This window comes from Ranitomeya variabilis, chromosome 5, assembly GCF_051348905.1.
Source record: "Ranitomeya variabilis isolate aRanVar5 chromosome 5, aRanVar5.hap1, whole genome shotgun sequence".
Lineage (NCBI taxonomy): Eukaryota > Metazoa > Chordata > Amphibia > Anura > Dendrobatidae > Ranitomeya > Ranitomeya variabilis.
This window is the reverse complement of record NC_135236.1, coordinates 86,001,096-86,111,541: the sequence shown is the minus strand read 5'-3', so window position 1 is coordinate 86,111,541 and position 110,446 is coordinate 86,001,096. Positions and strand designations below refer to the sequence as shown.

At 48.9% G+C, this 110,446-nt stretch overlaps 3 protein-coding genes across 5 annotated transcripts; 1 reads left to right on the top strand and 2 right to left on the bottom strand.

The window, feature by feature from the left end:
• Nucleotides 1-29,129: 29,129 nt before the first annotated feature.
• LOC143775012 (uncharacterized) lies at nt 29,130-79,996 on the bottom strand. Of its 2 annotated transcripts, none has more exons than XM_077262830.1 (7): nt 79,884-79,996; nt 36,566-36,715; nt 36,260-36,436; nt 36,065-36,188; nt 35,884-35,981; nt 34,836-34,926; nt 29,130-31,915 (listed from the first exon to the last, which is right to left on the bottom strand). In XM_077262830.1, exons 2-7 carry the CDS (start codon nt 36,641-36,643, stop codon nt 30,054-30,056), a joined length of 2,430 nt encoding a protein of 809 aa, XP_077118945.1. In that variant the 5' UTR covers nt 36,644-36,715; nt 79,884-79,996; the 3' UTR covers nt 29,130-30,053. The 2 variants fall into 2 exon arrangements, with proteins under 2 accessions (XP_077118945.1, XP_077118943.1); XM_077262828.1 differs by lacking the exon at nt 79,884-79,996 and adding an exon at nt 59,320-59,548 and having other exon boundaries at nt 29,136-31,915.
• A 17-nt stretch (nt 79,997-80,013) lies between these two features.
• Nucleotides 80,014-109,231, top strand: ENTPD4 (ectonucleoside triphosphate diphosphohydrolase 4). 2 transcript variants are annotated; one of them, XM_077262832.1, is made up of 13 exons: nt 80,014-80,152; nt 81,820-81,925; nt 82,389-82,586; nt 84,390-84,595; nt 99,293-99,443; nt 99,758-99,861; nt 99,969-100,028; nt 100,111-100,241; nt 101,978-102,144; nt 102,227-102,551; nt 103,244-103,329; nt 103,463-103,624; nt 106,489-109,231. In XM_077262832.1, the coding sequence occupies exons 2-13, from the start codon at nt 81,918-81,920 to the stop codon at nt 106,715-106,717; spliced, it is 1,827 nt and encodes a 608-aa protein (XP_077118947.1). In that variant the 5' UTR covers nt 80,014-80,152; nt 81,820-81,917; the 3' UTR covers nt 106,718-109,231. The 2 variants fall into 2 exon arrangements, with proteins under 2 accessions (XP_077118947.1, XP_077118946.1); XM_077262831.1 differs by having other exon boundaries at nt 100,111-100,265.
• LOC143775008 (uncharacterized) lies at nt 92,094-93,479 on the bottom strand. The gene is made up of 5 exons (XM_077262825.1): nt 93,218-93,479; nt 93,054-93,128; nt 92,860-92,946; nt 92,545-92,761; nt 92,094-92,451 (listed from the first exon to the last, which is right to left on the bottom strand). The coding sequence occupies exons 1-5, from the start codon at nt 93,425-93,427 to the stop codon at nt 92,288-92,290; spliced, it is 753 nt and encodes a 250-aa protein (XP_077118940.1). The 5' UTR covers nt 93,428-93,479; the 3' UTR covers nt 92,094-92,287.
• Nucleotides 109,232-110,446: the final 1,215 nt, after the last annotated feature.

Here is a 110,446-nt window from a genome sequence, read left to right as displayed (position 1 = left end):
TGCATATGTATACTCAGTCTGAATAACATGGCCCGCAAATGGGGAGAAGGGAAAAAAAGAAGAGATGACATACAGGGGGCGCACTTTCTTCTTTCATTGTGTGATATTTTACCTCCCCCCCCCCCCCTTTCTTCTGCTTTCCTCTTGTTTTCCATTCACCTCTTTAGGGTATGTGTCCACGTTCAGGATTGCATCAGGATTTGGTCAGGATTTTTCATCAGTATTTGTAAGTGGGTGATAAATGCAGAATTGGTGCATGTGTTTCTATTATACTTTTCCTCTAATTGTTCCACTCCTGGTTTTGGCTTACAAATACTGATGAAAAATCCTGACCAAATCCTGATGCAATCCTGAACGTGGACACATACCCTTAGGGTCTTGTCCAGACAAGAGTATTCCTTTTAGGGTTTCCTGGTTTAATTCAGGGACCTATTCCCATATGATGGACTCTATACGCATTTACTGGCTGTTTTTATTTTCTGCAATTTGCAGCCCACAGAAAGGGACAGAGTCCAGGATCCAAGAAAGATACAACGTGGGGGCTAAAGCGGGGGCCATTATACATTTTCGATTACAGCAGGATCATCTACTGAGGTTCCCCCTATACCCATGATTAAAGTGTGCCACCATAGTTGTAATCAAGGGTTAGGGGCCCACTCAGAAGGTTCTCCCCCCCTGAGCTGAACCCTTAGCTACGCCTCTGGTAGTTTATAAATGTTTCTGTAACCAATCCCATGAGTATATTTTGCAAGAATAAGGTTGCACAGGTCTTGAGACAGCTCACTGATTTTACCCATCATGAATTTTTTTTTTGTGTGACATTCTGGTGAGGATTTCAATGTCAATAGTAGATTTCATGTAAAAAAGAACTTAATATTTAGTACAGAAACCTTTGTTTACAATTACAGAGGTCAGACGTTTCCCATAGTTATTGACTAAGTTTACACACACTGCAGCAGGGATTTTGGCCCACTCCTCCATACAGATCTCCAGTTAGTTCAGGTTTCAGGGCTGTCACCGGGCAACATTTTCAGCTCCCTTCAAAGTTTTTCTGGAGACTGGCTAGGCCACTCCAGGACTTTGAAATGCTTCTTACGAAGCCACTTTTTAGTTGCCAAGGCTGTGTGTTTGGGGTCAATGTCATGCTGGAAGACCCAGCCATGACCCACCTTCAATGCTCTTACTGAGGAAAAGAGGTTGTTGGCCATAATCTTATGATACATGACCCCATTCATCCTCCCTTCAATATAGTGCAGTCATCTGATTTCTTTCGCAGAAAAGCATCATGAGGTTTCCCCTATCATGCTTCATGGTTGGGATGTACTCATCCTTCTCACTCAAAACAAAGGGTGGAGTTTATACCACAGTTATATTTTGTTCTCATCTGACCACATGACCTTCTCCCATGCTTCCTCTGGATCATCCACATGGTCACTGACAGATTTCCAACGGGTCTGGACTTGTGCCGAAGCAGGGGGAACTTGCGTGCCCTGCAGAATTTTAATCTATGACAGCATAGTATGTTACTGACAGTAAGTTTGAGACTGTAGTCCCAGCTCTTTTTAAGTCTTTGACCAGGTCCTGCCATTTTGTTCTGGCCTGATTCCTGACTTTTCTTAGAATCATACTTACCCCTTGAGACGAGATCTTGCAGGGAGCTCCACATCGAGGAAGATTGACAGAGATCTTGTATTTCTTCTATTTTCTAATAACTGTACCAAGGGTTGTTGCCTTCTCATCAAGCAGCTTGCCTATTGTCCTGGAACCCATGCAAGTCTTGTGCAGGTCTACCCTGGAGCCCATACCAGTCTTGTGCAGGTCTACAATTTTGTCCCTGGTGTCCTTAGACAGTTTTTTGTTCTTGGCCATGGCGGAGAGCTTGGAGTGTGATTGAGTGTGGGGACAAGGGTCTTCTATACAGGTAATGATTTCAAACATGTGCAATTAATACAGGTAATGAGTGCAGAGTAGGAGAGCTTCTTAATGAAAAACTAACAGGTCTGTGAGAGACAGAATTCTTGCTGGTTGGTAAGTGATCAAATACTTACCGTATTTTTCGGACTATAAGATGCACTTTTTCCTCCAAAAACATGGAGGAAAATGGGGAGTGCGTATTATAGTCTGGATGTACCGGCTCTGGTTGTGTTGGGGAGGTAGGTGGGTGAGTGGCATAGGGGGAGCAGCGGGTCACAGGGAGGCTGGAGACAGCTGCGGTGGCTAACTCCTGTGCGCGCTGCTGAAGAGAAATTAATATTCACTGCATTCTATGCCCATGGATGTGGAGGGCAATGAATATTTCTCTTTAATAGTATCTTGGTATGATTAGCCCCCAACCCCGGTCTTGGTAAGCATGGCCCCCACCCCCATCTTGTCCTAGTATGCATGGCCCCATCCTTATTCTGGTATGATTGGCTCCCCAGCCCGATCCTGGTATGCATGGCCCCATCAGAAGACATAAAAAAACCCCGAATCATTACACTTACCTTCCCGGCACTCCCTCAAAGCATTTTGCTCCGATGCCAGCAGCTGCTTTGTGCTTGTAAGCAGCGCATGGCAGGGACATCATGCGCTGCTTGCAAGCCGAAGGGCAGCTGCCGTAATACTCATTGCTCTGCACACCGGGACTATATGTGTGGTGGGCAGTAAGTATTCATTGCTCTTCAGTAGGGTGCAGTGTCAGCCGCCGGCTTCCTGCTGCTGCCAGGCAGCCACGTGTTTCACTACTTAAGAGAAATGAATACTCACCTCTCTCCACGCCCAGAGAAGTGAATATTCATTTATCTTAAGCAGCTGCACGTGTGACCACGGGCAGCAGCAGGAAGGCTCTGGCTGACACTGCACTACTGAAGAGCAATAAATACTCCCTGCTCTCTGCGCACACAGTCCCGGCGTGCAGAGCAGCAAGTATTCTGGCAGCTGTGCTCTGCTTTTGAGCTGCGCAGGACATCCCTGCCATGCGCTGCTTACAAGCATAAAGCAGCTGCTGGCAGCGGAACAAGATGCTGCGAGGGGGCGCAGGGAATGTAAGTGAAATGATTTATTTTTTTTTATGTTTTCTGATGGGGCCATTCATACCAGGATGGGGGTGGGGCCAGTCATAATAATACTTATTTATATAGCTCCAACATATTCCGCAGCGCTTTACAGTTTAACAGTTTCAAACACAACAGTCATAAGTAACAATGTTAACTAGATGGGTATTTCCTGAAGGAACTACAGATAGTGCTTTGGAATGGTGCCCGGGCTGCCCCTGCAAGACTTTCACACTTGGGTGCCCCTCAGGCGCCGGTTTGGTAGTTGTAGCCCCTCAGGGTTGAGGCCACTCTGGGTCCGACTTGGTGGGCGGGGTCACTCTGGGACCAATTTGGTGGGCGGAGCCACTCTGGGTCCGATTTGGTGGGCGGGGCACCTCAGGGACCGATTTGGTGGGCGGGGTCACTCAGGGTCCAATTTGGTGGACGGGGTCACTCAGGGTCCGAATTGGTGGGCCGGGTCACTCTGGGTTCGATTTGGTGGGCCGGGTCACTCTGGGTCCGATTTGGTGGGCGGGGTCACTCTGGGTCCGAATTGGTGGGCGGGGTCACTCTGGGTCCGAATTGGTGGGCGGGGTCACTCTGGGTCCGAATTGGTGGGCGGGGTCACTCGGGGTCCGATTCGGTGGGCAGGGCCACTCGGGGTCCGAATCGGTGGGCGGGGCCACTCGGGGTCCGAATCGGTGGGCGGTGTCACTCGAGGTCCGAATCGGTGGGCGGGGCCACTCGGGGTCCGATTTGGTGGCCCGGGTCACTCTGGGTCCGATTTGGTGGCCCGGGTCACTCTGGGTCCGATTTGGTGGCCCGGGTCACTCTGGGTCCGATTTGGTGGCCCGGGTCACTCTGGGTCCGATTTGGTGGGCGGGGTCACTCCGGGTCCGATTTGGTGGGTGGGGCCACTCGGGGTCCGATTTGGTGGGCAGGGCCACTCGGTGTCCGAATTGGTGGGCGGGGTCACTCGGGGTCCGAATTGGGGGGCGGGGTCAGATTTGGGGGGCAGGGACACTCGGTGCACTTACTTTTCACCCACGGAATTGGGGTGCACTTACTTTTCACCCCCGGGACCGGGGGTGCACTTACTTTTCACACACGGGACGAGAGGGTGTCATAGTCACTTTATTCTGATGTTTGACTTTGATAAATGATCATGTCCTAAAATGGACACCGTACATTTGCATAGCTGCCATCTTTGGAAGGTCAAGTTGGGGGTAATGGAAAGTTCGCCATTATTTCCTATGGGAAATTTATTTTAAAAAAATGCAATTTTTTAAAAAATTACAAATCGGATCGACACGAAAAATACTTAGCACACCTCTCGTGGACGCTGGCTTCGAAATGACGCCTCACTGGAGTCTGTGCGTGCAGCGGTTCGGGACGTATTAATTGCGGAAAACAACTGAATAATAATTTTACCACGTTCGGATTACAATAATAATACTAGATGGGTATTTCCTGAAGGAACTACAGATAGTGCTTTGGAATGGTGCCCGGGCTGCCCCTGCAAGACTTTCACACTTGGGTGCCCCTCAGGCGCTGGTTTGGTAGTTGTAGCCCCTCAGGGTTGAGGCTTGGTGGGCCGGGTCACTCTGGGTCCCATTTGGTGGGCCGGGTCACTCTGGGTCCCATTTGGTGGGCCGGGTCACTCTGGGTCCCATTTGGTGGGCCGGGTCACTCTGGGTCCCATTTGGTGGGCCGGGTCACTCTGGGTCCCATTTGGTGGGCCGGGTCACTCTGGGTCCCATTTGGTGGGCCGGGTCACTCTGGGTCCCATTTGGTGGGCCGGGTCACTCTGGGTCCCATTTGGTGGGCCGGGTCACTCTGGGTCCCATTTGGTGGGCCGGGTCACTCTGGGTCCCATTTGGTGGGCCGGGTCACTCTGGGCCCGATTTGGTCAACCCGGGTCACTCTGGGCCCGATTTGGTCAACCCGGGTCACTCTGGGCCCGATTTGGTGGCCCGGGTCACTCTGGGCCCGATTTGGTGGCCCGGGTCACTCTGGGGCCGATTTGGTGGCCCGGGTCACTCTGGGTCCGATTTGGTGGCCCGGGTCACTCTGGGTCCGATTTGGTGGCCCGGGTCACTCTGGGTCCGATTTGGTGGCCCGGGTCACTCTGGGTCCGATTTGGTGGCCCGGGTCACTCTGGGTCCGATTTGGTGGCCCGGGTCACTCTGGGTCTGATTTGGTGGCCCGGGTCACTCTGGGTCCGATTTGGTGGCCCGGGTCACTCTGGGTCCGATTTGACGGGCGGCGCCACTCTGGGTCCGATTTGACGGGCGGCGCCACTCTGGGTCCGACTTGGCGGGCGGCGCCACTCTGGGTCCGACTTGGCGGGCGGCGCCACTCTGGGTCCGATTTTGCAGGCGGCGCCACTCTGGGTCTGATTTGGCGGGCGGCGCCACTCTGGGTCCGATTTGGTGAGCGGGGCAATAATTATAATAAGACTACAGATAGTGCTTTGAAATTGTGCTGTGCTATCACTTTAAGAGCTGATATTATCTGGCAAAACTGTGCTGGTGTGGTCATGTACAGTTCGCAGGCGTTGGCATAGTAACTGGGCCTGACTGCGCATATCAATGAGCTAATCAGCCAGGTGGCAGGTGGCAGGTACATTTCAAATTGCCTCAGAAACCCAGCCATTATAACCTATGGGAAAATTTCCCTATTGAAATGCATTACAATGAGGGGAAAAAACATTTTTAAACGCAAATTGCGCCAAAACTACAAATCCGATCGACACGAAAAATACTTAGCACACCTCTTGGGGACGCTGGCTTCGAAATGACACCTCACTGGAGTCTGTGAATGAAGCGTTTCGGGCCGCATTACGTGCGGACTGAATAATAATAAGAACTAGATGGGTATTTCCTGAAGGAACTACAGATAGTGCTTTGGAATGGTGCCCGGGCTGCCCCTGCAAGACTTTCACACTTGGGTGCCCCTCAGGCGGTCCGATTTGGTGGGTTGGGTCAATCTGGGTCTGATTTTGTGGGCGGGGTAAATCTAGGTCCGATTCGGTGGGCGGGGTCACTTTTGGTCCGATTCTGTGGGCGCGGCCACTCTGGGTCCGATTCGGTGGGCGGAGCCACTCTGGGTCCGATTTGGTGGGCGGGGCACCTTAGGGACCAATTTGGTGGGTGGGGTCACTCGGTCTGATTTGGTGGGCTGGGCACCTCAGGGTCCGATTTGGTGGGTGGGGTCACTCTGGGTCCGATTTGGTGGGCGGGGTCACTCTGGGCCCGATTTGGTGGAAGGGGTCACTCTGGGTCCGATTTGGTGGAAGGGGTCACTCTGGGTCTGATTTGGTGGAAGGGGTCACTCTGGGTCCGATTTGGTGGGCGGAGCCACTCTGGGTCCGATTTGGTGGGCGGGGTCACTCTGGGTCTGATTTAGGGGGCGGGGTCACTCTGGGTCCGATTTGGTGGGCCGGGCCCCTCGGGGTCCGATTTGGTGGGCCGGGCCTCTCGGGTTCCGAATTGGTGAGCGGGGTAATCTACTATCTAATTATCTAAGGGCACTTCCGTCTTTCTGTCTCACAACACCGCTACGTCATCATCTCGTGAGACCGCAATGCACTCTTGGGACCGGAGCGCGCAACAAGCATCGGGTACCGGCCACTCCAGGTGCAACAAGCATCGTGTACCGGCCGCTCTAGGAGGTGCAACAACCATCAGATACCGGCCGCTCCAGGAGGTGAGTATGTAACTTTTTTATTTTAATTCTTTTTTTTTTTAACAGGGATATGCAGTATACTATGTGACTGGACAATATACTACGTGACTGGGCAGTATAACTACGTGGCTCTGCGCTGTATACTGCGTGGCTCTGTGCTGTATACTGCGTGGCTCTGCGCTGTATACTACGCGGCTCTGCGCTGTATACTACGCGGCTCTGCGCTGTATACTGCGTGGCTCTGCGCTGTGTACTGCGCGGCTCTGCGCTGTGTACTGCACGGCTCTGCGCTGTGTACTGCGCGGCTCTGCACTGTGTACTGCGCGTTCTGCGCTGTATACTGCGCGGCTCTGCGCTGTATACTGCGCAGCTCTGCGCAGCTCTGCGCTTTGTACTGCGCGGCTCTGCGCTATATACTGCGTGGCTCTTCGCTGTATACTACGCGGCTCTGCGCTGTGTACTGCGCGGCTCTGCGCTGTGTACTGCGCGTGTCCGTGCTGTGTACTGCGCGTGTCTGCGCTGTATACTGCGGGGCTCTGCACTGTATACTGCGGGGCTCTGCGCTGTATACTACGCGGCTCAGCGCTGTATACTGCGCGGCTCTGCGCTGCATACTGCGTGGCTCTACGCTGCGTACTGCGCGGCTCTGCGCTGTATACTGGGTGGCTCTGCGCTGTGTACTGCGCGGCTCTGCGCTGTGTACTGTGCGGCTCTGCACTGTGTACTGCGCGGCTCTGCGCTGTGTACTGCGCGGCTCTGCGCTGTGTACTGCGCGGCTCTGCGCTTTATACTGTGCGGCTCTGCGCTCTGTACTGCGCGGCTCTGCGCTGTGTACTGCGCAGCTCTGCGCTGTATACTGCGCGGCTCTGCGCTGTGTACTGCGCGGCTCTGCGCTGTGTACTGCGCGGCTCTGCGCTGTGTACTGCGCGGCTCTGCGCTGTGTACTGCACGGCTCTGCGCTGTGTACTGCGCGGCTCTGCGCTGTGTACTGCGCGGCTCTGCGCTGTGTACTGCGCGGCTCTGCGCTGTGTACTGCACGGCTCTGCGCGGTATACTGCGCGGCTCTGCGCTTTATACTGTGCGGCTCTGCGCTCTGTACTGCACGGCTCTGCGCTGTGTACTGCGCGGCTCTGCGCTGTGTACTGCGCGGCTCTGCGCTTTATACTGCGCGGCTCTGCGCTTTATACTGCGCGGCTCTGCGCTGTGTACTGCGTGGCTCTGCGCTGTGTACTGCGCGGCTCTGCGCTGTGTACTGCACGGCTCTGCGCTTTATACTGCGCGGCTCTGCGCTGTGTACTGCACGGCTCTGCGCTGTGTACTGCGCGGCTCTGCGCTGTGTACTGCACGGCTCTGCGCTTTAAACTGCGCGGCTCTGCGCTGTGTACTGCACGGCTCTGCGCTGTGTACTGCGCGGCTCTGCGCTGTGTACTGCGCGGCTCTGCGCTTTATACTGCGCGGCTCTGCGCTGTGTACTGCGCGGCTCTGCGCTGTGTACTGCGCGGCTCTGCGCTGTGTACTGCACGGCTCTGCGCTTTATACTGTGCGGCTCTGCGCTGTGTACTGCACGGCTCTGCGCTGTGTACTGCGCGGCTCTGCGCTGTGTACTGCACGGCTCTGCGCTTTATACTGCGCGGCTGTGCGCTGTATACTGCGCGGCTCTGCGCTGTGTACTGCACGGCTCTGCGCTGTGTACTGCGCGGCTCTGCGCTGTGTACTGCGCGGCTCTGCGCTGTGTACTGCACGGCTCTGCACTGTATACTGCGTGGCTGTGCAATATACTACGTGGACATGCATATTCTAGAATACCCGATGAGTTAGAATCGGGCCACAGTCTAATAATCATAAGACTACGGATAGTGGTTTGGAATTGTGCTGTACTGTCACTTTAAGAGCTGATATTATCTGACAAAACTTGTGACCTGGTGAGCTGATGTAGATTTCATAGGCGTTGGCATAGTAACTGTGTCTGACTGCGCATATCAATGAGCTAATCAGCCAGGTGGCAGTTATTTTTAGAAATTGCCTCAGAAACCAGCCCATTATAAACGTATAGGAAAATTTCTCTATTGAAACGCATTGAAAGACTTTTTTCAAACACAAATTGCGCAAAAACTACAAATCCGATCGACACGAAAAATACTTAGCACACCTCTCAGGAACGCTGGCTTCGAAATGACACCTCACTGGAGTCTGTGAGTTTAGCGGTTCGGGCCGCATTACGTGCGGACTGAATAATAAGAATAAGAAGAAGTTTACCACGGTGGAATAACAGTATAGTGCTTTGTTCCAAAGCACTATAACTAGATGGGTATTTCCTGAAGGAACTACAGATAGTGCTTTGGAATGGTGCCCTGGCTGCCCCTGCAAGACTTTGACACTTGGGTGCCCCTCAGGCGGTCCGATTTGGTGGGTTGGGTCAATCTGGGTCTGATTTTGTGGGCGGGGTAAATCTAGGTCCGATTCGGTGGGCGGGGTCACTTTTGGTCCGATTCTGTGGGCGCGGCCACTCTGGGTCCGATTCGGTGGGCGGAGCCACTCTGGGTCCGATTTGGTGGGCGGGGCACCTTAGGGACCAATTTGGTGGGTGGGGTCACTCGGTCCGATTTGATGGGCTGGGCACCTCAGGGTCTGATTTGGTGGGCTGGGCACCTCAGGGTCCGATTTGGTGGGTGGGGTCACTCTGGGTCCGATTTGGTGGGCGGGGTCACTCTGGGCCCGATTTGGTGGAAGGGGTCACTCTGGGTCTGATTTGGTGGAAGGGGTCACTCTGGGTCCGATTTGGTGGGCGGAGCCACTCTGGGTCCGATTTGGTGGGCGGGGTCACTCTGGGTCTGATTTAGGGGGCGGGGTCACTCTGGGTCCGATTTGGTGGGCCGGGCCCCTCGGGGTCCGATTTGGTGGGCCGGGCCTCTCGGGTTCCGAATTGGTGAGCGGGGTAATCTACTATCTAATTGTCTAAGGGCACTTCCGTCTTTCTGTCTCACAACACCGCTACGTCATCATCTCGTGAGACCGCAATGCACTCTTGGGACCGGAGCGCGCAACAAGCATCGGGTACCGGCCACTCCAGGTGCAACAAGCATCGTGTACCGGCCGCTCTAGGAGGTGAGTATGTAACTTTTTTATTTTAATTCTTTTTTTTTTTAACAGGGATATGCAGTATACTATGTGACTGGACAATATACTACGTGACTGGGCAGTATAACTACGTGGCTCTGCGCTGTATACTGCGTGGCTCTGTGCTGTATACTGCGTGGCTCTGCGCTGTATACTACGCGGCTCTGCGCTGTATACTACGCGGCTCTGCGCTGTATACTGCGTGGCTCTGCGCTGTGTACTGCGCGGCTCTGCGCTGTGTACTGCGCGGCTCTGCGCTGTGTACTGCACGGCTCTGCGCTGTGTACTGCGCGGCTCTGCACTGTGTACTGCGCGTTCTGCGCTGTATACTGCGCGGCTCTGCGCTGTATACTGCGCGGCTCTGCGCTTTATACTGCGCGGCTTTGCGCTGTGTACTGCGCGGCTCTGCGCTTTGTACTGCGCGGCTCTGCGCTTTGTACTGCGCGGCTTTGCGCTGTGTACTGCGCGGCTCTGCGCTGTGTACTGCGCGGCTCTGCGCTGTGTACTGCACGGCTCTGCGCTTTATACTGCGCGGCTCTGCGCTGTGTACTGCGCGGCTCTGCGCGGTATACTGCGCGGCTCTGCGCTTTATACTGTGCGGCTCTGCGCTCTGTACTGCACGGCTCTGCGCTGTCTACTGCGCGGCTCTGCGCTGTGTACTGCTCGGCTCTGCGCTGTGTACTGCGCGGCTCTCCGCTTTATACTGCGCGGCTCTGCGCTGTGTACTGCGCGGCTCTGCGCTGTGTACTGCGCGGCTCTGCGCTTTATACTGCGCGGCTTTGCGCTGTGTACTGCATGGCTCTGCGCTGTGTACTGCGCGGCTCTGCGCTGTGTACTGCGGGGCTCTGCTCTTTATACTGTGCGGCTCTGCGCTGTGTACTGCATGGCTCTGCGCTGTGTACTGCACGGCTCTGCGCTGTGTACTGCGCGGCTCTGCGCTGTGTACTGCGCGGCTCTGCGCTGTGTACTGCGCGGCTCTGCGCTGTGTACTGCGGGGCTCTGCTCTTTATACTGTGCGGCTCTGCGCTGTGTACTGCGCGGCTCTGCGCTGTGTACTGCGCGGCTCTGCGCTGTGTACTGCACGGCTCTGCGCTGTGTACTGCGCGGCTCTGCACTGTGTACTGCGCGTTCTGCGCTGTATACTGCGCGGCTCTGCGCTGTATACTGCGCGGCTCTGCGCTTTATACTGCGCGGCTTTGCGCTGTGTACTGCGCGGCTCTGCGCTTTGTACTGCGCGGCTCTGCGCTTTGTACTGCGCGGCTTTGCGCTGTGTACTGCGCGGCTCTGCGCTGTGTACTGCGCGGCTCTGCGCTGTGTACTGCACGGCTCTGCGCTTTATACTGCGCGGCTCTGCGCTGTGTACTGCGCGGCTCTGCGCGGTATACTGCGCGGCTCTGCGCTTTATACTGTGCGGCTCTGCGCTCTGTACTGCACGGCTCTGCGCTGTCTACTGCGCGGCTCTGCGCTGTGTACTGCTCGGCTCTGCGCTGTGTACTGCGCGGCTCTCCGCTTTATACTGCGCGGCTCTGCGCTGTGTACTGCGCGGCTCTGCGCTGTGTACTGCGCGGCTCTGCGCTTTATACTGCGCGGCTTTGCGCTGTGTACTGCATGGCTCTGCGCTGTGTACTGCGCGGCTCTGCGCTGTGTACTGCGGGGCTCTGCTCTTTATACTGTGCGGCTCTGCGCTGTGTACTGCATGGCTCTGCGCTGTGTACTGCACGGCTCTGCGCTGTGTACTGCGCGGCTCTGCGCTGTGTACTGCGCGGCTCTGCGCTGTGTACTGCGCGGCTCTGCGCTGTGTACTGCGCGGCTCTGCACTGTATACTACGTGGACATGCATATTCTAGAATACCCGATGAGTTAGAATCGGGCCACCATCTAATAATTATAAGACTACAGATAGTGGTTTGGAATTGTGCTGTACTGTCACTTTAAGAGCTGATATTATCTGACAAAACTTGTGACCTGGTGAGCTGATGTAGATTTCATAGGCGTTGGCATAGTAACTGTGTCTGACTGCGCATATCAATGAGGTAATCAGCCAGGTGGCAGTTATTTTTAGAAATTGCCTCAGAAACCAGCCCATTATAAACGTATAGGAAAATTTCTCCATTGAAACGCATTGAAAGACTTTTTTCAAACACAAATTGCGCAAAAACTACAAATCCGATCGGCACGAAAAATACTTAGCACACCTCTTGGGGACGCTGGCTTCGAAATGACACCTCACTGGAGTCTGTGAGTTTAGCGGTTCGGGCCGCATTACGTGCGGACTGAATAATAAGAATAAGAAGAAGTTTACCACGGTGGAATAACAGTATAGTGCTTTGTTCCAAAGCACTATAACTAGATGGGTATTTCCTGAAGGAACTACAGATAGTGCTTTGGAATGGTGCCCGGGCTGCCCCTGCAAGACTTTGACACTTGGGTGCCCCTCAGGCGGTCCGATTTGGTGGGTTGGGTCAATCTGGGTCTGATTTTGTGGGCGGGGTAAATCTAAATCCGATTCGGTGGGCGGGGTCACTTTTGGTCCGATTCTGTGGGCGCGGCCACTCTGGGTCCGATTCGGTGGGCGGAGCCACTCTGGGTCCGATTTGGTGGGCGGGGCACCTTAGGGACCAATTTGGTGGGTGGGGTCACTCGGTCCGATTTGGTGGGCTGGGCACCTCAGGGTCTGATTTGGTGGGCTGGGCACCTCAGGGTCCGATTTGGTGGGTGGGGTCACTCTGGGTCCGATTTGGTGGGCGGGGTCACTCTGGGCCCGATTTGGTGGAAGGGGGTCACTCTGGGTCTGATTTGGTGGAAGGGGTCACTCTGGGTCCGATTTGGTGGGCGGAGCCACTCTGGGTCCGATTTGGTGGGCGGGGTCACTCTGGGTCTGATTTAGGGGGCGGGGTCACTCTGGGTCCGATTTGGTGGGCCGGGCCCCTCGGGGTCCGATTTGGTGGGCCGGGCCTCTCGGGTTCCGAATTGGTGAGCGGGGTAATCTACTATCTAATTGTCTAAGGGCACTTCCGTCTTTCTGTCTCACAACACCGCTACGTCATCATCTCGTGAGACCGCAATGCACTCTTGGGACCGGAGCGCGCAACAAGCATCGGGTACCGGCCACTCCAGGTGCAACAAGCATCGTGTACCGGCCGATCTAGGAGGTGCAACAACCATCAGATACCGGCCGCTCCAGGAGGTGAGTATGTAACTTTTTTATTTTAATTCTTTTTTTTTTTTTAACAGGGATATGCAGAATACTATGTGACTGGACAATATACTACGTGACTGGGCAGTATAACTACGTGGCTCTGCGCTGTATACTGCGTGGCTCTGCGCTGTATACTGCGTGGCTCTGCGCTGTATGCTACGCGGCTCTGCGCTGTAGGCTACGTGGCTCTGCGCTGTATACTGCGCGGCTCTGCGCTGTGTACTGCGTGGCTCTGCGCTGTGTACTGCGCGGCTCTGCGCTGTGTACTGCGCGGCTCTGCGCTGTGTACTGCGCGGCTCTGCGCTGTGTACTGCGCGTTCTGTGCTGTATACTGCGCGGCTCTGCGCTGTATACTGCACGGCTCTGCGCTTTGTACTGTGCGGCTCTGCGCTATATACTGCGTGGCTCTGCGCTATATACTACGTGGCTCTTCGCTGTATACTACGCGGCTCTGCACTGTGTACTGCGCGGCTCTGCGCTGTGTACTGCGCGTGTCTGCGCTGTATACTGCGCGGCTCTGCGCTGTGTACTGCGCGGCTCTGCACTGTGTACTGCACGGCTCTGCGCTGTATACTGCGGGGCTCTGCACTGTATACTGCGCGGCTCTGCGCTGTGTACTGCACGGCTCTGCGCTGTGTACTGCGCGGCTCTGCGCTGTGTACTGCACGGCTCTGCGCTTTATACTGCGCGGCTCTGCGCTGTGTACTGCACGGCTCTGCGCTGTGTACTGCGCGGCTCTGCGCTGTGTACTGCGCGGCTCTGCGCGGCTCTGCGCTGTGTACTGCGCGGCTCTGCGCTGTGTTCTGCGCGGCTCTGCGCTGTGTACTGCGCGGCTCTGCGCTGTGTACTGCGCGGCTCTGCGCTTTATACTGCGCGGCTTTGCGCTGTGTACTGCGCGGCTCTGCGCTGTGTACTGCGCGGCTCTGCGCTGTGTACTGCACGGCTCTGCGCTTTATACTGCGCGGCTCTGCGCTGTGTACTGCACGGCTCTGCGCTGTGTACTGCGCGGCTCTGCGTGGTATACTGCGCGGCTCTGCGCTTTATACTGTGCGGCTCTGCGCTGTCTACTGCGCGGCTCTGCGCTGTGTACTGCTCGGCTCTGCGCTGTGTACTGCGCGGCTCTCCGCTTTATACTGCGCGGCTCTGCGCTGTGTACTGCGCGGCTCTGCGCTGTGTACTGCGCGGCTCTGCGCTTTATACTGCGCGGCTTTGCGCTGTGTACTGCATGGCTCTGCGCTGTGTACTGCGCGGCTCTGCGCTGTGTACTGCACGGCTCTGCGCTTTATACTGCGCGGCTCTGCGCTGTGTACTGCACGGCTCTGCGCTGTGTACTGCGCGGCTCTGCGCTGTGTACTGCACGGCTCTGCGCTTTATACTGCGCGGCTCTGCGCTGTGTACTGCACGGCTCTGCGCTGTGTACTGCGCGGCTCTGCGCTGTGTACTGCGCGGCTCTGCGCTTTATACTGCGCGGGTCTGCGCTGTGTACTGCGCGGCTCTGCGCTGTGTACTGCGCGGCTCTGCGCTGTGTACTGCACGGCTCTGCGCTTTATACTGCGCGGCTCTGCGCTGTGTACTGCACGGCTCTGCGCTGTGTACTGCGCGGCTCTGCGCTGTGTACTGCACGGCTCTGCGCTTTATACTGCGCGGCTCTGCGCTGTGTACTGCACGGCTCTGCGCTGTGTACTGCGCGGCTCTGCGCTGTGTACTGCGCGGCTCTGCGCTTTATACTGCGCGGCTCTGCGCTGTGTAGTGCGCGGCTCTGCGCTGTGTACTGCGCGGCTCTGCACTGTATACTGCGTGGCTGTGCAATATACTACGTGGACATGCATATTCTAGAATACCCGATGAGTTAGAATCGGGCCTCCATCTAATAATCATAAGACTACAGATAGTGGTTTGGAATTGTGCTGTACTGTCACTTTAAGAGCTGATATTATCTGACAAAACTTGTGAGCTGATGTAGAGTTCATAGGCGTTGGCATAGTAACTGTGTCTGACTGCGCATATCAATGAGCTAATCAGCCAGGTGGCAGTTATTTTTAGAAATTGCCTCAGAAACCAGCCCATTATAAACGTATGGGACAATTTCCCTATTGAAACGCATTGAAAGACTTTTTTCAAACACAAATTGCGCAAAAACTACAAATCCGATCGGCACGAAAAATACTTAGCACACCTCTTGGGGACGCTGGCTTCGAAATGACACCTCACTGGAGTCTGTGAGTTTAGCGGTTCGGGCCGCATTACGTGCGGACTGAATAATAAGAATAAGAAGAAGTTTACCACGGTGGAATAACAGTATAGTGCTTTGTTCCAAAGCACTATAACTAGATGGGTATTTCCTGAAGGAACTACAGATAGTGCTTTGGAATGGTGCCCGGGCTGCCCCTGCAAGACTTTCACACTTGGGTGCCCCTCAGGCGCTGGTTTGGTAGTTGTAGCCCCTCAGGGTTGAGGCTTGGTGGGCCGGGTCACTCTGGGTCCGATTTGGTGGGCCGGGTCACTCTGGGTCCGATTTGGTGGGCCGGGTCACTCTGGGTCCCATTTGGTGGGCCGGGTCACTCTGGGTCCCATTTGGTGGGCCGGGTCACTCTGGGTCCCATTTGGTGGGCCGGGTCACTCTGGGTCCCATTTGGTGGGCCGGGTCACTCTGGGTCCCATTTGGTGGGCCGGGTCACTCTGGGTCCCATTTGGTGGGCCGGGTCACTCTGGGTCCCATTTGGTGGCCCGGGTCACTCTTGGTCCCATTTGGTGGCCCGGGTCACTCTGGGCCCGATTTGGTGGCCCGGGTCACTCTGGGCCCGATTTGGTGGCCCGGGTCACTCTGGGCCCGATTTGGTGGCCCGGGTCAATCTGGGCCCGATTTGGTGGCCCGGGTCACTCTGGGTCCGATTTGGTGGCCCGGGTCACTCTGGGTCCGATTTGGTGGCCCGGGTCACTCTGGGTCCGATTTGGTGGCCCGGGTCACTCTGGGTCCGATTTGGTGGCCCGGGTCACTCTGGGTCCGATTTGGTGGCCCGGGTCACTCTGGGTCCGATTTGGTGGCCCGGGTCACTCTGGGTCCGATTTGGTGGCCCGGGTCACTCTGGGTCCGATTTGGTGGCCCGGGTCACTCTGGGTCCGATTTGGTGGCCCGGGTCACTCTGGGTCCGATTTGGTGGCCCGGGTCACTCTGGGTCCGATTTGGTGGCCCGGGTCACTCTGGGTCCGATTTGGTGGCCCGGGTCACTCTGGGTCCGATTTGGTGGCCCGGGTCACTCTGGGTCCGATTTGGTGGCCCGGGTCACTCTGGGTCCGATTTGGTGGCCCGGGTCACTCTGGGTCCGATTTGGCGGGCGGCGCCACTCTGGGTCCGATTTGGCGGGCGGCGCCACTCTGGGTCCGATTTGGCGGGCGGCGCCACTCTGGGTCCGATTTGGCGGGCGGCGCCACTCTGGGTCCGATTTGGCGGCCCGGGTCACTCTGGGTCCGATTTGGCGGGCGGCGCCACTCTGGGTCCGATTTGGCGGGCGGCGCCACTCTGGGTCCAATTTGGCGGGCGGCGCCACTCTGGGTCCGATTTGGCGGGCGGCGCCACTCTGGGTCCGATTTGGCGGGCGGCGCCACTCTGGGTCCGATTTGGCGGCCCGGGTCACTCTGGGTCCGATTTGGCGGCCCGGGTCACTCTGGGTCCGATTTGGCGGGCGGCGCCACTCTGGGTCCGATTTTGCGGGCGGCGCCTCTCTGGGTCCGATTTGGCGGGCGGCGCCTCTCTGTGTCCGATTTGGCGGGCGGCGCAACTCTGTGTCCGATTTGGCGGGCGGCGCCACTCTGGGTCCGATTTGGCGGGCGGCGCCACTCTGGGTCCGATTTGGCGGGCGGCGCCACTCTGGGTCCGATTTGGCGGGCGGCGCCACTCTGGGTCCGATTTGGCGGGCGGCGCCACTCTGGGTCCGATTTGGCGGGCGGCGCCACTCTGGGTCCGATTTGGCGGGCGGCGCCACTCTGGGTCCGACTTGACGGGCGGGGGCACTCTGGGTCCGATTTGGCGGGCGGGGGCACTCTGGGTCCGATTTGGCAAGCGGGGGCACTCTCGTCCGATTTGGTGGGCTGGGTCCGATTTGGTGAGCGGGGCAATAATGATAAGACTACAGATAGTGCTTTGTAATTGTGCTGTACTGTCACTTTAAGAGCTGATATTATCTGACAAAACTTGTGACCTGGTGGGCTGGTAGAGTTTATAGGCGTTGGCATAGTAACTGGGTCTCACTGCGCATATCAATGAGGTAATCAGCCAGGTGGCAGTTATTTTTAGAAATTGCCTCAGAAATCAGGCCCATTATAAACGTATTGGAAAATTTCCCTATTGAAATGCATTGAGACACTTTTTTCAAACGCAAATTGCGCCAAAACTACAAATCCGATCGACACGAAAAATACTTAGCACACCTCTCAGGAACGCTGGCTTCGAAATGACACCTCACTGGAGTCTGTGAGTTTAGCGGTTCGGGCCGCATTACGTGCGGACTGAATAATAATAATAAGAACTAGATGGGTATTTCCTGAAGGAACTACAGATAGTGCTTTGGAATGGTGCCCGGGCTGCCCCTGCAAGACTTTCACACTTGGGTGCCCCTCAGGCGGTCCGATTTGGTGGGTTGGGTCAATCTGGGTCTGATTTTGTGGGCGGGGTAAATCTAGGTCCGATTCGGTGGGCGGGGTCACTTTTGGTCCGATTCTGTGGGCGCGGCCACTCTGGGTCCGATTCGGTGGGCGGAGCCACTCTGGGTCCGATTTGGTGGGCGGGGCACCTTAGGGACCAATTTGGTGGGTGGGGTCACTCGGTCCGATTTGGTGGGCTGGGCACCTCAGGGTCTGATTTGGTGGGCTGGGCACCTCAGGGTCCGATTTGGTGGGTGGGGTCACTCTGGGTCCGATTTGGTGGGCGGGGTCACTCTGGGCCCGATTTGGTGGAAGGGGTCACTCTGGGTCCGATTTGGTGGAAGGGGTCACTCTGGGTCTGATTTGGTGGAAGGGGTCACTCTGGGTCCGATTTGGTGGGCGGAGCCACTCTGGGTCCGATTTGGTGGGCGGGGTCACTCTGGGTCTGATTTAGGGGGCGGGGTCACTCTGGGTCCGATTTGGTGGGCCGGGCCCCTCGGGGTCCGATTTGGTGGGCCGGGCCTCTCGGGTTCCGAATTGGTGAGCGGGGTAATCTACTATCTAATTATCTAAGGGCACTTCCGTCTTTCTGTCTCACAACACCGCTACGTCATCATCTCGTGAGACTGCAATGCACTCTTGGGACCGGAGCGCGCAACAAGCATCGGGTACCGGCCACTCCAGGTGCAACAAGCATCGTGTACCGGCCGCTCTAGGAGGTGCAACAACCATCAGATACCGGCCGCTCCAGGAGGTGAGTATGTAACTTTTTTATTTTAATTCTTTTTTTTTTTTAACAGGGATATGCAGTATACTATGTGACTGGACAATATACTACGTGACTGGGCAGTATAACTACGTGGCTCTGCGCTGTATACTGCGTGGCTCTGTGCTGTATACTGCGTGGCTCTGCGCTGTATACTACGCGGCTCTGCGCTGTATACTACGCGGCTCTGCGCTGTATACTGCGTGGCTCTGTGCTGTGTACTGCGCGGCTCTGCGCTGTGTACTGCACGGCTCTGCGCTGTGTACTGCGCGGCTCTGCACTGTGTACTGCGCGTTCTGCGCTGTATACTGCGCGGCTCTGCGCTGTATACTGCGCAGCTCTGCGCAGCTCTGCGCTTTGTACTGCGCGGCTCTGCGCTATATACTGCGTGGCTCTTCGCTGTATACTACGCGGCTCTGCGCTGTGTACTGCGCGGCTCTGCGCTGTGTACTGCGCGTGTCCGTGCTGTGTACTGCGCGTGTCTGCGCTGTATACTGCGGGGCTCTGCACTGTATACTGCGGGGCTCTGCGCTGTATACTACGCGGCTCAGCGCTGTATACTGCGCGGCTCTGCGCTGCATACTGCGTGGCTCTACGCTGCGTACTGCGCGGCTCTGCGCTGTATACTGGGTGGCTCTGCGCTGTGTATTGCGCAGCTCTGCGCTGTGTACTGCTCAGCTCTGCACTGTGTACTGCGCGGCTCTCCGCTTTATACTGCGCGGCTCTGCGCTGTGTACTGCGCGGCTCTGCGCTGTGTACTGCGTGGCTCTGTGCTGTGTACTGCGCGGTTCTGCGCTGTGTACTGCTCGGCTCTGCGCTGTGTACTACGCGGCTCTGTGCTGTGTACTGCGCGGCTCTGCGCTGTGTACTGCGCGGCTCTGCGCTGTGTACTGCTCGGCTCTGCGCTGTGTACTACGCGGCTCTGTGCTGTGTACTGCGCGGCTCTGCGCTGTGTACTGCGCGGCTCTGCGCTGTGTACTGCTCGGCTCTGCGCTGTGTACTGCGTGGCTCTGCGCTGTGTACTGCGCGGCTCTGCGCTGTGTACTACGCGGCTCTCCGCTTTATACTGCGCGGCTCTGCGCTGTGTACTGCGCGGCTCTGCGCTGTGTACTGCGCGGCTCTGCGCTGTGTACTGCGCGGCTCTGCGCTTTATACTGCGCGGCTCTGCGCTGTGTACTGCACGGCTCTGCGCTTTATACTGCGCGGCTCTGCGCTTTATACTGCGCGGCTCTGCGCTGTGTACTGCGCGGCTCTGCGCTTTATACTGCGCGGCTCTGCGCTGTGTACTGCGCGGCTCTACGCTGTGTACTGCGTGGCTCTGCGCTGTGTACTGCGTGGCTCTGCGCTTTGTACTGTGTGGCTGTGCAATATACTACGTGGACATACATATTCTAGAATACCCGATGAGTTAGAATCGGGCCACAGTCTAATAATCATAAGACTACGGATAGTGGTTTGGAATTGTGCTGTACTGTCACTTTAAGAGCTGATATTATCTGACAAAACTTGTGACCTGGTGAGCTGATGTAGACTTCATAGGCGTTGGCATAGTAACTGTGTCTGACTGCGCATATCAATGAGCTAATCGGCCAGGTGGCAGTTATTTTTAGAAATTGCCTCAGAAACCAGCCCATTATAAACGTATAGGAAAATTTCTCTATTGAAACGCATTGAAAGACTTTTTTCAAACACAAATTGCGCAAAAACTACAAATCCGATCGGCACGAAAAATACTTAGCACACCTCTTGGGGACGCTGGCTTCGAAATGACACCTCACTGGAGTCTGTGAGTTTAGCGGTTCGGGCCGCATTACGTGCGGACTGAATAATAAGAATAAGAAGAAGTTTACCACGGTGGAATAACAGTATAGTGCTTTGTTCCAAAGCACTATAACTAGATGGGTATTTCCTGAAGGAACTACAGATAGTGCTTTGGAATGGTGCCCGGGCTGCCCCTGCAAGACTTTCACACTTGGGTGCCCCTCAGGCGCTGGTTTGGTAGTTGTAGCCCCTCAGGGTTGAGGCTTGGTGGGCCGGGTCACTCTGGGTCCCATTTGGTGGGCCGGGTCACTCTGGGTCCCATTTGGTGGGCCGGGTCACTCTGGGTCCCATTTGGTGGGCCGGGTCACTCTGGGCCCGATTTGGTGGCCCGGGTCACTCTGGGCCCGATTTGGTGGCCCGGGTCACTCTGGGCCCGATTTGGTCAACCCGGGTCAATCTGGGCCCGATTTGGTGGCCCGGGTCATTCTGGGTCCGATTTGGTGGCCCGGGTCACTCTGGGTCCGATTTGGTGGCCCGGGTCACTCTGGGTCCGATTTGGTGGCCCGGGTCACTCTGGGTCCGATTTGGTGGCCCGGGTCACTCTGGGCCCGATTTGGTCAACCCGGGTCACTCTGGGCCCGATTTGGTGGCCCGGGTCACTCTGGGTCCGATTTGGTGGCCCGGGTCATTCTGGGTCCGATTTGGTGGCCCGGGTCACTCTGGGTCCGATTTGGTGGCCCGGGTCACTCTGGGTCCGATTTGGTGGCCCGGGTCACTCTGGGTCCGATTTGGTGGCCCGGGTCACTCTGGGTCCGATTTGGTGGCCCGGGTCACTCTGGGTCCGATTTGGTGGCCCGGGTCACTCTGGGTCCGATTTGGTGGCCCGGGTCACTCTGGGTCCGATTTGGTGGCCCGGGTCACTCTGGGTCCGATTTGGTGGCCCGGGTCACTCTGGGTCCGATTTGGTGGCCCGGGTCACTCTGGGTCCGATTTGGTGGCCCGGGTCACTCTGGGTCCGATTTGGTGGCCCGGGTCACTCTGGGTCCGATTTGGTGGCCCGGGTCACTCTGGGTCCGATTTGACGGGCGGCGCCACTCTGGGTCCGATTTGACGGGCGGCGCCACTCTGGGTCCGACTTGGCGGGAGGCGCCACTCTGGGTCCGACTTGGCGGGCGGCGCCACTCTGGGTCCGACTTGGCGGGCGGCGCCACTCTGGGTCCGACTTGGCGGGCGGCGCCACTCTGGGTCCGACTTGGCGGGCCGGGTCACTCTGGGTCCGATTTGGCGGGCCGGGTCACTCTGGGTCCGATTTGGCGGGCCGGGTCACTCTGGGTCCGATTTGGCGGGCCGGGTCACTCTGGGTCCGATTTGGCGGGCCGGGTCACTCTGGGTCCGATTTGGCGGGCCGGGTCACTCTGGGTCCGATTTGGCGGGCCGGGTCACTCTGGGTCCGATTTGGCGGGCCGGGTCACTCTGGGTCCGATTTGGCGGGCGGCGCCACTCTGGGTCCGATTTGGCGGGCGGCGCCACTCTGGGTCCGATTTGGCGGGCGGCGCCACTCTGGGTCCGATTTGGCGGGCGGCGCCACTCTGGGTCCGATTTGGCGGGCGGCGCCACTCTGGGTCCGATTTGGCGGGCGGCGCCACTCTGGGTCCGATTTGGCGGGCGGCGCCACTCTGGGTCCGATTTGGCGGGCGGCGCCACTCTGGGTCCGACTTGACGGGCGGCGCCACTCTGGGTCCGATTTGGCGGGCGGGGGCACTCTGGGTCCGATTTGGCAAGCGGGGGCACTCTCGTCCGATTTGGTGGGCTGGGTCCGATTTGGTGAGCGGGGCAATAATGATAAGACTGCAGATAGTGCTTTGTAATTGTGCTGTACTGTCACTTTAAGAGCTGATATTATCTGACAAAACTTGTGACCTGGTGGGCTGGTAGAGTTTATAGGCGTTGGCATAGTAACTGGGTCTCACTGCGCATATCAATGAGGTAATCAGCCAGGTGGCAGTTATTTTTAGAAATTGCCTCAGAAATCAGGCCCATTATAAACGTATTGGAAAATTTCCCTATTGAAATGCATTGAGACACTTTTTTCAAACGCAAATTGCGCCAAAACTACAAATCCGATCGACACGAAAAATACTTAGCACACCTCTCAGGAACGCTGGCTTCGAAATGACACCTCACTGGAGTCTGTGAGTTTAGCGGTTCGGGCCGCATTACGTGCGGACTGAATAATAATAATAAGAACTAGATGGGTATTTCCTGAAGGAACTACAGATAGTGCTTTGGAATGGTGCCCGAGCTGCCCCTGCAAGACTTTCACACTTGGGTGCCCCTCAGGCGCTGGTTTGGTAGTTGTAGCCCCTCAGGATTGAGATTTGGTGGGCCGGGTCACTCTGGGTCCCATTTGGTGGGCCGGGTCACTCTGGGTCCCATTTGGTGGGCCGGGTCACTCTGGGTCCCATTTGGTGGGCCGGGTCACTCTGGGTCCCATTTGGTGGGCCGGGTCACTCTGGGTCCCATTTGGTGGGCCGGGTCACTCTGGGTCCCATTTGGTGGGCCGGGTCACTCTGGGTCCCATTTGGTGGCCCGGGTCACTCTGGGGCCGATTTGGTGGCCCGGGTCACTCTGGGGCCGATTTGGTGGCCCGGGTCACTCTGGGGCCGATTTGGTGGCCCGGGTCACTCTGGGGCCGATTTGGTGGCCCGGGTCACTCTGGGGCCGATTTGGTGGCCCGGGACACTCTGGGGCCGATTTGGTGGCCCGGGTCACTCTGGGGCCGATTTGGTGGCCCGGGTCACTCTGGGGCCGATTTGGTGGCCCGGGTCACTCTGGGGCCGATTTGGTGGCCCGGGTCACTCTGGGGCCGATTTGGTGGCCCGGGTCACTCTGGGGCCGATTTGGTGGCCCGGGTCACTCTGGGGCCGATTTGGTGGCCCGGGTCCGATTTGGTGGCCCGGGTCACTCTGGGTCCGATTTGGTGGCCCGGGTCACTCTGGGTCCGATTTGGTGGCCCGGGTCACTCTGGGTCCGATTTGGTGGCCCGGGTCACTCTGGGTCCGATTTGACGGGCGGCGCCACTCTCGTCCGATTTGGTGGGCTGGGTCCGATTTGGTGAGCGGGGCAATAATGATAAGACTACAGATAGTGCTTTGTAATTGTGCTGTACTGTCACTTTAAGAGCTGATATTATCTGACAAAACTTGTGACCTGGTGGGCTGGTAGAGTTTATAGGCGTTGGCATAGTAACTGGGTCTCACTGCGCATATCAATGAGGTAATCAGCCAGGTGGCAGTTATTTTTAGAAATTGCCTCAGAAATCAGGCCCATTATAAACGTATTGGAAAATTTCCCTATTGAAATGCATTGAGACACTTTTTTCAAACGCAAATTGCGCCAAAACTACAAATCCGATCGACACGAAAAATACTTAGCACACCTCTCAGGAACGCTGGCTTCGAAATGACACCTCACTGGAGTCTGTGAGTTTAGCGGTTCGGGCCGCATTACGTGCGGACTGAATAATAATAATAAGAACTAGATGGGTATTTCCTGAAGGAACTACAGATAGTGCTTTGGAATGGTGCCCGGGCTGCCCCTACAAGACTTTCACACTTGGGTGCCCCTCAGACGCTGGTTTGGTAGTTTAGGATTTGGTGGGCGGGGCCACTCTGGGTCGTATTTGGTGGCCCGGGTCACTCTGGGTCCAATTTGGTGGGACGGGCCACTCTGACTGACAGCAGGATAAGGGAATGGCTGATAACAGAGAGAAATAGACTGGCAGCAGGACGGGGAATGGCTGATAACAGAGAGAATAGACTGACAGCAGGACGGGAATGGCTGATAACAGAGAGAAATAGACTGACAGCAGTACGGGGAATGGCTGATAACAGAGAGAAATAGACTGACAGCAGGACAGGGGAATGGCTGATAACAGAGGAGCTGATATTATCTGACTGACAAAACCTGTTTTCTAGTGGGCTCGTAGGCGTTGGCATAGTAACTGGATCTGACTGCGCATATCAATGAGCTAATCAGCCAGGTGGCAGTTATTTTTAGAAATTGCCTCAGAAATCAGGCCCATTATAAACGTATTGGAAAATTTCCCTATTGAAACGCATTGAGACACTTTTTTCAAACGCAAATTGCGCCAAAACTACAAATCCGATCGACACGAAAAATACTTAGCACACCTCTCAGGAACGCTGGCTTCGAAATGACACCTCACTGGAGTCTGAGAGTTGAGCGGTTCGGGCCGCATTACGTGCGGACTGAATAATAATAATAAGAACTAGATGGGTATTTCCTGAAGGAACTACAGATAGTGCTTTGGAATGGTGCCCTGGCTGCCCCTGCAAGACTTTGACACTTGGGTGCCCCTCAGGCGGTCCGATTTGGTGGGTTGGGTCAATCTGGGTCTGATTTTGTGGGCGGGGTAAATCTAGGTCCGATTCGGTGGGCGGGGTCACTTTTGGTCCGATTCTGTGGGCGCGGCCACTCTGGGTCCGATTCGGTGGGCGGAGCCACTCTGGGTCCGATTTGGTGGGCGGGGCACCTTAGGGACCAATTTGGTGGGTGGGGTCACTCGGTCCGATTTGATGGGCTGGGCACCTCAGGGTCTGATTTGGTGGGCTGGGCACCTCAGGGTCCGATTTGGTGGGTGGGGTCACTCTGGGTCCGATTTGGTGGGCGGGGTCACTCTGGGCCCGATTTGGTGGAAGGGGTCACTCTGGGTCTGATTTGGTGGAAGGGGTCACTCTGGGTCCGATTTGGTGGGCGGAGCCACTCTGGGTCCGATTTGGTGGGCGGGGTCACTCTGGGTCTGATTTAGGGGGCGGGGTCACTCTGGGTCCGATTTGGTGGGCCGGGCCCCTCGGGGTCCGATTTGGTGGGCCGGGCCTCTCGGGTTCCGAATTGGTGAGCGGGGTAATCTACTATCTAATTGTCTAAGGGCACTTCCGTCTTTCTGTCTCACAACACCGCTACGTCATCATCTCGTGAGACCGCAATGCACTCTTGGGACCGGAGCGCGCAACAAGCATCGGGTACCGGCCACTCCAGGTGCAACAAGCATCGTGTACCGGCCGCTCTAGGAGGTGAGTATGTAACTTTTTTATTTTAATTCTTTTTTTTTTTTAACAGGGATATGCAGTATACTATGTGACTGGACAATATACTACGTGACTGGGCAGTATAACTACGTGGCTCTGCGCTGTATACTGCGTGGCTCTGTGCTGTATACTGCGTGGCTCTGCGCTGTATACTACGCGGCTCTGCGCTGTATACTACGCGGCTCTGCGCTGTATACTGCGCGGCTCTGCGCTGTGTACTGCGCGGCTCTGCGCTGTGTACTGCACGGCTCTGCGCTGTGTACTGCGCGGCTCTGCACTGTGTACTGCGCGTTCTGCGCGGCTCTGCGCTGTATACTGCGCGGCTCTGCGCTTTATACTGCGCGGCTTTGCGCTGTGTACTGCGCGGCTCTGCGCTTTGTACTGCGCGGCTCTGCGCTTTGTACTGCGCGGCTTTGCGCTGTGTACTGCGCGGCTCTGCGCTGTGTACTGCGCGGCTCTGCGCTGTGTACTGCACGGCTCTGCGCTTTATACTGCGCGGCTCTGCGCTGTGTACTGCGCGGCTCTGCGCGGTATACTGCGCGGCTCTGCGCTTTATACTGTGCGGCTCTGCGCTCTGTACTGCACGGCTCTGCGCTGTCTACTGCGCGGCTCTGCGCTGTGTACTGCTCGGCTCTGCGCTGTGTACTGCGCGGCTCTCCGCTTTATACTGCGCGGCTCTGCGCTGTGTACTGCGCGGCTCTGCGCTGTGTACTGCGCGGCTCTGCGCTTTATACTGCGCGGCTTTGCGCTGTGTACTGCATGGCTCTGCGCTGTGTACTGCGCGGCTCTGCGCTGTGTACTGCGGGGCTCTGCTCTTTATACTGTGCGGCTCTGCGCTGTGTACTGCATGGCTCTGCGCTGTGTACTGCACGGCTCTGCGCTGTGTACTGCGCGGCTCTGCGCTGTGTACTGCGCGGCTCTGCGCTGTGTACTGCGCGGCTCTGCACTGTATACTACGTGGACATGCATATTCTAGAATACCCGATGAGTTAGAATCAGGCCACCATCTAATAATTATAAGACTACAGATAGTGGTTTGGAATTGTGCTGTACTGTCACTTTAAGAGCTGATATTATCTGACAAAACTTGTGACCTGGTGAGCTGATGTAGATTTCATAGGCGTTGGCATAGTAACTGTGTCTGACTGCGCATATCAATGAGGTAATCAGCCAGGTGGCAGTTATTTTTAGAAATTGCCTCAGAAACCAGCCCATTATAAACGTATAGGAAAATTTCTCCATTGAAACGCATTGAAAGACTTTTTTCAAACACAAATTGCGCAAAAACTACAAATCCGATCGGCACGAAAAATACTTAGCACACCTCTTGGGGACGCTGGCTTCGAAATGACACCTCACTGGAGTCTGTGAGTTTAGCGGTTCGGGCCGCATTACGTGCGGACTGAATAATAAGAATAAGAAGAAGTTTACCACGGTGGAATAACAGTATAGTGCTTTGTTCCAAAGCACTATAATAAGAAGTTTACCACGGTGGAATAACAGTATAGTGCTTTGTTCCAAAGCACTATAACAATACAATAATTAAAGCAAAATAAGACAACCCTACTCATGAGAGCTTACAATCTACAATGAGGTGGGGGAGATACAAAGTACAGGTGTGTATTTACAATGATGGTCCAGACATCTTCAGGGGGTGGGGGATAGATGGAAGTAGTGAATGGGCTACACACACAGATAAAATGACTGATTAGTGAACGTGATAGGCTGCTCTGAACAAATGTGTTTTGAGGGATTCCCTGAAACTATGCAAATTGTAGATGGTCCTAATATCTAGAGGTAGAGCATTCCAGAGGATTGGCGTAGCACGGGAGAAGTCTTGGAGTCAGGATTGGGAGGTACGGATCAGTGGAAAGGTTAGTCGAAAGTCGTTTGCAGAGCGCAGTGGTCGGTTAGGCCAATAGACCGAAATGAGGGAGGAGATGTAAGGGGGTGCTGCACTGTGGAGAGCTTTGTGGGTGAGAACAAGTACTTTGAGTTGGATTCTATAATGAATGGGCAAGCCAGTGTACTGACTGGCGAAGAGCGGACACGTCTGAATACCGATTAGCTAGATGGACAACCGTGGCTGCTGCATTAAAGGATAGACTGGGACCATGCATACCAAGACCGGGATTGGGGCCAATCATACCAGAATAAGGTTGGGGACATGCATACTAGGATGAGATAGAGGCCCTGCATACCAGAATAGGGATGGGGCCATACATAATAAAACGAGATGGGGGCTCTGCATATCAGGATAGGGATTGGGGCCATGAATACTAGGATAAGATAGAGGCCCTGAATACTATAATAGGGATTAGGCCATGCATACTAGGATGAGATTGGGGCCCTGCATACCAGGATAGAAATGAGGATGATCATTCCTGCCAGGATAGGGATCAAGAGGACCATTCCTACCAGGATAGGGATGAGGGATCCATGCATACCAAGATAGGGACGAGAGGGCCATGCATACCAGAGTAGGGATGAGGGGACCATGTGTGTCACGGTTCCCACCGTGCTGCCAACAATATGTCACGGATCCCAACAATATGTCAAGCATCCCTGATACCTTGATAACAAGGGGGTTGTTTGATTTCCCCTGGTTCCTTCTGAAGGGAATTTAGCTACATCCCACTTCCCAGTTCCGGTTTGAAACTTGCAGCTCTCGGGGGCCCCCTTTACCCTCAGGTCAGATCAGGTGCTGCACCTAGGGTAATTAGTCACCAGAAAGGCTGCCTGCTATATACTGGCTATTGGGCACACTGCAGCGAGGACTCACTCAGGCGAGAACAATAATTATCAATGCCGCCGGTCGCTGCAAAGACGCCCAATTGCACAGAACAAGGTCGCTGCAACCAGCTCCGATTTTCACCAAGGTTAAAGGGTCCGGAGCCAACGCAAATCAGTAGCGTTATTCAACTTAGAAGACGCACAGTCATATAGAGCATGAAGAGACAAGCTAGTAAAATTATATATTTTACTCCATAAAAGATAGGCAGTATTTACAAAAATATTAAAAATATATTATAAAGAAGACGAATCATGTGTATATCGCAATTACGTATAAAAAGGGATTAATGGTGAAAATTCACTTACAATTCTTTTATATCATTCAATGGTATGCCGTATGCTGGCTGGGGGAGGAGACCTTCCCCACTTATTCTCACGTCAGATTGCACAGCCTCTCGTAGCTGAATCCCCAGCAAAACACTGAAAGAATCCTGCTTTACACAGATATTCCCTGCCTAAAGCCCAGGCACTCCCCCTGTGGTGACATCACTTAGGCACTGAAACCTCCCCTTTTCTTACAATATGAAAACTATTTTTTATGCATAATTTGCTGTGTAAACCTCACATAAGTACGACACGATGCTCATAATGTTCCACACGTCAGGGGCGTTCTGTTAAGTGTAAATACGGAGCCATTACGTGAACTGCTTAAGGAGAAATCCGCACTTTGCACTCGATGCACCTAGCTGCTCGCGCTTTCAGTGGCCGATAGGTCTACTGATGGACATCCGGAATATGTAATTCGTATAACCAGTACTAGATGAGAGGAGGGAGGAGTGAGCAGCCTTCGCAGAATATTTGCCGGGGGCAATAAAAATTCTTCTTCACACACACACACACACACACACACACGTACGCACCCAGCAGAGAAAAGAGGGGGGGGGGGGCGAGTCAGAATAGCCCACAGCTTCTTTTTTGTAAAGCTAGGCAGACTCAAACATGGCATATTCACATTATCGTGACAATGTATATCAGGATGTGGATGAGGGGACCATATACCAGGATAGGAGATATTAAGTAAATAATAGACCACATTTTTTGCTTCAGTTTTTATTTCCCTAATTCCCTCCTTTAAAACCTAGGTTTTATGGTCCAGTGCGTCTTATAGTCCGAAAAATACGTTATTTCATGCAATAAAATGCAATTTAATTATGCAAAAATCATACAATGTTATTTCCTGGCTTTTATTTTTAGATTCTGTCTCTTACAGTTGAAGTGTCCCTACAAAAAAAAAAAAATGTACAGACTTCATTCTTTGTAGCTGGAAAAACGTCAAAAATCGGTATAGTATCCAATAGTTATTTGTATATATTTTCTCCAGGTCAGAGCTATTTTTGACAGTCAAGAAAATACAATTTTCAAATAATTCATTCTTTACACTCTAGGTATGATAATGACTTCTCACTGAAAGGTTGTTCTCTACTTGGACAATCCCTTCTCAAGCCTCATGTTTGATCCTGTTAAAATAAAAATAATTATTCAAACCTTTCATGCAGATGCAGTGTCAGCACTTGCGTTCATGAAGCTCATGTGAGTTTGTCACGTCATGTGAGCCCTGCGGCCAATCAGCGCTGATGTCACTTTCCCCACATTCAAATCAAACAATAGGAGGAAATAGAGAGCAGTCGCAGCTCTGGTTTCCTGTTTATGTTCAATACTTCTGAAGGTGGGGACAGTGAAGCCGGCACTGATTGGGCGCAGGGCTTGTGTACTATAACAACCTCACATGAATCCTGACACTGCTGAATTGGCGCTGGCAAGGGAGCGGTGTATGAGTATTTTTGTTTTAACAAGGCCAAACATAAGGAATGACAAGGTGTTGTCCTAGTAGTAAGACAACTGTTTTAAGAAGTTACAATTTTTGGTTAAATATTTCCAACATTCTGAACATGAAAAAGGCTTCTCCCCTGAGCAACTTCTCTGATGTTTATTAAAGTTGAATTCCATGTAAAACATTTCCCACATTAGGAACAGGAAAAAGGCTTCTCCCCTTTGTGACAATTCTGGTGACTAACAAGATTTGATTTGTGGTTAAAACGTTTCCCACATTCTGAACATGAAAAAGGCTTCTCACCTGTGTGACTTCTCTGGTGCCTAACCAATGCTGATTTCTGGTTAAAACTTTTCCCACATTCTGAACATGAAAAAGGCTTCTCCATTGTGTGGATTCTCTGATGGCTAACAAGATGCGTTTTCCAGTTAAAACATTTCCTACATTCTGAGCAGGAAAAAGGCTTCTCCCCTGTGTGGATTCTCTGGTGGCTGTCAAGATGCGCTTTCCAGTTAAAACATTTCCCACATTCTGAGCAGGAAAAAGGCTTCTCCCCTGTGTGGATTCTCTGGTGGCTATCAAGATGCGATTTCTGATTAAAACATTTCCCGCATTCTGAACATGAAAAAGGCTTCTCACCTGTGTGAGTTCTCTGGTGCTTAACCAAATCTGGTTTCCGGTTAAAACATTTCCCACATTCTGAACAGGAAAAAGGCTTCTCCCCTGTGTGGATTCTCTGGTGGCTATCAAGATGCGCTTTCAGATTAAAACATTTCCCGCATTCTGAACATGAAAAAGGCTTCTCACCTGTGTGAGTTCTCTGGTGCTTAACCAATTCTGATTTCCGGTTAAAACATTTCCCGCATTCTGAACATGAAAAAGGCTTCTCCCCTGTGTGGATTCTCTGGTGGCTATCAAGAATCGCTTTCAGATGAAAACATTTCCCGCATTCTGAACATGAAAAAGGCTTCTCACCTGTGTGAGTTCTCTGGTGCTTAACCAAATCTGACTTCTGGTTAAAACTTTTCCCACATTCTGAACATGAAAAAGGCTTCTCACCTGTGTGAGTTCTCTGGTGCCTAACCAATGCTGATTTCTGGTTAAAACTTTTCCCACATTCTGAACATGAAAAAAGCTTCTCCCTTGTGTGGATTCTCTGATGGCTAACAAGATGCGATTTCCAGTTAAAACATTTCCTACATTCTGAGCAGGAAAAAGGCTTCTCCCCTGTGTGGATTCTCTGGTGGCTATCAAGATGCGCTTTCTGATTAAAACATTTCCCGCATTCTGAACATGAAAAAGGCTTCTCACCTGTGTGAGTTCTCTGGTGGTCAACCAAATCTGATTTCTGGTTAAAACATTTTTCACATTCTGAACATGAAAACGGCTTCTCACCTGTGTGAGTTCTCTGGTGGTCAACCAAATCTGATTTCTGGTTAAAACATTTTTCACATTCTGAACATGAAAACGGCTTCTCCCCTGTGTGGGTTCTCTGATGCTTAACAAAATTTGATTTGTGTGTAAAATATTTCCCACATTCTGAACATGAAAAAGGCTTCTCCCCTGTGTGGGTTTTCTGGTGCGTAATCAAAGCTGATTTCTGTTTAAAACATTTCCCACATTCTGAACAGGAAAAAGGCTTCTCCCCTGTGTGAGTTCTTTGGTGTATAACAAGATTCCACTTCTGGTTAAAACATCTCCCACACTCGGAACAAGAAAATCTATTCTCTGCTGTGTGAATTTTTTGATGCTTAAGAAAAGATTCTTTGAGGGGAAAAGGATTTCCATATTCTAAAAGTGAAAATGGCTTCTTTACTTCAGGACCAATTTGTTTTTTAATGCTTATTTTATGACTTTGATTTTCCTTAGTAGTCAGTAATGAATCAGAAGACAGGACCTGTTTCAAAAGATCAGACGATAGATCTTTGCTGTGAAGGGATGATGGTATATCTGGAGTAATGGCATTCACTTCAATTGTATCCTGAGGGATCTCAAGATTATCGGATTTAAAAACTGAAGAGGTCAGCGGCCCCTCTGATCGCCTGGTGCATTCATCTGTTAAAAATAAAATTAGTTTTCATAAAAAAATCCTTCAATTTTACATATTTTAACATTTGTACGTAAACTGTCCACAACATGACAAGTTATGTTGAATACCCAATTATTCACTAAGACAATGACAGCTCACAGTCTAATAGAAAACCTCATAGGATGAACAAGTAGAGAGTGGTCTTCAACTGTTTGTCCATTCTGCCTCCAAAATATAGATCTCACAAACAGTGTGACCAACAAAATAAAGTGATCACCACAATGGTACTAGATGTAAAATTGCAATTTTATTAAAGATCAAATATAAAACATGTAAAAATACATTTTACTACATATCAAGAAAGGTACAGTAATCCACATAAGAGGGACCATGCTGCCATAGGCAAACTCAGAAACCAAGATTTAGCACTAGCACTAAAATGTTAATAGACAATCTACTAAAACATGTCAGACCCGTGAGATGTCCCCATTGTTATGAGCCATATACAGCCATGCAATGACGCTCTAAATTAATTAAATATCCAAATAAAGGCTGGCCAATAAAAAGTAAAGCTCAGAACAATGGTGACAATTGCTAAATAGTACAAATGTAATGGATAGTAAAAGCATAATACCTTGCTGTGCAATCTGGACGAGTGCCCCGCGTCCCTCTGCCCCAACGCGCGTTTCGCGTTTGCTTCTTGTGGAGTAGTAGATGGTCTATTAACATTTTAGTGCTAGTGCTAAATCTTGGTTTCTGAGTTTGCCTATGGCAGCATGGTCCCTCTTATGTGGATTACTGTACCTTTCTTGATATGTAGTAAAATGTATTTTTACATGTTTTATATTTGATCTTTAATAAAATTGCAATTTTACATCTAGTACCATTGTGGTGATCACTTTATTTTGTTGGTCACACTGTTTGTGAGAAATATATTGTTACGGGTACTTTACCCTTCATGTGGAAGGGATTTAATAATTTGTGAGCAACTTATTGTGAATATACTCCAAAATATAGAGTAAAAAGTCGCCAAACAATGTTATGTTGAGGAAAATTATAACAATAAACCTTCTACTCATCTCCCCAAAAAAACAAGTCCCCACTCAGGTCCATCATCTGTCAGTGAAAAACAGGTTTCTATATTACAAGTGGCTCAAAGGCTCTTGAAAAGCACCACGGCTTCCATACACCAATCCAGCAATATCCGCTCTCCCAAAGTCAAATTTTCCCCTCGCTTCTGAGCCTTGCAGTGTGCCCAAACCACATTTAGCATCCATGTATAAAGCACATGTAAAGCGCCATGGAATAAATAGCGCTATAAAAATGAATAATGATAATAAATAATAATGTATTTGGCATTACTATAGTGATAAGAACCCACTTAATTTACAATGTGTCTGTCTCCTGGAGCACAATCTGGGCACTGTGTGTTGGGTAATAAAATGGCATATTTGCAATTTTCACTCTCCAAAATCCACTGCGTGCTAATTTCTGGAAAGTGGCTATGGGGTCAACATAGTCACTACTACAATACATTAATCCCCTGAGGGTTATAATTTCCAAAATGAAGTCAATTTATGGGGATTTCTACTGCTCTGGTTTTCTGCCATTTTCTCATATTAAGGCTTCTGCATATGGTATGTCCTATCGCCTCTGGGATCTGCTCCTGTGATGTTTGGTTCTGTTACCAGGCACGACCTTATTCATTCTACAGGCGGCACTGGTAATGGAGGAGACATCAAAACCAGAAGCTCTGGGAGACGCAGGCTCTGCCCTGCCACTAAGATTAGGGTGCCTGGGATTTGTAGTACCATCCAGTCTGGCAGTATGGATGTGTGTTGTCCAGCTCCCTGCTCCAGCCAGTTGGAAAGCACCACACCCTCCTAAAGCTGGAAGCATTCAGATACAGCCTTCTCCTCTGGTTAATTCCTCTGTGCTCATCTCCCGGCTTATTTGTTTCCTGTTGTGACCTCGGCTCGCTTACTGACTACTCTTGTGTCTTCTGATTTTGTATTTTCTCTGCTCTCCTGGTACTGACCCGGTTACCTGACTATTCTTGCTACATCTTGCATCACATAACAGAAGGTAACACCATGGCCAAAGCCTAGGGGTCTCTGTCTAAGATCAGACCCAAGTAGAAGGGTTAAAGTATGATGAACAAGGCAATCCCTGGGACTGTAAAATGGAGTAGATAGCGCCAAGTCTGTTCATGGTGGCCATCTTTTGAGCTGCCAGGTGACCACGAACAGTGCCCCCAATGCATTGTATCTGCAAACTATTTCTGCAAGATCTGAAGTCAAATAGCTAAATAGCTTCTTAACCCTGCCATGTGCCCAGACAGTAGTGTACAATTGTATATAGGGTATTGTCAGATTCAAGAGAAGTTGGAAAATAATTTGTAAGTTCATTTGTTTCCTATTATCCATTGTGAAGAATTCCAAAGTTATCGCTACAAAGTGACACACATCATGTTCGAAAAATTGGGTCCTGATTAGGAACAAAAAAGGACTGCTGGAAGTGGTTAAGTCAAAGGATTTGAGCAGTAACTACTGTAGTCAAAAACTGTGACTAAAGACAATAACACATCTACTTAAATGATCAAACTCAACAGTCTTCATCAGTAATAAATTAGTAACTAGTGGTGAAACCTCTCTGGGGTAATTAGAGTATGGGGCTCAGTGGCTCTTTCAAGCTAAACTATTGTAAGGGCCAATGGTAGATGTCAGATCAATTTCAAGAAGAAATATTATAAAAAAAAAAGTATTTGAATGTCTAACAGTTTAGAGCTGATGTGTCAAAGTTTGGATGGAGGAGAATGTTGAGGTCTAGAGGCAAAATGGTGAACACCCGATTGTGATACGACCGGGCTATACAACTGATAAAGCAGCCACAGCCGGTGACTGAGAAGAATCTGTGACTTCTCTGCATTTAGTGGTTACTACTCACCTGGGTAGTAGTTTGTTGGAGTCTCCTCTGTACACCACTCATCACCCCTCACATATGTCTCTGTAGTATTAATATGGGTCAGATCTTCACCCTGAAGCAAGCATTGTAAAAGTCACAGACAGATGAATAGAAAAGATAGTCACATCTATGATCAGCTCTAATCCTGCCATCAGTTCCGCCAGCAGAGCATTACAGCCCTTACTGGCGAATAGGGCTTGGCGAGCAGAAAGGGCCAGCAGGAGGCCGCCTCTGCTCTATGGGCGCCAGCGGCTCAACTGATCATGCATCGTCAGACGCACGGCGAGTTAAAATCTGTTGCCTTGCGGGAGATCACAAGCTGATGTCAGAGGGCACGATGCCGGCGTATAATGACACTCACATATGATGGTACACGCCTCAGATGTATCAGGTGGAGGACACCGCTGGACCTCAGCCAGGTCAGGATACATTTTTTTTGTAAAGCTGCAGTATGACACTGCATTATACTAATATGGGGGTGCATTATACTATTATGAGGCTGCATTATACTATTAAGTGCATTATACCACTATGGGAGGGCATTATACTATGAGGTGCATTATACTACTATGGAGGTGCATTGTACTACTATGGGGGTGCATTATACTATTATGGGGGTGCATTATACCACTATGGGGGTGCATTATACTATGAGGTGTATTATAGTACTATAGAGGTGCATTATACTCCTAAGGGGAAGCATTATTCAACTATATATGACTATGGGATGCATTATACAGATACAGATGCAGAGGTTTTCTATGAGTGGGCAGTGGGACTGTGGAAGGTTCGAGAGTTTGAGGCGGAGCTGGGGGGGGGGGTGTAGCCTGGGCAGAGTCCCAAGTGGGCCCGACAGTTTTGCCAGTATGGGACACCGAAATTCCTGGTGGCAGCCCTGCCTGCCATCTGCACCGTTCTCATTACACAAGTATAACACATAATACTGGTAAATAAAACAAAACTGAGCACAAGACCTTCACAGCCGTCTACTCATCATAGGGGGATCTGACGACACATTCTCTCCATCTACCTGATGATTCTGAGGAACATGGGGATCTTCTTGTTTATAGTCCTGTGGAAGAAGAGGATTGGGACATCTCTCTGGTGTGGTCCTCCTACCGGATAGAACTGGAGGAAACGCATACAGGGACTGAATTCATTGTTTACATATAGATAATTATAGGCTGTATGTATTTAGTCCTGTCTATTACCTGGTGATGTGAGGGGCTGGGGAACCTCCATCATGACTTCCTTGTACACATCTTTGTGTCCTGCTAAATACTCCCACTCCTCCATGGAGAAATAGACGGCGACATCCTGACACCTTATAGGAACCTGACACACAATGATACCGTCATCCCCCGAAACCTTCACAGTGTTACTGTATAATGTTCCAGCATTCCCACCTCTCCAGTCAGCAGCTCAATCATCTTGTAGGCGAGTTCTAGGATCTTCTGGTCATTGATGTCCTCATGTATCAGGTGAGGTGGAGGCCCCGAGACTGGGCTCAGGTGTCTTCCTAATCCCTCAGACACAGGGTCCTGACAGCGTTCACTAGAGGTCTTCTTCACTACTGTGTAATCCTGGTTATGGAGAGACAAATTCATAAATTTCAATATAGACATTTCCAGAGTCCTCACCTCTCCAGTTCTGCCCATCTGTTATTCCCATAGATAAGAATGATGCCATGTGATGTCATCAAAATCACTCACCTCTCCAGTAAGCCGGAAGAGGATCTCTAGGCTCAGGTGTAATATCCTCTCCGCCATCTTGTCTCTGTCCATATCCATCTTTGATGGGTAAATCAGGAAAATTCTCTTATATAGAAGATCTTCACTGAGAGGATCCGATATTGTAGAGACCTGAATGAGAAGATAAGCCAATGTAACATTATAAAATTCCCGTGTAAAAATACAATTACTGGAGATAAGGGAAGCATATGAGATTATTTTACAGTATTTATAGTTTTCTTCTTTACATCTACTAATAAAACCTATATACACTGCTCAAAAAAATAAAGGGAACACTAAAAATACCATATCCTAGATATCACTGAATGAAATATTTCAGTTGCAACTTTTTATTCATTGCATAGTGGAATGTGTTGAGAACAATAAAACAATTATTAATGTACCCTAAATCAAAATGAATATCCCATGGAGGTCTGGATTTGGAATGATACTCAAAATCAAAGCGGAAAATCAAATTACAGGCTGATCCAACTTCAGTGGAAATGCCTCAAGACAAGGAAATGATGTTCAGTTGTGTGTGTTGCCTCCATGTGCCTGTATGACCTCCCTACAAGCCCTGGCATACTCCTGATGAGTCGGCGGATGGTCTCCTGAGGGATCTCCTCCCAGACCTGGACTAAAGCATCCGCCAACTCCTGAACAGTCTGTTGTGCAACAAGACGTTGATGGATGGTTCGAGACATGATGTCCCAGATGTGTTCAATCGGATTCAGGTCTGGGGAACGGGCGGGCCAGTCCATAGCTTCAATGCCTTCATCTTGCAGGAACTGCTGACACACTCCAGCCACATGAGGTCTGGCATTGTCCTGCATTAGGAGGAACCCAGAGCCAACTGCACCAGCATATGGTCCCACAAGGGGTCTGAGGATCTCGGTCCCTAATGGCAGTCAGGCTACCTCTGGTGAGCACATGGAGGGCCGTGTGGCCCTCCAAAGAAATGCCACCCCACACCATTACTGACCCACTGCCAAACTGGTCATGCTGAAGGATGTTGCAGGCAGCAGATCGCTCTCCACGGCGTCTCTAGACTCCGTCACATGTGCTCATTGTGAACCTGCTTTCATCTGTGAAGAGCACAGGGTGCCGGTGGCGAATTTGCCAATCCTGGTGTTCTGTGGCAAACACCAATTGTCCTGCACGGTGTTGGGCTGTGAGCACAACCCATGAGGAAATCACAGCTAGATTAAGATTATTCCTGTACAGAAAAATTGAACAAAGAAATTCCCTGTGTAAAAACTGTACTTAAAAAATTACCTATAATTTCGTCTTAACGCAGTAAGATGATAACAAGGACCACTACCACCATTTAAAAGATACCAGGAGGTGCCAGTACCTATCACTAAACTGAACTGTTCCTACCTACCAGTGGAGGTTTGCACCCTACACCTGCGCAATGGCGCCCCCGATCACTGTCAACTGTCCCTCCTACCCCTATCCAGCCCTGTAGGATGGGGAAATGAATAGGAGGAGAGATATTGAAATGAGAGTTTGTTTGGACAGTATACCACAATTATAGTGATTGAAGAAATTGCTAAGACTGGCACAATAGCAACATGGATCAACATGCACCGTATCATGTAGCACACTATGAAGGGGTATCGTTTCCTTATGTGCTTGAACTCTAAACCCTGCTATTGTGCCGGTCATAGCAATTTCTTCAGCAGCTAAGTAGTCTCTCTATACTATCTATACTTTATTCACTCCTGATGAACCTTGAAAGGGGAAATGCGATGAGTGTGTTTCAGAGCTCTTAGGTTTGTTTTTTTTTATAAGCTCTTGATTTGATGGCATGTACCTGTTCTTTAACATGCAGCTGAGCCTTATCTGGTTTTGAATATTTTTGGGCTTATTGCTTAACCCCTTTCTGCCATCGGACGTACTGTCCCGTCCATGTGACCTGGGACTTAATTCCCATGGACGGGATAGTACGTCATACCTGATCAGCCGTGCTCACGGGAGGAGCGCGGCCGATCGCATCCGAGTGTCAGCCAATTATCATAGCTGACATCCGGCACTGTGACCGCTCCTGACACTTTGACCCCCGAAACACTGCGATCAAACATGATCGCAGCGTTCCGGTGGCATAGGGAAACATCACGCAGGGAGGGGGCTCCCTGCGTGCTTCCGAGACCCTCGGAACGCGATGTGATCGCGTTGTTCCAAGGGTCTCCTTCGTTCTCCTCCCTGCAGACCCCGGATCCAAGATGGCCACAGGGGTCCTTCCGGGTCCTGCAGGGAGGTTGGCTTGCGAGCAAAGTGTCAGATCAGCGATCTGATAATATATAGTGATGTCCCCCCTGGGGCAAAGTAAAAAATTAAAAAAAAAACAAAACAAAATTACACTGTAAAAATATTTTTTTAAAAATCCCAAATAAAGAAAAAAAAATATTGTTCCAATAAATACATTTATGTAAATGAAACAAAATTAAAGTACACATATCTAGTATTGCCACTTCTGTAACGACCCGACCTATAAAACTGTCCCACTAGTTAACCTCTTCAGTGAACACCGTAACAAAACAAACAAACAAAAAAAAAAAACACGAGGCACAACACAATGCTTTATCATCATACCGCCGAACAAAAGGTGGAATAACACGCGATCATAAAGACAGATATAAATAAACAGCACCGCTGAAAACATCATCTAGTCCAGCAAAAAAACAAGTCCTCACGTGACTGTGGACCAAAATTTGGAAAAATTATAGCTTCCGAAATGTGGTGACGCAAAAACTATTTTTTGCAATAAAAAGCGTCTTTTAGTGTGGGACAGCTGCCAAATATAAAAACCCGCTATAAATAGTAAATCAAACACCGCTTATCACCGCCTTAAAGAAAAATAATAAAATAAAAAATGAAGGTATTTATTTTTCCATTAGGGTTAGGGCTAAAGATAGGGTTGGGATTAGGGTTAGGGGTGTGTCAGGTTTAGGTGTGTGCTTAGGGTTATGGTTGGGATTAGGGTTAGGGGTGTGTTGGAGTTAGGAGTGTGGTTAGAGTTGGAATTAGGGTTAGGAGTGTGTTGGGGTTAAGGGTGTGTTAGGGTTAGGGGTGTGTTAGGGTTGGAGCTAGAGTTAGAATTGGGAGGTTTCCTCTGTTTAGACACATCAGGGGCTCTCCAAACGCAAAATGGTATCCGATCTCAATTTCAGCCAATTCTGCGTTGAAAAAGTAACAGTGCTCCTTCCCTTCCGAGCTCTCTTGTACGCCCAAACAGGGGTTTATCTCAACATATTGGATAGCAGCACACTCAGGACAAACTGGACAACAACTATTGAGGTCCAATTTCTCGTTACCCTTAGGAAAATAAAAATTGGGGGGCTAAAAATCATTTTTGTGGGAAAAAGATTTTTTTATTTTCACGGCTCTGCATTATAAACTGTAGTGAAAATCTTGGGGGTTCAAAGTTCAAACACCACATCTAGATAAGTTCCTTGGGGGGTCTAGTTTCCAATATGGGGTCACCTGTGGGGGATTTCTACTGTTTAGGTACATCAGGGGCTCAGCAAATGCAACGTGAAGCCCGCAGACCATGCCATCAAAATCTGCATTCCAAACAGCGCTCCTTACCCTTCCGAGCTCTGCCATGCGCCCAAACAGTAGTTTACCCCCACACATGGGGTATCAGCGCACTCAAGACAAATTGTACAACAACTTTTGGGGTCCAATTTCTGCCGTTACCCTTGGTAAAATAAAACAAATTGGATCTGAAGTCAATTTTTTGTGAAAAGTGAAATGTTATTTTTTTAAAACATTCCAAAAATTCCTGTGAAACACCTGAAGGGTTAATAAACTTCTTGAATGTGGTTTTGAGCATCGTGAGGGGTGCAGTTATTTAGAATGGTGTCACTTTTGGGTATTTTCTATCATATAGACCCCTCAAAGTGACTTCAAATGTAATGAATGTGGTCTTACTAAGTATTTTGTGTGAGACATATCTCTGATTTAAAGGCATGAAAATTCAAAGTTGGAAAATTGCAAAAAATTTCAAAATTTTCCGGTTATTTCACAGATAAACACAAGTAATGTTGAGGAAATTTTACCACTAACATGAAGTACAATATATCGCGAGAAAACACTGTCAGAATCACCGGGATCCGTTGAAGCGTTCCAGAGTAACCACCTCATAAATGGACAGTGGTCAGAATTGTAAAAATTGGCCCGTCATTAACATGCAAACCACCCTTGGGGGTTAAGGGGTGAATGCTCTGGGATCGTGCAATATTTACGCAGGTTCTATGATATTTATATATGACATTGGCTATCTGTTTAGTTCCTACTCAGACAGTATAACTATTTGCCCTATAAGAGGAAGTGGAACTATATTGATCATTTATTAGCTTGAGCTCACTTACATGTTAATTTTGGATAGTAAACTGTTGAGTCTAACATATCATTGCCATCATTGTTAGACTTCACCCCTTCACTGCCCCTCATATGGAAATTTCCTTATGGTCTTAGGGTTAGGAGGGACAGCCGTCTGGAGCGGGGGCACCAACAAATTCGTAAATATCATATAGGGTGACAACCTCTGCTGATAGGCAGGAGATAGATAAGGGTAAGGTCCCTTCAATTCATTTTGGCCCCTCACCAAGTCTATATTATCTTTTACAACCCCCTTTTCTTGGGTACTTGAAAATATATTTTCACTCACGTGGTTTACTACCCCACATTCAAATTTTGGCAGTAATAATAAAAAAGTAATACATCAATCCCCCACTATAATTGTGGTATACTGTCGAAACAAACTCATTTCATTATCTCTCCTCCTATTTCTTTTCCCATCCCACAGGGCTGGATAAGGGAAGGAGGGACAGTCGAGCGGGGACGCCATTGCGCAAGTGTAGGATGCCAACCTCCGCTGGTAGGTAGGAACAGTTCAGTTTAGTGATAGGTACAGGCGCCTCCTGGTATCTTTTAAATGGTGGTAGTGGTCCTTAAGATCACCTTACTGCGTTAAGACGTAATAAAAAGGTAATTTATTTTTTTTTTCACTACAGTTTTTACACGGTGAACTTTTTTTCTGTGAGCACAACCCCCATCTGTGGACATCAGGCACTCAGACCATCCTCATGGAGTCGGTTTATAACCGTTTGTGCAGACACATGCGCATTTGTGGCCTGCTGGAGGTCATTTTGCAGGGCTCTGGCAGGGCTCCTCCTTTTCCTCCTTGCACAAAGGCTGAGCCCCTTCCACATCTCCAGGTGTACTGGCCTGTCTCCTGGTAGCGCCTCCAGCCTCTGGACACTACACTGACAGACACAGCAAACCTTCATGTCACAGCTCGCATTGATGTGCCATCCTGGATGAGCTGCACTACCTGAGCCACTTGTGTTGGGTTGTAGAGTCCGTCTCATGCTACCACGAGTGTGAAAGCACAACCAACATTCAAAAGTGACCAAAACATCCGCCAGAAAGTATTGGTACTGAGATGTGGTCTCCACCTGCAGAACCACTCCTTTATTGAGGGTGTCTTGATAATTGCCAATAATTTCCAGCTGTTGTCTATTCCATTTGCACAACAGCATGTGAAATTGGTTGTCAAACAGTGTTGCTTCCCAAGTGGACAGTTTGATTTCACAGAAGTTTGATTTACTTGGAGTTATATTCTGTTGTTTAAGTGTTCCCTTTATTTTTTGAGCAGTGTATTTTAGGCCACAGACAACAAGCAGTTTCTTCCTTGGAGTCGGCAGCTGAATACATTTCTCATAGACTCATCTTCCATAACGCTCCATAATTCTTGTCTCATTTACCGACACTGGAATCGGCATTAGCAATACTGCAGGAGATATTCATTACGTGACATGAGAAATAACTACTTCTTGATGAAAACGACATCTTCTACTACAGCTCTAGAAACATATTTGTCCAGAGTCCGTCACTGACTACATCACCACTGGCCGTATATATGAATGATTCCCGTCTTCCCCGCACTGTAATTTTCTATAACATTAGATCTCATGTCTGAGTCACACACAGACATTTGAGGCTTTTTTAAAAGAGTCATGCTGCTGCAGTGCAGTATAATGCAACCTCCACCAGAGGGAGCTTGAGAGGGAAGTGAGACTGCGTACACAGAGAAGCACTGCAGAGCAGCAGCATAGGCACCACCAAGTGCCGAGAGACTGGTCCAACAAGCCAGGTCAAAAAACAACAATAGGCAGAAGTACTAAAGGGATCAGCAATACACGTGGTCAGGAACAAGCCAGGAGGTTCAGCAACGGTCAGAAGCAGATAAGACAAAGTCATAAGGCAGAAGAGAGTCCGAATACAAGCCAAGTCAAACCAGAGAATCAAAACGAAAACGCTGGAAAAAGGGCAGACAGAGGGAGTCAACAGTTAGGGATCACAGCAGGACAAACCAAGAACTACCAGAGTCAGGTTCACACGCCGAAGGCAGAACTATAGCTGACACCGCCAGCAGGATGCATGGGAGCTAAATAGCAAACCTGAACCCAGAATGAGGCAGAGCAAAATTAACGTAATAATAATCTTTATTTTTATATAGCGCTAACATATTCTGCAGCGCTTTACAGTTTTTCACACATTATCATCGCTGTCCCCGATGGGGCTCACAATCTAAATTCCCTATCAGTATGTCTTTGGAATGTGGGAGGAAACCGGAGTGCCCGGAGGAAACCCACGCAAACACGGAGAGAGCATACAAACTCTTTGCAGATGTTGTCCTTGGTGGGGTTTGAACCCAGGACTCCAGTGCTGCAAGGCTGCTGTGCTATCCACTGCACCACCGTGCTGCCCAGACATGACAAGACATGACATGACATGACATGATCCCCCCGGAAAAAGGGCAGACAGGATTAAACCCTGGAACGGATCATGACAAAAAGCTTTTTTGTTTGCACATACACAGCGAACAGAAATTATCTGATCCCAAAGTCTCCATGTACAGTGTTTTATGGGATTTATTTAGGCTTTCCTATATTACAGGAAAAACACCAGGAAAAAAAAAAAAAAAAAACGATACTAAAAATTATTTTTTTTGACACGTTCAACATTTGTTTTACTCTTTTGGGCCCCAGAACATAGATTTACACTGCAGGGATGGCACAGGGGCGGCTACAACGAAGTCCTGGCAGTTTAACCACTTGCTGCTGCCAAAATCAAACATGGCATCTAAGAAGGTGTGACAGAGTTTGGCTGAATGCCCTCCGCCCCAAAGTACTCGATAGTATGGGGCGGCCTAATTACTATGATACTTACAGGCATAATAATGGTGTCTGGGCTGCAATGTATGAAGGTCTATTAGGCTGGGCCACAGGCAGCGTCCAATAAGACAACCCCTTCTTGATTAATATGTTTGGCCCCGATTATAATAATAAACCCTATACTATATAACCCTCAACTCCTGTGCAGGCGCCGTTTGTATTGTTTAAATGTATCTGCAAATTCTAAATGTACCTACAATGTTTGCTGAATTAAATGATAAAATACCTGTAGTAAAACACCCGTTACAAGTTCCCTCAATACAATACACATGTGTTTGCAGCTGCGGCGCTCAAAGAGACAAAGAAAACCCAGATATTATTCAAAGAAAATAAACATTTATTTAACCAAAAAATAACTGGGTTTAGGATCGGGGTCTATCTGAAGGTGAGATGTGGTGGACCTTGGGGGTGTGGAGCTGAGGATTGGGTGGTAGTTGATGAAGGGGTTACAGGGGAAGGGGCAACAAATTAAAGGATTGGAACATGGATGGAACTAGACACATTGGGAGTAGACAACACAGTGGAATCATGGGAATGGATAGACAAACTGAAGGGACAGACACAAGGGAAGGTAGTGACACATTTGACAGAGACACATTGGTAGGTGAGGGTGGAGGTGGTGGGTCCAATTTTAGCAGGGTTTTTTGACTCCGGGTCTTCGACCTGGTGGAATTGTTAGTAGTTTTGGACCTTTGCTTTCTTGGCCGAGTGGGAGTGGTGGCCTCTGTAGCAGTCTTTTGGTGTGATGCTGGCTGCAGGGGTAACATAGAAACATAGTTATTAAGGTCGAAGGAAGACTTTAAGTCCATCCAGTTCAACTCATAGCCTAACCTAACATGCCCTAAGGCTTCTTTCACACTAGCGTCGTACAACACACGTCGCAATGCGTCGTTTTGGAGAAAAACCGCATCCTGCAAAGATGCATTTTTTCTCCATAGACTTGCATTAGCGACACATTGCTACGTATGGCCACACGTCGCATCCGTCGCACATCATGTTTTGGCGGACCGTCGGCACAAAAAAAGTTACATGTAACTTGGCGCAGTCAGGCACCCTGGATCTGAGCTATGAAGGACAATGAAGACTGCGCCTGCCCCAGGCAGGCACGCACAGCGCAGGCGCCGGATTTAAGAAGAAACAGCGCGAAGGGGGCGGCGACCACATCCCCAGAAGAGAAGAGTGACGGTCGTTGGGAGATTCACAGAGGAGGCTTCGGACCGCCTCCAGGTCTAAAGACAGGTATTTAGGGCAAATTTTAAAAAGCTTTATTGAGGGAATAACTGAATCAAAAACTAAAAGAGCCACCTTGTTAGACTGCAGCATTACTGCTGCACAAGGTGGCTCTTTTAGTTTATAACGGCTGGAGGGGGTGACAGTGGCCCTTTAAGCCTTCATTTTTCCAATCTAAATAACCCCAAGTGTAATAACCTGTCTCGGTATTGCAGACCCCCCAGTCCTCTAATAACTGAACTTGGTAGCGTCGTGGGTGCTGAACTTGGTAGCGGGGTGGATGCTGCTGGCTGCAGGGGTGCTAAACTTGGGAGTGTCGTAGATGCTGCTGGCCACAGGGATGATGAAGTTGGCAGTGTGGTGGATCTGTGAACTGGAGGCGGGGGTGGTGGAGGATAGTTCGGCACTCTGGGAGTTTGAAAGTAGATGTTCGGCTGCTGGTAATATCTTCCAGCCTGTGGATTGTAACTTTGTGACTGCTGCTGCTGCAGCAATGCTTGGCTGTAAGCAGCCTGGCAGGCCTGCATGACGTTGATCTGGAATTGAGGCGTAAGGTTTTCTGACACTTCCCTCTCTATTGAAGAAAAAAAAAAAAATGTCACGCTGGACTCTCAAGGCCGGCTTCCAGGCGATCAAGGTGTTTGTTGACATCCTGTATAAGTGTGTTCACACGGGTGAACCCACTATTCAGTCTATCACCAAGCACCTTAATCCCATCCTGGAAGACCGAGCTTAAGTGCATAAACTCGGGCAAGAGTTACCTCTCCCAGGCCCTCTGCCGCTGATGAGAAGACCCAACAAAAGCAGCGGCAGAGGGCTGGGAGAGGGGAAAACCGGATGGATCGGCGGCTGCCTCGTCCTCGGCCTGTTAAGCCTGACAGTTTGCTACATCGCTGGTGGATGATTGGGATTGTGCTTGTTCATTGGCTGCTCGATGAGGGTCCGCTCCAACAGAGGACAATCCAGGTTGTGTGGTGTGGAAAAAAAAAAAAAAAGAAAAACATTAGTAAAACACCAAAAAAAGGTTAAATAATAGTAAGACAAAACAAAAGATACTCACGTTCGGGTAGCAAGCGCAGGCATCAGAAAAGCAAGGTTCCGGTGGTGTTATTCCAAAGGAGGATAAGGATTTGGGGAAACCTGAGTCATATCGTCCAATCTCTTTGCTAACTATGGATGTCAAGCTACTGGCCAAGGTGTTAGCGTCCCGTCTGTCTAGTGTCATTACTAATCTGGTGCACCCGGATCAGTCTGGTTTCATGCCTGATAGATCTACAACGGTTAATCTGCGGAGGCTATTTATGAATCTGCAGCTGAAGTCTGACAACTGTGGCCAGAGAGTTATTGCATCCTTGGATGCCCATAAGGCGTTTTACAGTGTGGAGTGGGGATATCTCTGGCAGGTGTTGAAGTGTATGGGTATTGGACCGCAGTTTGTGTCTTGGATTCGACTGCTGTATTTGTTGCCGGTGGCTAGAATCAGAGTAAACGGGGAGCTATCTCAGCCTATAAAGCTGGCTAGAGGCACAAGACAGGGATGCCCGCTCTCGCCTCTTTTGTTTGCTCTGGCTATGGAGCCCCTGGCCGCCAAGATTCGACAGTCTGATGAGGTCCCTGGGTTTAGGTATGGGAGGGTTGAGGAAAAGATAGAGTTATATGCGGACGATGTTTTGCTGTTTCTGTCTGACCCGGATGATTCCTTGTGGGGGGCCACTGGGATTATTGAGAGATTTGGATCCTTGTCTGGGTTGACGATAAATTGGGATAAATCGGTTCTGTTTAAGGTAGATGGCGTGGGAGAGAATGTGAGTGAACCTTTGGGGGAGGGACGGCTTAAGGTGGCATCTCATTTTAAGTACCGTATATACTCGAGTATAAGCCGAGATTTTCAGCCCAAATTTTTGGGCTGAAAGTGCCCCTCTCGGCTTATACTCGAGTCATGATCGGTGGTGGGGTCGGCGGGTGAGGACTGTCATATACTTACCTAGTCCCGGCGATCCTGACGCTCCCCCTGCCCGTCCCACGGTCTCCGGGTGACGCAGCTCTTCCCCTGTTCAGCGGTCACATGGGACCGCTCATTAGAGAAATGAATAGGCTGCTCCACCTCCCATAGGGGCGGAGCCGCCTATTCATTTCTCTAATCAGTGGTGCCGGTGACCGCTGACAGAGGAAGAGGCTGCGGCACCGAAGACCAGCTGTCCGGGGGAAGGAGCGGGACGCCGGGAGCAGGTAAGTATGTCATAGTCACCTGTCCTCGTTCCACCCGCCGGGTGCCGCTCTGTCTTCCCGGCGTCTCTCTCTCCGCACTGACTGTGCAGGTCAGAGGGCGCGATGACGCATATAGTGTGCGCGCCGCCCTCTGCCTGATCAGTCAGTGCGGAGAGACGCCGGGACGGGACGTGAGGAGCTGCAAGCAAGACAGGTGAGTATGTGTTTTATTATTTTTATTGCAGCAGCAGCACAGCTATGGGGCAATAATGGACGGTGCAGAGCACTGTATGGCACAGCTATGGGGCAATAATGGTGCAGAGCACTATATGGCACAGCTATGGGGCAATAATGGACGGTGCAGAGCACTATATGGCACAGCTATGGGGCAATAATGAACGGTGCAGAGCACTATATGGCACAGCTATGGGGCAATAATGAACGGTGCAGAGCACTATATGGCACAGCTATGGGGCAATAATGGTGCAGAGCACTATATGGCACAGCTATGGGGCAATAATGGACGGTGCAGAGCACTATATGGCACAGCTATGGGGCAATAAAGGTGCAGAGCACTGTATGGCACAGCTATGGGGCAATAATGGTGCAGAGCACTATATGGCACAGCTATGGGGCAATAATGGACGGTGCAGAGCACTATATGGCACAGCTATGGGGCAATAATGGTGCAGAGCACTGTATGGCACAGCTATGGGGCAATAATGGTGCAGAGCACTATATGGCACAGCTATGGGGCAATAATGGTGCAGAACACTATATGGCACAGCTATGGGGCAATAATGGTGCAGAGCACTGTATGGCACAGCTATGGGGCAATAATGGTGCAGAGCACTATATGGCACAGCTATGGGGCAATAATGGACGGTGCAGAGCACTATATGGCACAGCTATGGGGCAATAATGGTGCAGAGCACTGTATGGCACAGCTATGGGGCAATAATGGTGCAGAGCACTATATGGCACAGCTATGGGGCAATAATGGTGCAGAGCACTATATGGCACAGCTATGGGGCAATTATGAACGGTGCAGAGCACTATATGGCACAGCTATGGGGCAATAATGAACGGTGCAGAGCACTATATGGCACAGCTATGGGGCAATAATGGTGCAGAGCACTATATGGCACAGCTATGGGACAATAATGGTGCAGAACACTATATGGCACAGTTATGGGGCAATTATGAACGGTGCAGAGCACTATATGGCACAGCTATGGAGCAATAATGAACGGTGCAGAGCACTATATGGCACAGCTATGGGGCAATAATGAACGGTGCAGAGCACTATATGGCACAGCTCTGGGGCAATAATGAACGGTGCAGAGCACTATATGGCACAGCTCTGGGGCAATAATGAACGGTGCAGAGCACTATATGGCACAGCTATGGGGCCATAATGAACGGTATGGAGCATCTATTTTTATTTTTGAAATTCACCGGTAGCTGCTGCACTTTCCACCCTAGGCTTATACTCGAGTCAATAAGTTTTCCCAGTTTTTTGTGGCAAAATTAGGGGGGTCGGCTTATACTCGGGTCGGCTTATACTCGAGTATATACGGTATCTTGGGATGTGGATTTCGGTACCAGTTACGGATTTTTTACATAGGAATCTAACTCCTGTCCTGGGGGTGCTTAAGGCAAAAGTGGATGCTTGGAATAAGCTGCATTTGTCGGTGGTAGGTAGGGTTAATCTTATTAAAATGGTGCTGATGCCTAAAATATTATATGTCCTACATAACGCACCAGTTTGGATCCCACGTGGGAAATTTCGTCAGATTAATTCCCTTTTTAGAAGTTTGATATGGGGGAGGCAATATCCACGTATTGGCCTGGAGACGCTTCAGCGACCCAACGAACATGGTGGTTTGGCTTTGCCCAACCCTGAAGTATATTTTCTTGCAGCCCAGAGTCAGCATTTGAAGGGCTGGGCGCATGAGGCGTCGTCCAGTGCGGTACAACACTTGATGGAGAGGGTGACAAACCGACGTCCAGTGGTACAATGTCTAGAGGATGGCTCCTTGGGGGCTTTGGGGAAATTGTATCCAACTATGCTTTTGATATGTAAATTGTGGAACAGATTGAGGCAGATTCAGGGGGTTACGGGACTAACTAGATTCTCGCCGATATGGTTTAATAACAATTTACAGGAGTTTGCAGCATTGGGGGTACTGCCAGAGTGGCAGGCTAAGGGAATTTATTATGTAGATCAGATACTTCAACAACGGGTGTTGAAGTCCTTTTCCCAATTACAGGCAGAGTTTGGACTGAGGCCCTCAGGGGAATATCAATATGCACAGATGAGACATGCGTTTGGAGCTCAAAACAAGGGAGCAGGCATTAAGATCCAAGAAGATATAGTATTGGAATATGTGTGTGGTGATGGGACTACAAGGGGGGTTATTTCCACCCTGTATAAAGACTTGCTACATACATATTTGTTAGACTTTCCTATAAAAGTGAGAGCTAAGTAAATCCGCAAAAAAAACGCAAATTTAATGAACATGCTGCGTTTTTTACCACGATGCGTTTTTAACGCGGAAAAAAATGCATCATGTGTACAAAAAGTGCAGAATTCATTAAAAATGATAGGATGCATAATATAAGCAGATTATTTGCGGATTTATAGCGTTTTTATAGGGAAATAATCTGCAACGTGTGAACACAGCCTAAGTGTGTTAAGTGGATTAAAGGTTCATTAATATTTTGATAAGAGAAGTTCCAATGGAGATGAGCTGTCCTTTGGGGGTTTTCAAAATTGGAAAATTTTATATGCAACATATTGAAAAATGGAGGAAAATGTAATGTTTATTCTTAATAAAAATCTACTTAAATCAAAAGGTTCCGGTGGTATTTGAATTTGCTGAGTATCCTTTGAGCAGCACCACTTTTAACCTGGTTCTCCTGTCTCATGTCCTTGTTGAAGAGATCCTTCATCGAGCGCCAACGCACTCTTATTCCCTTCACTGTGAAGGGGGAAAAAAAAAAAAAGGAAAAAAAATTGTAAAACAATGCACCTACATTTACAGTTTCACTGGTGCGTCACACCACATTCAATTATTTACCAAAATTATTTCTGATACGTGGCGTGACACGGTCCCGATCATGCAGCAGCGATCTGGCCACTTCTTCCGAGAGTCGTCGAATCACAGCAATGTCGGAGAGCTGACAATCACGGATGACCACAAGGTGAATTAGTTGCTCGTTTTCAATGTCCTGTTTGGCTTCTTCCCGTTGTGGAACCTATAGATCCAATAAAACAAAATAATTTTAAGTAAAAATGAAACAAAAATCAATTACAACTCTGATGAAAAGAATACTTACACCACGTATTTGCTCATGAGACACATGAGCCTGAGGTACCTGTAAAGAAATTACATGATTTAACACAGCTATAGTATTGCCAGTCAATACATACCAATCAGTATAGCAAATGTGATTACATAACCGGTGTCATGTCCACCCTGGGAAGCAGTCACCTCTTCACTTGAGGACATGGTTGAAGAGCAGGCAGCAGTCAAGTGGAACACTACAGAAAAAAAAATAAAACAAAATTTAAACTTGTTAAGAGCCAAACACAATGTAGCCCCCCCCCCAAAAAAAAGGACACCAATACTTACATTACAGGCAGTAGTCCAACAGCACAGCAGTCAGCACAGGACAGGGTCAGGTGGCAGCACCAGGACAGATGCCGGCACCAGAGACAGCAGCACCAGGAGAGATGGCAGCACCAGGAGAAACGCCAGCACCAGAGAGCGGCATCAGAGAGCAGCACCAGGACAGATGGCAGCACCAGGAGACAACTATTGAAAAAAATATAGGAGAATATGAGTCTTCCTATATTAAAAATAATATTATTTATTAGTACCAGAAACACGATAAAAAAATATAAGTAAATAAGCACAATTTCAATTAACCCCTTCATGACCCAGCCTATTTTGGCCTTAATGACCTTGCCGTTTTTTGCAATTCTGACCAGTGTCCCTTTATGAGGTAATAACTCAGGAACGCTTCAACGGATCCTAGCGATTCTGAGATTGTTTTTTCGTGACATATTGAGCTTCATGTTAGTGGTAAATTTAGGTCGATAATTTCTGAGTTTATTTGTGAAAAAAACGAATATTTGGCGAAAATTTTGAAAATTTCGCAATTTTCACATTTTGAATTTTTATTCTGTTAAACCAGAGAGTTATGTGACACAAAATAGTTAATAAATAACGTTTCCCACATGTCTACTTTACATCAGCACAATTTTGGAAACAAATTTTTTTTTTGCTAGGAAGTTATAAGGGTTAAAATTTGACCAGTGATTTCCCATTTTTACAACAAAATTTACAAAACCATTTTTTTTAGGGACCACCTCACATTTGAAGTCAGTTTGAGGGTTCTATATGGCTGAAAATACCCAAAAGTGACACCATTCTAAAAACTGCACCCCTCAAGGTGCTCAAAACCACATTCAAGAAGTTTATTAACCCTTCAGGTGTTTCACAGCAGCAGAAGCAACATGGAAGGAAAAAATGAACATTTAACTTTTTAGTCACAAAAATGATCTTTTAGCAACAATTTTTTTATTTTCCCAAGGGTAAAAGGAGAAACTGGACCACAAACGATGTTGTCCAATTTGTCCTGAGTACGCTGATACCTCATATGTGGGGGTAAACCACTGTTTGGGCGCACGGCAGGGCTCGGAAGGGAAGGAGCGCCATTTGACTTTTTGAATGAAAAATTGGCTCCAATCTTTAGCGGACACCATGTCGCGTTTGGAGAGCCCCCGTGTGCCTAAACATTGGAGCTCCCCCACAAGTGACCCCATTTTGGAAACTAGACCCCCCAAGGAACTTATCTAGAAGCATAGTGAGCACTTTAAACCCCCAGGTGCTTCACAAATTGATCCGTAAAAATGAAACAGTACTTTTTTTTCACAAAAAAATTATTTTAGCCTCAATTTTTTCATTTTCACATGGGCAACAGGATAAAATGGATCATAAAATTTGTTGGACAATTTCTCCTGAGTACACTGATACCTCACATGTGGGGGTAAACCACTGTTTGGGCACATGGTAAGGCTCGGAAGGGAAGGAGCGCCATTTGACTTTTTGAATGAAAAATTATCTCCATCGCTAGCAGAGACCATGTCACGTTTGGAGAGCCCCTGTGTGCCTAAACATTGGAGCTCCCCTACAAGTGACCCCATTTTGGAAACTAGACCCCCCAAGGAACTTATCTAGATGCATAGTGAGCACTTATAACCCCCAGGTGCTTCACAGAAGTTTATAACGCAGAGCCGTGAAAATAAAAAATAATTTTTCTTTCCTCAAAAATGATTTTTAGCCCAGGATTTTTTAATTTTCCAAGGGTAATAGGAGAAATTGGACCCCAAATGTTGTTGTCCAGTTTGTCCTGAGTACGATGATACCCCATATGTGGGGGTAAACCACTGTTTGGGCACACGGCAGGGCTCGGAAGGGAAGGCACGCCATTTGGCTTTTTGAATGGAAAATTAGCTCCAATCATTAGCGGACACCATGTCACGTTTGGAGAGCCCCTGTGTGCCTAAACATTGGAGCTCCCGCACAAGTGACCCCATTTTGGAAACTAGACCTCCCAAGGAACTAATCTAGATGTGTGGTGAGCACTTTGAACCCCCAAGTGCTTCGCAGAAGTTTATAACGCAGAGCCGTGAAAATAATAAATGTGTTTCCTTTCCTCAAAAATATTTTTTTAGCCCAGAATTTTTTATTTTTGCAAGGGTAACAGGAGAAATTGGACCCCAAAAGTTGTTGTCCAGTTTCTCCTGAGTACGCTGATACCCCATATGTGGGGGTAAACCACTGTTTAGGCACATGCCGGGGCTCGGAAGGGAAGTAGTGACGTTTTGGAATGCAGACTTTGATGGAATGGTCTGCGGGCGTCACGTTGCATTTGCAGAGCCCCTGATGTGCCTAAACAGTAGAAACACCCCACAAGTGACCCCATTTTGGAAACTAGACCCCCCAAGGAACTTATCTAGATGTGTGATGAGCACGTTGAACCCCCAAGTGCTTCACAGAAGTTTACAACGCAGAGCCGTGAAAATAAAAAATCATTTTTCTTTCCTCAAAAAAGATGTTTTAGCAAGCAATTTTTTATTTTCACAAGGGTAACAGGAGAAATTGGGCCCCAATGTTTGTTGCCCAGTTTGTTGTGAGTACAGTGATACCCCATATGTGGGGGTAAACCACTGTTTGGGTGCACGTCAGGGCTCGGAAGGGAAGTAGTGACATTTGAAATGCAGACTTTGATGGAATGGTCTGCGGGCGTCACGTTGCATTTGCAGAGCCCCTGATGTGCCTAAACAGTAGAAACACCCCACAAGTGACCCCATTTTGGAAACTAGACCCCCCAAGGAACTTATCTAGATGTGTGATGAGCACGTTCAACCCCCAAGTGCTTCACAGAAGTTTACAACGCAGAGCCGTGAAAATAAAAAATCATTCTTTTTTCCTCAAAAATTATGTCTTAGCAAGTAATTTTTTATTTTTGCAAGGGTAACAGGAGAAATTGGACCCTAACAGTTGTTGCCCAGTTTGTCCTGAGTACGCTGGTACCCCAAATGTGGGGGTAAACCACTGTTTGGGCACACGTCGGGGCTTGGAAGGGAGGGAGCACCATTTGACTTTTTGAATGCAAGATTGGCTGGAATCAATGGTGGCGCCATGTTGCGTTTGGAGACCCCTGATGTGCCTAAACAGTGGAAACCCCTCATTTCTAACTTCAACACTAACCCCAACACACCCCTAATCCTAATCCCAACTGTAGCCATAACCCTAATCCCAACCCTAACCCCAACACACCCCTAACCACAACCCTAACCCCAACACACCCGTAACCCTAATTCCAACCCTAATCCTAACCCTAATCCCAACCCTAACCCTAATCCCAACCCTAACCACAACTGTAACCCCAACACACCCCTAACCCTATCCGTAACCCTAACCACAAGCCTAATCTTAACCCTATTTCCAACCCTAGCCCTAATTCCAACCCTAACCCTAAGGGTATGTGCCCACGTAGCGGATTCGTGTGAGATTTTTCCGCACGACTTTTGAAAAATCTGCAAGTAAAAGGCACTGCGTTTTACCTGCGGATTTACAGCAGATTTCCAGTGTTTTTTTGTGCGGATTTCACCTGCGGATTCCTATTGAGGAACAGGTGTAAAACGCTGCGGAATCCGCACAAAGAATTGACATGCTGTGGAAAATACAACGCAGCGTTTCTGCACGGAATTTTTCGCACCATGGGCACAGCGGATTTGGTTTTCCAAAGGTGTACACGGTACTGTAAACCTGATGGAAAACTGCTACAAATTCGCAGCGGCCAATCCGCTGCGGATCCGCGGCCAATCCGCTGCGGATCCGCGGCCAATCCGCTGCGGATCCGCAGCCAAATCCGCACATGCCATAACCCTAACCCTACCCCTACCCGTAACCCTAACCCTAGTTCTAACCCTAACCCTAGTGGAAAAAAATATATATATATTTTCTTTATTTTTTTATTATCCCTATCTATGGGGGTGATAAAGGGGGGGGTTTATTTATTATTTTTTTTATTTTGATCGCTGTGGTAGAACCTACCACAGCGATCAAAATGTACTTGAATGGAATCTGCCGGCGGGCGTACTGAGCATGCGCCCGCCATTTTGGAAGATGGCGGCGCCCAGCGAGGAGACGGCCGGACACCGGGAGGATCGGTAAGTATGAAGGGGTGGTGGGGGGTGGATTGGAGCACAGGGGGGTGATCGGACCACAGGGGGGAGCGGACAGCAGGACGGGGGAGCGGGCAGGAGCACGGGGCAGCGCAGCACAGGACGGAGGGGACCGGACCCCATAACGGAGGACTGGGGGGGCGATCGGTGGGGTGGGGGGGGGCTCACATCAGTATTTCCAGCCATGGCCGATGATATTGCAGCATCGGCCATGGCTGGATTGTAATATTTCACCTGTTTTTTAGGTGAAATATTACAAATCGCTCTGATTGGCAGTTTCACTTTCAACAGCCAATCAGAGCGATCGTAGCCACAGGGGGGGTGTAGCCACCCCCCCTGGGCTGAAGCACCACTCCCCCTGTCTCTGCAGATCGGGTGAGATTGGAGTTAACCCTTTCACCCGATCTGCAGGAGCGCGATCATTCCATGACGCATACGCTGCGTCATAGGTCGCATTGGCACCGACTTTCATGACGCAGCGTATGCGTCAAAGGTCGTGAAGGGGTTAAATATTACATTCATATGGATATGAATTTGATCCTAAAGGTGACAATATTATGTTGCCGCCAACCTGGAAACATATGATGCAGCACTGAAGATGATGTCCAAATGGACAGTATATATAGCCATTAAATTTAACCATAAGGAAATCGTAAGCACATACCCCACATATAGTGGGACAAAGGTAACAGCGTAATTCAATTCAGGTCATATGGCTAATCTAGACTGAAAAGACATCACATGTCTCACAATACAGCGCTGTTCAGAGAAATGTAAAAAAAATAGAATAAATATAGAGTTAATTACCCATAATAGTATCTCCGATTCAGTTCAGTCCAGGGGGCGACCACTGACCCCGACGCGCATTTTGCGAGCGTGACTGTCGCTTCCTCAAGGGGGGGATATATATCAGGAGACAACTAGTCTTGTGCTTCTGTCCAGAGTCTTGTGCTTCCGTGCAGTCTTGTGTTTCCGTCCAGAGTCTTGAGAGTAATGGACTACCTGTCTCCACACCCCCTTTTATACATCAGTGATTTTGCAGGTGGTAACAGTTTCCTGGACATGATTAGTGTGAAGTATGCATTGCGTTTCGAACGCATGCGTACGCATGTCCTTCCATACCAATGCGTTCCCATAGACAGTAATGGGGGTTTTTTTTACGCAATCATCTGCAATCATCCATATTCGGATGATTGCGCAATATTTGTCGCCTCCAAAAATGCAACATGTTGCGTTCGCCGCGCCCTGCTGCACACCGCCAAACTACGCATGCGTACTCAAAAGCATGCAAACGCATGTCCTTGTGTACACCATGTTAAAAATATGTACGCATGCGGATCTATGCGGATGAAAAGCTGCGCGCACAGACGCAAATGTGAAACCAGCCTAAGACAGCATCATACTGTGGAGAGGGGAGCTGAACAGGGGGGAGACTTGGGACATTATTAAATGTTATGTGGGCACTTACTGTTATAGGGGCACTCTGGTTATTGAGAGTGTCAGAGGGGCACACAGGGAACATTATTACTTTCTACGTGAGAAGAGGGCATTACTATAGTCTAAAGGTTTGTTTTACCATCAAGAGCAGGGGTGGGCAATCAATTTCCCCAGGGAAGGGGAGGGGGGGGGGGGGGCACATGAGGGACTGACCATTATGGAGGGCTGAACCAAAGGGCTGAAATTAATCCTGTTCAATATTAATACTGATATATTATATTATTGACAATTTTATTAATATTCATTGTATAACAATATTGAGCAGAATTAAGAATGCTGACATCCCCTTATATATCGTATGAGCCCCCCCCCCCCCCCCCAACAGCCTCCCCCATATGCGACATGAGCCTCGCACAGCCTCCCCCATATGCGGCATGAGCCCCGCACTGCCTCCCAATATACACTGCATGTCGCCCCCATAGTCTCCCCATGTGAAGCATGTCGCCTCAATATGCAGCACCATGTGCCGCATGTCGCCCCCTGTGCGCAGCACCATGTCACCCCCTGTGCGCAGCACCATGTCGCCCCCTGTGCGCAGCATCATGTCGCCCTCTGTGCGCAGCACCATGTCGCCCCCTGTGCGCAGCACCATGTCGCCCCATGTGCGCAGCACCATGTCGCCCCATGTGCGCAGCACCATGTCGCCCCATGTGCGCAGCACCATGTCGCCCCATGTGCGCAGCACCATGTCGCCCCATGTGCGCAGCACCATGTCGCCCCATGTGCGCAGCACCATGTCGCCCCATGTGCGCAGCACCATGTCGCCCCATGTGCGCAGCACCATGTCGCCCCATGTGCGCAACACCATGACGCCCCATGTGCGCAGCACCATGACGCCACATGTGCCCAGCACCATGTCACACCCCCATAGCCTCCCCTTGCCCACCCAAACAACCCATACACGAGAAAGAAAAAAAAAACACCATATACTCACCTCGGTCCCATTTCCTGGCGCTCTGCTTCTCTGGAAATGTGAGAAGTGAAATGCGTCTGGTGTAATCTCTGCAGATGAGTCCTGGTTGGAGAAGTTGTCATGTCGGTCTGGGCCAGATGGAAAAGACGTCAGCTGTAAGTCACCATCTATAACTGTGCTGTAATCTATCTGTCCTGCAGGGCTGAGATCTATCACTATATGTCACCATATGGCGGTAATATCAGTGCAGGTCTTTGTATAGAGATTATTTTCAGTAACAGCGTGGTCATCTGCTGATGTTCTCCCAGGGGGGGCAGCCGGGGCATGTGCCCCGGGCGCAGCCGACAGGGGTGTGCCAGCAGGCCGCCTGATGCGGCGGTCCAAGGAGGAGGCTCCCAGTCGGCGGAATTCTGCCACCCCCACACTGAGATTCTTCCGTTCTCTGAGCCAGCTGCCAAATTGACAGCCGGCTCAGAGAAAGTGCTGCGCGTCTGTTCCCAAGGATGTACTAGCGTCTTCAGACGCTAGTACCCTTGATCTATGCCCTGACCGCCGCCGGCACTTCCGCATCAGTGAAGCGCCAGCAGCGCGATCAGGTCACATGATCACGCTGCTGACGTCACTCGCCGCCTCTTCACAGGCAGCCTTGCGGTTTGTGGTAAGTGCTTCAGCTCCAGACAGCTGGGTAATGGAGGCTGGAGCTGAAGACACCGAACTGTCAGAAGGAGAGATGCGGGCTGTGCTGTATACTACTGTGTGGGCAGTGCTGTATACTACTGTGTGGGCAATGCTGTATACTACTGTGTGGGCAGTGCTGTATACTACTGTGTGGGCAGTGCTGTATACTACTGTGTGGGCAGTGCTGTATACTACTGTGTGGGCAGTGCTGTATACTACTCGAAATCAAAACAAAGAAAAACACACCTCCGCACCGCTGCAATTAGTTAGACTCTGATCTCTTCAACCCTTTATACTGTTGCCGCAATGATATTACCCCATCTACTATTAGGGTGCTGCATCCAAAAACAGTCCATAACAATCCACAGAAAAAGTAAAAAGAGTGGAGCACACTTACCCAAGTAGAATAATCACAATTTTATTCCGACATATAACAGAACAGCAGGACCCATTGAAGTGCTGTGTGCACAAAACGGCCGTCGTCCGTTTGTCTTCACATCTCTCCCTGCTGTTATGTTATATGTCCGAATAAAATTATGATTATTCTACTTGGGAAAGTGTGCTCCACTCTTTTTACTTTTCCTATGGAGTGCTGTATACTACTGTGTGGGCAGTTCTGTATACTGCCGTGTGGGCTGTGCTGTATACTACTATGTGGGCAGTGCTGTATACTACTGTGTTCCTCAGATTTCTCCATCACATGCAACTGCACTCGGGAAGTGAGGGGATGGGGGCAGAAATCTGAGGACATTATGGGGGCAGAAATCTGAGGACATTAAGGAGGCAGAAATCTGAGGGGGGTGCGCCAAACTGATCCTTTGCTCCGGGTGCAAGAAGAGCTAGATACACCTCTGTGTTCTCCTACATCCACTACTAGGCCAGAGTCACATTAATGTATAACACGGCCGAGGGCTATGGGATAAAACCACAAAGAACTTGGCCCCATGTAACTCTATGGAGCAGCGAGGATCTGGGATTGGTAGCGAGACTCGCCTCACTCGCCCCCATACAAGTCTACGGTGTGACCTGAGTGATGGGGCGCCACCATAGTGTAATCAGGGTTACCTGGTTATGGGGCCACTCAGAAGGTTCTCCCTGATCCAAACCCACTAGATGCCCCCAGTAGTGGGGACTCTCCACATCCCTCCACCAGCAGAGCCACACTCCACATAGAGAATAATGAAGCTCCAGCACCGACCTCCACCCGCAGAGCCGCACTCCACATAGAGAATAATGGAGCCTCCAGCACCGACCTCCACCCGCAGAGCCGCACTCCACATAGAGAATAATGGAGCCTCCAGCACCGACCTCCACCCGCAGAGCCACATCCCACATAGAGAATAATGGAGCCTCCAGCACCGACCTCCACCCGCAGAGCCGCACTCCACATAGAGAATAATGGAGCCTCCAGCACCGACCTCCACCCGCAGAGCCACATCCCACATAGAGAATAATGGAGCCTCCAGCACCGACCTCCACCCGCAGAGCCGCACTCCACATAGAGAATAATGGAGCCTCCAGCACCGACCTCCACCCGCAGAGCCACATCCCACATAGAGAATAATGGAGCCTCCAGCACCAACCTCCACCCGCAGAGCCGCACTCCACATAGAGAATAATGGAGCCTCCAGCACCGACCTCCACCCGCAGAGCCACATCCCACATAGAGAATAATGGAGCCTCCAGCACCGACCTCCACCCGCAGAGCCACATTCCACATAGAGGCATGGGGTATGTAGAGGGGCATCCAGGGTGCTGTAGTGAGGGGGGCATGGGGTGTGTAGAGGGGGCATGGGGCATCCAGAGTGATGTGTGGATGGTGTGAGGGGGCATGGGGTATGTAGAGGGGCATCCAGGGGGCTGGTGTGAGGGGGCATGGGGTATGTAGAGGGACATTCAGGGGTCTGGTGTGATGGGTCATGTAGAGGGGCATCCAGGGGGCTGGTGTGAGGGGGCATGGGGTATGTAGAGGGGCATCCAGGGGGCCTTGTGGCTGTTGTGGATGGCATTAGGTATGTAGAGGGACATTCAGGGGTCTGCTGTGATGGGTCATGTAGAGGGGCATCAAGGGGGTTGGTGTGAGGGGGCATGGGGTATGTAGATGGGCATTCAGGGGGCTGTGTTGCATAGTGTGAGGGGGCATGGGGTGTGTAGGTGGGGGGGGGCATGGGGCATCCAAGGGGCCTTGTGGCTGTTGTGAGGGGGCATGGGGTATGTAGAGGGGCAGCCGGGGGGGGCTGTGCTGCATAGTGTGAGGGGCTGGTGTGAGGGGGTATGTAGGGGGGCATGGGGCATCCAGGGGGCTGTGTTGCATAGTGTAAGGGGGCATGGGGTATGTAGGTGAGGGGTCATGGGGCATCCAGGGGGCCTTGTGAATGTTGTGAGGGGGCATGATACATCCAGGGGGCTGTGTTGCATGGTGGTGAGGGGGGGCATCCAGTGGGCTGTGTTGCATAGTGTGAGGGGGCATGGGGTATGTAGGTGATTGGGCATCCAGGGGGCCTTGTGGCTGTTGTGAGGGGGCATGGGGCATCTAGGGTGTTGTTTGGATGGTGTGAGGGGGCATGGGGTATGTAGAGGGGCATCCAGGGGGCATAGGGTATGTAGAGGGGCATCCAGGGGGCTGGTGTGAGGGGGTATGTAGAGGGGCATCCAGGGGGCTGGTGTGAGGGGGCATGTAGAGAGGCATCCAAGGAGCTGGTGTTAGGGGGCATGGGGTATGTAGATGGGCATCCAGGGGGCTGTGTTGCATAGTGTGAAAGGGGCATGGGGTATGTAGAGGGGCATCCAGGGGGCTGGTGTGAGGGGGCATGCATCACTGGTCCACCACCACAACCCCCCTCAGTAAATTTATAATTTTTTTTTAAGGTTCAGATTATAAGGGTATGTGCACACGTTGCGGATTCTGCTGCAGATTTTTCCGCATCGGTTTTGAAAAATCCACAGTGCAAAACCACTGCGGATTTTATAGCGGTTTCTTCTGCGGATTCCACTGCGGTTTTACATCTGCAGTTTCCTATTGGTGCAGGTGTAAAACCGCTGCGGAATCCGCACAAAGAATTGACATGCTGCGGAAAATAAACCGCTGCGTTTACGCACGTTTTTTTCCGCAGCATGTGCACAGCGGTTTTTATTTCCCATAGGTTTACATGGTACTGTAAACTTAGGGAAAACTGCTGCGGATCCGCAGTGTCAAAACCTCTGCGGATCCGCAGCAAAATCCGCAACGTGTGAACATGGCCTAAGTTGCACCCTGTTTTCGCACCAATTTGGGGGGGGGGGGGGGGGAGTGTGCGTTAGGGTATGTGCACACGTTGCAGATCTGCCTGTGGAATTTTCTGTGCAGATTCTGCATCTCTTGGCAGAAAAATCCGTGCAGATTTGATGCTGATTTTCATGCGGCTTTGTGTGCGTTTTTGTAAGCTAAATAAAGATCTATTATTTAACAAAAAAAAAAAACGAATTGCGATGTCATTTCTTGTTCAACCTTTTCCTTTATACTCCATTGAAGAATAATGTTTACACACACATAGATAAATCTATAGATATAGATAATACCAAGCCCGATGTTTAGTAATGAACATAATAAAATGGTACATAGAGAGCTAATCCGACCTGTGCCAATCCGACCCGTGACACCTATGTGGCGTCATGGCAGGATCGCGTTCCTGCAGATCGGGTGAAAGGGTTAACTGAAAATTGGTGAAATATTACAATCCAGCCATGGCCGATGCTGCAATATCATCGGCCACGGTTGGAGACCCCGACCTGCCCCCTCCACCGACTGACAGCGGCGATCCGCCACCATCAGTCTTTTCTGCCCCCCCCCTTGCTGTCCGATCCCACCCCCCCCATACTTACCAAGTCCCGGTGTCCCTCCGGATGTCCGTCCGTCTTCTCCATGGGCGCCGCCATCTTCCAAAATGGCGGGCACATGTACAGTGCGCCCGCCGAATCGGACGGCAGATTCATTCCAGGTACATTTTGATCACTGTGATACAACCTATCACAGTGATCAAAATAAAAAAAAAATAGTAAATAAACCCCCCCCCCACCTTATCACCCCCATAGGTAGGCAAAATATATTTTTATTTTTCCTCCAGGGTTAGGCTACGTTCACATTTGCGTTGTGCGCCGCAGCGTCGGCGACGCAACGCACAACGCAAATGTGAACGCATGCACAACGCTACGTTTTGCGCCGCATGCGTCCTTTTTTTCATTGATTTTGGACGCAGCAAAAATGCAACTTGCTGCGTCCTCTGCGCCCGGACGCGTGCGCCGCAGTGACGCATGCGGCGCAAAACGCAAGTGCGACGCATGTCCATGCGCCCCCATGTTAAATATAGGGGTGCATGATGCATGCGGCGACGCTGCGGCGCCCGACGCTGCGGCGATGACCGCAAATGTGAACGTAGACTTAGGGTATGTTCACACGTTCCTGATTTCAATCCTTTTTTTCAGGACTAAAAACCGCAGCTCTTGGCAGAAAACGCAGGTGCGTTTTTGATGCGTTTTTTGATGCGGTTTTTAATGCAGTTTTCTCTGCAGATTGTCTGTTTGACACAAATAAAGCTTTAACTGCAGTGGGGGAAAAAAAAAAAAGAAATGATGTCATTTCCTTGTCCAACCCTTTTCTTCTTCCATCCTCCATTTTGGGACTAAACACCAAAATGAGTGGACGTGTTTTGAATGACAGCGCTCCGCAGAGTGCTGAGCGTAGGCCAGATCACAGCCCGCGGATCCAGCTCTATCCAGCTATTTAAGTCTACGTTCACATTTGCGGTCTGCGCCGCAGCGTCGGGCGCCGCCGCATGCGTCATGCGCCCCTATATTTAACATGGGGGCGCATGGACATGCGTCGCACTTGCGTTTTGCGCCGCATGCGTCACTGCAGCGCACGCATCCGGGCGCAGAGGACGCAGCAAGTTGCATTTTTGCTGCGTCCAAAATCAATCAAAAAAAGGACGCATGCGGCGCAAAACGCAGCGTTGTGCATGCGTTTTGCTGCGTTTTTGTTTGCGTTGTGTGTTGCGGCGCCAACGCTGCGGTGCACAATGCAAATGTGAACATAGCCTAAGTGCCACGTATTTAAGTGCCACGTATCACGTATTTCAGTGCCACGTATTTCAGTGCCACGTATTTCAGTGCCACGTATTTCAGTGCCACGTATTTCAGTGCCACGTATTTCAGTGCCACGTATCACGTATTTCAGTGCCACGTATTTCAGTGCCACGTATTTAAGTGCCACGTATTTCAGTGCGTGCCACGTATTTCAGTGCCACGTATTTCAGTGCCACGTATTTCAGTGCCACGTATCACGTATTTCAGTGCCACGTATTTCAGTGCCACGTATTTCAGTGCCACGTATTTAAGTGCCACGTATCACATATTTAAGTGACACGTATCACGTATTTAAGTGCCACGTATCACATATTTAAGTGACACGTATCACGTATTTAAGTGACACGTATCACGTATTTAATTGCCACGTATTTAAGTGCCACGTATCACGTATCCCACGAAGATCTTCCATGGAGAACAGACACATCCAGAGATATGTCTGCTCTCCACGGCTGCAGCAACACACTGACAGGAGCCATAGTTCCTGTCGGTGTGTCACTGCGCATGCGCGAGCGAGTTTACCGGCGGTCATTGACCCCGGCACTCTCGCTTAACGGCAGTGCTGCGTGGGAAAGTTCAACGCAGCTGTACTGCCGTTAACTGAGACGCCGGAGTCATTGAACTCCGGAACAGTACGCGATACACTGCTAGGTGCTTCGCTCCTGGCAGTTTATCGCCGGAGAGCAGCCGATCGGCGTGGGACACTCGTTTTATGGATTCTGCGGACAGGGAGTATGAATTTGATTTTTTATTTTGTGATTTTTTCCTGGAGGATCGAGGGCTTCGCCTACAAGTGTGCTGTTGGTGAGTATATACTCTGTGTTATGTGTTGTATGTACTGTACTGTGTGTCATGTATGTGTATTGTGTGTGTTTTGTGTAACTTTACAACTGTGCTAAGTCGCCGGACACAGGGACAACTCTCCCATCCTAATACCGGATGGGAGTAGTAGTCCCATACGGCGACTTAGCACAGTGGTGGCACTAGCGTCGCATGGGGACACGCACACACACACACACACACACACAGACACACACACACATACCAAATCAATCAAACGGCCGACACGATCCCCATGCGACGGTATGCCTCCATGTCTCTCCGCCCAAGCACTTCCGCCCACGCACTTCCGGCCGCTTCCCCGCACTTCCTGCTGCAGCGGTTCTGCACCACAAACCGCAATAAAACCCGCAGATATATTTTTGATCTGCGGGTTTTACTGCGGGTTTGACCTCACAATGGAGGTCTATGGGTGCAGAACCGCTGCTGTTTCGGGCAAAGAAGTGACATGCTCCTTCTTTTTTACCGCAGCTATTCAGCGCGGCTTTTTTTTTTTAAATTCAGGATCATGTGCACAGTGGTTCCTGTTTTCCATAGGGTACATTGTACTGTACCCTGCATGGAAAAAAGCTGCGGAACCGCAGCGGCAAAACCGCTGCGGTTCCGCGGTAAAAAACGCACTGTGTGAACATGGCCTTAGGGTTGCAGTTGGGGTTAGAATTAGGCTCTGTGCCCACGGTGCGCATTGGCCGCTGCGGATTCGTAGCGGTTTTCCATCACGTTTACATTACCATGTAAACCTATGGAAAACCAAATCCGCTGTGCCCATGGTGCGGAAAATACCGCACGGAAACACTGCGTTGCATTTTCGACAGCATGTCAATTCTTTGTGCGGATTCCGCAGCGTTTTACACCTGTTCCTCAATAGGAATGCGCAGGTGAAATCTGCACAGAAAACATTGTAAATTTGCAAGGCGTTTTGCCTGTGGATTTTTCAAAGACTGCGGAAAAATCCGCACAGGAATCCGTAACATGGGTACTTAGGGTTAGGGTTGGAACTAGAGTTAAGGTACCTTCACACTAAGCGACGCTGCAGCGATACAGACAACGATGCCGATCGCTGCAGCGTCGCTGTTTGGTCGCTGGAGAGCTGTCACACAGACCGCTCTCCAGCGACCAACGATGCCGAGGTCCCCGGGTAACCATCGGGTTGCTAAGCGCAGGGCCGCGCTTAGTAACCCGATGTTTACCCTGGTAACCAGTGTAAAATGTAAAAAAACTAACAGTACATACTACCTTCGCGTCCCCCGGCGTCCGCTTCCCTGCACTGTGTGAGTGCCGGCCCTAACAGCAGAGCGGTGACGTCACCGCTGTGCTTTGCTTTCACTTTACGGCCGGCGCTCAGTCAGTGCAGGAAGCGGACGTCGGGGGACGCGAAGGTGAGTATGTACTGTTTTTTTACATTTTACACTGGTAACCAGGGTAAACATCGGGTTACTAAGCGCGGCCCTGCGCTTAGTAACCCGATATTTACCCTGGTTACCATTGTAAAACATCGCTGGTATCGTTGCTTTTGCTGTCAAACACAACGATACACGGCGATCTGACGACCAAATAAAGTTCTGAACTTTAACCAACAACCAGCGATATCACAGCAGGATCCTGATCGCTGCTGCCTGTCACACTCAACGATATCGCTAGCCAGGACGCTGCAACGTCACGGATCGCGATATCGTTTAGTGTGAAGGTACCTTTAGGGTTGGAATTAGGGTTAGGCTTGTGGTTGGGGGGGGGGGGGGTTGGGTTAGGCTTGTGGTTAGGGTTATGGTTGGTATTAGGGTTAGGGGTTTGTTGGGGTTAGGGCTATGGTTGGTATTAGGGTTAGGGGTGTGTTAGATTTGGGATTAGAGTTACGGGTGTGTTGGAGTTAGAATTGACGGGTTTCCACTGTTTAGGCACATCAGGGGCTCTCCAAACGCGACATGGCGCCACCATTGATTCCAGGCAATCTTGCATTCAAAAAGTCAAATGGTGCTCCCTCCCGAGCCCCGATGTGCGCCCAAACAGTTGTTTACCCAAACATGGGGCATAAGTGTACTCAGGAACAATTGCACAACCACTTTGGGGGTCCAATTTCTCCTGTTACCCTTGGGAAACTAAAAAAATGTGGCCTAAAATTATTTTTGTGGGGAAAAAAATGATTTTGTATTTTCAAGGCTCTGCGTTATAAACTGTGGTGAAACACTTTGGGCTTCATAGTGCTCTCCACACATCTATATAAGCTCTTTGGGGGGGTCTAGTTTCCAAAATGGGGTCACTTTGGGGGGTTTCTACTGTTTAGGTACATCAGCAGCTCTGCAATTCTGCATTGAAAAAGTCAAACGGCGCTCCTTCTCTTCCAAGCTCTGCCGTGCACCCAAACAGCGGTTTACCCCCACATATAGGGTATCGACGTACTCAGGAGAAATTGTACAACAACTTTCGTGGTCTAATTTCTCCTGTTACCCTTGTGAAAATAAGAATTTGTGGGCGAAAAGATCATTTTTGTGTAAAAAATACAATGTTTTATTTTCACGCCTCTGTTATAAACTTCTTTGAAGCACTTGGGGGCTCAAAGTGCTCACCACACATCAAGATAAGTTCCATAAGGGCTCTACTTTACAAAATGGTGTCACTTGTGGGGGTTTCCACTGTTTAGGCACATCAGGGGCTCTCCAAATGCGACATGGCCTCCGATCTCAATTCCAGCCAATTCTACATTGAAAAAGTCAAACAGTGCTCCTTCTCTTCCGAGCCCTGCTGTGCGCCCAAACAGTGGTTTACCTCCACATATGGGGTATCGGCGTATTCAGGAGAAATTGCACAACAAATTTTGTGGTTCATTGGTTCTGAAGTAAAATGTTTGTGAAAAAAAAGTTAAATGTTCATTTTTTTCCTTCCACATTGTTTCAGTTCCTGTGAAGCACGCAAAGGGTTAATAAACGTCTTGAATGTGGTTTTGAGCACCTTGAGGGGTGTAGTTTTTTTAGAATGGTGTTAAGTTTGGGTATTTTCTGTTATGTACACCCCTCAAAGTGACTTTAAATGTGAGATGATCCCTAAATTTTTTTTTATTTATTAACTATTTTGTGTGACATATCTTTCTGATTTAAAGGAGACCTGTCACCCCCAAAATCGATGGTGAGGTAATCTCACCGTCATCAGGGGCTTATCTACAGCATGCTGCAGATAAGCCGCCGATGTTACCTAAAAGAGGAGAAAAAGAGGTTAGATTATACTCACCCAGGGGCGGTCCCGCTCCAATGAGCATCTCAGGTCCGCTCCGGTGCCTCCCATCTTCATTCCATGACGTCCTCCTCTGGTCTTCACGCCGTGGCTCCGGCGCAGGCGTACTTTATCTCCCTGTTGAGTTCAGAGCAAAGTACTGTAGTGCGCAGGCGCTGGGCCTCTCTGACCTTTCCGGCGCCTGCGCACTGCAGTAATTTGCTCTGTCACATACCCCTTGAGAAAGGCATTCGCCGAAACGCGCGTCGGGGTGGACAGGGGTGGTGTGCCTATACATCCGACCTCGCTATTCTCTACGGTTGATCGGTATGTATACTATAATTATGGCTGTTCTTACTGCTTACACTTGTTTGGAGCATGCGCTCATATACGCAAACATATGAACTGACCTTCCACCTATATCTGTGATTAGTATACATTATGCAGGGTCATTCCATATACCTAGTTATGTGATGTTGGGCTACCCTCCCCTGTCCTATTATTTTTGTGCGTGCTGTGGGTGGCACGGTGATTGTTTCCTACTGTTGTCTACTTACCTGATATTAATCTCAATAAAGTTTTCTATGTTTTGCATATATTGGACTTTTGACTGTAGTTCTTTTGGGTTTTGGTAGATGTTTGTTCATGCAGTCTGTCCTGTATGGTCCTAGTTTAGTCCCGTTTCTCATAATAATGATTTATATTGTACTTGGATGGTAATTATGTGGGGGACTGTTCCACTATATTGTTTTCACGATCCTCTACATGTTTTCTCAATGAGGATAACCTCATACCCACTCATCCAGCCCCCCGGTCCCCTTAGGCTACTTTCACACTAGCGTCGTGCACTGAAGAGGTGTAACGTGGAGGGTGGCAGGTCTCTATGTCCTTCTCTTTAGCACTCATGCACTTTATCTCCCAGGCAAGCTAGTCCCCTGATGATCCGGCTTGCGAAGAAACGCGCTGGGACATTCTAATAGGGAGAGTGCAGGGCATGATATTACTCAGGGGTAGATGTGGACTGCCCTTGTAAGGGCGGGAGTTCGGGGTTTTAGGTTTATCGATAGCCCCTCAGGGATTGACAAGGCATTGTCTCCCGACGCCGCTGATTCATGGACTTCTCCACTCCAGCGAACTGTGGGCTTCACCTAACGCGTCCTTGGTAATTGGTGAGATCGTTCCTTTGTTAATATACCTTGGTTGTATATGACATCTACCATATTTGCTTTACTCCCTCCCCCCTATTTTTCACTTTTTGTGATACCTGCTAATATTTATACAAACAAGGTTACCTAGTTATATTTTTTCGCACCGTACAAGTGCTATAGTCATAACAAGAGGTATCTTGGGATTGTGGGACAGCACACCTTGTTTGTGCAACTGTTGTCCTTACTAATATTTTATATGTACTACTTGGACATGGTGTTTTTCCATACAGGCTACATCATTTAGTACTTCCTCATATTCTTTTGGGGTGACACTTTTTTGTTTGTTTTTTTTTTACTCTACACACATTAAAGGTTATGTTTTAACCCCTTAACGACCGCCGATACGCCTTTTAACGGCGGCCGCTAAGGGTACTTAATCCACAGCGCCGTTAATTAACGTTAATTAATTAATTAACGGCGCTGTGGAAAAAGTGAATAGCGCCCCCCAGAGTCGGATTTTCTCTGGGGTCTCGGTTGCCGAGGGTAGCCGAGACCCCAGAGAACATGATTCGGGGGGTTTTTACCGACCCCCGAGTTGCGATCGCCGGTAATTAACCGTTTACCGGCGGTCGCAACAAAAAAAACAAAACGCGATTTGCCGTTTAATTTCTCTGTCCGCCGATGTGATCGCACATCGGAGGACAGAGAAATGTGGTCCCCGATGACCCCCAATAGCCCCCCAATACTTACCTACCTCCCCCGGTGCTCCTCGTGTCTCCCCATGGGCGCCGCCATCTTTTTTCCGGGAAAAAATGGCGGGCGCACGCGCAGTGCGCCCGCCGCCCGGCACCCGGATGTTCTTTGGGGTCTCGGCTGCCGGGGGTAGCCGAGACCCCAAAGAACATGATCGGGGTCGGTTTGCACCGACCCCTGCTTTGCGATCGCCGGTAATTAACAGTTTACCGGCGACCGCAAAAAAAAAAAAAAAAAGCGATCAGTTATTTCTCTGTCCTCTGATGTGATCGCACATCAGAGGACAGAGAAATAGGGGGATTCGGGGACCCTAACATACTCACCCGGGGTCCCTGGGTCCTCTTCTGTCTTCTCCTGCCAGCCGGCTTTTTCATCATGGCGGGCGCATGCGCAGTGCGCCCGCCATCTGCTGCCATCTGCCGGCCGGCAGGAGAAGACAAGTTGGGGCTAAAATTAGGGTTAGGGTTAGGGTTAGAGTTAGGGTTAGGGTTAGAGTTAGGGTTAGGGTTAGAGTTAGGGTTAGGGTTGGGGCTAAATTTAGGGTTAGGGTTAGGGCTAGGGTTAGGGTTAGGCTACTTTCACACTAGCGTTTTTTGGCTTCCGTCGCAATGCGTCGTTGGAGAAAAAACGCATCCTGCAAAAGTGCTTGCAGGATGCGTTTTTTCTCCATTGGCTTGTATTAGCGACGCATTGCGACGGATTGCCACATGTCGCATCCATCGTGCGACGGATGCGTCGTGCTTCGGCGGACCATCGACAGAAAAAAAACTACATGTAACTTTTTTGTGCGACGTGTCCGCCATTTCCGACCGCGCATGCGTGGCCGGAACTCCGCCCCCGCCTCCCCGCACCTCACAATGGGGCAGCGGATGCGTTGAAAAAACAGCATCCGCTGCACCCGTTGTGCGGCGCTTACAACGCTAGCCTCGGTACGTCGGCCCGACACACTGCGATGGGCCGAGTACGACGCTAGTGTGAAAGTAGCCTTAGGCTTCTTTCACACTTGCGTCGGTACGGGGCGGTCGCAATGCGTCGGCCCGATGTACCGACGCACGTTGTGAAAATTGTGCACAACGTGGGCAGCGGATGCAGTTTTTCAACGCATCCGCTGCCCAGTCTATGTCCTGGGGAGGAGGGGGCAGAGTTACGGCCACGCATCCGCGGAAATGGCGGACGCGACGTACAAAAAAAAGGTTACATTGAACTTTTTTTGTGACGACGGGGGCTAAAGTTATGGTTAGGGTTGGGGCTAAAGTTAGGTTTGGGGCTAAAGTTAGGGTTAGAGTTGGGATTAGGGTTAGGGTTTGGATTAGGGTTGGGATTAGTGTTACGTTTGGGATTAGGGTTGGGATTAGGGTTAGGGTTGGGATTAGGGTTAGGGTTGGGATTAGGGGTGTGTTGGATTTAGGGTTTTGATTAGGGTTATGGTTAGGGTTGAGATTAGGGCTGTTTTGGGGTTAGGGTTGTGATTATCGTTAGGGTTGTGATTAGGATTATGGATCGGGTTGAGATTAGGGTTAGGGCTGTGTTGGGGTTAGGGTTGGAGTTAGAATTGGGGGGTTTCCACTGTTTAGGTACATCAGGGGGTCTCCAAACACGACAGCCAATTTTGCGCTAAAAAAGTCAAATGGTACTCCCTCCCTTCTGAGCTCTGCCGTGCGCCCAAACAGTGGTTTACCCCCACATATGGGGCATCAGCGTACTCGGGATAAATTGGACAACAACTTTTGGGGTCCAATTTCTCCTGTTACCCTTGTGAAAATAAAAACTTGGGGGCTAAAAATCTTTTTTGTTGGAAAAAAATATTTTTTTTTATTTTCACTACTCTGCATTATAAATTTCTGTGAAGCACTTGAGCTTTCAAAGTTCTCACCACATATCTAGATAAGTTCCTTAGGGGGTCTAGTTTCCAAAATTTGGTCACTTGTGGGGGTTTCTACTGTTTAGGTACATTAGGGGTCTGCAAACGCAACATAACGCCCGCAGACAATTCTATCAAAGTCTGCATTCCAAAATGGCGCTCCTTCCCTTCCGAGCTCTGCCGTGCGCCCAAACAGTGGTTTACCCCCACATATGGGGTACCAGCATACTCAGGACAAATTGGACAACAACTTTTGGGGTCCAATTTCTCTTGTTACCCTTGTGAAAATAAAAATTTGGGGGCTAAAAAAATCTTTTTTGTGGGAAAAAAAATATTTTTTATTTTCACTACTCTGCATTATAAACTTCTGTGAAGCACTTGGGCATTCAAAGTTCTCACCACATATCTAGATAAGTTCCTTGGGGGGGTCTATTTTCCAAAATGGGGTCACTTGTTGGGGGTTTCTACTGTTTAGGTACATTAGGGGTCTGCAAAGGCAACATAACGCCCGCAGACAATTCTATCAAAGTCTGCATTCCAAAATGGCACTCCTTCCCTTCCGAGCTCTGCCGTGCGCCCAGACAGTGGTTTACCCCCACATATGGGGTACCAGCATACTCAGGACAAATTGGACAACAACTTTTGGGGTCCAATTTCTCTTGTTACCCTTGTGAAAATAAAAACTTGGGGGCTAAAAAAATCTTTTTTGTGGGAAAAAAAATATTTTTTATTTTCACTACTCTGCATTATAAACTTCTGTGAAGCACTTGGGCATTCAAAGTTCTCACCACATATCTAGATAAGTTCCTTGGGGGGTCTATTTTCCAAAATGGGGTCACTTGTTGGGGGTTTCTACTGTTTAGGTACATTAGGGGTCTGCAAAGGCAACATAACGCCCGCAGACAATTCTATCAAAGTCTGCATTCCAAAATGGCACTCCTTCCCTTCCGAGCTCTGCCGTGCGCCCAGACAGTGGTTTACCCCCACATATGGGGTACCAGCATACTCAGGACAAATTGGACAACAACTTTTGGGGTCCAATTTCTCTTGTTACCCTTGTGAAAATAAAAACTTGGGGGCTAAAAAATCTTTATTGTTAAAAAATATATATTTTTTATTTTCACGACTCTGCATTATAAACTTCTGTGATGCACTTGGGCATTCAAAGTTCTCACTACACATCTAGATAAGTTCCATGGGGGGTCTAGTTTCCAAAATGGGGTCACTTTTGGGGGGTTTCTGCTGTTTAGGCACATCAGGGGCTCTCCAAACGCGACATGGCGTCCGATCTCAATTCCAGTCAATTTTGCATTGAAAAGTCAAATGGCGCTCCTTTGCTTCCGAGCTCAGCCATGCGCCCAAACAGTGGTTTACCCCCACATATGGGGTGTCGGCGTACTCAAGACAAATTGTACAACAGCTTCTGGGGTCCATTTTCTCCTGTTACCCTTGGTAAAATAAAAATTTGGAGGCAAAAAGATCATTTTTGTAGAAAAAATGCGATTTTTTTATTTTCACGGCTCTACGTTATAAACTTCTGTGAAGCACCTGGGGGTTTAAAGTGCTCACCACACATCTAGATAAGTTCCTTAAGGGGTCTAGTTTCCAAAATGATGTCATATGTGGGCGGTCTCTACTGTTTAGGCACATCAGCGGCTCTCCAAACGTGACATGGCGTCCGATCTCAATTCCAGCCAATTCTACATTGAAAAAGTAAAACGACACTCCTTCTCTTCCAAGCTCTGCGGTGCGCCCAAACAGTGGTTTACCCCCATATATGGGGTATCGACGTACTCAGGAGAAATTGTACAACAACTTTTGTGGTCTAATTTCTCCTGTTACCCTTGTGAAAATAAAAATTTGGGGGCAAAAAGATCATTTTTGTAGAAAAAATGAGATTTTTTATTTTCACGGCTCTACGTTATAAACTTCTGTGAAGCACTTGGGGGTTCAAAGTGCTCACCACACATCTAGATAAGTTCCTTGGGGGGTCTAGTTTCCAAAATGGTGTCACTTGTGGGGGGTTTCCACTGTTTAGGCACATCAGGGACTCTCCAAACGCGACATGGCATCCGATCTCAATTCCAGCCAATTCTGCATTGAAAAAGTCAAACGGTGCTCCTTCACTTCCAAGCTCTGCGGTGCGCCCAAACAGTGGTTTACCTCCACATATGGGGTATCGACGTACTCAGGAGAAATTGCACAACAACTTTTGTGGTCTAATTTCTCCTGTTACCCTTGTGAAAATAAGAATTTGTGGGCGAAAAAATCATTTTTGTGAAAACAAATGCGATTTTTTATTTTCACGGCTCTACGTTATAAACTTCTGTGAAGCACTTGGGGGTTCAAAGTGCTCACCACACATCTAGATAAGTTCCTTGGGGGGTCTAGTTTCCAAAATGGTGTCACTTGTGGGGGGTTTCCACTGTTTAGGCACATCAGGGGCTCTCCAAACGCGACATGGCGTCCGATCTCAATTCCAGCCAATTCTGCATTGAAACAGTCAAACGGTGCTCCTTCACTTCCAAGCTCTGCGGTGCGCCCAAACAGTGGTTTACCTCCACATATGGGGTATCGGCGTACTCAGGAAAAATTGCACAACAAAATTTGTGGTTAAATTTCTGTTTTTACACTTGTGAAAATTAAAAAAAATGGTTCTGAAGTAAAATGTTTGCAAAAAAAAGTAAAATGTTCATTTTTTTCTTCCACATTGTTTTAGTTCCTGTGAAGTACGTAAAGGGTTAATAAACTTCTTGAATGTGGTTTTGAGCAGCTTGAGGGGTGCAGTTTTTAGAATGGTGTCACACTTGGTTATTTTCTATCATATAGACCCCTCAAAATCACTTCAAAGGTGATGTGGTCCCTAAAAAAAACATGGTGTTGTAAAAATGAGAAATTGCTGGTCAACTTTTAACCCTTATAACTCCCTAACAAAAAAAAAAATTGTTTCCAAAATTGTGCTGATGTAAAGTAGACATGTGAGAAATGTTATTTATTAACTATTTTGTGTGACATATCTCTCTGATTTAAGGGCATAAAAATACAAAGTTTGAAAATTGCAAAATTTTAAAAATTTTCGCCATATTTCCATTTTTTTCATAAATAATCGCAAGTAATATCGAAGAAATGTTACCACTAACTTGAAGTACAACATGTCACGAAAAAACAATCTCAGAATCAGCGGGATCCGATAAAGCGTTCCAGAGTTATAACCTCATAAAGTGACACTGGTCAGAATTGTAAAAATTGGCTCGGTCATTAAGTACCAAATTGGCTCTGTCACTAAGGGGTTAATTCCTACTTGTGCTATGTTCTCTCATGATTGGTGGGATTTGTTGGATACATCCAATAAGATTTATTCATATTTTGCTTTTTTTGTTTCCATCTCAATCGGCCCCTCCACGAGACCTATCCATCAATGTCAATGGCTAGGGGTGATCCTCGACTCTACCCTCTCTTTCAAGCCTCATATCCAAGCCCTTGCCTCCTCCTTTTGACTTAAACTCAGTAATATTTCCCGGATCCGTGCATTCCTTGACCATGAAACCACAAAAAAACTAGTGCACGCCCTTATCATCTCTCGCCTTGATTACTGCAACCTCCTACTCTCTGGACTCCCCTCTAGGACTCTGGCACCTTTCCAATCCATCCTAAACTCTGCTGCCCGACTAATCTACCTGTCTCCCCGTTATTCCCCAGCCTCTCCTGTCTGCCAAGCTTCACTGGCTTCCTATTGTCCAGAGGCTTCAGTTCAAAACCCTAACTATGACATACAAAACCATCCACAACCTGTCTCCTCCATACATCTGTGACATGGTCTCCTGGTACTTACCCACACACAACCTTCGATCCTCTCAAGATCTCCTTCTCTACTCCCCTATTATCTCTTCTTCCCACATCTGCATACAAGACTTCTCCTATGCCTCCCCATACTCTGGAACTCTCTACCCCAACATATCAGACTCTCCCCTACCACGGAAACCTTCAAAAAGAACCTGAAGATCCACCTTTTCTGACAAGCCTACAACCTGCCGTGATCCTTAGTCTGCTGAACCGCCACACGACCAGCAGGGCCGGCTCCAGGTTTTTGAGGGCCCCGGGCGAAAGAGTCTCAGTGGGCCACCCTCTTTAACACATACCACGATTCATGATGCACAGATACAGCAGAGAAATATAGCACAGCCAAGTAGCGTATAACAGAGCCCACGTAGTATATAACACAGCCTATATAACACAGCCACGTAGTATATAGCAGCCACGTAGTATATTACCCAGCCACGTAGTATATAGCACAGCCACGTAGTATATTGCCCAGCCACGTAGTATAAAGCAGACACGTAGTATATAGCACAGCCACGTAGTATATTGCCCAGCGACGTAATATATTGCACAACCACGTAGTATATTGCCCAGCCACGTAGTATACAGCCCAGCCACGTAGTATATTGAGAGCCACGTAGTATATAGCACAGAGATGTAGTATATAACACTGCCAAACCAAGTAATATATACCACAGCCACGTAGTATATAGCACAGCCCACACAGTATATAGCAATGTGGGCACCATATCCCTGTTAAAAAAAGAATTAAAATAAAAAATAGTTATATACTCACCCTCCGTCGGCCCCGGATCCAGCCCAGGCGTTTACCGATGCTTTACCGATGCTCCTCGCTACGCTCCTGTCCCAAGAGTGCATTGCGGTCCCGCGAGATGATGACATAGCGGTTTCGCGAGACAGCAATGCATGGACCGGTCACCGGAGCGTCGCGAGGAGCGGGAAAGGCCTGGGCTGGATCTGGGAGCCGACGAAGGGTGAGTATATAATGATTTTTTATTTTTTGTATTTTTAACATTCGATCTTTTTACTATTGATGCTATTGATAGGCAGCATCAATAGTAAAAAGTTGGTTACACAGGGTTAATAGCAGCGTTAACGGAGTGCGTTACACCGCGGCATAACGTGGTCCGATAACGCTGGCATTAACCCTGTGTGAGCGCTGACTGGAGGGGAATATGGAGGGGGCACTGACGGCAGGGGAGTATGGAGCGGCCATTTCGCCACCGGACTGTGCCCGTCGCTGATTGGTCGTGGCCGTTTTGCCGCGACCAATCAGCGACTTGGGATTTCCGTGACAGACAGACGGAAGTGACCCTAAGGCCGGTTTCACACTTGCGTTTGGAGCAGCTGCGGAGGGCTGCGGACTTCCTCCGTGAAGCCCCGCCCTCCGCCGGTAACATTAGGTTCGCAGGTCGTGCGGCTGTATGCGGAGGCTGCCGCATGCGTCGTTTTGACGCTGCAGATAAAAAAAAAATGCTACAGGCTGTGTCCTACGCTGGTCGCCGCAGAGGCAAAACGACGCATGCGGCAGCCTCCGCATACAGCCGCACGACCTGCGTACCTAATGTTAAATATAGGTACACAGGCCGCATGCCGGCCGCATGCAGAAGTAGACGGAGCTAGCGGCGGAGGACGGGGCTTCACGGAGGAAGTCAGCAGCCCTCCGCAGCTGCTCCAAACACAAGTGTGAAACCGGCCTTAGATAATTATATAGTATATATATATATATATGTGTGTGTGGACATGTAATGTTACATAACATCTCTAGAAGGTGAGCCTGTTCAGCAGCTATAAATCCTGATGAGCCCCCTCCAGAGAACAGAGAAGGATAAGGCTTCTGTGCCCCATCTGCCCCCTGACAGGACACCACAGCTCCATTCTGAAGACTGAAGTTTGGAGAAGTAAATCTAGGAAATCTTGAGAGGGGGCTGCTGTGTCCTGTCAGGGGGCAGGTTGGGCTCAGCAGTCTTATGCTTCTCTGCAGGAGGTGAAAGGGGAAGGGGCACTCAGCTCTGCTATTTTGATGATACAGACAGGGGTCAGAGTGACTCAGGACATAGCAGCTGCTGTGCTGACTGACTCTGTCAATGAGCACAGTAGCCGACTCAGTGAGGATGGTCGGCTGCAGGGACTGGACTAGAGCCTGTCCGGACACCGTCCATACACTTAAACCACACAGGCTCAGACATCACTCACCGGGGGAGGGGGCTGCTCCGTAACTCACTCCTGAGTTCTGACTGTGACGGGAGAATACTGTAGTAACGTGCTCAGCCGGGAATGGATGCTGGAAAGTCCCGCCCTCCTGTTGCTCAGCACTGGCTTCCTCTCCCAGCTGTCTGTCACAATAACTCCTGCTGCTCCCTCCACACACTCAGCGCTCTGGTGGTTTATGAAAATTCTGACCGCGGGCCCCTTACACCAGTGTGCGCGCTGTATCGCAGACAGCGTGAGTGGGCCCCCCGTCTCGCCAGGGCCCCGGCACTTGCCCGGGTGCGCCGGGTGCTGACGCCGGCCCTGTCGACCAGCTCTACCCTCTCCTACTGTATCCTCACTCATCCTCTGTGGACTGTGAGCCCTCGCGGGCAGGGTCCTCCTGTACTTGAGTATGCCTTGTTTTGCTCATGATTATTGTGCTTGTCTATATCTGCCCATTTCACATGTAAAGCACCGTGGAATAAATGGCGTTATAAAGATGTATTATAATCTACTATATAACAGTCTAAGGGTCACTTCCATCTTTCTGGCTGTCCAGTGGCGTATCTGGGGGGGGGGGGGGTACAGCCGGGGCATGTGCCCCGGGCGCAGCTGGCAGGGGGCGCAGTCCTGCCGCCTTATTCGGCGGTCCGCAGTGTCTTCCCCGGCGGCTGCATACTGCCGCCCACAGTCTGGGAGTCATCTGTTCTGTGTGCCAACTGTCAAGCTGACAGCCGGCACAGAGAAGCTGCAGAGCGCCGGCTCCTAACATGTGCAGAGGTGGAGGGGGCCCTTGCAGGGTGGCTGCGGCAGGCAGGGAGAAATCCCTGCAACTCCGCTGCCCAGCGATCTGTCTTCCTGCTTCCTCTCACACAGACGCGCCGCTGGATGACGTCTTCATTCAGCGGCCGGCTGTGTCAGAGGAAGGCGATGATATGCTACAGCAGAGCGCGAGAGAGGTGAGAGGGGGGTGTGTGTGTGTGGCGCGCTGCAGGGGAATGTACAGATAAGTGAATGGTGTGCGTGTATGGGGGGGAGGAGAGGGCAATGATAGGGCTGGCGGGGAGAGAGCATTGATGGGGATGGTGGAGGAGAGGGCAATGATGGGGCTGACGGGGAGAGCAATGATGGGGATGGTGGAGGAGGGGAGAGCAATGATGGTGCTGACGGGGAGAGAGCAATAATGGGGATGGTGGAGGAGGAGAGGGCAATGATGGGGCTGACGGGGAGAGAGCAATGATGGGGATGGTGGGGGATGAGAGGGCAATGATGGGGCTGACGGGAGAGAGCAATGATGGGGATGGTGGAGGAAGAGAGGGCAATGATGGGGCTGACGGGGAGAGAGCAATGATGGGAATGGTGGGGGAGGAGAGGGCAATGATGGGGCTGATGGGGAGAGAGCAATGATGGGGATGGTGGGGGAGGAGAGGGCAATGATGGGGCTGACGGGGTGCATATGTCCTTGGGGGGGTGCCAAAATGAATTCTTGCCCCGGGTGCCAGAAACCCTAGATACACCTGTGTCTGTCTGCCACGAAAATCCCCAATCACTGATTGGTCGCGGCCAAACGGAAATGGCCGCTCCTTACTCCCCTGCAGTCAGTGCCCGCTCCATACTCCCCTCCAGTCAGCGCTCACACAGGGTTAATGGTAGCGTTAAAGGACCGCGTTATGCCGCGGTGTAACGCACTCCGTTAACGCTGCTATTAACCCTGTGTGACTAACTTTTTACTATTGATGCTGCCTATGCAGCATCAATAGTAAAAAGATCTAATGTTAAAAGTAATAAAAACAAATGAAGAATCATTATATTCTCACCTTCCGGCGCCTTTCCCGCTCCTCGCGACGCTCCGGTCCATGCATTGCAGTCTTGCGAGATGATGACGTAGCGGTCTCGCGAGACTGCTGCGTCATCATCTCGCGAGACCGCAATGCATTCTTGGGACCGGAGAGTTGCGAGGAGCATTGCTGAACGCCTGGGCTGTATCCGGGGTCCATCGGAGGGTGAGTATATAATGATTTTTTATTTTAATTCTTTTTTTAACAGTGATATAGTGCCCACATTGCTATATACTACGTGGACTGTGCAATATACTACGTGGGCTGTGCAATATACTACGTGGGCTGTGCAATATACTACGTGGCAGTGCAATATACTACGTGGGCTGTGCAATATACTACGTGACTGCAAAATACTATGTGGGCAGTGCAATATACTACGTAGGCTGTGCAATATACTACGTGGCTGTGCTATATACTAAGTGGGCTGTGCAATATACTACGTGGCTGTGCTATATACTAAGTGGGCTGTGTTATATGCTACATGGGCTGTTATATACTATGTGGCTGTGCTATACACTACGTCGCCGGCCGTGAACAATCAGCGACAGGCGCAGTCCAGCCGCAAATTGGAGTGGGATTTGAACCACGCTTCGCTAATTGGTCGCGCCCGGCCAGCCGAATCCTGTGTAGTCATTGTATTATTCTAAAATCTTCATAAATAAACTACATACATATTCTAGAATACCCAATGTGTTAGAATCAGGCCACCAGCTAGTAATAAATAATTAGTAAATCAGCTAGAATGGAGTTGCTAAAAGGAGGTCCTCAAAAAATCCACTACGATCCAACGTTGTAAATTACAAGGACTCTGTTGCTGCGCTGTTATGCTTCTCCCTGTGAAGCTCTGTTCACTTTTTGAAAAACTCGATTACAGTCACCTCAGCACCAAACTGTCACCATTGTAGGCTACAGGGAGGACCACAAAAAATTCACTCCGAACTAGACGCAACCCTCAGCTCACCGCTCCTGGATCTCAGCTCACTCTGCAAAGATGGCGCCTTTGAGGCCGGAAGTTCCCCTCAGCATGTAATCTCGCGAGCTACAGACAGGTGCTCGGTGGTTGCTAGGGTCGCCTGGTTACCGGGCCTGTGGCTGGGAGGACGGCCCGCCGGCAGCGGATACACCTCCCCTCATCCCTCCCCTGGGAAGAGACGTCTACCTGACCGCGGTGACGTGTCCTTCACTCGACGGTGGCGGCTGACAGCACCGGGGGAGGCGAGGAGCGAGCAGGTAATGTGTGGTAATGGCGGAGAGGAGGGAAGTGAGTGACGTCACGTCCCGGGAGTTAGAGGCTGTCATAGACGGCTGTGTATGTAATGTGCGTGTGTAGGGATGTTACGTGTCATATGTATGTACAGTGATGTGTCACGTGTGCAGTCGTGTGTTGTCATACGTGTGATGTCTGTCATTATGTGTGGGGTCCTAGACCCGTCCTCTGTGTACATAGCGGCAGCTTCTGCCTTCAGGGGCCATATTGCCTTGAGTTGTCATGTCTGGTACATGTGACGCGTGTTAGAAGGCCATGGATGTCATGTGTAGTGCAGAGGAGTCTCCTGTCCTCTCACATGTCTGCTGCTCTCTCATTGCAAGATCTCTCCCTGTGACACATGTAGCGCCCATGTACAGGAACCCTGTTTGCTTCCCCCGTCCCCGTGGGCAGGAGGCCCATTTGCTTCCCCCGTCCCCGTGGGCAGGAGGCCCATTTGCTTCCCCCGTCCCCGTGGGCAGGAGGCCCATTTGCTTCCCCCGTCCCCGTGGGCAGGAGGCCCATTTGCTTCCCCCGTCCCCGTGGGCAGGAGACCCATTTGCTCCCTGTAGGCAGGAGTCCCATTTGCTCCCCCCCATGGGCAGGAGGCCCGTTTGCATCCCCGTGGGCGGGAGGCCCGTTTGCTTCCCCCGTCCCCGTGGGCGAGAGGCCCGTTTGCTTCCCCCGTCCCCAAGGGCGAGAGGCCCGTTTTCTCCCTGTAGGCAGGAGGCCCGTTTGTTTCCCTCCCGTGGGCAGGAGGCCCTTTTGCTTCCCCCGTCCGCGTGGGCGGGAGGCCCGTTTGCTTCCCCCGTCCCCGTGGGCAGGAGACCCGTTTGCTTCCTGTAGGCAGGAGACCCGTTTGCTTCCTGTAGGCAGGAGGCCCGTTTGCTTCCTGTAGGCAGGAGGCCCGTTTGCTTCCTGTAGGCAGGAGGCCCGTTTGCTTCCTGTAGGCGGGAGGCCCGTTTGCTTCCTGTAGGCGGGAGGCCCGTTTGCTTCCCCCGTCCCCATGGGCAGGAGGCCCGTTTTGCTCCCTGTAGGCGGGAGGCCCGTTTTGCTCCCTGTAGGCGGGAGGCCCGTTTGCTTCCCCCATCCCCGTGGGCAGGAGGCCCGTTTTGCTCCCTGTAGGCGGGAGGCCCGTTTTGCTCCCTGTAGGCGGGAGGCCCGTTTTGCTCCCTGTAGGCGGGAGGCCCGTTTTGCTCCCTGTTGAGGTTTGTTGGGTGCAGCGGATATAAGGATAAAACAACCTCTAGCTCCGGATGAGGATTTGCTTCAATGTCTCGTTTTGGGTAGCGATGTTTTGTAGTCTCATTCCTGATCGCGTTCCACATTCATTTCGAGATCTCTGTTTGCAGCGATTGAAAGGACATTTCCAATGCTAACATGGCGAGGATGAAGACTCCTCCGTGTAACCTGTGAGCACTTGGTGCCCAGTCACATCTTCATCTTCTAGACAGAAGCAATGAAAGATGCTATTTAGAGACCTAAAGCAGAGGCTTTAGAAATGGCGGCTTCTATACTGGGATATGGCAGCACTTTTCCCTGTGCCATGGAGGAGCTCTGATGACACTAGAGAAGCTGTCAGCCTGTATCCTCACCATGAGGAATCGCCCAGACCCCTTGTGTAACGCTGCTCTGTGTGTTTTCGGTGCAGGTGGAGAACATGGGTAACCCTTCAGTGCAAGAAATTCGGTAGCAAAGAAGCAAATATGGGTTGAATGTGACAACTGCTCATCTGAACGTCAGTTCAAAATGGGAAGGTGAGTGCCAGACCTGAGGAAGAAGTGGTGGGAATTTCGTGGACAGTAACCATGGCGAGCGTGGCCATACAGTTTACACAATTGTCTGCAGACAGCTATACCTCATGACTCGCCCATACACATGGACACTCCGCTTGGTCGACTGTGCAGGTGTTCTTTAGTATAGTGCTACGTTCTCATTCACTGTCCCTTATTTTTCCTTGCACAGTGGTGCCCAAGGCCCCCCGCAGTGCAGAGGACTGCAGCCGCCCCCCATCCACTTTTGTCTATGCAAAGCGACCACCAGGCAAAAAACAGAGATGGGGGCCAGTATATATCGTCTATCATGTCTTGCATAAAAGGCAAATTCAGTCATTATTTTGGTCAGATTTTAAGACCTATCTCTGAGCAGCATGAGGGGGGCTTATTGCTCTCACTCTATAAAGCAGTGGTCATATTGGTTCTGTGTTGTTTGTGCTTGCAGGTTAAGCATATCCTGCCTCCTTCCCGCTTCGTGGCACTTTAGTATATCCCCCGGTGGGTGCCCCCGTGCCCTGAATACCACCCTGCGGCAGCTGGTGATTATTGGTGCCGTGGTTAGCGTCCTATTCTTTCTGATCTACTCTCTACTACTGGTCAGGACTAAGTACGGCCGTTCCCAGCGAGACCGACACTATCACAGGTAAGATGTTTTGGGTTCTTTTCTTTTATATTATAAACTTGACTATAAGGAAAAATCCAGCCCCCAGCCTGCCCGGAGGAGAGGAGGGTTTTAAAAGAAGTTGCTTTTTGTGAACTTTTGTGCTCGTTATTATATTCGGTCACATCCTTTCCCAATACTGTAGCTTGTACTGGCTTCTTGCCACCACAGTGCAGTGTTATCTTCTACTTATATTTATCTACTCTAAGCAATGAAATGATGACGTCCACCATTATACCTCCTTCTCCACCTGTTACAGGGGTGGAAACGACAGTGGCACTAACCAGTCACCCATTAGTAACATGTTTGGCAGTCATTTACACAGGCGGACCACTCTAATGAAGCGCACTGAACGCTCTGTGATCATGGGCAATTCCTGCACGTCTTGTGGCGGTCTAATAGCTGAAAAATATGGGTCGGCGGACACTCAAGTACGTCACTCGAGCACCCACGATGCTCTGTTCATATCCGTGCACCCCAAGTAAACTGGAGGAACGAGCACTTGCGCTCATCACTATTCATTACTTGTATGCTAACATAGTTCTTGGTAGCACAGGTCCTGTTTACACAGGATGAGGCTGTGCTGAGAATGATGATGTTTTTGTGCAGCATAAAAGATTTTCACCTTTTCAGCTCGCTTATGAGGTGATTGCGAGCTTTCATAGACTTCAAGATTATGAGGAATGAAGCTTTCCTAGGAATACTTGTTCACAATAGTCTTGCAGTGTGAAAAGTCACAATATTACTAATCGGATATGATTGCGATTATGCTGCCCTGTATAAATAAGTCTGGCATAGTACTGGAGCAAGTTCACTCCTGAATTAGCAAAAGCTGCACATAATATAAATCATGCCGTTTGGGCAATGGGAGCAATTGGAGAACACGGAGCACATTGTGTATTTATTTTTACGTTCCCTTTGTGTGTCCCCCTCATTCTACTATATAGGTAGATACACAACAGCCAGCCATCAATTGCCTCCCAAGGGGGCAGTATGAGGTCCACAAATACTCCAGAAACATAATCTTCATGTATGTATGTATATGCTCTGTTTGCTCATGACTAGTAGCAAAGCTTCAGCATAGTCATCTGATGACAGATACACCATAAAAGTGTCTAGTGTCTTCTAGGATTAGAAAAAAGGATCTGTCTTTTTGTTTTGTTTTTCAGAAACAGCGCAATTTTGTCAAAATAGACATGTTAACATATTTCAAGTTATATGTGTAATAAACATATATTGTACTTGGGCCATGTATTGAATACCCAGTATCTTCCAATTTTTGAATTCCCCCAGTTTAATAAATTCCGGTAAAACTTCGTTGTGCCATATTGGAGAGAGATTTGTCAGGAGCCCCACTCCTAGTCTTTTTAATTTCCTCCCACACCTTTTGTAGTAGTGTCAAAGTAGGATAGGCCGCTCCAAACTTCCTAAAACTACCTGCCTCCAAGCCCTAAACTAATGAACCCCTTCCCAACAACTGAACCAAAATCCTTTGAACCAAACCCATGCCATTCACCTCCCTCCAGTCTCTCATCTGTTGACCCTGCGCTGCCAAAAAATAGATCCAAGGGTTAGGAAGTGTCAGTCCCCCTCAGTCCTTAGGCCTCTGCGGTAATTCCCACCTGATTCTTGGCTATTTTTTTTTCCCCCCAAACAAGAGCCCCTCACACTTTAATGTGGGTTTTTTTTCTGATCAGACAGAATTTGTTTTCCAAGTAATCCTGATTGTAGTGACATGTGGGTTCTTCACGTTCTTGCGCTCAGCTGTGTTATTTTGCCGTTTAGATACCTGGCTCGTGTTACCGATATGGAAGCCACTGACACTGGCAACCCCAATATTAACTATGGGATAGTGGTGGACTGTGGAAGCAGCGGATCACGGATATTTGTATACTGCTGGCCCCGACATAATGGCAATCCACATGACCTGCTGGATATAAAGCAGATGAGAGACCAGAATAGAAAGACTGTGGTGATGAAGATCAAACCAGGTAATGACCCAAGTGATGAGATCCCAGGCCTACTGGTGGATTACTTGGTTGTCGTCAGGGATTGGACTCACAATGTGTATAGAGGCATCTTGACGCCTCACAGCAGCAGATATTGGGGATGTGGGGGTTGGTCGGATGGCAATGTTTTGAGATGTTGGCAGAGGGGTCTGTCTTTGGCTGATTACCCTCCTCTGAAAAGTGGCTTGGAAACTGTGCATCCTTGCCTTTCCTGAAAGGTCATCCCAGGATAGGCTACCAGTGTCTTGATATCTTCATTACCTGACATGATCTCTTCAGTGATGGTACATCTTCATCCTCCTCCCCCATTAATACTGGGTCTGTAATTATCCCGCCACATATTAGAGAAGCGTAAGCAGATAATGCCCGTACTGCTGCATCTGGAGTTATAATAAAGTGCCAAGTTCTGAGATTAGTGACGTCTTTGGGGAACCCACAGGGTAATCTCACTGGATACAGACAGTGGCTGCTTAGTATGCAGGAGGGACTGCTACGGTTACGGACAGTGTTTCAGTATTTACTTGCCTTCTAACCCATGATATTGCATTAGTTTTTTAGTTTTTTAAAGTTTTAGCATTAGTTTTTTAAAGTTTTTTAAATTCTTGCTGATTTTTCATGCAGTGTCGTATTTGAGTCTTATGAGCCCTGGGGAAAAATGTGGATCTACCCCTCCCCTGTCACCTGATGTCCTGTTATCAGTCCTGCAAAATCACAATCCCCAGCCCCCACCTATTGCTCCTTTCAGAGCAGTTCTCCTAATAGCTACTTGTTGAAAAGCCATGTTATCTCTTTATGCTAACATTCTAGTGATAATAGTGTAGGAATCAGAACAAGCACTGAGTGTGTTTCTTTAGAATAATAAAACTCTACTCAAGTTCTGCTAATGCTACAGTTCTGCTACTGCCCAGAATTCTTACTCGAGGAGGGAGGAGAGCTCTGGGAGGAGGGAGGAGAGCTCTGGGAGGAGGGAGGAGAGCTCTGGGAGGAGGGAGGAGAGCTCTGGGAGGAGGGAGGAGAGCTCTGGGAGGAGGGAGGAGAGCTCGGGGAGGAGAGCTCTGGGAGGAGGGAGGAGAGCTCTGGGAGGAGGGAGGAGAGCTCGGGGAGGAGAGCTTTGGGGGTCAGGGAAAGAGCTTGGGGAAGCAGAGCTCCAGAGGGTAGGGATGAGGGCTCGGGGTGGGAGGGAGGAGAGCTCAGGGAGGAGAGCTTGTGGGGGGGTTGGAAGGGAGGAGAGCTCATGGGGGGATGGAGGGAGGAGAGCTGGGGGGAGGAGGAGATCCTAGTGAGAGAAGTGTACAGAATTTTCGCTTTCTTGGCCTTTTTTCAGAGAATATCAATAACAGCAAAACTTTCTCTCCACTCATGGTTAGTGGTTGGGTGAAGCCATTTACTGTCAAACTACTGTGTTTTCTCTTTTTAAATCATATTGACAACCCAAAACATCCAAATGACCCTGATCAACAGTTCACATACCCTCGTGATTTTGGCCTGATAAGGCCTCTTTCACACTTCAGTCTTTTGGCGTCAGTTTGAAACCGCCATTTTCGTCAAATAGCGGATCCGCCATTTTTTTTTTTTTGCGGATCCGCTATTTTCCCATAGACATGCATTAGCGACGGATTGTGGCGCATGGTCGTCCGTTCCATCCGCCATGCGACGGATCCGTCGAGATTTGGTGGCGTCATCTAGACATTGACGGACATTGTAACGTTTTTTGTCTGCTCCGAAATGGCGGTTCGCGACGGATCCGTCGCGTCCGCCATTCCATAGAATGGCTGCCTATGGGCGACGGATCCGTCGCGACCGTCATTTCGGCGGATCCGTCGCCCCAATCCGCTTTTTCAATTGCGCATGCTCCAAAAAGTAGATACTTTTCCCAGACAACCCCCCAGTAACTGATCCGTCAAAAAAACGGATCCGTTAGAACCGTTTTCTCAACAATTGTGACGGATCTGTCTATCCGTCACTATGTCGGAGCTGACTGACGCCAAACAACTGAAGTGTGAAAGAAGCCTAACATGCACAGAAGTTGACACAAATGGGTTTGAATGGCTACTAAAGGTAACATCCTCACCGGTGACCTGTTTGCTTGTAATCAGTGTGTGTGCATAAAAGCTGAGTGAGTTTCTGGGATCCAGGCAGACTCTTGCATCTTTCATCCAGCCACTGACGTCATGGGGAAAGCAAAAGAATTGTCAACGGATCTAGGTAGTTGAACTGTATAAGACAGGAAAGAGATACAAAAAGATATCCAAGGAATTGATAAATCCAGTCAGCAGCATTCAAACTGTGATTAACAAATGGAAAATCAGGGGCTCTGTAAAAACAAAACCATGGTCAGGTAGACCAACAAAAATGTCATCCACAACTGCCAGGAAAATTGTGGATGCAAAGAAAAACCCGCAAATAACATCAGCTGAAATACTGGACTTCCTAAAAACTAGCGGTGTGGCTGTTTCAAAATGCACAATAAGGAGGCACGTGAAGAAAAATGGGCTGCATGGTCGAGTCACCAGGGGAAAGCAATTACTGTGCAAATGCCACAAAGTATCTCGCCTATAATACGCAAAACAGTACAGAGACAAGCCTCAAAACTTCTGGAACAAGGTAATTTAGAGTGATGAGACCAAAATTTAACTTTTTGGCCACAACCATAAATGTTACATTTGGAGGGAGGTCAACAAGGTCTATGATGAAAGGAACACCATTCGTACTGTAAAGCATGGAGGTGGAACGCTGATGTTTTTGGGATGGGTGAGCTGCAAGGCACAGGAAATGTGGTTAAAGTTGAAGGAAAGATGAATGCAGCACGTTATCAGCAAATACTGGAAGCAAATTTGCCCTCATCAGCCCAGAAGCTGCACATGAGATGTACTTGGCGTTCCAACATGACAACGATCCAAAACACAAGGCCAAGTCGACCTGTCATTGGCTACAGTGAAGGTTGTGGAGTGGCCATCTCAGTCTCCTGACCTCAATATCATTGAGCCTCAATATCATTGAGCCTCAATATCATTGAGCCTCAATATCATTGAGCCTCAATATCATTGAGCCTCAATATCATTGAGCCTCAATATCATTGAGCCACTATGGGGAGATCGCAAGTGCGCAGTTGATGCTAGACAGCCCAGGAATTTACAGGAACTGGAGGCTTTTGCCAAGAAGAGTGGACAGCTTTACCATCTGAGAAAATAAAGAACCTCATCCACAACTACCACAAAAGACTTCAAGCTGTCATTGATGTTAGAGGGGGCAATACATGGTATTAAGAAATGGGGGTATGTGAACTTTTGATCAGGGTCATTTGGATGTTTTGGGTTGTCACTATGATTTAAAAAGAGAAAACACAATAGTTAGACAATAAATGGCTTCACACAGCCACTAACCATGATTGGAGAAAAGGTTTTGGTGCTATCATTCATATTCTGTGAAAAAAGTCCAAGAAAGCATAAATTCTGCCGGGATATGTAAACTCTTGAGCACAACTGTATGTTGTCACGAGTGCAAAATGCTATTCATGAAAAGGGTGGTGTCTAGGAAATATACCCCCCCCCCCCCGACCTTGCGTAAAAAACAGGTATAGATAGCTGATTTTGTTTGTTGAGAAAGTTATCAAGAAAAAAAAAAAAGTATAAGCAGCGTGTGCAGCCTCTGTACCCGTTGTCTGTGAGTCCCAGGTTTAATGCCACAGGGATTTTTATCCATGACCTGTAACCTTCTGTCACTTTTTCCATGAGTGGAATATCGGGAACTGATCATCTGTTCACACTGGAGATTTCGGTGAGCTCTCACTTGTTTGTCGTTCATCCCATCTTTTGCACTGAGCTATCAATGCTTTATGTATCCAATATATCCCCTGGTGTAGACAGGCAGAAGCAACTTAGGCTAGTTTCACACTAGCGTTAACTGCATTACGTCGCAAATCCGTTTTTTGGCCGAAAAAACGGATGCGTCAAAAAAGTGAAAAACGGTGACAAACGTATGCCACGCATCCAGCATTTCGACGGATCCGTCGCAAATCCGCTAAACGTTTCCGTCGAAAATACTGGATGCGTTGCATACGTTGTATCCGTTTTACCATCCGTTGTATCCGTTTTTCCGACGGATCCGTTTTTAAAAGGGGAGGCTCCCAAAATTTGATTGGCTACTGGAAAATTTGAAAAACTATATAGTACTGTATTTACAGCCCATCTTTGTGGGTTTTAGTTTTGTGGCAGCGATGGAAGGTGTTCTTGGGAGGATTGCTAGTTTGGTTACCGACGTTATCTTTGAGACAAATCGCCTGGATATCATAGTGCGGGAGAAGGAGGCGGCAGCGGAAAGGCGTAGGATGCTTCTGCAGCAACGGAGACGAAGACGAATGTGGATTCATCCGATTAATCAACTACGGATGACCCGGGGTGTCCAGTCCACTCTGTACCTGGAGTTGCGGCACAATCCACACAAATTCCACAACTACGTGCGGATGAGGATTGAACATTTTGATTTTTTGCTTGCAAAACTGGAGGATGTCATCCGAAGACAGGATACAAGGATGAGGCTTGCCATCACACCGGCGGAGCGGCTGATGGTGACCCTGCGGTAAGCCTCTTTTTTTTATTTCATTGCTGATATTGAATGTTATATTACATGCTGCAGAAAATACTGCGCTGGCATATTGCGCACTATTTTCTGCAGCATGTAGTTTTGGTTTTCTTGGCGGACATTCAACTGCTTTATTTAAATGTCATTGCTGATATTGAATGTTAACAGACTGCAGAAAATACTGTGCTGAAATATTGCGTTGCATTTTCTGCAGTTTTTTTTTTTTTTGGTTTTTTTGGGTTTGATGACATGCAACTGCTTTTTTCCTGTCATTGGTCATTTTGAATGTTATATTACATGCTGCAGACAATACTGCGCTGACATATTGCGCACTATTTTCTGCAGCATGTAGTTTGTGTTTTCTTGGCGGACATTCAACTGCTTTATTTAAATGTCATTGCTGATATTGAATGTTAACAGACTGCAGAAAATACTGTGCTGAAATATTGCGTTGCATTTTCTGCAGTTTTTTTTTTTTTGGGTTTTTTGGGTTTGATGACATGCAACTGCTTTTTTCCTGTCATTGGTCATTTTGAATGTTATATTACATGCTGCAGACAATACTGCGCTGACATATTGCGCACTATTTTCTGCAGCATGTAATTTGGGTTTTCTTGGCGGACATTCCACTGTTTTTTTACACCGGATTCATGCTGGTTTTATTGGGTCTCCTGTCATTTTAAAAAAAATTAACAGTGCCATATTATAAAAAATTGCACAGACAAACAATTTTTAACATTTTTTTTTTTTTTTTTTTTATAAAGTTTCCTAGCTACGGGTGAATCTATGACTTCGCTCCATTATCAGTTCAGGCTGGGCATTTCAACTATCTCTGGAATAGTGAAGGACACATGTCGGGCTGTTTGGACCACTTTGCAACCAGAGTATATCCCCCAACCATCCACGGAAATCTGGTTGCGAAGTGCTGAAGAGTTTCAGCAAATTTGCAATTTCCCTAATTGTGTGGGTGCAGTTGACGGGAAACACATAAGGATTGCGAAACCGGCAGGAACAGGATCGGAGTATTATAATTATAAGAAGTATTTCTCCATCGTCCTTATGGCTATTGCAGACGCCAACTGCAGGTTCCTTGCCGTGGACATTGGAGCGTATGGACGGTCCAATGATTCGCAAGTGTTTAAAAACTCTCCGATGGGTCGTTGCCTTTATGGAGAGAGCTACGATTTCCCGCCAGCCAGACCACTGCCAGGAACAAATGACCCAGCCCTGGAATATGTCTTTGTAGGTGATGAAGCCTTTCAACTGTCGCTGCACCTACTGAAACCGTACAGTAGCCGGAACTTAAACCATACCAAGCGGGTCTTTAATTACCGGCTTACTAGAGCACGAAGAGTAGTGGAGTGTTCCTTTGGCATATTGACGGCGAAGTGGCGAGTTCTGCTGACGGCTATCAAGCTGAAAACAACAACTATAGACGAGGTAGTTAAAGCCTGTGTGGTGCTCCACAACTTTGTCCTGTCAAAGGAGCCCGTTTCTTTGGATGATGAAGAGTTGGAGACCACCTTGTGGGACTACCGCAGCAGCTCGGTTCGCTCTACAAGTTCAGTTACAAGGATGAGGGACCAGTTTGCCGATTATTTTGTCTCACCTGTCGGGCGGATCCCGTGGCAAGACATGATTGTGTAACCTGTTTCCCATGTGTAACCTGTTTCCCATGTGTTTTGGTTATGTAAAAAAAGTGTTTCTGCCCCCCCCCCCAAAAAAAAGGCCCAAAAGCGTGGTTTTCTTGCTAGTAAAACCATTATGTTATACCCTTTACATGTCTGGTGTTTGTTTTTATTAAACCTTTTTTTATTATATTACCTTAATAAATCCACACACACACAAAGAGTAGAATTGTAATCAGAAATTTATTTTAACTCTTTTTTTTTTTTTTTTTTTTTGTTTTGCCAAAAAAATATATATATATTTTCCAACATTTTTATAGAAAAATTAGAACATTTTTTAGAATCTTATTTACACACTTTACAAATTTTCAAAGTGTTGGGTGGAGATATGAGAGGAGGATGTGCCGGAAGGTTGGACCACGTCGATAGGTGGGGAAACCCTACTTGTTTGGGGTGCAGTGGAAGTGGGGGTTAAACCAAGAGGCTGACCAGAGGGGGGTGGTGTTGGGGTAGGTGGAAGAGAAAAGTTCAGTAAGGAAAACATTGGGGAAGTAATTTGGTCTAGGGGCCGGGATTGTTGTGGGGACTGGGTCGGGTATTGTGACTGGGTAGGGTAGTGGGAGTGGCGTGGGGTTTGGTAATGGTGCTGGTGTGGGGATTGGAGCTGGGTTTGGTAATGCTGCTGGTGTGGGTATTGGGGCTGGGTTTGGTAATGGGGGGTATGGTGTGGAATTGGAGTGGAGGTGTGGTGAGGTGTGTGGGTCGATTCATTAATGGCCTGCAGTGCAGCATTATGGCAGGTATTCATTACCCGCATCTGTTGCTCAAAAGAAAGCTTCTCCATGCTCATGAGCATGGATTGGAAAAAAAGGTTGGCCGGATCGGGACTTACAGCTGAATGCAGCCTATCCAAGCGACTGCTGGTTTCCTGGCTTGTTTCACTGATGCGTGATTGCACCATGTTGAAACCAGCAGTCACTTGCTCTCCCAAAATTTTGAAAGAGCCTTGGAAGGATGCATTCAGGTGTAAGAACTCAGGAGCATAGCTCCTTTCCTGACCCCTCTGGCGCTGCCGCCACGAACCTAATGGTGGTGTCGAGGTGGCAGGATCAGAGGGGTGGGGTAAAGGGAACGCTAACTGTTCAGCATCAGATGCGAGCAATGAAGCCTGCAATAATGCTCCACTGCTTGGGGCGGATGAAGTGGAGGGGACAGAGGGGTCAGAGGAGAGGACAGAGGGGTCAGAGGAGGGGACAGAGGTGTGGGGCCTACCGACGTGGCCCTCAGTGGCGGACTCAGGAGGGATCGCTTCAGAGGGCGCAGAGGAAGATGCAGGCGCCCGGTGGCTGGAGAAGGTGCTGTGAAAGAAAAAACAAAAGAAATTAATACATTGGAATGAAAAAGCCCTGACTGAAAGCAAACTAAGTAGACAGGTTAACATGGTTATAATTGGGCTGTAGAATACTTACACTCTGCTCAGCATTGTTTGCCTCAGGAAGGAGAGGGCCTGGCCATATTTATATCTGCTCCTCTTCCTTCCTGCAGAGCCACTCGGGGCCTTCATCTCATCATTGAATTCCCTCTTAAAGCGATCCCTCAGTGACCGCCACCGCTTCCTAACCTTTCCAACTGTGAAGACAAGAATCAAAAGAAAAAACAAAAAATTGGTAAATGCAATACATTACAGTCAGCTCAAAACATCACTGGAAAGTGAATACTTACCTAGTTTGCTCTGCTGCTGAGGATGAAGGCTCTCCCGCCTTGGAAACAGGGTGCGACACACTTCGTCCCAGAGCCGACGGGTGACACCGGTATCTGCATGCCTGCGGTCAGCCATGTTCCACAGCGGCTCCCGCTCACGAACCTCCTCGATGAGACAGTCTACATCAATGTCATCATCATCATCATCCTCCTCTTCTGCGGGAGCACGCTGTGAAGCCTGTGTCAAAAAAAAAAAAAAGGAAAACAAACAAATTAGTACACTGAAATACTAAAGTACCAATAGAATCCCCCTCCCCCCAAAAAAAAAAAACTCACTGATGGCCGACCGTGGCGACGAGTCCGCCGACTCTGGGACTGTCTGGGAGAGCCTTCAGCGGCAGCAGCAGGAGCAGCAGCAGCAGCCTGAAATGAAGGAAACAAATTCTCAGTTAAGGTAGGCAGGTGTTTAGTAATCTGTTTTGTGTATGGTGCAGTGTGATGTGCGAAGCAACTGTTTCACCACTACTTACACTTGGTTCCTCCTCCACTTGCATCTCTCCACCCGTCTCGCCCCCTTCTGACAGCTCCTCATCTGATTCAGCTTCCTGTTGAAACATAATGTATGCATGTAGTTATCCATAAAAATTTAATTTAAAGAAATTTAAAAAAAAAAAAAAATTTTGTGTTAACTTACCGATACACGCTGTTGCTGTGGAGGAGGGCTGTCAGAAGAGGACATCGTTTTGTGGTCCTGGTGGGCAGCGGCTGTGTCCTGGTGGGCAGTGGCTGTGTCCTGGTGGGCAGTGGCTGTGTCCTGGTGGGCAGCGGCTGTGTCCTGGTGGGCAGCGGCTGTGTCCTGGTGGTTCTGTAAGTTAAAGACACACTTGCAATCTGCTCGACACATTGAAGTAGCAGATTGGGGTCTTCAAAACTTACTTCTAGCTCTTTAGCTGTGGTCCTGGTGGGCAGCGGCTGTGTCCTGGTGGGCAGTGGCTGTGTCCTGGTGGGCAGCGGCTGTGTCCTGGTGGGCAGCGGCTGTGTCCTGGTGGGCAGTGGCTGTGTCCTGGTGGGCAGCGGCTGTGTCCTGGTGGGCAGCGGCTGTGTCCTGGTGGGCAGTGGCTGTGTCCTGGTGGGCAGCGGCTGTGTCCTGGTGGGCAGCGGCTGTGTCCTGGTGGTTCTGTAAGTTAAAGACACACTTGCAATCTGCTCGACACATTGAAGTAGCAGATTGGGGTCTTCAAAACTTACTTCTAGCTCTTTAGCTGTGGTCCTGGTGGGCAGCGGCTGTGTCCTGGTGGGCAGTGGCTGTGTCCTGGTGGGCAGCGGCTGTGTCCTGGTGGGCAGCGGCTGTGTCCTGGTGGTTCTGTAAGTTAAAGACACACTTGCAATCTGCTCGACACATTGAAGTAGCAGATTGGGGTCTTCAAAACTTACTTCTAGCTCTTTAGCTGTGGTCCTGGTGGGCAGCGGCTGTGTCCTGGTGGGCAGTGGCTGTGTCCTGGTGGGCAGCGGCTGTGTCCTGGTGGGCAGCGGCTGTGTCCTGGTGGGCAGTGGCTGTGTCCTGGTGGGCAGCGGCTGTGTCCTGGTGGGCAGCGGCTGTGTCCTGGTGGTTCTGTAAGTTAAAGACACACTTGCAATCTGCTCGACACATTGAAGTAGCAGATTGGGGTCTTCAAAACTTACTTCTAGCTCTTTAGCTGTGGTCCTGGTGGGCAGCGGCTGTGTCCTGGTGGGCAGTGGCTGTGTCCTGGTGGGCAGTGGCTGTGTCCTGGTGGGCAGCGGCTGTGTCCTGGTGGGCAGCGGCTGTGTCCTGGTGGGCAGTGGCTGTGTCCTGGTGGGCAGCGGCTGTGTCCTGGTTTATCTGTTATATGTATAATGGATCTATAGTTAGACCACCCCCTGAACTAGGTAATGTTCAATGATAAACACCCTACTAAAATGATGTCAGAAATGTTCATACAGGTGAACACCAAAACCCCCCAAAAAAGTTGCACGTTATACCATTCATTTCCATGTCCCAAAAAACAAAATTTTTTAATGTTAACACCATGAAAAAATATATTTGACACATTTTATTTAAAATAAATAACCTCTCCCCCCCCAAAAAAAAAAAAAAAATACTTTACAGGTTAACCTTTATTAAAAAAAATGAGCCCTCAACCAACCCTGTATTGCATGTGTAACCATTGGTACATACACCAGTTTTAAATTTACCTTTATGAAATAATACTACGGACATTTTTTTAATAAACATTTTATTATAATTTTTTTTTGCACTTTTTTTTTTAAAAATCACAAGGAGCTGACATGCTCTTTATTTTAAATACAAGTACTTCAACTGCAAATGGTTATAACTGTAATAAAAAAAAATTCAACACTTTTTTATTAAATAGAAAAACCCCACACTCACACATTCAAACCACAAGCTGCACACCGCTAGACTTTTTTAAAAAACACATCAGATTTAAAAAAAAAAAAAAAAAATTAAACCACATGCTGCACAGACCACTATACAGTCAATACATCAGAAAAAGGCAAATAACCAATTATACAGCATGGACAAATGCACATGCCATCAACAAGACGTACCCAAAAAACATGCATGGTATGTGTCCACATTCAGGATCGCATCAGAATTTGGGCAGGATTTCCCATCAGTATTTGTAAGCCAAAACCAGGAGTGTAAAAATTAGGTAAAGTATAATACGAAAACAGGCACACTTTTGCTTTTATCACCCACTCCTGGTTTTGGCGTACAAATACTGATGGAAAATCCTGACCACATCCTGATGCAATCCTGCACATGGACACATACCCTCCCACATGAACAGGCATAAAATTGGCAAAGGCATAATATGGTGCAGGCACATGGTACAAAAGCACACAGCCGTCCAAAAATGCACACATACACATGCACGCACATAGCTTTATGCAAATACACATATGTACAACAAAGGCAGAAAGGTGAAACCAATCAGAAGACGCATACACACACACACATACAAAAGGCTGACAATCCTTTGGCTGAAGCAGCAGGTCTTCACAGTGGCTGGCATCATGGTGGATCTGGACTCTAGCATGGCACTGGCTGGTGCAGGACGATGGCAGGCCTCAGGTTCTCTTCAGGTTTTAAGCTCTTGCTGTAGTCAGTAGTACCTCATACACACAGAAATGCACAGGCACACAGATGCACACTAAAATTGCAATACTCACACTGGCTATGGTGGCTGGAGTCTTGTAGCAGGATGGCTGGAGTCTTGTGGCAGGATGGCTGGAGTCTTGTGGCAGGATGGCTGGAGTCTTGTGGCAGGCTGGCTGCAGTCTTGTGACAGGCTGGCTGGGGTCTTGTGCTTGGCTGGGGTCTTGTGGCAGGCTGGCTCTTGCTGGCAGGCTTCTTTGCTTCTCTGTGTCTTGCTGGCATATGTGGGGTTCAAGGCCCAGGCCAGGTTTATATAGATTTGGGGGTGTCTGGCCAATTGGCAACAAAATACTTCTTCTGAGCATGCTCAGTGTAAAAAAAACGTATTGCAGCGCTGCATTGCGTCGTACGACGTGTCCCGACGCATCCGTCGCTCATAGGCTTCCATTGCAGCCAACGACGTATGCCGCAGGATGCGTCGCGACACGTTTTTTAGGCGGAGACAAAAAACGTTACAATCTACGTTTTTTTGAGACGACGTGTCGCCAAATTTCGACGCATCCGTCGTAAAACGTACACGACGTATGCCAATCCGTCGCCATACGTCGCCAATACAAGTCTATGGGAAAAAAACGCATCCAGCAAAAAGTTTTGCTGGATGCGTTTTTTCTGAAAAAAGACGTTTTGAAACGTAATGCAGTTAACGCTAGTGTGAAACAGAGAAGTATCCGATTTGTTGAACCATGAAGATGTCTTGTGCACGGTAATGACTTCTATCGTCCATCAGTGCTCGTTTTACTGCCTCTATGTAAAATGACCTTATCACTGATCTCCTTACTAGCGGACTAGTCTGCAAGCAGCCGTGAGAGCTTCCAAAGTAACCGCTTGCCAGCTCATTTATTATTAAAGGGAACCTGTCACCTGAATTTGGCGGACCAGTTTTGGGTCATATGGGCGGGATTTTCGGGTGTTTGATTTACCCTTTCCTCACCCGCTGGCTGCATGCTGGCCGCAATATTGGATTGAAGTTCATTCTCTGTCCTCCGGAGTACACGCCGGCGCAAGGCAAGATTGCCTTGCGCGCCGGCGTGTACTCCGGAGGACAGAGAATGAACTTCAATCCAATATTGCGGCCAGCATGCAGCCAGCGGGTAAGGAAAGGGTGAATCAAACACCCGAAAACCCCACCCATATGACCCAAAACTGGTCCCGCCAAATTCAGGTGACAGGTTCCCTTTAAAGGATATGTTTAGTTTGCCAAATATTTGTTTCTTCCTCTACTGCATTTAAAAGACAAAATCTTTGAGAGGTCATCAATAGGAAATCTCTGGGGGTCCGGCGCACGCTGCAGCACCCCACGATCGTCTGTAATCCAGCATCAGCCAGATATAATGGGGGGCTAATGGAATGATTACATTTCTACAATATAAAGGCTGAACCCCAGCTGAATGGTGCATTAGGCTCTGTAATGCTTTTCTCAGCAATAGTCAGTTTCTGTGTTAGAATATGATTTATGATATATGATTTAGTATAGGACTTTGTCACTGGGAGTCCTATGCAGTACAGTATTACAACTGCACTGCCTTTATCCTAGCACTAGGTGGCGCTGGCGTTCACATTACTGCATCATCCATGGTCTCTGATTGCCCAAACCATGATTGGTGCAGGCATTGCACTCCTCACATCTGGCCCTGAGGGGCTTTAAAAGATCCCTTTAGCCCATATGAGAAAACTAGTGCTATTAATTAACAGCCTGTGATAGTTACGGGCCTTGTTAGACATTTTGCACTGCTTCATATTATGCCGCTGTCTAGGAGAGATCTGTCCTTATATCTGCACATTCCAGCCATACTCTCAACTACAGCTGAGGAATCCCAAACCTTCACCTCACTGACGGGAGGCCCCATTACAGGGACCCTTTCTCATTGCTGCGTTCCATGTATCTCTATTAAGGTCATCAGCTTTTCTGCAGCGTCAAGATTATGATTACTGAAGTATTGGCCAAAGGGACTCGCTAAACCAGTATGAGGGTGTAGGACGGGAAAAGGGAAATGTCTCCTTTGTAAACAACCATAGGAAATGAGACCTTTCACCAGATCTATTGTCTGACATGTAAGAAGAATGAGGGGACGTGTTCAACGTAGGCAAAAACTCACTGAAAACAGGCTCTTGTACAGATACTTATTACCTGGTCTGATGTTGAGTTGTGGAGTCGCTGCCTCCACTGGATGTGTCCTCTCTTACAGAGGCCCCCAGTCAGCCTTTATGTAGGGTAGTGGCCTCTATGTAGGGTGGTGGCCTTTATGTAGGGTGGTGGCCTTTATGTAGGGTGGTGGCCTTTATGTAGGGTGGTGGCCTTTATGTAGGGTGGTGGCCTTTATGTAGGGTGGTGGCCTTTATGTAGGGTGGTGGCCTTTATGTAGGGTGGTGGCCTTTATGTAGGGTGGTGGCCTTTATGTAGGGTGGTGGCCTTTATGTAGGGTGGTGGCCTTTATGTAGGGTGGTGGCCTCTATGTAGGGTCGTGGCCTTTATGTAGGGTCGTGGCCTTTATGTAGGGTGGTGGCCTTTATGTAGGGTCGTGGCTTTTATATAGAATGGTGGCCTTTATATAGGGTAGTGGCCTCTATGTAGGGTAGTGGCCTTTATGTAGGGTCGTGGCCTCTAATACGACTTCCTTGTGTAGCTGTCTCACTATTAGGAGCAGCAATGCTGTAATGTGAGCGCCTTCTGCTCCATGTCATCCCAGATTTCTAGTACATTGTCCTCCCCCCGCTGCAGATTCTGCGAGATTCAGAGACTGACGCCAATATACACCAATGGATCTACTCAGATTTATTAGTAACAATAATTGATCATCCTTTCTTGCCGCACTGACCATGAAGGGAGAGGTAGATTACTTAAAAAGGATTATTCACTTGTGCTTTTTCTTTTTTTTTTGTTTTTGTTTTCATACTTTAAACTTGGACTTTGTATCTGTATTTTTTTTTCTTTTAAGAGGGAGAGATTTTTAAAGGGGGTAAGAAAATGGACCAGATCAGTCTTAGGCCCTTTACAGGGAATCTGTAACCTGGTTTTTGCTCCCTAATCTGAGCGCAGCATAAACCCTGATTCTGGCGATGTCAATTTACTGGGCTGCTTCCTGTAGTTTTGATAATCTCTCGCTGATCAAACATGGATTTTATCACTAGAAGACTAGTAAACCTGCGGCCATGTAGTCCTCCATAGTCATGAGCTGTGTATAACCTGACCACAGCACTGATTGGCAGTTTTCTGTGTACACTATGCATAGGCAGAAAACTGCCAATCAGTGCTGTGGGCGGGGTTATACAGAGCTCAGCATTCAGAGAACGAAAACAGGGATTTTGTCAAAAACTGCAGCACACAGCCCAGTAAGTGACACATCGCTGGAATCAAGGTGTCTACCCCTCCATCATGTTGCTCTCAGATGGGTAATCAAAAAGATGGTGACAGATTTGCTTAAGGCACACAACAACTATGTCATGGTGCCTCCAATTTTCAGTACATGTTGTGGGCTGGTACTTTCAAGTCAGCTCCGTCTTACCCTCGTGACACATTTTGCTGTAATTGGGCACAAAGCCATGTATAACCATCCAGCATTTTACTTCTAGGTATTTCAGAGCTTGCCACCACCCCAGAGAAAGCCAGCGACTACATCTCGCCGTTGCTGAACTTTGCCTCCAGCCACATTCCCAGGGAAAAGCACAAATCGACCCCCCTATATATTCTGTGCACTGCAGGGCTGCGGATCCTGACTGAGAGGTGAGAGGTCGGCCTTCCTAACATCCCTCAGGGTAAAGCTCCCAGCCTCATGTGGTCACATACTTCTCTGGCGTAGGATGTCACCACACCAGGCCTGACATCATACACAGCTAAGGCACTGCTCATCGGTGGTTCACCAGAATGTGGAAATCTGCTTAGTATTGCTTCAGCGCAAGATGTGCAGACCTCTGAACTAGTGTGGTTTGGCATCTGTGCCTGTAATATATTTCCGCCTACGTTTTTTTGGTAAATCTACATCTGACCCACATCCTTGTCCACAACATACATGTACTTAGTGCACTTGTTTGTTTCAGCCAGCAGGAGGCGATACTTGAAGATCTGCGGACGGATATCCCTGTACACTACGACTTTCTTTTCTCCGACTCCCACGCTGAAGTCATCTCTGGAAAGCAAGAAGGTATGGTAGATGACCCAGACCGTACGGAGCTCCGTCTTCCCATAATAAGCCATGTTTGCATCGTGTGTAGTGGTGTTTGCCTCACAGCCATGTGTTGGATTTTCTAGGAGTGTACGCCTGGATTGGCATCAATTTTGTTCTCGGTCGCTTTGATCACATAGAAGATGGTGAGAACATTTCCAGAGGGGAGGAGAACACCTTCAAGTCATTGCTTTCTCTTTGCTTACCTGTCACTTTAAATCCCCACAGAGGATGAAGCAGTGGTTGAAGTTAATGTGCCCGGCAGCGACAAAAAAGACGCCATATTGCGCAAGCGTACAGCTGGCATTTTGGACATGGGTGGGGTGTCCACTCAGATCGCATATGAAGTACCTAAAAGTGTAAGCTTTGCCTCCTCTCAGCAGGTCATTATCAGTAATACTTTACTTTTTCATTTGCTTTTATTATGCTTTTATTTAATTTTATTTTTATAGTCACTAGAGACCAATAATAAACATCTCAGGGCGTGTAAGTTACTCCTATGGGTTCACATAACCTGGTTACAGGTGGGCCGATGATTCAGAGTGATCTGAATACTGCATGTTATATTATCATAGATAGATAGATTATTTAATTATATATATCTCATCTGATATAGATATTTTTCCTTGTTTCGTCATATGTAAGGAAAGTATTAAGACATATATATATTTTTTTTGCCTGTTCTGTTAACAAACACCATCCTGGTATAGGGTGTAATAGTACATCCTATATCGGGTGCAGGTGTATTTAAAGGGCTGAGGAACTGAGCCTGCCCCATACTTGACACTCCCTCATCGTGGCACTGAGAGCCACGGATGGACCAGAGTCATAAAACGTGGCTATAAATCACTTAGTAAGGTCTGTTGTACATGTGGCCGTATGATTTCAGAAGTCGGGAAACAAGAAGCCGAAGTAACAAGTAACTGATGTCAGATTTCATCTAATGGATGTCTCCCTGGAATGACTTCTGACGTGCTACAACTTGGCGGAGCCTTTCTCTTTTATTGGTTTAGTGTAGATTACATTATCACAATTTCTAGGAACGAGAGTCGAGCACTGTACACGTGGAAAACACTAATTCCTGAGCAAACAAGGGGGTTAATAATACAGCAGACAATAAAAGCATTCACACGCATAGCGCTGCAGTAACTACTGCGGTCCTTCATAGTGATGTACTGCACTACACTGGTGATGCGTCCCCCATTTATAGTGATGGATGTATTATACAGGAGGTCCCCGGATCTACAAACCTAGTTCATACTTAGAACAGACACTCCTGGACTTTTAGACTTTGCTGATTCAACTCTGAACATCAAGGATTAACTGCTCAAACAGCCGCGTGAGCAAGGCTGTGATGGAATTAAAAAAAAAAAAAAAAACTTGTTGCTTTTTTGCAGCCTCATCCTGCTCAGGGCTCATTTATAAAGCCGTTCTGCTGAATCCGTCTGATAGCTGTACAACAGGACAGGGGGACTGACTGAGCATGCAGCAGGACTGAAGCAGAAGAGGGGGAAAAAAGCCCCTTGTGCTCAATCAACTGAGACGTTTTTATTTTTCTCCTGTCACAGCCCTGCTCCACGGCTGAGTGAGCACATCGGGTAAGCTGTGTTCTCAATGCTGCTCCCCTAACATTCAGGACACCTGGCCCGAGCAGTGTTTCTTCAGGCTGCAGCCTGTCCTGACACGTGACTAGTATGGGTTGCAGCTTGAAATATGTGACGGCAGCCATTTTGATCACGTTCTCTGTGAAGAAGTAAATATATTTTTAGACATGATTTAGACATCATTGTCTCAAATAGCTAAGCCCCAAACCGCTCACATGCGCCTCTCTAGTATCAGAGAGATGCTTCAGGGGGAAAAAGACCGACTAAACTAGCTGCAACATTATAACCCTAAATTATTGTCCCCGGAGCTCCATGGGAGCTCTTACTCCTGCACCTCATGTTGATGGGGATGAAAGTTTCCTTGTGGACGCATTCTTCTGTGTAACACCTTTCTATCCATTATGTGCTTGCGGTGTTTCCATGTGGGCTGCATGTACTGTTCGCACTTAGCTGCCATCTGACATCTTTCCCACCTTTCCATCCGTCCGCAGGAAGACATGGCTAAGAACTTGCTGGCAGAGTTCAACCTTGGCTGTGATGCCCACGAGACCCAGCACGTGTACAGAGTTTATGTGGCCACTTTCCTAGGATTTGGGGGCAATGCTGCTAGACAGAGGTATGAAGAATACATCTTCTCCAGAACAATGGAAAAAAACAGGTCAGTGTCAGACTTGGTCCATTTATATATAAAGGCCACGTATGGCAGTAAGGAGTATTCTGATCACTGATCTTTCTACCAGGCTTCTAGGGAAGAAGGTTGGGCTGAGCGAAGATGTGCCATATCTGGACCCGTGCCTTCCTTCAGACATCCCAGACACAATTAAGCAGGGGGGGCAGACCTTATTCTTACGCGGCACGGGCGACTTTCATGTCTGCCGTCAGATCATCCAGCCCCTAATGAACTTGTCCAACGAGACGCAGACCACATTAAATGGCGTTTACCAGCCGCCTCTGCCCTATCACAACAGCGAGTTCTATGGCTTCTCCGAGTTTTACTACTGCACAGAGGACGTACTGCGCATGGGGGGCGACTACCGATCAGAGCGATTCCTCCCGGCAGCAAAGGTAAGGGGAGGACAGCTTCAAAGGAACCTGTCAATTCAGTCTGATCTGTGGACAGCACAGTATAGAGGAGGAGAAGCTGAGCGGATGATATACAGGTTTGTGGGAAAAGATTCAGTAAAACTTGCCTTTTAATCATTGAAATCCCTGGAGGGGTCCAGTGGGCCGTCATGTTAGTGGTTGACGGCTATTTTGCATGCACGGTCCCACAGGGAAGACTGTCAATCACTTAGTAGGACCGCCCACTGGACTACACCAGAGATTTCAATTATTAACAGGCAAGTTTTACTGAAACTTATCCTGCAGATCAGAGGCCGTTTTCAAACTGGCAGGTTCCCTTCAAGACAGTCTTAAAGGAAAACTCCCACTATAATAAAATAATCATTCCACATTACATACTGATAAACTGTCCTAGGGGCAATATGTGGACACGTGCTAAATTGGTCTGATACATAGACTTTGTCTTGTCCTTGAAATATCATTACTGCTGCACGCTGCTGCTACTGCTACGTCTTTCAGGCAGTTTCCAGGAGACATGCCAAAGCCTTATCCCGGTGGCAGACATGTCTGGGTTGGAAAGGCGTTTGTTCTGGTGATTTTTCTGGGGCAACAACTGGGTCCAATGAAGACCATGGGTCCAATTGGAGTGCTAGTAAAAAAAAATATATACGGTATATATTATTTTTTTCCTTTAGGATTACTGTGCCACTAAATGGTCCGTTTTAAAGGAGAGGTTTAATCGTGGCCTCTACGCATCCCATGCTGACCTGCATCGGCTTAAGTGAGTATCGTACAGACCAGTCTTCACCATATTATCCCTGGTGAAAGAGGGGCGATCGCTCCGTAACATGTATGTGTGAATATGCGATAACTGAAGAGAGGTGACGTATGGTATTGATGATTCTTTATTCTAGGTACCAGTGCTTTAAATCGGCCTGGATGTATGAGGTTTTCCATACAGGCTTCTCATTCCCCTCCAACTACAGCAACCTCAAGACGGTCCTGCAAGTGTATGACAAGGAGGTTCAGTGGACGCTCGGAGCCATATTATACCGGACTAGATTCTTGCCATTGAGGTAAAAAGTGGGGGGAAAGCAATAACTTTTTTTAATGTTAGTCATTAATAATAATCTTAATTAATTAAGAATAATTGGTCTCATTGGTTGCATGGGTTCTTTTTTTTTTTTTTGCGTTTTTTTTTTTTTAATGTTGCCTGCATTGGTTTCCTGAATTTAGGCTCATGGAAGCACATACAAGCACCGGAGTGTAGAGGCAGATTATTGGTGACTGTATAAAGACCGTCATATAAACGTCAGATGGATATATGGGAAAAGGCATGATGTATATGGGAAGATCAGGGCGCCCCTAATCCTGGGGTATACAATGTCTGGAATACTGACCATCACCAAGAAACCGACACTAAGCCGGAAGGGAGTTTGCTGCACTTGCAGAGCAACTCTAAGGCAACATCCAGTATTTGGTCAGTATTTTACATCAGTGTTCATAAGCCAAAACCAGGAGTGGGTGATAAATACAGAAGTGGTGACGTGTTTCTATTATACTTTTCCTCTGATTGTTCCACTCCTGGTTTTGACTTACAAATACTGACCAAATACTGGACATGTGAACGTGGCCTTAGTAAAATGACCCATTTAGCTATTCCAGACATTCCTGTCTACTGTGAATTGGGCAGCGTTGGAAATAACCAAATTAAGTACTTGACAGATCGTAAAAAAATTTAAATTACTGATGAGTCACGGCCACTTAAAGAAGCACTCCCATGTATATATATTTTATTACATTTGTGTATGCACATGTTAAGCCCAGCCTAGCAGAGCGAGCCCCATGCAGGCAATGTCTCCTCCTCTCTAGATTGCGAGAAGGTGACTCCTCATTTTCAGGATAGGTGGGAGTCTTACAATATTATATAAGTGTCCCAGACCGTGATGCCACCTTTAGGTTTTCTTGTGGCTCTTAGGGTACTGTCACACAGTGGCACTTTGATCGCTCCGACGGCACGATCCGTGACGTTGCAGCGTCGCTTGATTATCGCTCCATCGTCGTAGACTGCGGTCACACTTTGCAATGCACGGCGCTGGAGCGATAATTTCATGACGTAGTTGCGATGTAGAAGTCATACGGGACATTGGGAATATCGTGCACACCTTTGTTACACGCTGCGATCATGCCGCCACAGCGGGACACTTGACGACAAAATAAGGGTACTGTCACACAGTGGCACTTTTGTCGCTACGACGGTACGATCCGTGACGTTCCAGCGATATCCATACGATATCGCTGTGTCTGACACGCAGCAGCGATCAGGGACCCCGCTGAGAATCGTACGTCGTAGCAGATCGTTTGGAACTTTCTTTCGTCGCTGGATCTCCCGCTGTCATCGCTGGATTGTTGTGTGTGTGACAGCGATCCAGCGATGCGTTCGCTTGTAACCAGGGTAAACATCGGGTTACTAAGCGCAGGGCCGCACTTAGTAACCCGATGTTTACCGTGGTTACCAGCGTAAAAGTAAAAAAAAAAACAAACAGTACATACTTACATTCCGGTGTCTGTCCCCCGGCGTTCTGCTTCTCTGCACTGTGAGCGCCGGCCGGCCGGAAAGCGAGCACAGCGGTGACGGCTGACGTCACCGCTGTGCTTTCCGGCTGGCGCAGACACAGTGGAGAGAAGCAGAACGCCGGGGGACAGACACCGGAATGTAAGTATGTACGTTTTTTTTTTTTTACTTTTACGCTGGTAACCACGGTAAACATCGGGTTACTAAGTGCGGCCCTGCGCTTAGTAACCCGATGTTTACCCTGGTTACCTGGGGCCTTCGGCATCTTTGGTCGCTGGAGAGCTGACTGTGTGACAGCTCCCCAGCGACCACACAACCACTTACCAACGATCACAGCCAGGTCGTATCGCTGGTCGTGATCGTTGGTAAATCGTATAGTGTGACAGTACCCTAAAGTTTCAAACGATCTGCTACGACGTACGATTCTCAGCGGGGTCCCTGATCGCAGTAGCGTGTCAGACACAGCGATATCGTAACTATATCGCTGGAACGTCACGGATCGTACCGTTGTAGCGACCAAAGTGCCACTGTGTGACAGTACCCTTAGACCAGAAAAGATTGTGCCACCCAGACTCCATTCCTTAAGGTACCTTCACACGAAGCGACGCTGCAGCGATAGCGACAACGATGCCGATCGCTGCAGCGTCGCTGTTTGGTCGCTGGAGAGCTGTCACACAGACCGCTCTCCAGCGACCAACGATGCCGAGGTCCCCGGGTAACCAGGGTAAACATCGGGTTGCTAAGCGCAGGGCCGCGCTTAGTAACCCGATGTTTACCCTGGTTACCAGCGTAAAAGTAAAAATAACAAACAGTACATGCTCACCTGCGCGTCCCCCGGCGTCCGCTTCCTGTACTGTGTGAGCGCCGGCCCTAACAGCAGAGCGGTGACGTCACCGCTGTGCTTTTACTTTCACTTTAGGGCCGGCGCTCAGTCAGAGCAGGAAGCGGACGGCAGGGGACGCGCAGGTGAGTATGTACTGTTTGTTTTTTTTACTTTTACGCTGGTAACCAGGGTAAACATCGGGTTACTAAGCGCAGCCCTGCGCTTAGTAACCCGATATTTACCCTGGTTACCAGCGTAAAACATCGCTGGTATCGTTGCTTTTGGTGTCAAACCTGACGATACACGCCGGTCTGACGACCAAATAAAGTTCTGAACTTTATTCAACGACCAGCGACATCACAGCAGGATCCTGATCGCTGCTGCGTGTCACACACAACAATATCGCTTATCCAGGACGCTGCAACGTCACGGATCGTTGTCGTTCTCGTTGTAAAGTCGTTTCGTGTGAAGGTACCTTTAGGTGTTTGCATAATGGTGTGATCTCCTCCCCAAATCTCTCCTTGTTCTCTTGTCGCCCTCAGGGACATCCAGCAGGAGCAGTTCCATGGCAGCCACCCTCACTGGCGAGGAGCATCCTTTGTGTACAACCATTACCTGTTCTTGGTCTGTTTCCTCGTGGTCCTGCTCTCCATTATGTTATACCTGCTGAGGCTGCGCCGCATCCACCGCCGAATGCAAAGGAACACCTCATCTTCTGCCCTATGGGTGGAGCAAGGGTTACAGCCGTCAGGGCTTCCCAGCCCCTTGTAAAGTACCACTTGCAATATGTTGCACATCTTCCTAACCCTGCTGGATGGAAAGGCCTCTGACCTGACGGTCACTCCTAAAGGGACCTGTGTGAACTGTCCATTGGGTCCTTGTAATGGTGAGGGGTTGGATATGGTATAAGTCTGGCATTATGGGGGTAATCATGGCTCTTGAATCAGCCATATCCAGCATGAGAAAAGGCAACTAATTGAAAGCCATGTTTAAGTCTCAGGGTCTTATATCTTGTCAGTAATTTTAGGGTGAGGCTCATGTTCCCCCATTAACTGCAGAGAGCCTGTAAATGATCCATGTAAGCTTCCGAAAATTCTCACTGAGGAAACCGGAAAGGCCGGTAGGAAGCTCCGTATCATCTTTACGGACACATAAGGGCAACCATGACATGAGCTAAACCAGGACTTATCCACTGGGTGCCAGATCTCGTACATCTGCCGCCTCGTTCCCTCACTGATGTCTCTCGTTTCTAGAAGATTCAAAGGATGGTCATTGGTTAATCCACGATAAAATGCCTTCTCCGGGAGAAAGGGGCGATCTCCCTAAGTTTTCACCTCTGTCTATACCTGCTGCTTCCATCAAAGCTTTGCCTCCTTCTCTTACTGCTCTTATGACTTTGTATGCCTCGTAGGAACAGCTGCTGCTATCCGTGACCGGTCGCTGAAGAGTTAAACCGCAGGGGCATAAATGTGGCTGATGATTGTGTAAGTGCAAGCATTTTCTGAGGACACCTGTTCCCTACAGTAAAAGGATTCCTAAATTTACAAATAAATGCTTGCAGATGCGGTCTCCCTCCCAGAAATGGAACTGGCGGGACACGTGTCAGTCCTCGGTCCTGCTAAATGCCTTAAAGAGGGGGTTCTGACCACCAGTACTGACCCCAATCTACGGATACAACCTCTGGATCTCTGGGCACCCTGTACCTTTTATGGCCTATTTCTTATGCCTCATTCAGACGTCCGGTTTTCACATACGTGTTCGATTCATTTTCTCCATTATAGCCTTTATGGCTGTTCATAAGTCAATTTTTGGTCCAAGATGTGGAAATTTGCCCATTAAAAAAAAAAAAACAATGGGTTTGTGAAAAAAACGGAAAAAAAAATCCACACTGATGCCAAGTGCTGTCTATTTTTTACTGTTTAATGGGTAGAGGCTTGGATTTTTGTGAAAAATGCAATATTTATTCTCGTATGCAAAAATTATGGACATCTGAGCATTAGTTGGGTGGAATATATACAGTGGGGGAATTAAGTATTTGATCCCTTGCTGATTTTGTAAGTTTGCTCACTGACAAAGACATGAACAGTCTAAATGTATATAACTTATAATACAATGTGATTTTCTGGATTTTATTTTTGATATTCTATCTCTCAATGTTAAAATTAACCTACCATTAAAATTATAGACTCTTGTCTTTGTCAGTGGGCAAACAAACAAAATCAGCAAAGGATCAAACACTTATTTCCCCCATAGCTTTTCTAGATTTTGTCAGTAGGGCCTAAACCATATCAGTGGCAAGTATTTTTTTTTCTCCCTTTTTCGGTTAAAGGCATAAAATATTTTATGGTTAGTGAGCTAGTACACCACCAATCGTCACAACAAAGAGGCGATCTATGGTTTGGCACAACTCCGTCACTGCAGTACGAGGCGCAGCACCATCCTTATGGCTGTGGCTGCATCTGGTACTGCAGCTCAGACAGTCCGGTAAGTGCCATATCTTGAATTTATATTGTGGACATTATTTTATTTATTTTTTCTCCTCCATACCCAGAATGGCTCCACATTACTGCCATATTTAAGTTGAGCCACTGCTGTATGAGATCTGAGGTTGTATTTTTTACATACGAGGCAATTGGTGAAGATCAGGGTCGGTAGTGGGGTTTGATGCATAATCTGCACAGGAGGCCGCACTTGTGTGTGTCTCTGTATAGAGAAGTCTATTCCCTGGGGTAAGTCCTGATTTCCATAGTTCTCTGCATACGTATGTGGATACACATAGAAACAGATGATGGAGACACTTCTGTCCATTGTTGCTTTATGGATTGAACTTCTCCTCTCAGTGGATTGTCACAGAGTAAATACTAGTAGCTATTGCTCTGCAATTCTAATGTCCCGATGGACCTCGGACGGGGACGTGTCCCATAAACGGCTTCTTATTTTCCTATAATAACTCTGTTTGGGACATTCTCCATTCTCCGAGTGTTGACGTCAACCAGATTCCAGCTGGAAAGACGGACTGCAAAAAAATGCCTGATTGTTGCCAGCCCGGTCTGTGTTATCCTCTGCCCAGATCTCCGTGTTCTCGCTCGCTTGCCTGTCCTCCCCATTCTGCTCTGTCCATGGCTTCTGCTTGATCTTCACGTCTCTACCTGCCTTGTTCTTCCTGACGTCGCTCCTCCCAGGTCCATTTGAAGTTCACTTGTGAATGTGTTTTTTTTTTTTTCTCTCTCTTTTTGTTGTGTCATCCCCTTTGTTAATTTATCATTTTTTTTAATTATTTAAAGTAAAAATAGAAAAAAAATCCCTTTTGTAATTGTGGTGTTTTTGTTCTGAAGCTGCAGACCTTCACAGAAACATTCTTGTTTCCAGCTGGAAGCTTCATGCATTTATTAAATCAAGATGTCTCCTGCCTCCAGGACCCTCCTCATACCGAAAAGACGCGAGTGCCTGTGCAGCATGGTAACAACAGGGTGCCGGAAATGGAGACACGGCAGAACGTGTGATGCTCATTAGTTGTAAAGCCCCACTCAAATACTTATAGTCCTGTGTATTGTTTGTAGGAACGTGAGCACGGTCTGCAGATTGGGCAATTAACCCTGAAAAACACTTCATAGGAAAGACCTGTTTCCTGGGCAGTATTTCATTGTGGGTGTACATACATACTTGCACACTGTGTTATGTTATGTCATGTCATGTAGACCCCAAAACATAACTGCAAGTATAGATGAGCTTCATTAATGGTAGAGAGAGACTTTGCTACAAGTGGTTCTCTACTCCTGCCCCTAACTGCACAGGGTACAGAGCATGCCCACAACAGTCTCTCATGGAAGTCAATGGATATGTTCATTCTGGTTCCTATGGTATGGTGAATCCAGTCTAGCAGCTCAGCCGAGGTGGTGGCCCATAATAATTTACAGAAAATATAGTAGAAAAGTCTTGCTTGCAATATTGGTTCTAGCTCATACGGAAATTGCTGGATGGGGCTGAGGTCCGTGCTCTGTGCGGTCGGTCATGTTCTTCTACACCAAACCCGTCCAGCATTGTCATTATGGAGCTTGCTTTGTGCGCTGGGCACAGTCATGATGAACATTAAAAGAACCTTCCAAAACTGTTCTAAAAAGCTGGAAACTACAATTGTATATTGAAGCAGAACGGAGGGGCTTATGCCGACCCCTGAAGAACAACTCCATAGCATTATCCCTCCTCCACCAAACTACAGCTGGTACAATGGAGTCAGGCAGGTAACATCCTTCTGGCACTCGCCAAACCCAGACGCATCCATCTGATGCCAGGATGAGATGTGTGATCTGTCACTTCAGAGACCACCCTTCCACTGCTCCAGGGGCTGCATGTTTTACACCACTCCATCGGATGCTTGGCATTGTGCTTGGTGATGCAAGGCTTACATGAGCTGCTTGACCATGAAAACCTTAGAAATATTAAAGGAAGAAGAAATGTCATGAACTGACTTGGTACCTTGGTGGCTCCTATTAAAGGACA

Excerpts from the sequence above, each read along its gene's own strand:
- LOC143775012 (XM_077262828.1), bottom strand. The coding sequence starts at position 59,511 with ATGTGGAGTGCGGCTCTGCGGGTGGAGGTCGGTGCTGGAGGCTCCATT. Across the intron at positions 36,716-59,319 it reads GTGCGGCTCTGCGGGTGGAG|GTCTCTACAATATCGGATCC; the intron begins GTCGGTGCTGGA and ends CTTCTCATTCAG. Across the intron at positions 31,916-34,835 it reads TCCAACAAACTACTACCCAG|ATGAATGCACCAGGCGATCA; the intron begins GTGAGTAGTAAC and ends TATTTTTAACAG.
- ENTPD4 (XM_077262831.1), top strand. Across the intron at positions 99,862-99,968 it reads CATCTCTGGAAAGCAAGAAG|GAGTGTACGCCTGGATTGGC; the intron begins GTATGGTAGATG and ends TGGATTTTCTAG. Across the intron at positions 103,625-106,488 it reads ACTAGATTCTTGCCATTGAG|GGACATCCAGCAGGAGCAGT; the intron begins GTAAAAAGTGGG and ends TGTCGCCCTCAG.
- LOC143775008 (XM_077262825.1), bottom strand. The coding sequence starts at position 93,427 with ATGTGTCGAGCAGATTGCAAGTGTGTCTTTAACTTACAGAACCACCAG. Across the intron at positions 93,129-93,217 it reads CACAGCAACAGCGTGTATCG|GAAGCTGAATCAGATGAGGA; the intron begins GTAAGTTAACAC and ends ATGTTTCAACAG. Across the intron at positions 92,452-92,544 it reads TCAGCAGCAGAGCAAACTAG|TTGGAAAGGTTAGGAAGCGG; the intron begins GTAAGTATTCAC and ends TTGTCTTCACAG.